The sequence below is a fragment of the Hyposmocoma kahamanoa genome, unplaced genomic scaffold (assembly GCF_003589595.1).
Source record: "Hyposmocoma kahamanoa isolate Upper Pololo Valley unplaced genomic scaffold, ASM358959v1 92, whole genome shotgun sequence".
Taxonomy (NCBI): domain Eukaryota; kingdom Metazoa; phylum Arthropoda; class Insecta; order Lepidoptera; family Cosmopterigidae; genus Hyposmocoma; species Hyposmocoma kahamanoa.
Genome location: NW_020654748.1, coordinates 10,070,082 through 10,199,119, shown reverse-complemented (window position 1 = coordinate 10,199,119; position 129,038 = coordinate 10,070,082). Strand labels below are relative to the sequence as shown.

At 36.1% G+C, this 129,038-nt stretch overlaps 6 protein-coding genes across 14 annotated transcripts in view; 2 read left to right on the top strand and 4 right to left on the bottom strand.

The window, feature by feature from the left end:
- The window catches only part of LOC113236540 (E3 ubiquitin-protein ligase SIAH1-like), a 3,196-nt gene extending 1,135 nt beyond the window's left edge, over window positions 1–2,061 (bottom strand). The window contains exons 1-3 of the mRNA XM_026472656.1: window positions 1,688–2,061; window positions 1,161–1,331; window positions 674–877 (exon numbers count right to left, since the gene is read on the bottom strand). Coding sequence (XP_026328441.1) covers window positions 674–877; window positions 1,161–1,331; window positions 1,688–1,894 — 582 coding nt within the window. The 5' untranslated portion in view covers window positions 1,895–2,061. The remainder of the gene's footprint in view (window positions 1–673; window positions 878–1,160; window positions 1,332–1,687) is intronic.
- Window positions 2,062–18,115: 16,054 nt separating this feature from the next.
- On the bottom strand, window positions 18,116–35,811 carry LOC113236567 (importin-13). Its single transcript, XM_026472702.1, has 16 exons — window positions 35,460–35,811; window positions 34,949–35,116; window positions 33,553–33,669; window positions 32,094–32,206; window positions 31,589–31,768; window positions 31,189–31,375; window positions 30,123–30,338; window positions 27,993–28,181; window positions 27,187–27,421; window positions 26,295–26,485; window positions 25,788–25,931; window positions 24,777–24,926; window positions 23,986–24,123; window positions 22,450–22,657; window positions 18,897–19,034; window positions 18,116–18,330 (listed from the first exon to the last, which is right to left on the bottom strand). The coding sequence occupies exons 1-16, from the start codon at window positions 35,610–35,612 to the stop codon at window positions 18,131–18,133; spliced, it is 2,727 nt and encodes a 908-aa protein (XP_026328487.1). The 5' UTR covers window positions 35,613–35,811; the 3' UTR covers window positions 18,116–18,130.
- A 586-nt stretch (window positions 35,812–36,397) lies between these two features.
- LOC113236610 (ruvB-like helicase 1) lies at window positions 36,398–44,719 on the top strand. The gene is made up of 10 exons (XM_026472763.1): window positions 36,398–36,553; window positions 37,747–37,875; window positions 38,091–38,265; window positions 38,487–38,689; window positions 39,055–39,223; window positions 40,101–40,192; window positions 41,501–41,607; window positions 42,660–42,762; window positions 43,466–43,557; window positions 43,916–44,719. The coding sequence occupies exons 1-10, from the start codon at window positions 36,413–36,415 to the stop codon at window positions 44,073–44,075; spliced, it is 1,371 nt and encodes a 456-aa protein (XP_026328548.1). The 5' UTR covers window positions 36,398–36,412; the 3' UTR covers window positions 44,076–44,719.
- Window positions 44,720–44,752: 33 nt separating this feature from the next.
- LOC113236464 lies at window positions 44,753–80,549 on the bottom strand. The gene is made up of 15 exons (XM_026472543.1): window positions 80,438–80,549; window positions 80,328–80,359; window positions 58,815–58,901; window positions 52,423–52,564; window positions 50,939–51,079; window positions 50,153–50,321; window positions 48,828–48,942; window positions 48,622–48,738; window positions 47,677–47,872; window positions 47,431–47,596; window positions 47,238–47,355; window positions 46,920–47,040; window positions 46,547–46,723; window positions 46,251–46,338; window positions 44,753–46,152 (listed from the first exon to the last, which is right to left on the bottom strand). Exons 3-15 carry the CDS (start codon window positions 58,879–58,881, stop codon window positions 45,019–45,021), a joined length of 2,751 nt encoding a protein of 916 aa, XP_026328328.1. The 5' UTR covers window positions 58,882–58,901; window positions 80,328–80,359; window positions 80,438–80,549; the 3' UTR covers window positions 44,753–45,018.
- A 17,423-nt stretch (window positions 80,550–97,972) lies between these two features.
- On the top strand, window positions 97,973–128,539 carry LOC113236401. Of its 8 annotated transcripts, none has more exons than XR_003310957.1 (29): window positions 97,973–98,073; window positions 102,254–102,453; window positions 103,457–103,565; window positions 103,650–103,758; window positions 104,634–104,753; window positions 106,087–106,219; window positions 106,719–106,797; window positions 107,227–107,368; window positions 108,554–108,659; window positions 109,186–109,312; window positions 110,088–110,169; window positions 110,695–110,970; window positions 111,179–111,296; window positions 111,527–111,616; window positions 111,761–111,876; window positions 112,002–112,111; window positions 112,981–113,081; window positions 113,319–113,469; window positions 114,381–114,509; window positions 117,429–117,629; window positions 117,889–117,948; window positions 118,208–118,319; window positions 118,873–118,973; window positions 119,452–119,478; window positions 120,369–120,410; window positions 120,726–120,805; window positions 122,843–126,524; window positions 126,931–127,092; window positions 127,327–128,539. XR_003310957.1 is itself a non-coding variant. In XM_026472437.1 (28 exons), exons 1-28 carry the CDS (start codon window positions 97,973–97,975, stop codon window positions 126,989–126,991), a joined length of 6,768 nt encoding a protein of 2,255 aa, XP_026328222.1. In that variant the 3' UTR covers window positions 126,992–127,214. The 8 variants fall into 8 exon arrangements, 1 of the variants encoding a protein (XP_026328222.1); XR_003310958.1 differs by having other exon boundaries at window positions 111,176–111,296; window positions 113,331–113,469; XR_003310956.1 differs by having other exon boundaries at window positions 111,176–111,296; window positions 117,892–117,948.
- Window positions 128,540–128,663: 124 nt separating this feature from the next.
- LOC113236416 (dipeptidyl peptidase 3) overlaps window positions 128,664–129,038 on the bottom strand; it is a 17,438-nt gene continuing 17,063 nt past the window's right edge. For both annotated transcript variants that reach the window (XM_026472458.1, XM_026472457.1), the window contains exon 14: window positions 128,664–129,038. This exon is cut by the window's right edge and continues 584 nt beyond it. The gene's annotated coding sequence lies outside the window, so the exon portion shown is untranslated.

Here is a 129,038-nt window from a genome sequence, read left to right as displayed (position 1 = left end):
TAGAGTCGAGTAGTCTGTAAGACTAATGTTTAGTGATCTAGGGTTAATAACATCATTTGCATAACGTAACATCGCATCATGTGCCAAAACTAATAAAGTATCGTTATGAACGTCACTGCACTCCACTGAACTACACAGATGAATACACCGATACACCACGAAAATACACAACACGCGATGACAAACGTGACGTACTGTCTAACACAAGAGCGCAAGCGAACTAATCGGGCGATAGCGGGTGACCGGCGTTTCAACAAGCGGGGGCGGACGAGGGTACGAAACCCGTGGGAAAGCTTGTGCAGAGGCCGGTAAGGGTAACGGGCACTCGCTGCATGTTTATTACAAAATGTTAGAGGCAGTATCTTCCTTAGAGAAAAATATTTAAAAATAAGATAGTGTTATATACGATAGTGGTAGTAGATATAAGATAGTGGTATATACATATTCGGTATGGGGTATCGCCTACTCATTTGCCTCTAAATATTTATCTCGTCACCCTGTATAGTTTATAAAAAATCCAAATAAAATTCCCGAAAAAAAATTTATTTTGGTTCGTTTTGGTTTTTGGTTCGTTTATGCAGGCACATACCTGCATATTAATGCGTGTGACTGTCCCAGATGTGCGAAATCTTGATAAGATTAAATACATTCTACCTGTTAAGACAGCTACTACCTCGTATGTATAATCTGCCGCATTACACTTAGGTCCGATGTAAGCGACGTATACAACGACGCCCCAAGAGCGAATGTCGACATCGACGCGCAGATGGAATAACTCGTGCAGAGTCATTATAATCCAGTTGTCGTGCTGTTCCGTATTGACCTTCATCGAGAACTGGTGCTTCCGCCCGAATTTTAGCATCGATATGTGTTTATTCTGTAAAATAATTTGATTTTACATTTTGGCGTTCGGTCGAGTACTGTATAAAAAACATTTGCTTTTGATTGAGTAGTAGACCTAACAGAAGAAAACCTCATTAAATTGTTGTATCGTCCCGGAAGAGCTTATGTTAAAGAATGCCGTGAACTTACAAATTACGTGTGTAAGGCTATTAGTTTAACTTTACACGAGTTCAAGGCAATGCAACTCTAGAGTATTCAGTATCCAAAAAAGCTTGTTAAAAAGAAAAATGTGCAACTGAGTTGAGCGACATTGTGACCTGGAAATGCATGGATAGTTCGGCGTGCGGGTAGGGCGGCTTGTCGTGACAGGCGGGTGCGGGGCAACGGTAGCGGCGCGCCTCGCACGACGCCTCGTGCGGCGCGCGGCGGCGCAGGCGCACCTCGCGCCCGCAGCCGTGCCGGCACGGGTACCGTAGCATTTCGGCCACCTGCACAGCGTATTGCTAATTGAGCCTATCAGCGCAAAAATATAATAAAAAGTAAAATAATGTATTATTATAATAAACTTAATATATATATTTCACTGAATTAAACTATGTACATGTTATGTACTTTAGTATCGTTTAAAGTAATATTGTAAAAAACAAATTAAGTGGTGTAACTTTTGCGCTGATAGCCTAAATTGACACTGACAGTATTTGCTCCTGCGCCATGTTACGCAATTTCAAACAACTTCTTCCTGCCACTTGACCTGACCTGACTGTGGTTTGTTCGTATCTCAATAAATAGCGTGTGCAAATTTTCTTAAATATGCACAAGAGCAATAACAGAAATAGATACGTACTCCCTCCATGGCGCGGTTACGGACTGAAGAGAAAGCAGTGCGGCAAACGGGGCAGTAAGCTAGCCGCGTGCGGCAACGGGCGCACACCAGGTGGCCGCGGCGGCACTGCGCGATTGGCGGTTCCATCCACTCCAGGCACACCGGACACTCCAGAAGGCGCAGCAGACTCTGTGACACCAACACGTCGAATACAAAACATGCAGTCATTTGCAACTCAAATAAAAATAAAAGCTCGATTTAAGACTTTTTGATAAGTATCGGTATCGTAACGGTTAAGCTATGGGATTATGACTGAGCACACTTTTAAACGGAAGCCACAGCTGATAATAACAGCTGAAACTTCCGGGGTTTTTTACAATTTCCAGGCCCTCATAAGGGCTCTGAGAACCCGTGTCTTTATCCTCGTCAAGCGGCAGCAATAAAAGGAGAAAAAGCACAAAAGTAAGTTTCATTTTGAACTGATATTGTTTGCCGAATATTTAAAAACTTGCATATGTACTTAATTGTACTGAAAGTCTGCTTTAAGTGTAAAGTTTGTGTTGTCAACCCTAAATCATAAAATCAACAGCTGTTTGGAGGCAACAACTGGGAGTTAGTAAGGATAAAAACGTTGCACTTTTAATAGGTCGTTGACTTCCATCGTTGACCAGCAAATAATACCCCATCAGTCGCTTCCTTCGATCAATCATCATGTGAATGATTAATTATGCGGGTATTTTATTTAATTACTTCGAGAGTACGCTTTTAGTTACGCTCCTAAATTCCATGTTTCCAAGGCGGTCCAATATGTACATTTACCGAACAAATGCGTCTCTCTTAGAACAGCCTTCAATTAATCATAAGATACAATGCATAGGAACAATAATGTCTCCCGAAACACCCACCCCGGACTATTTTAGAAAAGTCAATTTTTCTAAATGACCCTGTCAGCAATTCGACTCTATATTATATTATCTCGTTAAGGAACAAAGTCCGGAACGACGTCACAAGACTAAAGTTGTGGACATCGTCCAGAAATGTAGCAAGCTGAAGGGACAGTGGGCTGGCCACATCTGTCGCAGAACCGATGAGCGATGGAGTAGACGGGTTCTCGAGTGGAGACCAAGTTTTGGCACACGTAACGTAGGACGTCCTCCTGCTAAATGGACCGGCGATCTGAAGAAGGTCGCGGGTAGTGGTTGGATGCAGAAAACGGGTGATCGGGCACTACGGCGTACGCTCAGGGAGGCTTATGTCCAGCAGTGGACTGCAATAGGCTAATTGATTGATTGATTATATTGTCTGCGTCATAAGACTAACCTGAACGAAATTAAGTAAACACGTTTTACAACATGCGTCAATTTAATTTACAATAGTCCCCGTAACCTAACGTAAACCGGTGTGTAGCATCGAAATCGCCGCCTAGAGTTGCACTAGTTACTTATTAATTTTTTGACATTATCGGGTGTTCGTTTTTTGTACTAGTTTATTTTTCAATTGCATTTAGAAGTAATTATAATACAAGAATTTACTAACTGCGTAATGAAGTGTTCGCTGTATGTAAAATTATATTATATGTAAAATTTTGTAAATTTAATTTTAAATGAACCATACGACGAACTCAGTTGAGTAGTTTCAATTTTAACAAACGTAATAAATCGTTTCATGCATTCTGACAGAACACCTCCACGATTCGTTTTCTTGTTTTTTGAGTATCATTGTCACATTGCTAACTTTGATTATTTATTACAATTCATTAAAAGACCAACAATTAACTTTTACTTTTGAATTGCTCATGTTACTTATACCAGATAAGAAGATAAATGCGAAACCTTCGTAACCATCAGAGAGAAAGTACATGTTAATAGACCAATTGAGAATACGTTTAGCATCTTATCAAGTGATGAATCATGTGGGGAATCGCAGGAACAGAAAAATGATAACTGCATATTACAACCAAGTTGCCCAGAATTGAATATTAACAACACAGATGAAATGAAAGATATTATACTTAAATTGCAGTCAGACTTAGCATCTGCTGAACAGGAAATAGAGAACTTACTATCAGAAAATTTTAATTAAAAAAAAACAAATTCTAAACAAGAGAATCAACATAGGCACATGAAAAAGATATGTACATCTACCGTAAAAAATCATTCATCGGCGCGAAAGAAACGTAAAAGCCTGCATACTACTAAGTTAAATTACTCACAAGACACCGAGCAACAAACAATGGAGAAAATAAGTAATAATTAAATTGTTAATAATTATAATGAAAATGATAAACCAAACACAATAAACAATAAAGAAACGCCGGTCGAGCAACAAAAAAATAGGGTGATAATATTGGCCGATGAGCAAGGCACTGGAACTCAACATATACTGCAAGAACTGTTGGGAACTAAATACAATGTTTTCTGTTTCTGCAAACCTGGAGCCAACGTCGTAAATGTGATTTCGTCTTGTAAATCGGAAATAAATACTTTAACAAATGAAGATTATGTACCTGTAATTGGTTTCAAGAACGATACAAGCCCATTTGATGTGAAATATCTGTTCACGTCATGGCTCTATTCAATTAAAAATACAAATGTACTAGTGTGTGAAACTCCTTATAACAAACATTTGAATGAAACAAAACTTAATCAGGAGCTAAGATTTATTTGCAATAATTTTGAAAATTCTGTTTTTATTGATATGAATTTTGCCAGATGTGCCTAAAACGTAAATATTATGCTGCTCTTATAATAATAACGCATAGAATGATAGTTTCATATGAAACGAACTGTCACAAGGGAGGCAAAAATCAAATTCATGTAGGCTAGTTTTAGTAGTAGGTTCATTTTCCATTTTAGTGAATATTTATATAAAAATACAAGTTGAAACGCGTTACTTTCTTGTGGAATGTGATGTTAGTATCTATTTTATGTTTGTCTGACGTATTTTTACACTCATTTACCCCACATTTCGTCATTTTTAGCTAAAATTCTTGAGCTGTTCGCGGTGCAAGTTGACCTTGAGCTCGTGTAGGCCCATTGGGAGCGCTTCAATTTGCCTCACTTAGCGTGTGCGGACTAGGTTTCTATGCGTAATTATTCTAAGATGCTACCTATTTATGTCGCAATGTACTTAGAGAAATATTGCGAATGTCAAATCATAGAAGGTATAAGCAACACATGCTCGAAAAATCTGTAACTGTTACGGTTAATGACGTCTGCACTCAAACTGATAGTACTGTCTTTGTTAATTCGAAGTCACAAGTGGAATATGAAAAAACATCCCAGACACCGTACAAACAGAGTGGTAACATTGTTAATGATCAGTTTTTTCGTGTATAAATCTATTAAAATCCTACATCAGAACATAGATGGCTTAATTAATAAAGCCGATTTATTGACGGTTTGTTTCGATGATATGGAATACATAGGTAAACGTATAGACATATTATGCTTTACAGAACATAACATGGTACCTGATGACATCTGTTTATTAAGAATACCAGGTTTTATTATTGCTGCGTCCTACACAAGTAACAGTAGAGATGGTGGTTCTTGCATATTAGTTCGAAATGGTCTAAAATTTGAAGTTATCACAAATATTACAAAGTTAAATATACCTAATGTTTTTGAATGTTGCGCGATAGGATTGATTGGCCATAAAATAGTAATTCTGTGTGTATATGTATAGAGTACTGAAATGTAAAGATGCTACAAGAAATTTTCAGTCATTTTTGAACCATTTTGATGATGTTCTAAACCTAATTATATCTAATAACAAAATCAAGATTATAGTATGCGGAGACGTTAATGTAAATATTTTAAAAAATAAATTGTCAAGAGTATCTTGAAAAATTTAGAAAATATCTCATTCATCTACCTTTTGTAGAAGTTTACGATACTCAGGACGGACAAGAGGCTTTCACTAGGTTCTATGATTTATTCAAATTACTTTATGATCTATGTTTTCCAATAGTCAAAGTGCAATTTAGGACAGAAGTGCGACCAAAATGGCTCTCTAGGGGCATTAAAAAATGTAGTAAGCGTAAACGATGGCTTCAGTGGCGATATAGATTAACAAAAATTTGCTCCGATAAGCAAATATTTAAATTAGGTTCTAAAAGATACAGCCATATAATTAAGTTAACTCAAAAATCGCAAAACAATCATAACATATACACATCGGCAAACAAATCAAAGGCAACGTGGGATATCATCAATAATAACAAGCAGATAAATCCAAAGGCAACTTTTGAAAAAATTTTGGGGAAATGCACCGCACATTGAACGCATATTCAAAGATCAAGAGATGTATTCGGACTATATGCGGCTAGAAAAAAACAGATAGCTGTCAACCACATTTTAAAAATTTGAAAATACTGACTCTACCATGCTTATATATATTTGAAATTTCACTTTTCGTAAAGTGTCATCTTCATTTATTTGAATTCGTCACACAAGCCCGCCGTTCTCAACAACTGAAAAGTAGATCAAGTAAAACTGCTCTACTTCAAAAGAGTGTAATAGTAATGGCTACGAAGGTATATAACAAACTTCCACTTGAAATTAGGAATTGCAACGATTGAGCAGAATTTAACAAATTATTATTTAATTACCTAAAAGATAGGACATTCTATAATATTGAAGATTTCTTATAAAATTTACATTTCATATTATTAAATTTGTTATTGATTATTTTACTATTGTTATTAGGTTGCATTAATTGGACTGCATGATTACAATATTATTACAAATTATTGCATGAGAATTTTGCAATGGCAACGTTTTAGCGATCCCGTATTATAATTGTGTAAATACTGTACAAATGTAACACTAAACAACCTTTATTAATTAATGATTAGATTGTGATAGCAACTTATTGAAAAGGTGTCGTTATTAAGTAGGTTTGTGTTAAGCATGTGGAAAACCAACCCGCAACCGGCGGCACACACAGGAATGTCTGCAGGAGTAAAGGAGGTGGACATATCGAATATCTTCACTACGTAAATTCAAGATAAGAGGAACGCAGTATATCTCACTTTCTATAACTATCCCGCGAGTGATAGATGTACTATAATAATTCGTGATAATAAAATAGATGTATCAATAATAAATTGCTTAAGATCCGACCATAGTGGCCAATTGGCTTCTTTTAATTGTAAAATGAGCAAGAAGGTAGACCAATTTCTCTGCAGACCGATTACCACAGAACGAATAATTAGATTTCAAAATAATATCGGCAATAGTTTAAATTCCCTACCCCATATACCGGAGGATCCAAATACTTTATATAACACAATATTTGGTTTAATTAAAAATGAATTTGATAACTTATTTAAATCGAAAACATTAACTTCCCATAGAGAGACTAAATTCAACGACTGGGCAACAGTAGGTATTCATAAGAGTAGGTCTCGTTTGTATGAGCTATATGCTATGAAAACTTATAATACTAATTCCAATTTCATAGAATATGTTAGAATTTATTCAAAAATATTTAAAAAAGTATGTTAAGTTAAGGCTAAGTTTCACAGCGACAAAATTAGACAATCGATAAATAAATCCAAAACTATTTGGAGCATAATAAATAAAGAATCAGGCAGAGTTAAACAACACGATAGAGATATAGTTTTAGAATTAGACAGCAAACTTATAAAATCTAAAGAAAAAGTAGCCCAAGCTTTTGAATCGTTCTTTTCGGAAATTGCTGTGAACACTACAAAATCATTAAATTCCTCCCCTTCACTTGCTATTGATCTCCTAAAGGAAAATGTTAACGTTTGTGGCAGTTTATTTAATTTTCGTCATGTTAATCCACAAGACATCATAAAAGCTTTTAAGTCAATACATGTTTAAAAAAGTGAAGATCTCTGGGGCATATCAACTAAAGTTATAGACTCAGTTATTAATCTAATTTCCCCACAGTTAGCTGTAGCTTTCAATAGGTGCGTTGACGAAGGTGTTTTTCCCGATTTAATGAAATACAGCAAGGTTATTCCCTTATTCAAAAGCGGTAGGAAAGTTGATCCTAGCAACTATAGGCCCATTTCAATTTTACCAGCTTTAAGTAAAATATTCGAAAAGGTTATGCTAACTCAATTACGGTCCTATTTCGGTAGGAATCATATTTTTCATAGTGAACAATACGGGTTTACTAGTGGTAGATCGACTAGCGATGCGGGGGTAGCGTTACTAAAACACATCTTTGATGCTTGGGAAAGGTCCCAGAACGCTATTGGTGTTTTCTGTGACGTCTCAAAGGCATTTGATTGCGTTGATCATATTACTCTTATTAGGAAGCTGGAACATTACGGTGTAAATGGCAAGGCGTCGAAACTTGTCTGGTCATATCTCAACGGTAGAATTCAGAAAGTAGACATAAATGGAGTGAATTCTTTGGGTTCTCCAGTAAAAATGGGTGTTCCGCAGGGCTCAATACTTGGACCTTTCTTATTTCTGATTTATATTAATGATCTGCCATTCTTTGTTAAGGACCATTGCGAAATAGTGTTATTTGCTGATGATACATCCTTGATTTTTAAAACAGACAGACATGACATTGACTATGACCATATTAATGATACACTCTCTAAGGTAGTTTATTGGTTTAATGCAAACAATTTATTGCTTAATGCCAAGAAGACTGCTTTATTAACAAGGTCTAACTTTTCTCCGTTTATTTCTATGCTTGGACTAGTCGATTTTACGTTAGGTAATTCAAATTTAACACATTTTGTCTTCTTGGCATTAAGCAATAAATTGTTAGCATTAAACCAATAAACTACCTTAGAGAGGGTATCATTAATACGGTCATAGTTAATATCATGTCTGTCTGTTTTAAAAATCAAGGATGTGTCATCAGCAAACAACACAAAGAACATCAAAGGCTTTATAAATGTTATCCTTTGCGACAGGGAATATTTAAAAAAGTAAATTGACATCTCTTAAAATGTCAAAAACGAAATTCTAACCTAGGTAATAATTAAGTTAGCGAAGGAACGAGTTGTATTTGTTTCAACTCGAGTTACTCGAGTTGAGTTGACTGCTAACTAGAGTTGCAACTCGAGTTGACTCGACTCGGTGTTTGACAGAGCAACCGCGAGTCGCGAGTAGAACTCGAACCGACGACGATTCACCGAATTGGACACGATCGGCCGGCCGATTGTGACTCGAGCGTGACCGAAGGTCACCGAACCGACCGAGCTAGCTCGAGTTCACAAAGTGTAGCTGTTGTTCTGCATTTTTTATAAATTCTTCAACTCGATTTTCGTATATCGTAGATAATTTGAAAAATTAACATGTACACCTCATTGACCGTGATGCAACCGAGCTTAGCCACAGCGCGACTGTCGCGCGGCAGCCGCGTGGCCGCCGCGCGGTAATAGCGCTTCTAGAAATTGTATGAAAAGTGACAATCGCGCAGTCGTCGCGCGGCAGCTCGGCTAACAGCGGCTAATTTGAACGCGCCCTAACTGTCACACGTGGTATATTCACGGGTTGTATATCCATGGTATATTAACAATGTAAAAATTGTTTAAATTGTAAATAAAGTTGTATTTATGTCTAATATTGTTTTTTTTATTAAACCTCAATGGTCAAGCTCAATTCAGGACAAAAAATGGTCCAATATTGAAAACTTAGTTTTTTGTCAAAGTTTACTCCTTTTGCACATTAATAGCAATAATTTTCTATTTATATTAGATACAATAATGAAGTATACCATTTTGAAATCTACTTTAAACACACATTATTTTAGAATAGTTGGCCATTCATGTTATCATATTTTTTTATATATCAAAGATGCTTAAACTTTGCGGAAAAAAAATTGCACTGAAAAATAAAATAAAACTTTTTTTAAATTTAAGTGCCATAGTTAGTCATATTATTTACTGCTTATCTATTAGCACAGTTAATGTAGAATATTATGCCACCAAAAATCCGAAGGAATTGATTAACTTGTAGTTGTGGTGTACAAAAACGTAAAATAAGGTGAAAATAATTAAGTTTAAAGAAAAAAATTATATCTTAGGTACAACATGGGATATATTTTTCTTTATATATTTTTTTGAACGTTCATAAGCTCTACTATAAGGTATTTCAGGCTTATCTATTCTTTACCGGACACCCAGTATAGGACTGGAGGCGTCATTGATAGGCAATCACCTATGTCAAGGTACAAGCACAAAACAACTATCGCACAATAAACACTACTTTCAAATCGATATTTCTTCATTTGCATTATAGAATTCACAGAGTCAAGTGCTCCATGAAATATGCCTTGCGACATACAAACTTGCAAAAAAATCTCTGCTACATTCACTCTAATGCAGGTTGCAATTACATTCCATTTATACGTCTATTTTTTAAATTAGTTACTAGTTTTCTATTTTAACACATTTTTTTCACAATGATCACATTGATTAAATTTATCGATTACACAGAAAATATTTGAAAACATTCTAACATAAGCATGCCTTTGGAGTTCTTTAATTACTGACAAAAAATGCAATACTTCATGAACGCTGTTTTTTCGTTATAGAGAAGCGAGCGTGCTTTTTAGCTCCGATTTTTATCGATAGATTATGTAACGAAGTTCATTCAAATTGATTTCCCCGTCGTATGGTATATTAAATAATAATGTAACAAATTATAAATAATAAAATAAATTGTAATTGTTTTAATATAAATCATCATAAATCATGCCGTACTGTAGGAAAAAAGAAAAATAAAAAGTACATACGAGTACATACTTACATACAATACACATAAATTACAAAAGCAATCTAAATAACCAAATAGCTAACTGTCCTTATCCTACACAAGATATGCGCAAAAGACAGAAAGAGATCCGTTACGTTAATTTCAATTTTCGAACCACAAACGATTGAAATATTTAGATTTAGAGCAAAGAAACTATGGAGTTGATTTAAAGATAATCTTATTATTAAAATTACTTTTTATTAAATGTTAGTAATAAATAACTATCAAAATATTGTTGTATTCGTTTTACTGTTAGGGGTAAGTACGAAGATACATTTGCCCGAAATAATGTTTGCTCAAATTTTTGTAATCCCAAATGTATCTTTTTCGATTATTTTAGAAATAATACAAAACAACTAACTTAACCTTTTCTTTGTAATAAGTAACTAAAATCCCCTGAATGTATAACGGTTTTGTTACAAGTCGGTTTTCTCGATTATGAAACTTTGAGTTGGAATCTAGAAATTCGAAACATCGATACATTTCTTACAGCTCGTTAGAACTACTAACAGAGAGATACAGCTATTTTCACATTTATAATATTTGTATGTACCTACATATATATCTGCAGAACTCTTATTACTTGAAGTGAATTCGTATAAAATTCAATATAACACAAAAAAATTAATTAATAAATAATTGTCTTGCTTCAGAGTCTTTTGATTTTGGGAAGGTTACGACAGCAGATGCGTTGAAAATACTTAAGTCTGTCACCACGAAGGCTGTTGGTAATGACGGTTTGAGTCTTGATATGATCACTCCAATACAGGACCTAGTAGCTCCTATCCTAGCTCATATCCTCAATTTTTCTCTTTCCAGTGGTGTGTTTCCCACTGCATGGAAACAAGCCCATGTAATTCCTCTCCCTAAAAAATCAAATCCTTCTTCTTTCTCCCATTACCGCCCTATCTCCATACTTCCTGTATTGTCCAATATCCTTGAGCACTATGTCCATAATCGACTCACTGACCACCTCCTACGTTACGATATTTTCAACCATCTGTAGTCTGGTTTTCGAGTGGGCCATAGCACGGTTTCTGCTTTCGTGAAAATCACTGACGACATTCGTCTCAATATACAAAATAAAAAAGTTACTGTCCTCACTTTATTGGATTTCAGCAGTGCGTTCAATACTGTTGATTTTAATTAACTTTTTGCTGTGCTTACAACTTTAAGGGTCGTATTCTAGAACTCTACTCAATGCTCAAGTCAGGATTGCACTGGAAACACAAGCACTGGAAATACGACCCTAATGGCAGGGACTTGAGTATGATTTCGAGTGCTTTAAACCATACTCAAATCCTGACTTGAGCATTGAGTAGAGTTCTAGAATACACCCCTTAATCTACCTCCCTTAGCCGAATCCTGGTTTCGTTCGTATTTGTTTGGCCGTTCCCAGCTCGTAAAGACCGGTGACATGCACTCGGACTGGTGTAGCCTTACGGTTGGCGTTCCGCAGGGTGGGGTTTTATCACCTATACTTTTTTCCGTCTTTATCGGTGGAATTACATCATCACTCACGTCTTCTTTCCATCTCTATGCCGATGACCTTCAAATCTATACTGCAGCCCGTCTTGAAGATGTAGTTACTGCTATCCGACCTACAAAAGGTTTCGGTATGGGCTAAGAATTACGGACTTCTTTGAAATGCACAAAAGTCCCAAGCCATAATTATTGGCAGTCGCCATTCCATCTCCAAGTTTGAGTCTATGGTGATGCCCAATTTAGTTTTGAATGACACCATTATTCCTTTTTCCACTTCAGTTAAAAATTTTGGCATCATAATGGATCAGACATTTTCTTGGTCGGAGCATGTCGCCGATGTAAGTTGTAAAATGTTTGCATCACTTCATTCCCTCAAGCGGATGCAGTACTTTCTTCCTCTGTCTACCAAATTTATCTCATACGCACTCTTCTTTTTCCATCCCACTTCACCTAGCTATCTACGTGAGCGTTTTCAATACCGTCAGGCTATGGGTGACCGCTTGCGTTCTGGCATCAATTTGCCCCTCGTCCTTCCACAACACAGTTCCCAAAAATATTCGAACTCGTTCACAGTAAATGCTGCCCGTATGTGGAACCTTTTCCCGGTCGAGGTCAGACAGTCGCCTTCGGTTCGGGTTTTCAAGGGTGCTCTTTTGAAGTTTTGGGATTGTTCAAACTCCACATGTTAGAGCTTTTGAAATATTTATTTACATTTGATATATTTATTTATAGTTTTATTTTTGCATTAATTTTATTGTAGACTTTGTACGTATTAATGTATCAACATTACTTAATATATATGTATTCGTATGCACATTTGATTTATTAAATTTATCTGTGTATTTATTGAGTATAGTATATTCCATTTCTTTACTTATCTATTTTTAGTGCCACCCCAAAAATCAACTTTCCTCTCAGATTTTCAAAGGTTAGTTGGAAGAAATCTCTTTATGGGATAAGCTCGCCTTTGTACACAAATATTTAAATTGTTTTTGAAAATTTGTAAGTTACTTGTGGTACAATAAAGTGTTTAAATAAATAAATAAATAAATAAATAATATTGACATTGAAACTACTCCATCACTATAGTGTTCAAGTAGTTTTCACCGGAAACTAAATATGGTGCATTTTATTATTTCCAGTGGAAGCTGAATATAGACAATTTTTGGCCTTTAAATTGTGGCAAACAAAATTAAGCACTACTGCAATGACTTTACAATTTAAATTAAATGGTTTAGTTTTTTTTATATTTCTATACATGTCACTACGTTTGTATAGGTTAACTCCGGCCATGATTGTCATTGGCTCCAATGATGACCGCGAAACGCTGGAAAAACTCCGGACATTTTTTCGCGGTTTTTGGATTAGACTTTGGATTGTATTTATTGTCCTCCATTTACTGGTAAGTCAATGGGCAATCTCCTCTCGCAAATACAAGTAAAACAATACCTCTGTTACACTACTAACAAAATTGCCAAAAGAAATCCTCTACATCCAATCTAGTCAAGGGTGGAATTACATTTTTCATATACGTGATTAACCAGTACGTAATACATATCGATATCGCCACGTCGATAGCTTTCCGTCTCTAGTATATTCATGAGAATCGATTTATTTTTATAGGCCTATTCTGTGTACGGACATGCCAAGAATGTGTGTTTTATCTGTGTATTTGTAAAAATAAGCTAGTGTTGTCGATTTTTGTTTGTGTGAGACCATAGTGACACAACTCAATATTGCATTTGAGTGCAGTTGTTTGCTTCTAGTACTAGCCCCCCGCCTCTCGAAAAGTGGCAGAAAGTTATGTTCGATAAATAACGCTAATAGTGCCTACCGTCCTATATGCTCTAAGGCAGGTATGGGCAACCTTTAACATGTTGAGGGCCAAACTTTAGTATGCAAATAGGTTCGCGGGCCGCGTTTAAAAGTGCTTAATAAAATAATATCACAATGTTATTCTAGTACTAGTACAATTTATTTAAAAAATGAAATTTAAAAAAATGGTACAACATCATATCGGTAAATCGACAAATTTTCAATTGCTACAAACTACGAAAGTCAATCAATGAGACACTTGAGCTTAAATTTGGGAAACTAATTCATCGATATTTGGATTAATTCCACTGATACAAACACGTAAAGAATTTTCCAAATTATCGTCAGTCAGTCTTGTACGATTTGTGTTGATTTATTAATTTTCATCATCGAAAAGAACTGTTCGCATTTATCAGTACTGCCAAAAACACAAATCAATCTTCTTGCGAATTTTCTAAGCTGCGGAAAATTGTCTTCTAGGTATTTTTTGTAGAAATCGCACAACTCTACTTCTTCAAATTTAGATTTTAGGAGTGAGTTTTCTTGAATTTCGATCAACTCCATTTGTAAGTGTATTGGAGCATTTTGTACATTACTTTTTGTTGGATTTGCAAATAAACTGAAACAGTCTTCCATGTTTTTGAAATCGCTAAATCTGTTCGAAAATTGTTCCGACAGTAACTTGAGTTCTTCAGCATATTGAGCATAAGCAATATTTTCATACGTAGAGAGCGTGTCGAAATGGTAACTATTACCAGATAGCATCTGTGACTCCCACAAGCGCAGTTTGACCTGAAATGCTTTCAAATGGCTGCACAAATCATTTACTAACTGTCCTTGTTTTTGTAGTTTCAAATTTAAATCATTCAAATAGCCTGTTAGATCGACCAGAAATGCTAAGTCACATATCCATTTTGGGTCACTCAATTCAGATAGTGGTTTATCTTTTATTTTCATAAAGTCTGCTATCTCATTTCTAAGCTCGTAAAACCGTTTCAACATTTATCCTTTGCTCAGCCATCTGACTTCACAATAATATGTTACGTCGTTATATTCAGCGGATATTTCATCCAAGAACCCCTTGAACTGACGATGGTTAAGCCCTCGAGATCGAATAAAATTGATGGTTTTTTCTACCACATCCATAACATGCTGGAGTCGAATGGACTTAGAACACAAGTTCTGTTGGTGGATAATGCAATGAAGGACTATCAAATCATCTTTTTGCACATTTAATGCTGTTGCTTTTTCATTTAAAATTCCGATGAAACCTTTACGTAAGCCGACCATAGAAGGTGCACCATCAGTGCATACTCCCTTTAATTTTGACCATGGCAAGCCAAATCTTGTGAATACCTTTTGAACTTCATTAAAAATATCCTCCCCTGTAGTGGTTCCTTTTAGCGGCTGTAAAGCAAGCAATTCCTCAGTAACAGTGAACTCCTTATCAACACCTCGAATAAATATAGCCAGTTGAGCTGTGTCCGACAAATCCGTGCTCTCGTCTAATACTATGGAAAATCATTCAAAATCAGCCATACGGTCAGTCAATGTTGTTTTTATATCATTAGCCATCATTTCTATACGTCGAACAACGGTTCGTCTTGACAAACAAATTTTTTCAAATTCATTTTTCTTTTCAGGACACAAAACACTGCAAACTTCTAACATACACTCCTTAATAAATTCTCCTTTGGCAAATGGTTTTAATGCCTTTGCCAATTTTGAGCTAACTAGCTTTCACAACATTATCAAGTTGTGTTCTTTGTTTATGAAACATTTGTTGCTGTTTCTCCAAATTTGCTGTAAGCTTCTGGATTTTGTCTGTTCTTAATTGTCCTGTCAGTGAGTGTAGCGCAGTATGCTTAGTTAAGTAATGCCTCTTTATATTGAATTCTTTCATTACTGAAATGGATTCATTACACAGCAAACAAATAGGCTTACTATTGTGCAAAATAAAAAAGAATTCTTCAGTCCATTTTTCTTGAAACTGGCGTCCCTCTGTATCTACTTTTCGTTTTTTTCCACCAGACATCATTTTTGTTAACTTTTCGTTCTTTAAACTTAATAACAATACAAACTATAGTTAGTACACAACCACTAAAGACGCACACAAAGTTCACGGCTCAAAGAGTTCGCTAGAATATCGCTTGTCGAAGTTATCACCTCGGTAGCTCGAATAGAACTGCACAAATGTTCGGGCCATACACCCGCTTATATAGTCAAAATGAACGAATATTCTGGAATAAACTAGTTTTAGAATAATTGAGAAGCAATAAGTCTTTGATGTTTGCCGCCCGTGAGGCGTCGGGCGGCAAACATCAAAGACTTTCATCGAGTAAGCCGAGTGGCGGCGATTATCAAAGAGTGAGGCGGCAAACATCAAAGGATTAGATGTTTGGGGCTTCACTGTCGCTGTGAGTGTAAGTACCTAGTTTAATATTTTTTCATTGAGTTTTTTTTTCAAAATGTCTCGCGGGCCGGATTATATCTTACAGCGGGCCGCATGTTACCCATATGTGCTCTAAGGTATGAACAAAGCACTTTCTGTATTCCATAGCTGTGTTATATTTGATATTTTGTTGTATTCCATAGCTGTGTTATATTTGATATTTTGTTGTATTCCATAGCTGTGTTATATTTGATATTTTGTTGTATTCCATAGCTGTGTTATATTCGATATTTTGTCTCCCGGCAGCGAAATTAAAAGTTGCACAGATAGTAAGGTTACGTTTACAAACGTGAAGTTACATTTTTTTTTTTTGCATTTTTGCTTTGCATTACGCACGGACAAAACATTATAGAGCCACTGATGACGTCATTGAATGTCAAGTAGAGGTCAATACTAATTTTTGAAAAATATAAAGAATCTCAACATAATATTGACAAATACATAGAAAATATTAATCAGCAACCTTATTCCTCGAAATGGATTTCGAAAAAGAGAGTTTGAAAAAAAATGAACCCATTGGTTATAGCTTGATTTTTCTTGAACGTACTTACTTTTTTATTTTTAGGATTTAGGCTTATATTTTGGTTATAATTTTGAATGAAAAAAAAAACGAACTTGTAAAATGTAAAATTTTCAGACAAAAGGGTAACTTTTGTAATTTTCGACTGTTATTTGCGATTTAACCGCGGATAATGGATGATTATCCTCGATTCACGCAATGAAATCAAATCTGATTACTGTTATAAAGCTATTGTAACCATTAAACAATCAACCTAAACAAATGCCTGTTTTCGGTATTTAAATTGGTTGATATTAACTGCCTGACGAAATCGAATATAAAAATCGACATTATTCCAATTGCACAAAATCGTATTCAAATTTTTATTGAATGGATATTCAATTATTTTTTATGTGAAATTACTCCACTAGTTTGTTATTATTATTAATTTGTAATTATTACGTCTGTGTAACGTGGCAGATGGTATGCCAACTAAGCTTGCATAGTTGGCATAGCGTCTGCCACGGTTTGCTAGAAGACGTAGGTTCGAATCCGGACGGATCGAAGGATTTCTAAGTGTTCGATCTTTGTATTAATAATTATCACAAAATCGTAGTTGCAAATAATGTGACTACAATATAATAATAAGATAATAGATAACAATAAAACATGAAACGAGGAGTATTTTATGTTGTGTGCTGAAAGGTTATAATCCTAAGATTTGCAAATGGGAGTCTCGTCCAACCATTTGATCGATCCATACTTGCATTTTCGTGCGACGCGATTGCGATTGCAACAGCAGAATAGCATTATAACGACAGCAGTTTAAAATGAGTACATGTTGCGCATTGACTTATTGTAAGTCAATGATGTTGCGAGAGAATAATGCATTATGTAATCTGCTATTGTAATAATGACCACCTCTGCATATACTGAATAGATATAGATTATGCTTTCTTTCATGCAGACACAGGTAACGTGGGTGTCGCGATTCGCCAGGGGATAGCGTATTGACAGTTTAGGTATTCGCGCTTTTGCTTAACATTCCAGTCAGATTAACGGTTAACATTTGTCCAATAGTTAGATAAGGCCCAACATGCATTGCTGTGAAACGGAATGGAAGTGAATTTTTGTAACAAAATTGTACATAGCATAATGCGAATGGATGGAATGCGGAGACTGCGCGAGAATTGTTGAATCAAATTCTACATGCACGGTTGCAAAAATTCGTTTCTATAGCGTTCCGCGGTAATGTAGATTGAGCCTAATACAGCGAAAATTGAGTTACATTATAAATAACTCTAAGGTCTCGATGTTTGTTATGTTGACTGATGGATTGCTCACCATCATGTAGGTTTTTGCAGTGTAAGAACTATTACCGGTATACAGCTGTCAGTAGCCTTATTTCAGAGTTGCCTTTGACATTAGGTGTTGTGTCAGTATGGAACTATGAAAAATTACGATACTGACTTGAGGACGGCGGCGATGAACTTTTGCTTGTGGCTGTCCGTGGCGTGCACGGTGGGGAACCCGTTGACGGCGAGTGCAGCTCGCAGCCACGCGGCAAGGTTGCCCGCAGCCAAGGCCCACGTGGCGCGGTTCAGCGCCAGTAGCAGCTCCGCTAGGGGCTCGATTTGGTTGCGGGGAGTCGCTCCGCCTATTATTACAACAATTTTAAGTAGCCAAGATAATTAAATATCTGTTCCGTAACCTAAATAGCGGACTCTACTGTCTCTATCATTACTTTTATGGTTACGTGTAAGTTTTATCAGCTATAAGTTATTAGTACTGACTTTTGCAATAAATAATGTTTTGTACAAGATATGTATTTTTTAGGATTAGCTGTTTAAAATTCGGTAACATTCTAACTTGTCAGTTTTTAGATTAGACACTTATTTTTCTAGCATTCTTGACAGAGATGTCGCTCGTCCAAACTACTCAATATCTCGCCGTCTCTATCTGACCGTAGATTTTATTCGATCGTTCCACCGCAAAGTCAGTATTAAGTCTTGAGATTTGAGCGAAGACTTTCAAGTTTGTACCCGAGAAGACACAGCTATTTTCTACTAAGCGCTTAGCTGCGAGCGGTCGCACTCGTCATATGACTTCTTTGAATAAATAGGAAACGCGTGCGGTTAGACAGCCCCGACTAGTCAATCGCTTAGTGGAAAATTAAATAAATTGTGTAAAAAAAATGTGAACCAATATATGAAAGAGAGTTACCGATACAGCGCAGTGCGGCGGCAGTGAGGGCGGCGGCCTGTGGCTGCAGCGCCGACGGCCTCTGCGCGGCCAGCACCGCCAGCCAGTTGCACGCCGCGCGCGCCGCGCCCGCCTCCCACATGCGCACGCAGTTGCACGCTGCACCACAGTTCACCTCGTTTTACAATTAAGGCCTAGTACTTGTATCATTTTGGCGTAAAAATGAAAGCAAATTAATTTGCTACTCTGCGAACCCAGTGAAGATTAAATCGTGCTAAATAGTTTATTAATCGTGCAATATAGCTTCAATTTGCGCATAATGTAGGATCAGAACAATTTGCAGAAGTAATAGATTTGGCATTATCTGATCATACAGCGCAACTACTAAAATTTCCGGTAAAAAAAGTATGTGTTTTAAAATATTGGCGTATATATAGACGTGACTATTCTAATGTAAATATTGAAAAGTTTAAATATTACCTAAAAAGTTTATCTTTTTCAGACATCTACACAATTAACAATCCAAATAAAGCCTATTCTTATTTTATCTCAGATTTTAAATTATTTTATAACTTATGTTTTCCATTTAGATACATAAAAATTGAAACAAATTGTAATAATAAATGGATATTCAAAGGCATTAAGACCAGCAGTAGAAAAAAAAAGGAGTTTGCTATGGAAATATAGAAACATGCCTAACCAACAAAATAAATCTATATATCATGCATACTCGAAGTTATTTAAAAAAACAATAAAATCTATGAAGCGGTTGTATAACACTCTTAAAATTAATTCTGCTACAAATAAATCAAAGGTTACATGGGAGGTAATAGATACATGTAGGCAAAATGTACCCAGGGAATCAATTATACAAATAAAAGTAAACGGCACTATTATTACGAATCCATCACTCATTGCAAATGCCTTTAACGACTTTTTATTCACAAGACTCTACCAACTACAAAAAAATCAGCACACAATCAAAAAAATTTCGACAAAAACTGTTGCTCTATGTTTATGGCACCTTGCATACCATATGATATTGTAAAAATTATAAAATCACTTAAAAATACTAGAAGCGTTGGATATGACGAAATATGTACAAAGGTTTTGAAGTCAGTTGCTGAAGAAATAAAGAATCAATTATGCTATATCCTAAATATGTGTATAAATCAAGGTATCTACCCGGATGACTTAAAAACAGTCATAGTAAAACCACTTTACAAAAAAGATGATAGGGAAGTCATGAAGAACTATAGGCCCATATCATTGTTATCAGTCATATCAAAAATATTTGAAAAATACATAAGTTCACAATTACAAATATTTTTAGAAAAATATAATATATTAGCATGTGAGCAAAAAGGTTTTCGACCAAAAAAGAATATAAACATGGCTATATATGATTTTATGCAGGAAGTTATATCAAGTGTAGATGAAAGTACGCCAGTCTGCTCTATTTTTTGCGACATGACTCAAGCGTTTGATCATGTAGAGCACAAAATACTTTTAGGAAAATTAGAAACCTATGGTATAAGAGGTAATATTCTTAAACTAATTTCATCGTATCTTAATCATCGAAAACAAATCACTAAAATCAGCAACATAAATATCCGTACCAAAACCGAATGTGTCCTTAGATCTTGTAGTAAAACAATTATGTACGGCGTTCCGCAAGGTAGCGTCTTGGGCCCATTGCTATTCATTTTGTACATAAATGATCTACCTAAAGTTGTACCGAATCACCACGTTTCTCTCTTTGCCGATGACAGTACAATAACAATTAAGTGTAAAAATAAAATTACTTATGAACAAGACATTAACGATGCAGTAGAGTCCATTATAACTTGGTTAAAAGAAAATAACCTCAGTGAAAAAACTAAAGTAATGCATTACAGTCAGCGACAGAATAATAATAGCGTCAATGTTAGTTATGACAACATAAGTATAGGCCAAGTAACCGAGTAGTTGACATGGAAAACACATATTCAAAACCCATGTAAAAAATTAAGCATTTCTTCCTATGCCTTATATAGATTGGCTCATATAATTGACGTTAACTCATTATTGACGGCTTATTATGGTATAGTGGCTTCACATTTAAGCTATGGGATTATTTTTTGGGGTAATTCTACAGATCGGGATTTAGTATTTAAAGCACAAAAGAAATGTATAAGAGCTATATTTAGCATGGACAGCTGTTTTCCCTATTTTAAAAACTATAATATACTAACGGTGCCATCATTGTATATTCTAGGATCAGTATTATTTGTCAAAACAAACCCTAATCTGTTCAACAAACTTATGGAAGTAAGACGTAGGAATAGCAGAGATAATGACGCAGTATCTGTGATGCCACATAAAACTGCACTTGTGTCAAAAAGTGTGCTGTGTATGCTGCCAAGATTATATAATAGAGTCCCAAAATCTATCCGTGAATTACATGTAGATTTGTTTAAGAATAAATGTAAGCAGTATTTAATTGATAAATGTTTTTATAATATAAATGATTATATGAATACGAGATGGATTTAGGGCCCAAATATAATTGTCTTTATACCTATCTAGTAAGATTAAATAAAATTACAGATGTATTTGACTAATTTATGTTATTATTGACTTTCATTCATTTTTGACATGCGCATATTTTATGGAGGCTTAGAAATGTAAATTATGTAAGTTTGACATTAACATGATTTTACGCTTTATTTTTGACATTGTTAATTTTTACTAATTTTTATTATATTTTTTCTTTGCATGTTTACTAGTTTTTGACAGTTTTTAATTATAATATTTTATACATTATGCGACCATCACTAATTATATTTGTATGTTTCGACGAAACTGGTTGTAGAAGCACTGTTAATGTATTGAACTGATCTGATGAACTTATTGTACCTACTTCCACAAATAAATCGATTTTTATCTTTATCTTTATCTTTTAATTTTTTGTTTTATTAATTTTATTATACAATACTTATTTACCTTGTCAAAAATTAACTGCATGAAAATATTCAACACAAGCGCAGCCATCGCACATTTTAACTTCCACTGGGCTCACGGTGTAGCAAATTAACTAACATTAATTTTTCTTGGCACAGATTTCCGCAGAATAAAGCTTAATTAATTAGTATATTTTATAAGATTATTACTATTAATCATTTTGGCGTTACAGCGACTGTTGTGTGCCATGATAGCGTACCATTATGTTTTGTGTGTTCGGTGACACGCTTCGAATAATTTATAATCCGCCAAAATTATATAATCGTGAACCTGAAGTAATTTATTTTTATTTATTTATTTTTTACTTTTATTATTGTGGACAAACTAGTTACAATAACTAAAGAAACATTATTGACAACTTAAAAATAATTATATAATACTAAGTACCTTTCAAGCATCCCTTTTCACGATAACGAAAACATTGACAATATTCCTGATCATCCATCCGCAAACAAGTCGCATTCAGGGTTGTTAGCAACGAGAGAATTGAGCGTCATTGACAGTATTGTGTAACATTGTCAAAATGGTAATCAAAATGGTTTTGCAATTTAAAAAACAGTAAATGACTCACCCAACTCGACAAGTTGAGGCAAAACATCGTCAATCCAATCAATGTACAAAGGCTTCTTCTTAGTGACGTTATACAGTAGCGCGAAGAGGCCCTCTGTGAGTTCTGGGCAGCCCGAAGGATCGGCGGCGACAATTTGCGCCGTTGCCGACACACACGCTTTGAGAAGTCTGCCCATGTCCGGCCATTCACCACCGAGAAGTATCACTAACTGTTGGGTAATTTATAACATACAATTATAATAGTTATTAAGCACTAAGGGTAAGGAGGAGAAAAGGAGACTTTTAGGTAACAAGACTGGAGATTGGAGGAATGCTCATATCTTTTACGCTGTATAAACAGGTTTATCTTTGGTTCAATTCAGTACCATTTCGAGATGGTTCAGTAGACCTTAGAACCAGATGGTAAAGGATTTTGATTAAATATCAGAGTACTCTAGTACCAAAGTATAATAAAACAACTAGTGTAACTCCCGTCTGTTCGGCGCGTCAATACTTAAACGTTGCTCAGAGCGTAGTGTTGTCACATTATTATTTTAGTCATACCTAAATTAAGGTATTCATCACAGCATTCTCGTGCCATATTGAAATAATCTTTGTCCAATGCACTACTCATAATTATGTTGGCATCTTTATTCCAGACTCGCCGATTAGTATCACGATTATGGGAGTAAATTGTATTATGGAAAACAATATCTACTCCCTCCACACGTTCGGCTTTTAAATTGCACTCTAATCGAACAGAGAAGTGCCACGGCCGTGACAATTTCCTGTGAACAATACGACTACACGTTGGCCGCCACTTTGTAGAACGTATCGTGATCACAATCCGGCGGAACATGAGGTAGCCGTATTGGAAAATAGCACCGTTTTGCAAACCGGCTAGCTGTAATGTCACACGGCGCTTTATAGAATACGACTGCGATATATATGTACATAACGATATATTTATTAAGCAAAAAATTACAAGTTTGACGCAGAAAAATATTTTAAAAGCTAAGCGAACGCTTCAATTCTACAATAAGCGAATCCTGTACCCCACTAGGTGGTGTCGGCCTCGACCTGCGGCGCGTGGTCGGGTTTAGATTACGGGGTGTGTTTATGTTCTTCGGTGGTACAGCGGTTATTACTGTGGTCGTTTGATGAGTAGGTTCCGAGTTCCGATTTGGTCCAATTTAGGAAACGAACATTCTTAAATTGGTTCTGCGGCTTGGTCTGGGTATTCTGGGTATTGCCCTCAGAGTTATCGTTATTCTGGTATTCATAGTACAGGAAGTTCCCTAATTTAAGACCAGAAATTTGGTATGAATGTCTGGCATTTAGACGACACGCGCTGTGCAACTCGAGTGCGAACGTGTGCGTCCGTACACGGTGCGCGGCGGGCGCGTACACGTATGAGTCGCGCTGCTACGTTTGTATAGAGTTACACTACTAGTCTTATTATACTATGCTAGTAATGTGTTTTTGATATCAGCATTCGTGTCGTAAGTAAAAGAAATCATTTGTGTAAAGCTCCGCAACTTCAAATAGTTAGAATTACCAATTTAACGACATCAAGTCCCGCTGGGCAGGGGCGCGTGTTAAATCCCGCGATGGTGAGTTGCGCGATCTCCGTCACGAAGGGCATGCAGTCGTCCATTAACGTCGAGACCATTTGCCTTAGTATATTGTACATTGGCTGGAAAAAGTGTCTATGTTAATTCGTATCTTTCGTATAATAAATTCACATGTGGTCAATCGTCAATAGTGCCTTTATCACATAAAAGGCCTAAAATACCATTAACTACTTGAAACAAATTATGTGCATGTGAAATTTTATAACTCTCCTACATCAATCATTTCTTTCTTAGAATCTTTAAACCTCTTTACTGAAAACTTATCATTATTCAGATGTGGCCTTATTACCCAAAGCATTGGCCTGGCCTTATTATCTGTGTTTACGTTTGTTTTGTTACGTATTTATGTGGTTGCAATAAAGAAATATTCAATGGGATTGTATAAATGTCTTACCATTTCAAAATAATGTTATAGTAACTAAATTTTTCAATGAATGATACGGACTCTATCCAGAACATTATTACAGGCAAAGAAACTTTTTAACTTTCCTTTTTTTACTGGCTACAGTGAATAGGCATTTTTTGGACAAATCCCTAGCATCTTTGGTTAAATCGTCTCTTAACACCACATGGTTTATATTAAAAAATATAAACTATACTAAACAAGTTCAATTCTATAATATGTATAGTGTTTGTGTTTAGCCTTTTTTGTTATTTGTTTGTAGCGACTTGGATTATAATGTGTTATGTAGTTAGTTTAAAGTAGAATGCATACCTCGACAAGGTTTTCGTGTTGTGCGAAGGCGGGCAAAGTAGGGATGATGACGCGCAGCAAAGTGCCGGCCAGTTCCGGCTTTGGGCCCAGAGTCGCCATCAACGACGCCGTGCACTCTGCCGCGCCCGACAGCCGCGTAGGGTCCGACGCCTGACATTTTATCAATTCATAAAATAACTTCGCTATTAGGTATATACCGTAACTTCGCACTCTAACTGCCGCCCCAACGGTTCATGGTCCTTGCAACACCTTTTTAATTTTGGAATCATAGACAGCCCTCTATGCAGACCGTGCATGGAGGAGGAGGAAACGGCTGCGCACATCCTACCACAGTGCTCCGGCCAACTACAGTGAAGTACCTTGGAGTGCCGATGCGCTCCCCGAAATGATCAGCAAACCGAGGAGGTTGCTGAGATTCCTAGAGGTGCTTGGTGGGACGAGTAGAACCCTGCACCCACAAAACCCAAAATAGGCGCTTTGTCGTTGAGTTGCGGATACCAGCCCGCTGCACCAAGTATATCGTGGTTGCGTAGGCTTTGAAGTATATGAGGCAGTCGTGGAAAAATTCGTTGAACGATATTTAAACATTTGATTATTAGAAATAAAATTTACTCTCTCTTACTGTAAAATAAGCATTTAGTCCCTGATTGTGTTCCGGGCCCCGTAGTTCATTACCATTGCATCTTCTCATCTTGCGTGTTCATTATCAATTAAACAACAAGTTGAATTCCTATGTTTTAATGTCGGAAAACCGATTTTTAGTGTGGTAGACAAATTTCAGAATGTTTATGTTGGATCTTCACTTCACCTTAAAGCGCACGACGGACTGACAAGTTTATGTGAATATTATATAGAATAACTCGCGTTATAGTGTTAATGATATATATTGATTGACAGAACAAGTTATTTTACAACGTTGACGCTGTAGTGTAACAGTTAACTTATTGAGTGCTTTGGAAAATGTAAACTGTTTTCATACTTAATAAGTTTATATCAAAGAAAATAACTTACCTGTGCCCTTAAATCTTGTTCGATCATGGCAGCGAGCTCGAGCAGCAGCGGCATCGATTCGGCCAGTTCAGCGGCCGACAAAGAAAATCCGGCCGCTCCCAGCAGCTGCCGCCGCACCCACGAGTCTGAACGCCCCACTGGGCTCTGCGCGGTTAATGTCATATTATGATTATTTAATTATCCAATTGAGAGCGCTAACACTTTTACTTTTAACAAGTTTGAACCATTTTACAGAAATTAAAAAATGTCGATGGCTTGAAGATTTTTTTTAATAGCCATTATTCCAAGTGAGGAAGTCCCCACATTTATTAGCTCGGAAATAATTTTTTTCGTCATGCAATAATGAAAAAGACATTGCGAGTTTTGCTTCCACTTGGACCGCCGCGCCGATGCCAAACGCACAATTTCTTTTTCGCTCTTACTACGAGGGTAATGCTTTTTCTGACCGACTTACGATTCGGAGTCGATGAGTGTGGTGACACCCTAAGTGGTTTCGTGCAGGCGTACCTGTGCGGCGCGGACGACGTGCGCCACGAGGTCGGCCGCGGGCGCGGCGCAGTCGGCGCACAGCTTGCGCAGCGCCAGCGCGGCCTCGGCGGCGGCGCGGGGCAGCGCCGCTCCCGCTGCGCGCACGCACATGGCGCCCAGCCCAGCGCTCGACCCGCCCTCGGCCGCACCCAGCCACGCCGCGTAGCCGCCTGCGAAGCGAGTCACGTGACGCACCAATTCTACACCGAGCGGTGTGCGGTACGACTGGTAACATTATATTATACAAATATAATGCATAGAATTAATATATATCGTCGGTGTTTTGCAGAAAGAGCGAAAGCGCCATTTCGAAATTTTTTTCAGGGGAGTAAGTTTTAGTTTTTCACGACTGTTTTAAAATATACTCCCGGATACATGATTCGAGCCACCCATTTCCAATATAATGCCCTTAGCTTAAACAATGCTTGTAGGGCTTTTATCCCGGGTATCTCGGTCCCGAAAATTTCTCTCGACCATATTTTGGCATTTACGAGACTTTTGAGATTAAAATCACTTCATTAAAATATTTTCTAAACCAATAGTAATTTTTATTCTGGTTACATGGACCTGACAACACTGTAGAGTAGGGCTTGGTAAAATCTGTAGAAATTGAAGAACGATAGCAATGAGGTCCTCTCTAAATGAAGGTATATTAAAAGCTCTTTGTTTCTTAAATGTCCACTAAAAAAATAGAAATGGAGAAAAATTTTTTATTTAATCATGATTTAGCTGCGTAAATTCCTACCACATAACTATGGAAACCTAGTTTTGTAATGTAGAAAATGTCTCGAAATTCGCGTTTTTAAGTTACGATTTTGAGTTTCCATGTTTCCCCAGGACGCGAAAAAAATGACATGATAAGAACACTCGCCTAAACAATCTAGCGCAGTATGCAGTAGCCTTTTATTATCGGACGTGTTAGCAATGTCGACGGCGTGTCGAAGCATCCGGACCAACGGCTCTGGAGCACGTTGGTGCGGCGCGGCGTCCGCCAGCGCTAGGAAGATGTGAAGCGCGGCTTCGCGACGCACGTCTGTGTCGCTTGCGTTGAATGCAGATTCCACTGTAGTCCAGCACCAGTCGCCGAGAATACCGCAGCAGTACATCTGGATCAAGGAGATTACCTAATATAATTAGTGAGCATTATACTATAGGCCTCGCCTACTTTAGGAAAAGCGACAAAGCTTAACAAATAATGTTTTGATTTTCTGATAAAATCATGTCAATAAATATTTAGCAATATTGTTATTTTTTGAGCTTTAATCATTTTTGTAATTTCCAAGTATAAAAATCGAAGAATGAGTAAATTCTTTTAAAAACCATACAAAATTGGCACTTTGGAGTTTTTGTCCTGCATGTAGAATATTAAAACAAGTCACTTACTAAGTTTCCCTAGAAATGTCCGGTCTGAAGATATTTCGAAACATATTTTTGACTGCGCCCACATTTAATTTATTTTTATATCAAGCGATGAAGTCGTGCGACTGGTGGTAAGCCACACGCCGATCCGTCCCGTCGACGAATTCTTTTACAAAGAACTCTACTGCTACTAATGTTAAAAAACTACTGTTAAAAAGTTTGTAGTGTTCATTTCTCGTAAGTTATACTTACTATGTGTAGAGAGGTTAAATAAACGAAAAAAAAAAAACACTTTATATAACGTTCGTATATACATACGACAGTATCGGCGATGTCCTGCCGATAGCAGCGCAGCATTTCTTGATCGTCTCGCGAGAGCTCCTGCTCATTGGCCTCCGATTTTGTCACCAGCACCGTAAGCAGCCGCGAGAACAGGCAGCGCCACACCGCGTTCTTCTTGTGCCTCTCTTGTATTGGAGAATTCTCCATTAAGTTTAACACCTCGTCCTATTCAATAATAAATAAATATTATATAATTGACATTTATTGCACAATGCGTCGAAATAGAAAGAAATTACTGTTTGTATGCACATTCACGTTCATTATACATTATTATACACTGTTCAACAAAGTGTAGGGATTAAGGTTTTTTATAATATTTTTTTCAAATTTAATAGACTGTTTCCTTAAATGCTGTGTACCAAAAAAGCGTTATTTAATATTAATTTTAATGATAAAATAATAAAAGGGTTATTAAGGAATACATTAGAATATATTATAAAATAAAAAAATTGTTACGAAATAAAAAAGATTATTCAATTTATAAAATCTATTTCTACAGAAAAAGTTATTAAAAAAGAAACTTTTAATAGTCAGTTGGACCTCCCGGGCATTAGCGTTGGCTCTACAACAGCGTGGCATAGTATGTATGAGGTTGTCAATTATCATCTGTGGAATTAGACACCATACTCTACAAAAATGTGAATAAAGCTCTTCTTCTTTGTGTACATTTTGGGGAAGATTACTAGATGCTTTTCTCCCGAGCAAATCCCACGCATACTCAATGGGACCGAGATTGGCCGATTGAGCAGGCTACTGTAACAACGTGACATGACTTGACGTACTCGCAGAACACATGCATCACCAGGCTTGCAGTGTCGGTGAGGGATTATTATGGTGCATGGGTTGCACAACTCCGTCGTAGTATCGTTCCGCATTCAAATTGCCTTTTATCCAACCGAGATCAGTTCTTCCACCCGGGCGAATTCCAGCCCACACCATTATTGTTCCGCCTTGGTTTGGAAGAACTTCGTGAGGAATCTGGAGTACTCGCCAAACTCGCACTCTTCTTGAGTCGGGACGAAAGCAGGAAGTTTCAGTCCAGTGCAAATGTGCATTAGCCTACCATAAACGACGTCCTCGATTTCTACGTCGTAGAACTGGAACCCTTAGCGTGCATGAAAATGGACTTCATGTAATAGTCTTCTGGAAGTTTGGTCACTAACAACCACTTGGTGCAGGGACCGCAGTCTTTGTACCAGTTGCAAAGCTTTAAAATGGGTCTGTCTCCTTGCAGTATTTTGCAAAAATGCGTGCCCATAGTCGGCAAATTACGCTAGGTTGCGAGTTAACGACGTTGATTGCGTCCAGCTTCCAGCATACCCACATCATGCATCTCTTCCCGCGTTAAATGACGACGTAACATGACACTCAAAAGCAAAAAAATTTTGACAACGATAAATTCTTTAAAACAAGAAAAATAAACGTAAAGTGATTTAGTATCACTCTCAATTGGTTCATTAGAAAAACCTATGCGTTACGCCCACATAAGGTTGTCGCTCCTAATTTAAAAAGCTTTTTTGTAAAGTTTGTTCTGTGGTTTGCATTAATATTAGACATAACTGGTTGAAGACTGTACCACCTCAGTCAACCGTGACCATGGGACCTGTAAAGGGCCCGAAACGTCGGTTTGTTTGAAAAAACAAATATACGCCATTTAAATCCGGAAAAATAGTTTCATTTCCTAAGCTTTTTTGTTTTATTTATTTAAATTTCGAACCATACTTTAATAGTTTTAAATTACATTTATAAATTTCAGTGGCCAGTACTTAAAAAAACTTTGTTGAGTAGTGTAAATATCTCTCTACACTCTCTTTTCTCATCGGGGTAAGTAGAGACACCATTCCACTAGTTACCATCTTTCTCCTCATAATTTTGTCCATTACACATCTTTATTTCAGTTTTCATTTATTGATTTAATTTCAAATGGTATGTGTCCTAAAAAATTCAATAGAAATTGAATCACTTGTAAGAAGTAGTCAGTGCCTCGCTAGTAAAAACTTTATAGTAAAATCGCGTTTGTCAGTTATAGCGTCGGTAATAAATATCTAGATTATTCACCTAGGCACTGTTATAACCTCGAATAATATATTATATCAGATACATTACCTGTATGGTATACCAGGCACCAAAGACAAGGTTGGACCGGGTCTCGTGCAGTGGGTAGTGTCCGGGCGCGGCCTGCGCTTCCAAAAGTATATGTAACAACTTCAGCGCTCCTTCGTGGCGTGCCGCTTCTTCAGAGCCTTCCGCTGCGCGCACTATCGTCGACGCGTGGCACTCACAAATACATACACAGCAGGTTATTAACGCTGACAGGAGCTCCTGAGGGAACGTATTAGTCACAATTTAAACTGTTTTACTGCTTTTTTTTTACTTAAAGATTCATCCACCATTGGCCAGAACCCCACCCGATGTTAAGCAACGACGTGAGCACCAGAGGTACACTTCTGTTTAAACGATGATACCCAATGTGATCTATACATATGGACCGTCAGGGGTACACTAAAAACAATAAGGTCCATTTAAGCGAAAAAAAATTGGAGTTGCATAAGACGTTAAGGGGGTCCCCGAAACTGGAACACATTTACGGAGGTCGTGACCAAAGTTTTGACTTTCCATAAACGGAAAAATACACATTACATAATATACAAAAACATATGTACTTACAAAACATATTTTCTTATTATAGAGATATAAATTGCTTTTCTGTATATAAGATCATTCCTCATAAGTAACATTTCACAACAAACAAGTTATTTAGTTAGATAAATTATAAAATTTAACATGTGTTTTTTGTTAAGTTTCTCACTATACAGTTCAATTTATCAAAGTGAGTAACACTGTGTCAAATGCCAAAAACACGCTTGAAGTTGATGAATTCGTAAAAAAAACCGATATTAGACAGGCAGGGGGTCTACGGAATAGACTACGAGACAAATAAGTTTGGGAACTTCTGGTCTAAAAAATTTCTATTAACTCTAGCCTTGAATAGCCCCAAATTGCAGTTTTCAGAAAGTGTATTCCTTTCCTTTGTCACACGTTTTTAAATAAAAGACGAAACAAAGCGTTTCGTGCGAAAATGCGTTTGCAATGGTGGGCCTAATGAACTTGCGTGTAACCAGTTGACACAGGATTCAAAATATTGTTTTAAAATTTTAGAAACGTTCTTTACCTCGTTGATGGAGTTAGGTACATTATCTCGCTGCATGATGGGTGTGGCGAGCTCTGCCAGCTCGGTGACAAGCTGCAGTCCGGCGGCGGGGAACTTGGCTGCGCCGGAGTTGCCGCCGGCCGCGCGAACGCCCGACAAGCATGACTCGCACGCGTCTAAGGCCACGTCGCTCACCGCCTCATTCCAGCTGCGCATTACATCAGTACTAACTTTTTAAACGTGCATACATTATCCTATTTTGTTTCGGTATAATTGATAGTCACTTGTATAATTTGGTTGTTAATATAAAGAAATGCATAAATGTGGACAAATTTATGTTACTTAATCACAGACGACTGAACAAATTTGTATATTTCGAGACAGATGACCTAGGTATTTCTGTAAGAAGGGGAGTACTCACGTAAACAACACCTGCACGACTTGCATTAGTGCGCGGCAGAGCGGCAGGCGATCGGATAATGAGCCACCGCCGCCGTCGGGTGAGTCCTCACCGCCGAGTGTCAGCCAGCTGCAGGCGCAAGTCGCCGCTGTCACCCAGGCTTGCACTACTTCGTCTGATGGCGCTTCTTTACTGTAGTCACTATATTGCATGCAGCATATAAATATGTTTGCAAGTCTTTTATATACGGTGTTTTATATAGTATTTAATATAGTCTTTTATATTACAGTCTTTTATATAATATTTTATATGAAATCAAAGAAAGTAGGTAAATAAGCTTGTAGAATAACAACTAAAATTCTATTTTTAAAGAAGTAATAATGATGACTGTCGATAATCTAAAGTAGATAATAGATAATCCTCCACATAAAGGTTGAGACTTAGTCGTATTCAAGTATAATTGAAGAATGTAGTTTCATAAAAGGTGTATGTATGCTACTGTATATGGTTAAAAACATATTCGCACCTGAAGGCAGTTTGTAAACAGCGTAGCATGTCGTCAAGCACCCTGGGACAGGCCTGCTGCAGTGCCGCGCGGTTTTTCGCACGCAACGCCGACCCCATCGTCATGCTATTATACTGTGAGCAAAAATAAAAATAGCTGATAGAACTAAAAAAATGTTTATGTACACAATTAATAGTGAATTTGACGGACATTTTACCAGATAATTGTAGACATTATATCAAACCCTGATTTATTGAATGGGATCAACTGGTTAAGTTACCAAAATATACAGGCTGTGTATTTGAAAGCGGGATATACGTATAGAGTGCGTTATATTCCTGATTCTGAACCCAAAGAAATAATGAACTAATAAACTTAAACTTTACAAAAAATATATTTTAAATTTTTTTTATCAACTCCTACTTGAGAACAACATTATTTATCGAAATCTATGCACATCACTATTATTGCTCCGACGCAGCGGCGGGTGGCGGCACGGCGGCGAAAAACAAAGCACAGGTCGGGGGTCGGGGCGCGGGTGCATACGCGAAACTTCAGACAGTGCACGCGCGACCTTGATCTAACGAAGACACGTAAATTATTTGTACTTCCGCTCGCCCGATCGCCGCAAAATGGATATTTATTTTAACGTCGAATTGACTGAGATGGTGCGACTTTACGCAATAAGTGGTAATAGTGTGAGGCAAGCTATTGAAATGTTCCCAAATCGGAGTTTACGCAGAGGAGGTGAACAGTGTCGAAGTGTTGCGTGTGAGGATTATCTCAGCATTTTATACTGTGAGACAAAATGTGTTTGTGTTGTACAATTTAAAACAAAATTTACTATGCCGTGCTAGTGCTATGTATCGTGGAAAACGGTGGACATTTTGAACACTTGCTCCGTACCACGTAAGTGTAAATAAACTGTAAATAACTAAAAAATCAGTCATTGTAAATAATTTGAGTTCACATTTTTAACTACGCCAAAAACCTCAATTCTTATTAAATGATAACTAGTTACTAAATCATAAACTTATCTTTTTTAGTACGTAAAACATTTCGATGATAGTTCAAGTAAAAAATAATTAACATAAGCTAAAACGTAAATGTGAAATCATAGTTATTGTTGCTGTCTCACTCGGCGCTCGCTTGGTAGTATCCATTGCATTCGAAATCAAGCGTAAAGGGAAACGGTTTATTCGTATGTACACTTCAAAACACATTTGTTGATTTATTTTTTGTTCTATCCCATATCCGAATTTAATTCTAGTCTGTGTTAAGTTGTAACATGATTTACTATGTATGAATATATCTCACTTTCAAATATACAGCCTGTATAAACTAAATCTAGAGCATTGTGCAAAATCGACACTCCACATAGAAAAAATTGTTCAACAATGTTGTTGCACAGCTTGTATATAACAGTACAAATAACGTATTAACGCGATTAAACAAAAAAAATTAAATTGTATGAACAAACCTCCTCAGGTATCACAGTAAGAACTTCAAGGAGTAATGCTGTGTTTTCTTCTGTGGACAGGGGTCTCAAGATAGCTGCCAAGTCTGTTGTACCTTGCTGCAGAATGAAGGCAGCTAACTGTAAATAGAAATATACAACCTGCAAATATACAAGTTATAATAATAAAATAGCTTATTTTTCTCCGAAGAGGTGCAAGATGTAGGTAATATAATAGAAGGGAAAGGTTGGGAGATAGGAGCCCAAACTAGGTTGGTTATAACTGTGCTATGAATCACCTGGTCTTCAACACCCAAATTACAAGTCTTTATTAAGCATTACTAGAAATTTATAAAAATTACACTTATGTTTGGTTTAATCAAATTTGTAACAAATAATAATCTCTCTCAAAAGACTCGTTGTCTTCAATGCGTGAGCATACGGTGTGTGTTTAGGCTCCTAAATGTGAAAGTAAATAGGTTCTTGTAAAATATGTTTGTCTCTTACCTCAAACCTCATTTGGATTTCTTAATAATTTTTAATTTCACATCAACACAATTTTTACACAAAATAGGTGCTCCAACTGAGTTACGGAAACCAATCAGTTATACCATGCCATACCATTGCCATGCATTTTGTGGTAGTGTAGACAAATTTTTGGCAATAAAATTTTTGAAAACATGTCAGATAATATGTTATTCAGTTGCGTGTGGCATTCTCCTCTAAGTAATGGGGCAATTCTATTTATATATGTTTTGTATATCTTATTGTAATGTATATTGTACTTGTTGTTGGAGAACCAAATAAATAAACCCATAAAAATAAATATATGAACAACTTGGTGTTCAAAAGAAGTGAGTCTAAAAGTGTGTTTTATGGTCAAAAACACCAATGAGATAAGCTTATTTCTAATTACTTATTCCTATAACATCAGTACAATATTAAGCATTGTTACAAGAAGTTACAAGAAGGCAATTCATGTTACTGATTACATCTTAAAACATGATGTACCACTCCTTTTACACTTATTATGCATACATACCTTTGTGTCAGTCTGGACATTCAGACATTCAAATTAATATTGTCATTTACTAACATGTCATATCAGATCAAAATAAGATATAAAAATTATTATAATAGACATAAAATAAAAATAAGACAGCAAATAAGGCTTTAATTAATACATAAAACCATGTTAAAGTGTAATTTAATGAACTATCACACAAACATATACTCTTAGCATGACTATTTATGAAAATAAATAGCTTAATCTTTTTTAATATCATTATTCAAATAAAAATTACACATGCACAGGGACAAAGCACAGAAAAATCATAAAAGGTTTGTAAGACACATGCAAAAGAACCTAATACAAACACAAACAACAAAGAAAATAACAAATCATAAAATAAAAACTTACACTGATACAAAGTCTATTAGTAACAATCTTGGGGCCTTTGGAGTATGCTAGGATGACCTCGAGGATATTCTCTTTTAGGGCATCATGGCTTTCCGGCGGCACCTCACCCCAACACCGCAGGATTTTCGTGTGAAGTGTCGTAGCCGCGTAGAATTGGATTTCGGTCCCCTGAAATGTGAACTTTTCAAAATAATACAGAATACAATCAATAAAAATCAAAAAACTTTCAACTTAATAAATTAAATTATACTTAAACTAAAATTATTCATAATTTAAATCAGAAGTAATATCGAAAGGAAACTTTAATTTGAAAGGAAATTTTAATCAATAATCAATCAACAACGCAAATAAATGCTGAATAAAAATCATGATTTAACTAATGACTAAAGAAAATATCCCTGTTACACTCGAAAACTCATTAAGAGAATACACGTCATTATTCACTATTTCAGCGATAACAATGATTTAGTATACAGATAGGAGAAAATGTATAATGGCAGGGGATAATTACCTTGTTTGGTTGAAGCAGTTCCCAGACGAAGTTCCATGCTTCAGGCACTCGCTGCGCTGCTGTAAGCCACGAATGGGCTCGCGCGCGTTCTGCTTGCTCCCCATTATAGAAAACTGACACAGCATATTCTAAGTTTTGTGCAGTATACTCCATTGAAAATGGATTTCAACCCTCACAATTTTTCACACCCCTGTCCAATATTTCTTAATACATAATCAGTATATTTAGCAATCTTGTAACTTTGCCACTTTCAATTCACAGATATTACGAAATCATTTGTTAAAATACTGAGATCTAAATCAAAATAGCAATCAATAATATTTCCACCATGTAGTGATTGCGGAATTTGTAGGGGTATTATATTGAAATTTCTAGTTTAGTGCAGATTCAAAGCTTGAGTTGAGATGGGCTCATTACATTTATGAAGGTTAAAAAGAGAAACACTTATTTCAACAGGTTCAACAGAATTTTGCCAGTTTACGTTTGTGTTTGACATTCTTTATTGATGCGTTCATATTTTATTGATTTTTCAGAAAAGTAATATGTAATAGAAAGTCCAAATTATATTTTTTTAAATACTATATTAGCCATTGACTTAAATAAAGTCAATGATATTAGCTAATTAAGTACTCTGAGCTAGCAATATTAACATTTTTTCAAATAGGTTGCCATTTTATCGAATTCGAATATACATATTTACTGAAATATTTACGTTTTGCATTTACAACGCAACCACAACCTTAATCGTTCAAAATTCAAACAATGAAGTCAGTCTATTCCAGTCACTTATTCGTTCTTTGTGTTGTGTGGTAACTTTGGTAAATAGTCTGTGGTTGTGTGAGATATTAGTTGTAGCGTGTGAGTTGTATTAGTAGTTTGTGCGTGGAGGCAGTTGTCAGTGGTGTAAGTGTGGATTAAAATTTTTAAAATTTGGTAATATCTAGAACGACGCAATGAAGATAGAAGAAGTGAAAAGTACCGCTAAAACTCAAAGAATTTCAGCTCATAGCCATATCAAAGGGCTAGGTTTGGATGAAAATGGGGTACCAATTCAGATGGCCGCCGGTCTTGTGGGTCAAGAATCTGCACGAGAGGTATTTATTTTGTTTTAAATTATTCAATTAACTTCTTGACATTCTTTAGACTAAACAAATAATGTGTGGTTATTCTCAAAACACTTGAGAATAGAAATATTGATTTAACTTTGAGGTTAGTTTTTGGTTACCATGGACCAAAATCAACAAAGCGAACAGCAGTAGCTAATTGTATAGTATAAAATAAGAGTATCGTATTCATAACGGAATAAATAGTGTAGTAGTTTATACATAATATATATTATTATAATATAATCTAAAAATAATCCTATTTAGCGAGTTACAGATGATCTTATGGACTCTTTGCAACTTAAATTTCACAGTCAAAATATCTATGCCAATGGATAATGGATACGGATAAAATTTACATTAGGTAGTCGACAATTTTATACCAATTGCCACCTGAAACTAGTTTTGTGTCATGGGCTCCAGAGTAAGGAAGATAAGATATTACAGTGATCGGAATAGGTAGAGTTTTTTACCAAAACCTCGAGGTACAGGTACAGAAAGTGGAGACTACTAGTCCTAAGTAGAGAGTCCTAAAGGACAACATTTTTTTATCCTGGATCTATTTGGGGTCCAGGAAATCGTTTAAATACATTCAAAATTAATGTTACTTGGGATAGGTAGGTATTTATCTAAACTTTTGCAACACGTTGATGCAACCACCAATATTTCGGAATATTTTAGAAAACTTCGATAAAAATAATTATAATTAATACACTTAATTAGAATTTTTAAAATTCTGTTGATTTATGGACATTAATCAGGGATCCTAAAACTATCGCGATGACTCTTCATGTAATATGGTATACGTTTTAGCTATCTGAATCGAATTTCATTTTTGAAAAAAAAAAAAAATGAAAAAAATTATTTTTTTGTATGAATTTTTCTAAATATTTCGAAGAATTGGTGCTTGCAACAACGCATCCCAAAGTTATAATATAAGTTAGATAAATATAGTCTATCTACCTATCCTAAATAATGTCAATTTTTATGTTGTACTTAAGTGATTAACTGAATCCTGAAAAGATTCAGGACAAAAAATGTTGTCTTAAGGTACTCTCCACTTTCTGTCTCTGTTCCTAAGTTAAAAAAGTATACCTATTCCAATCACTGGATATTATGTGGGCTTATTTGTCTCATAAGCTAGAGACTTCCAGATGTTTGTCGAAATTGTATTGTGTTTTTAGGCAGCAGGCATTGTTGTGGATATGATCCGCAGCAAAAAAATGGCAGGCCGTGCACTGTTGTTGGCAGGGCCACCAGGTACAGGCAAAACTGCGATTGCTTTGGCTATTGCCCAGGAATTGGGTACTAAGGTATGAGTAGGTTGCATTTTGGCTACTTGTAACTTTGTTTCAAAGTTTTGTTTTGATAGTTTAGTGTTTTTTTTTTCATATTTAAAAATATAAGTTTCAATTAAATTAAAATAAACAAAAACATTTTACTTTTATAACTTCATGCTTGTGTTTTTTAAATGCAATTGAATGAATATAAACCAATTTAAATTATAAAATTGATATTGTTATCTTAGGTGCCATTTTGCCCTATGGTAGGCAGTGAGGTATACAGTACAGAGATCAAGAAGACTGAGGTATTGATGGAGAATTTCCGTAGAGCCATCGGTTTGCGTATCCGAGAGACCAAAGAAGTGTATGAAGGAGAGGTAACTGAGCTAACACCTGTTGAAATGGAGAACCCCACTGGTGGTAAGAAACAATTTTAGATTCATAGTTTATTCACATTTGTATAATCAAAATGGCAATGAGTCCTCTGAAAATACTGTGTGGGATTCTGATCCCACTCCACAGAGACGTAGTTAATTAAATATTCCTATATATATTTTTAATTTCATATAGCTTTATTTCTTAAGCTTATTCACCCTGCAGTGATTTTGTAGATATTTCCTTAAGTGATTGGTTAATTTCAGGTTATGGAAAAACAGTGTCCCATGTTATAATCGGACTGAAGACAGCTAAAGGCACCAAACAATTAAAACTCGACCCCACCATCTATGAATCTCTACAAAAGGAGAAAGTTGAAGTTGGAGATGTCATATACATTGAAGCCAACTCTGGTGCCGTCAAGCGCCAGGGAAGAAGTGATACTTTTGCTACTGAATTTGATTTAGAGGTGAGAAATGTTTTTAACACTTTATTTTTGTAGCCTGTTTATGATTTTGGAAATTTTGCTAATATTGCGATATGAAAAATCTTTGACAAATCTTTTATCACTTTAGGTGATTACAACTGACAAGTTGAACTTCATAAGTTGCCTTCATTTAAAAAAAATCAGGTTTCATTGTGACTAACAATAATTGTTATCACTCCAATGTTTCTCTTTATTTTTATTACTTTTTATTGACTTTAACTTGCTTGAAGTTTAGGCTCCATCATCTCACAATTATTACTCAAAATAGTAACTATTAATATTTGATATATTAACGCTAATTACATTAAACAGCATCTAAAATGTACTTTTGTATTATTACAAAATAGGCGGAAGAATACGTCCCATTGCCAAAAGGCGACGTGCATAAAAAGAAAGAGGTGGTGCAAGACGTGACCCTGCATGACCTCGATTGCGCAAACGCAAAACCTCAAGGCGGACACGACATAATGTCTATGATGGGGCAGCTCATGAAGCCCAAGAAGACTGAGATTACGGGTGAGATAATGACTTAATGGGCTTTAGCTTTACTTCTATTAGTTTAGTTGATTTGGTACTGAATTATAGGCTGGTAGTCTCATTTGGATGTTAATATTTTGTGTTTATTGAATATCATGATTTTACTACCATGATCTTCATTAAATTTTTATTGAATTGATATTCAATTATTTTTTGTGAAATTACTCCACTAGTTTGTTATAATTATTAATACAAAGATCGAACACTCAGAAAAAGCACTCAGAAAAAATTGCTTCGATCCGGTCGGATTCGAACCGACGTCTTCTTGCATACCGTGCCAGACGCTATACCAACTAAGCCACGGAACGAACCAACGGACCTCACGAATTCTTCTATGTGCTTGCGTCGTGTCTTTGTACTTAGTCTTTCAACGACTTTTTAGTCGTAGCGCCATCTATGACATCTATCGCCAGGACTGGTAGCTGTAAAGGTACTAACCGGGTGATAAATCTGCAATAGATTTCTCATAGACGTCGGTTCGAATTCGACCGGATCGAAGGAATTTTTTCTGAGTGTTTTTTCTGAGTGTTCGATCTTTGTATTAATAATTACCATGATGTTCATCTATTTTTTATGAAAATATTCCAGTAGTTTGTTATTACTGTATTGTTATAGAAATGTCGAACAAATACGAAGACTGAACTCGAGCTAGCGTTGTTTGCCTCAAAGGCGCTACCATAATACTATTTACTGTCATTTGCACCACTGGGTTATCATTTGCCTCATGTGATACCTCCATTTTATACAAAATACTTTAAAAATTATGCGGTTAACAATTTTGAATGATTGATTATCAATTTTGAAACAAATTTCAAAATAAATGAACCAGGCCTTCATGTGATTTTTTTTATTTTAGATAAACTGAGGAAAGAAATTAACAAAATAGTAAACAAATACATTGATCAAGGTATTGCTGAATTAGTGCCAGGAGTTTTGTTCATAGATGAGGTGAGAATTTCAGTTACAATTATGTGTTTAATTTTTTTATACAATGCACTTAATTGACTTTTAATACTTTTTCATTAATTTTTCTTTAAAAGATTGTCAAGTTATGATGTCAAAACCTTGGAAAAGTGTCTCTAATATTGATCTCTTACATCACTTGACATCAACATTTGTGATATTAGTTTACGAAAATAATTTTTAAGTAAATAAATAAATTTAAATAATTTTTAATTCTTACAACTGAGAGCTTAAGGCGATTATCACACTGCATCGCGCCCCGCGACAGAGCGCGGAGCTGCGTTTTTTAACGTTGTACTGAAGTACCTCAGTTTGTATGGAAAACACGCGCCGTCGAACACACTGATAACGCTTCTCCGGTGCACGCGGTTTTACCGCGCTTCCGCGCCGAACCGCAGGGTATGGCACACTGCGCTCCGCACTACCGCGCAGATTTTTATCAATTTGTGTCTATTCCAGTAATTGTCGTTCGGATTTTCCATAACAAATAATCAAAGGATTCAGTTGACAGACTTGTGTAGTCGAAAAATTAATCTTCATATTTTCTTAAATATTTGTAATGTACTTGAATGTTATCTTCAGTGTCTTTTTATTTGAGTAAACAAAACCCAAATAGACAGTATTACTGCAGCTTCCTGAATGAGTTCTGTATTATTAACCATTCTTCTCAAAGAAGGATCTCAGCTACATGTGTGCTTGCAATCACTACGGCGCGCACAGTGGGCTCAAATTGATAATTCTTGGACATAGGAATAATTTGTGGAGTATCGAGCAAATTTTTTTTATGTGATAGATAGTAACATTCCTAATAACTTTTATTCTTGTGTAATTTCTTGAAAAGTTGATAGTTTCGGAGAAAAATTTTTTTTTTGTATGGAGAAATATACATTTTATTTTTTATCTTAAAATATACGAAAATTTAATGTGCGTGGGTTACTTACAGTACAGTTTCAATCATTTTCTATGTAGAAAAAAATTATCCGTCTGCATGTACTTGCGGCTTTGTAAGTAAAGGTGCGGCAAAATTGCCCACTTTTTAAACAAAATACCTGAGGTTCCACTAAAGAAAAAAATATTTTAGTGTAATTTAGAGAGGTTATAACAATAACACGAAAGTTAAGTAGAAACTAGTATATTGTTTTTAAAAATAAATACATTTAAAATTTTGCCACCTTTTTACTCCATTCAAAAAAATAATTATTACTTTTTTTCGCGGTGCAGTGTGTTAATCGCCTAATACTATTAATCCTTTAATGGTGGTATTTTTATAAATATTAGTAATTTTATTTCCAGGTGCATATGTTAGACATAGAAACGTTCACATACCTGCATCGCGCGCTCGAGTCGGCCATAGCACCAATTGTCATATTCGCTACAAACAGAGGCCGATGTCAAATTAGGTAAATAATACCTTACTATTTACTATAATACACGTTAGTCAAATGTTATTATTTATAAGTGTTTATACAATGGGCCTAAGATAGAATCACAGATACTGTTATAATTATTTGCCGAAAATTAACGATATTTTTAAAATTACCATTTTTATAAAGTGACCTTATCTTGGTGTGTAGCTGAGTGTACGTCGGATATGGTGAAATACTTTCTTACTTTACGAAATATCAGATAGGATCGATTTGTTCCACTGTTCACTGAGTGAATTTGTAAAGATAGCGCTTTACATTTGTCATTCTTGCTGCCAAGTCGGCAAATTTTCTTGAAATAATTTGTCATTGTAATTCCATTTAGAGTCCACTGAGATTATATTGCAATTATGATAATATTTATTATTCTGCTAAAATCTAGTTGCAATTGCAACGAGTCTCAGTAGAGTGTCAGTGGAATGGCATTCAGTCATTGAATAACTGTTGATGTTGCCTTATTAAAACTATCATAGAAATTTCTATGCATATTTTAATTTTTATGTCCTTTAATCAGCAATTTTGTCATATATAATTATTAGTACATTACGTTATCGACGCGCAGCCGACTTGCCATTGAAGATCAGAATACCAAAAAAATGCAATGGCAGTTGAATATCAGCTCGATGGCTAGCCACTGACAAACCAGTACTTTTAACTTAGCAGAATACTTAACGTACAAAATTCTGCCATTGACATTAGAGCTAACGGCACCCAAGTGAGATGATTTAAAATTTGGGGCCCTGATTTATTGAACTGGGTCGATAGACTGTATTCCAAAACTTAATCTATTATAGATCAAATTTTTATTGAATGTCAGAATGTTTCACCACCATGATATTCAATTATTTTTCTTTATTCCACTAGTTTGTTATAATTATAGATTAAGTTTTGGAAATAAATAAATAAAATAAATAGCAATAACTTTCCTTATTCATAACAATGAAAAATGTAGTTTTAATTTATCTCCATTTTACTTGCCGTCAATGTCTGCTATTCTTATAAGTAGTGCCAAATTTATTGTATTTCAGAGGCACAGAGGACATAGTTTCACCGCACGGTATCCCACTTGATCTTTTGGATAGATTGCTGATAATACGCACATTGCCGTACAACAAGTCGGAACTGTTACAGGTAAACTATTTATTGAATAATACTTAATGAATGAATAATTTTTGCCAAAACCTTGCAGTGGAGGTAATTTTGTTTGACAAGAAACGACCAAACACCAATTTGAATGTAAAGAAAAAATTCCTTCTGATTGGATTGCAACCAGTGTTTGCTACTATGTCGGGGCCTCCACTCTTAACCAACTGAGCTTCAGATCTAGTCAGCAGAACTTCGAATTTCTTTATGTTTGTATTCATAAGTTACTGACAGGTGCACTGACGACGAAAAAGCCAACACAACAGTAATAATAACACAGTAGTAGAGTAGGAGTATTTTCACAAAAAAATATTTTAAAGTGGTAGAAAAAGTCATGATATTCAGTAAATGAGTAATAATAATAATAATAACGCACACACTCAACATAGCCCCGCACTAGGGAAACCCTGTGTCGCGGGTGCCATGGACCACACATATACAACCACAAATTACACCCAAACTCACGAGAGAAATAAATGTAGGCCATACAAATATTTCTCCCGGCCCGGGAATCGAACCCGGGGACCTCTGCGTGGCAGTCCGGTATGGTAACCATTCGGCCACGGAGGCAGTTATTGCAACCAATTTGATTTCGTAATTTTAACATCTGTCCATTTAGTGAAAATAACGAAATTCTATCATTAACTTGAGTTTACTGAGTCTTGATAATGACGTCATATTTTATTTCTAGATCTTGAAGCTACGCGCTGCGACTGAAGGCATCTCAATCGAAGACGACGCACTCTCCGCTTTAGCTGAAGTGGGCGCCAATAGTACTCTGAGGTAAATTATTTTTGATAATTCAGATTGTAAACGAAAGTCGGCGGCATCAATTGCACATTTAAGCACGGCCTTTGTAACTCGTCGGAGAGAACGTTCTGCAATTTTTTTTTTTACAAACTGTAGGGCTAGCATGACAGGACGCGACTTGGGCGAGAGCGACATAAAGCACGTATTGCTGCTATACTCCCATAGATAATAGCAATATCTCGCGCTTCTATGCCGCTCTCGCGCATACCGCGCCCTATCGTGCTAGCCCTACTAGTCGTTTCCAAATTTTGTTACTCTAGCACTCATTGTACAGGGAAGTTATTAGTTTGAGATTACTTGATTATTAATAACATAAAATTAAATCGTGCAGATACGCAGCGCAGCTGCTGACGCCTGCATCACTGGCGGCACGCGCGGACGGCGCCCAACGCATTGCGCCCGCGCATATCAGTTCCGTGCACACGATCTTCCTCGACGCTAAGTCCTCTGCGCGCATCCTCACGCAGCACTCGGACAAGTACATGAAGTAAGGACGCGGGAGACTGCTCTGTCCAAGCTCATCGAAGAACTTTCTTGTCGATCCTTTTTCCTTGTATTCTTATTTTGGTCCGCGTTTGTAATCGTGTAATTGTGGGTTAAACGCATTATGAGCCCGGACGCCACTTGTGACATTTGTATTGACTGTATAAACTAGTTCGCTCTTTCAGGTAGGGCGAGAGTAAAGTTTCTACTGTCGTCGCTTCGCTGCGTCGTCAATTTTATTGGTTGAAAATGATTACGTCGTTTGCTAGGACACACTACGTTGGTAAAAAATTACAGATACGACACTTCGACACTCGACCTGAGGAGCGGGTTAACTTTTACAGTTATATTTAGAGAAAAACTTTTGATTCGGTTGTTAAGGAAAAACATTATAGGAAAGATCCCACGATAAATGACATTATAGTTTCGTTATTATTTCTTGTGTATGCCAAACTTTACACAACTGTTGTGGCATACCGCAATTACGGTATAAAGTATTTCTTTATTATTTAAGGTTTATTCCATAATTTCATTCGTTGTGATATTTACTTCTGTTATTAGCAACAACTAATTTTGTTTTCGTTCTGAAGCGAGAGCAATGATTTATTTTTATACAAATTGTAACAGTCGATTAATTTCTAACCAAATGTAAGGACGAAAGAAAAGTGGTATTGTATAATAAATAAGTGTTTATTTTGTAAAAATTTTCTTATTCTAATCATAAGACCTAAATATGTACAACAACAAGTTTGTTCTATCTAATGAAGGCAATTTTCAACAAGTTGGCAGTTTAGTAATTATTACTGGGAAGGCCACCATACAACCAAATTGAACACAGTAACATGTTCACACGCTGATACATAAACTTCTGTACAAAAATGATTCGCCGTAAAAGGGCTAGTGTGTACGTAATGTAATCAATTTTATCTATTACACTAACACATTTGAGGGTCACGTTGGATTATTCTCCTTTTCTTTGGAGTTCTGGAATGGTACTGGAATGTATCGTAAATCGGCCTTTGTTAAGGTGGAAGGTGGCGTGGGCCCGTGAGTGGTGGTTGGCGGTGTGAAGGTGGGCAAGTCCACTCTGACCGGCGACGGCGCCGCTGTGTGCCGGTACAATGCTTCGAATTGCAGTTCTTCAGGGAACGAATGAGATCGAATTTTCCGCTCGTCTCTTGCGTTACTCGGGTAAACGATGACTATCTTCTGTCCATCAGTCCGTAGAGCCACGGGGGGTAACGCAGTGCTAGCCGACGCAGCAGGTCCATTCACTACTTTGAGCATTTCCGTTGGAGCTGGTTGAAATTCAACTGTAGTAGTCGGTGTTGTCGTTGTTGTGGTAGTGATCGTAATTTCAGGGTCCTCTGGAATTTCCATTAAACGTTTTTCTCCTGGCGGACCTACCGATCTAAGGGTCTCTATTTTCATTTCCAAAGTCGGTGTCGGAATTGGTACCGAGTTTGTTGTATTCATCTCTTCTGTAGGAATATACCTTGTAGTAGGCTTAGGCAATTCCCTTGATCCAAATATGGGTAATCGTGGCGCGTAAGCCGATACGAGAGGCAGTAGGGTATCTCTTGCGTAACGTTCCGCTCGGGAAATGAACGATGCGAGTCGCGCTGGCAAGAACTGAACAGCGAAACTAGTTTCTTCCTTATCAGCCCTTTCACCTCCGTCGTAAGTTGGCGTAGTCGACATGTCGTAGTTCTTTGCTTTTCTCGAAGGGGGTTGCGTAGTTCGCGGTGCTTGTGTCGGCCGAAGCACCGGTTCTGATATTTCAGGTGGATCGTCCACCAAATCGGCTCGTTGTCGAGGTGCCTTTCGCGGTCGAGGTTTCAGCACTGGCTCGGCGATTTCGATGGCGCCACCGGGAGCAGTTTTGGTGTTTGTCATCCCAAAAGCTCGACCAGAGTTTTCGTTACCTGTCGACCACTCGTAAGCGTCGGCAAGCAGGAAGGGTCGCTGAGGAGAGTCTTCGGGGAGTGCATTATCTTGTAGATCGATTGGTGGGCCTTTAGTCGCGTTGGTTGTACTTACGACATACTCTATAATCGAATTTGTCGTATTTAACGGGTCTTCGTCCTGAAAATATATTTATATGTATTTAATTCAGGGAAGGAAATGAGTGCCGATAACAACTACGTGTTCTCCGCCTCGTATACTTTATTGAAAGTACTGACCTCCTTTATTTGACAATCTCCGGGGTACAGCGGTAGTTCAACAGATTGTTCCGTAAGTAATGGCATCCCTTTCTTGCAGAAAGACGATCTGTAGAAAGTATCTCATTTAGTAACCTCATAATATATGAGGCTTAGGACTTTCAATTCAAATTCAAAGCTTTTATTTCGGACATTCATCCCGGGTTAGTAACAGAATACTTAAAAATAGGGTTAGTATTACAAATAATTACTCTTCCTTCTTACTTTGAAACGCATCTAACGTTTTGCTCGTTTAATTCATAAGATCAAATACTTACGTCTTGCCGAAGCTATCAGTGATGAGCAGCTTGTCCACGTGAATTGTCTTAACACCAGCACTCAACCAACCGGAATACGCCGCGTAGTGTATCGTCACACGCAGTGGAACACCTAAAGCGGGATGTGGTACCAAGACTCGAGTAAAACGAACGCTGGTATTCGTGATATCTTCACGTCTGGAAACATAGTCAACAGTCAGTTTAACGGGTTATAGGAGGCACGAGTGCCGCGCGTCAATTTTGTACATAAGCATTTGATACACTGGCATTGTAATACGTGTGTGTAATAAAGTAATTGACGAAAATACGACCTCAAAAGAATCACAGCGGCGCTGCAAAATAAATGCGATAAATAAGCACTATAGTGGCGTACTTGGTCATTGGAAAGGACTCATTGAGGCCCGAATCACCATGTAAAGTCAACGTCACACGTCCATAGTTTGGTTTCTCCCCCGGTTGATTACCACCCCAAACAGCAACGTGGTACTGATGCGCTGGAAGCAATGAAAGTAATTAAAATTAATACAATCTCTGAACTTAGGCATATATATTGCAGAAATTTTAAAGTTATGCCAACTTCTAAGCAAACTTTGATTGTTGGGTAATAATACTGAGGTCGTCTGTGGTAATGTGAAGTATAGTATAGTAAGTATAGACTTATGTTTAGTAGAATAATATATTCATAACATACCACAGAATGGCTCTTCTTCTCTAGTCAGTAAATAAAGTTGTCCTCGTCCAAGGGACCGGTCGGCGTAGTAGCCCATATTACCACATCTTCGATCAGGGCCACACGGGAAGCAACGACCCTGAAACCGAGGACAAAAAGACGCTTGTAACTTAGGGATCAAATGCGAATGCTTTTGTTCCTGATGAAATTTTACCTCAAGGAAAGTATCGTAGTCTGCACAAGGGAAGGCAGGGAAGTGGCATTTAGGTGAAACAGAATCAGTGAAAAACTTGTATGCTCGCCGATGATTACATAAGGAGCGACCTTCGGGTGACGCCGCTGCCCATGGGAGAACTAAATCTGACACTGCTCCAACGAATCTGAGGATTAAGACGATTTAACTTAATTGTATCAGTAGGTTATACGGATAATTAAAGCTAATGTTACGATCTTAACTTACAAGTTAGAACATCCATGCTGTACTCTTCCGCCATTAGGATAGAAATCTACATGACCGAGAGGTTGAGCTGCACCCAATCCACCCAAAATTAATGTTTCGCCGTTAGAGTGAATCACGTCTACGAATTTCGCGTCGGAACGATCTAGACGAGCTCGAGGATCTTGGAATTCGAAGAGAGGTCCTGCTGGGTCTAGACCTGAATACAGATTATTTATATATAGTTTTCATTCGCGATGGGTGATTTCATCACAGCTAGAGTTCACTAACTTAAAAGTAGGTATATAGTTGAAAATTTGAAAATTATATAGTTTGCATAACTTCATTTGCTCGTGAATATAGTTACTTAGGCTGTTTTTACATTGTCGCGGAACGGAATGGAAGCGAAATTTTCTAACCAAATTGTACGTAGCTAACTGAACTTACTCTATCAATTGTGAAACGTACAAACTAGATACGAGCCAAAAAACAGGTCAGAATTCTCGCGCATTCACGGGAGTTACTGCAGCTATCGTCGGCCGCGTCTGGCGAAAGTGGGTAGGCGCAGTGCGGCTTCAAGCATCTACCAGACGGGTATGATATGGTGTAACGGGCTGGTGTACAGATATAATATAAAGAGATGTGAATCTTGAAAAATCTTTTGATATTGGCCAAATTTTTTTTAATTTCGATTCACCCATATAAGAACCCAAATACCAGTTTACCTTTTGTTTTTGCTTCACAAATAAGCTAAATGAAAACAATATCCAAGTTCAACATCCCTGTCATGACAAACGATCTAGATTGAATAATTGAACACCTACTACAGCCTGAATGCACAGTTTTCACAAATTCACGCGCTTTCTCACGCATCGAGGCGAAGTTGACGCTTCCGTTCCATTCCATTTTGCGGCAATGTATACATTAAGTCTTACAGAAAACAATGACAAAACTTGATGAGTTACTCACCGGTAATCCGACTAATATTTCGGAGTTCTGTACCAGCGAAGCCAGCAACATGGGCACCTAGACTGAATCCAATAAGGTGGACATCCTCAAACCGCAAATCTATATGCTCTGCCAGACCTAAAACCAAAGCCAAACATAAAAGCATTATTTACAATAGTTATTCGAATATTACTTTTGACACTGATGTGAACTTTTAAGTGATATACCTTGTAACATCATCGCAAGCTGTTTTCCCACAAGCCTAGTGTTTGCCGCCGCACGGAGATAGTTAGGCATCGTCGCTCCACCTTCCCAGTCCACACATATCACGTTACATTCTTCCTAGAAGTTAATATTGTATACTAATCATTGCATTCTCACTATCTCGTGAGTAAAATTAAAAAGATTCAGATAGATACTTATACCCACTGAACATTTATTAGGTACCTACCTACGTACGCCGTTAATATATAATATTATGTATTACAATTACAATTTTGCCCCAAAAAACTACTGGTTGATATTACTGATCAGTTATTGTTTTTTACTAAACTCTGTGGCACTTTTTGTACCAATTTTATTGATAGACATAACGACACAATAAAAGTGCGTTTGAAACAAATGTTGTAGTTCCAGTTCCAACGGTGAAGTGACCTCAACCCACATGAAATCATATCTTGTCTCAACAACAGTTACGGTGCCCATCAGAGCGCGTCGCGTCTTGTATGGAAGATCCTAAGCTGTGCGAAGTCGACAAAGTGCATCATTTTCATAATTACTATGTATCATAAATGAGTACCATAATTTAAAGATTAAAAATAAATAGTATCGGCGTTTACCGTAAAGTGCTTTCTGTGTATTGCCGCCTACTGCTTCCTCAAAGAGAAAAATCCACAAAATTCAATGATTTACATTGACAAATTTATATCGAATAAGCTAGGACACGAAGAAAAGTGGCATTTTTGCGTGGACTACTACTTAAGTACTAAGGTTTTGTATAGTAATCACGCTAAGGCCCGGCCCATCGACAGGACGGTATTGCATGGGATCCTTCGGGCATTCCTACATTCAAGCACACACTGATAGCAATAAAACCTCGGTATCCTTACACTATGCTCGCACCTAACCTCTATTCAGATCACTCGTAACGCTGGTTTTTACCAGTTCCGTATTTAAAAATGGTAGACTTGCTAAAGAAGAGAACCATATTCCAAGAAGGAGAAGATTTTGGGTGAATAACCTTCGGAAGCCTGACGAAGTATCTCGATGTCTGCCGAGGCATTCCGGAGGCCCTGTGGTTCGGTATCCACTGCAGCTTTGTTTTTGTCGTTATGACCATTATAATTGAAATTACAACTTTACTTTACTTTTGTTATATCATTAAGGTATGTTACAGTTCGTTGCATAAAAATTCCCTGTCGTGCCGTTCCGTCAGTGGTCACCAGGCCTAAGTAGGGCGTTGCCAGGGCGATACTTTATTACAATCAAACAGGTTTCTTAAATTCAAGAACTGGAATTTTTATAATGATGACAATTATATGTATGAACTTACAACTGCCATAAGTGCAGATCGCATCTCGTACACCCAGACGTTGTCGCAGTTGGACCCGAAACCATGTACAATTACGCGCGTGGGTCGTTCCGAATCGAAAGCCCTCGCTGCCCAGCCCCAGGCTGCCGACATGTTACTTGCCGATACTGCCAACAGCGGTTGATCGCCTCTGAAATTGTCATGAAAGAGTTATAGTTCTATGTTAAAAAACACAGCATTTTGTAGGTGTCCAATAATGGGAGTCGAAACAAGGACGACCGGTGAAATGGTGATAAGGTGTACGTGAGTTGTATAAAGATTCGGGAATTTGTCAAGACTTGGACATTGTGTGAGCTTAGAAGTGTGAGAGGCATACTCACAACTGCACCTGTGAGCTTCGAAATCTGTGTGATGATTTCATTCCCTTGATTACCTACAGTTAAATAAATAGTTAGGAATTAGTCCCACTGCTGGTTATAGGCCTCCTCTCACAATGGGAGGGCGTGGGTTGTAGTTTCCACGCGGGCCCAATCCGGATTGGGCACTTCTTCTAAATTGTTTCGCAGGTATACAGGTTTCCTCACGATGTTTTCCTTCACCAAAAATCTAATGGTAAATTTCAAATTTAATATCGCACCATTGACCTACCATTCGCACATAAATTTCGAAAACTCACAGGTGAAAGGTCGGATTTGAACTCACGCCCTCTGCTTGAGAGGTGGTGGGTCAAACCATTAGGCTCCCGCGGCTTTTTTTAGCACGATAGTTACAAATTTATATAAGATGTGATTAATATTAAAAAGTTACCTGCTAAGAGTAGAGTAAAGAAGGAAATGTGTGCCGACTTCTTGAGGAGTGCTGGGCAGCGTTTCCAAATAGGCGAATGGGCCAGCATCTTCGAAGCAGCCGAATTCCCCGTAACACACGCTGCCTTGGGATCTCTTCGTCCTGTCAATTAGGAAGATCTTTTGGTTTTTCAAGTTACTACAACATAGGATTACCAATTTGGGATACACAAAAATCAGTTTACGGAACTGACTGTCAACCTTCACTAATTAATTAGACTCACGCGAAGTAGAAAAAAGCCGGCGAAGATAATTCTTTTTTGGCATGACAGAAGCCGAGTTAAACGTATGTAAATCTATGTAATTAAATAATGTGAATGTGTACTTCAAGGTTAATTTAATTCCTCAAATTAATCAATTAATTTACACTGCCCTAATTAGTCTTCATGACTTACTTACGCTCATCAGAAGTAGGGCTAGCACAATAGAGATTTCTATGCGAAAATAGCAGTATCTCGCGCTTTATGTCGCTCTCGCACAAATCGCAACCAGTAGGGCTAGCCCTACTGGACGCGACTATTGCGTACGAGAGCGATATAAAGCGAGAAATCTCTATGCGAGAATAATGGTATCTCCCTTTCGCATTCGCTCAAGTCGCGCCTTGTCGTGCTAGACCCACGGGATTCAAAAGAGACTTATTTATTTATTTGTGAATGTAATTAACATACGAATTCTTGTCGTATTTTTAAATATTATATAATTATAGCCTAACGTCTCATTTAGGTTAATATGTTTGGATTTGATGTAAAACCCTGCATTTTGTGTGCTTGACCTGTGCCCCTATCTTTATTCATGTGCCCTAGAAGATTCCACCACCAAGAAGATTTTTCATTAGTAAAGTTTAAAAAGGCTTAAATAACATCCAACTCAACTTATTTTTATAATATTTTTTATCTTGATACACCTACACTTTAAAAAATATAACGAATCAATTCATAGAAAAGTTATGGAAAATCCCAACATAATCTATGTGAGAATGATATGAACAGTTAGTTAAACAAGTGCATTCAGTCACGAAATTAATGAAGTTGCGCGATAGAAAGTTTGTCGAGTGAAATTAAGAGAAAGCCACGTGTTTAAATCTCAAAATTCTTTGCTGAAAAACGCTTTTTATTGTCGTAATTGTATGGTGACATTAACTCTTGTGCTCATTTGCACATCGCCTGTTAGTGGCAACTCAATCTTGTTTTGTGATATCGACATACTTACGCAGACATTCTTACATAACATTTTTGCCAAGATAATAGGGAATATGGTTCAGTAGATAAATAAGGATCAAGGTTTATTTATAATATTATATAAGACGTTACAAGCTACCTTTGTTTGACAGTTTGCAGTATAATGCTTTCGTTGTGAATCTTGACACCATTGGGTACGAGATATATCTATATAGCTACCTTTCATCACCAGTTTATAAAAAAAAGGCATTAAAGCACTTGTTGGTACCTAGTCCTCCCTTTCTTCATCTCCCACTGACGCATAGAGGCCTTGATTGCTGCCAGCATCTCAGTATCGCGGCGCTCGTCTTCTGCTTCTTGCGATGCCGTCGCCGGCCGACCCGCGCCTTTCCATGGCTCCAACTCTGCATCTGTAACATCACAAGATGTTTTATTAAATTCCGCATAAGGGTTACACTGTCTACTTTGTGGGTTGTGGTAAGTATGGTCACATCCTCCTCCCAGAATGGGTGCCTGCTTTGTCGTGGCGGGGGGATTCAGTAGCCGTAGTCTACTTAATTCTATGGTGAAGCTAAGAGGAACCCACTGGCTGGCCGATGGAGCTAGACTGGCCCGAGAAGGAGGACGTTACACCGCGCGAATGCGCGCGGGGAGGAGGGTCGCGGGGGACTCCGCGACTCTGGCGGAGTTGGACTGCTTTAAAGCACAGATGAAGTAGTGTAGGGCCGCGGGGGAAGAGACGTGTCGCTATGTTGTTGCCGCTCGGCTCGTCCTCCGCGGCTGCATTTCGGCGATTGATGCTCCAAAGGAGTCTCTTAGGAAAGTCCACGCGGATGTGCGTGTATCCGCCGCGGGGCGGGGGGAGCATTCACTGCACTGAACTTCACAGTTGAGGGGATGTGATCCTAGTCCCCATGGCTCCTGGGTAGCGGACTCGGAGGAGTTCGTTGCCCAGCATGGAGGGGCCCGTGCTGGAAGGCTCGTCTGGTGTACGGCGAGCCTTACATCGTCTCCCTTCTCAGGGAGGTGCTGCGCTGCGCGGTCGGTCGGTTTTGAGGTCGGTTTTTTTTAATAAAAAAATTATAATTATATCGGATCTAAATCGTGTATACCTACACGATTTAGATCCGATATAATTATAATTTTTTTCTTTTTTGTTTTTTTTTTCAAACAAACCTACATTTCCGGCCCTTTACATATCCCATGGTCACGACTGACTGTCTGTCTGACGGCCTGTACACCATATAGATCCGAAAAAAAAAATGGTTTCATTTCCAATGGATAACAATCGCGAAAATATAATAATTGTAATAGAAGTACAGTGCATGTGTACCTTGACACCTCTGTCTTTTTGTTACACAAGCAAACGCACCTAACGCATTGCTCAGCAGAGCAAAGCCATTTAGTTTGACTCGTGACAGTAATTTCTATCATTGTTTACTTTAATCGTATATGCTAACCTACAGTACAGTGAACGATAAAATGCATTGAAAAGTTTGTTCTCCCGTGCGAATGGGGTCGACCTTGTCTTGAGACCATCGTGGAGAAAGCTGCTTTATTATATGATAATATAATAAATAAATAATGATGGTCCTTTAATTTATATAGTTCTTTAATACACTTAATTTGGTGGAAGAGTCTTGTGAAACAGGTAATTTTGCTTGAGCAAAGTTTATGCAGTGTCTCTATCACGATGTTTTGAAGGAGAAACCGGTAATTACGTACAACATTAAAATATTAAATTTTTACCCGTTCTAACCTCGTGATATAGTGTAATATAGGTACTATACTTTTCGATTTCAAGCAAATTTACAAAGCATTATACCAATATTGACCAACATAATAGGTCGCTAACTTATGTCTACCTACTAAACGAAGACGTAAAAACGGGTCTTTTATTTACATATTATAAACCTCGAAAGAGGTTTCATTTATTTAAATTAAAAAAATAAATTGTTTAACTGCGCGTTTATTCCCGTTTTGAAATGTTGGTAAAAAAATAGAATACCTATTGGAAAACAAGAAAATGGAAAGATAGAATAGAATCTTTTTAACTTTGTTTTGTTTTAATTATGTCAAACGAATTGTGTTCAAAGAATTATAAACAGTTTTTTTGAATAGATTACACTACTCAGTGTAGTGTACTTTACTTACACGATGTCACTATCACCTTTTTTTTTTGGTGACTCTAATTTCACTAACTTGGCACATGGGACTTTTTACTTATGTCTCAGGGTGACGGGCGGAGACGCAGTGCACCTCAGTTCTTTGCGATTTAAAAGCTCTAAGTGGCTCTGCAACTTATGGACAGACATGTCGTTTAACATCAGGCGCACGACTTCCCATCACGTAGTATCATAAAAAAAAACCTGTAGAATGTATACAAATCACAAGGCAGAATATCGATATCCCTGTGTAGGTATATACTTATTTAATTGAGTGTGTAACTAAATTAGGTAAGTAAAATAGTTTTTTCTCAACATTTGGTTATATTTTTACCTACGTTACTTGCGATACGAGTACAATAAAATTTAACTGTCGAAAAATTGCTTATAATTTTGTTTTTCAATTTTGAAGAAAGTGCAAGTTGACCCCGTGTTTCAGAAAGTGAAAATCTTATGTTTCTTCATGAAACAGCGTAATGTTTAATGATTATGAAACCTTTATAAGGCATTTCTATCATTAATTAAAGTAAATAATTTATGCACCATGACTTTCCAAAATTTTGGACTTTTATTGATTTTGCACACAAATCTGTATCAGTTGTTTATCAATCATAAAAGTTATTTAAAGTATTGTGTGATTTTCTAAAAGTTGTTTTTATTTTAATGATAATGCTGATAGTGTTACGAGGTTTCGGGCCTTAACTCCTACAATTGCGCCATTAAATGACGAGCAATACGATTGTGGTTTAGTACCACAAAAAAATATTTTCTTTTCATTGTATATGCGGTTGTTTAAAGTAGCACGCGTGCTTCTTACTCATCAATCAATCGGAGGCAGAGAACTTTTGAAAAGTTCCTTCTGATTTGGCAATATTTCTTAGTTTACCTACTTAGCCATGAGTTGGTAACATTGCATTAAAGTCGCTTTTTCGTTTTCAAAAAACCTGTTTGCACTTTGTGCTTTAATGTTGATTTTCAAATATTCGTTTTGGCGCCAAATTTCAAGTGGTAGTATGTAATTACGTTTCACACGGGATCCTTTATAATTTTCATTTATCAACAAAGGGTACATTCCTCATTGTGGTAAGAAACTCTAAAATAAATTCAAAAAAAAAAACAAAAATTCTAAAATAAATGAAGAACTATGCCCGCGAGACTATTTAATTAAGTAATTTTGCAAACCACATAGAACTACACGGAAAAAATGACGTTTATTACTATAACCGAACACCACTTTTTCAGGGCATGTTTAATAAAAAAAAATTTCTTATTTACGTTTAAGGCTATTCAGATCAAATTTAAGGATAACAGATCCAAAATAATTTATAAAATCGTGTTTCGTTATCACCAGCTAGCAGTTACGTAGTAACAGCAATTCATAATTTTATTGCAATGTAAAATATTTGTTTCTTAATAACTCGAAAACTACTTTGTCTAATCTAATGCCATTTAGACACTTTGATAGTTAAGCTTAAAGTTGTTCATATCTTAATGTTATTGGGTATATTAAGCGAGAAAGATCAACATCTACGGTAATTAGGTTGAGAACACCGAATGTGAGAATAGCCGATCCATCGATATTTTTATTTCGGTTTTTGGGTTATCAATATGTGTCTTCACACCTAATTTCATGGCAATAAATGCATAAACGAACAAGTGAAAGAGCTCTAGCATACATACCTACAGCCGGACAAACAGACAATCACGAAAATATAAGTGTCCTAGTCCTTAACTATGGATCTCTAAAAACTACCTTTCAATCAAACAGAAGCCCTCGTATGAAACATTTCCCCATCACGAACCACACACCGCCATCTCCGGGCGTGAATCCGTTTTTTGTGTCCCGTTTGTGTCAAGCAGTGTAGCTCTGTAGGGCAGTATGTTGCTACCACGGCGTGCCACTGTGGACGAAAGCAGGCCACTCCCACCGCGTCGAATGGTGGGAAACTTACCTACTTTATGGTTCAATTGGTTTATGGCCATCGTGCCTTCTATAGTCATATGGTTCGGAGAAAAGTTATTTTACGATTTTATCTCCAACGATGGGGTAACGATTTCAGAAGTGAAAATTGCATTTTAGTAGGTTTCTTTACGGTTTAGTTGCTCTGTTATGAGTGGGTTTTCCTTTTTACGTATATTTACTTCATTAAAAGTATGCCTGTAGATTTGAGTTTAGCGTGCAGTTACCTGAGTACTAGATACAGTATTTAATCACGGTTCGTGGACTTTTCTGTTATACGAATAGATACAGTCAACAACAAGTGGCTAGTTATCCAGATCACATTATTACAACTTAACAGTTGACAAATAATAGTATGTTCATACATATAACCAAACAGACTTTATTACATAATCGTACATGCCGAAAGGTCACTAATACAAATAATATGACCGCGATATTGTACGTTGCGGTGATTATTCTTACAATACAAACATACATGATCACGAACTTCACATCCATGCATACGCGGTAACGTACCACTAAAAATGTATCGACCAAATGAGGTTTATTAGGTCAGGTTAGGTGCTAATCCACTACACTGTCTTCGGAACGAAAAAGGGCACAACTGACACTTTTTTTCAAAATGGATTTATTTACTTTTACTCGGTATCAGAAAAAACAAGTCTACAACCCTAATTTTTTGGAGAATTCTATTACAATGATTGTTAGTTTCAGAGTAGCAGTAGAGCTCCTTGTGAAAGATTCGCCCAGGAAACTGCTGCCACTTTACCTATTTCCGCCGCCAAGTAGTAACTATTCCGTGCATCAGGTACTGCTTTACGGTTTTGAAGGGTAAAGGTGCTGGTGAAAGTATAGGAACATGGGACTTATCAACTTATGTCTTATGCTGACGGACACAGTGGCAGTGCCCCTCATATCTTTGCGATTTAATGTTTTGAATACCACTGCAGCTGCTATGGGCAGGCGTGCCTCTTACCATCAAACGCACGTCTTCTCACTTGGTATTGTAAAAAGTAAGCTTAGGAGGCAGAACTGACATTAATAATAGCATTTTCTATCTCAAAAATAGATAATTGGACTTAATTAAGTTACAATGTTAATAATATCATATAAATAGTTTACTACATGAAACCTAGTTTACACGGCCATTCTCAAAATATCAAACAAAACCTCAATCGTTTATACTTTATTTTTAATTTAACCTCGTTTACAATTTATTTTTAAATTTTTAAGTTTTATTTTCAAGATTTTACCCATGCTGCTTAATTATCACACTTACTTGGCCTATTCCACTAGTTCCTACCAGCTGTCCTCCCTTATTTTACAAACCCGTTTTCATCTCCGATTACCGTTACCTGTCACTGTGCCATTCAATCATAATCATATAAAAATATAACCCACCACGACCATTCATTTTAAATCTAGGTAACCACTGAAATGCACAAATCGTCCGCTATTTCTGTTCATACAGTTAGTTTTTTACAATTTAGGTACAAAAGCTCTAACTATATACTGACTTCTATTGTGGTCTGTACTAACTTTAATTGATTTATTTTTTAATTCAAGTAATTTTATCTTTCATAATATGTTACAAAAATGAGAAATTGTACAAGTTATATGAAAAAATACACATATACCGTTTGTTTGTTGACAGGTTTACCTACTAATAAAAAAAAATTCGTGGTTGAAAACGATAAGACAAGGTACTTACATAAATATGTGAAGTCATTTAAATTGATAAGAATATTATTACTTTTTTAACCATTTATTAATTTTTATCATTATTACACATGTCAGTACTATGAACCTAACCAAACATATGTACCTACACAACATCTTCCAGGCTCCACATGTTGGCTCAGCCAAAACTGAGTGAAACCATCCAACATTATAATGTAATATAGATTTTAAGACTTTCGTGGTTATTCACTAAATGATTATCACTAATATCAGGTTTCTTACCACGGTATGACTTCTGAAGTCATCATTATAATGTAATGTTTTGTCAAATCAAACTGTGCAAGCAACCGCACCAAGGATAGATCCCGTCCGAACATATTCGATGAGCAAATTAATGATGTCACATTACATTTATAAAAATGTAATTTATGTTAAGAACCATAGTATTTTTTTATAAAAAATACTTTAAAGTAATACAAGGAAAAAATAAACTGGCTGCTTTTGACGTTGTCTTCATAAATTCAGCTAAACGGCAATGACGCTTCTGATAATAAGATTCCAGTTGATATTCAAAATTAGCCATCCACGACACTTGAAACTATAGTGAAACAAAAACTTTATACTAAAGGTTAATACAGCTTCTGCGTAATTGTATCACAAAAATCCGTAGTAGTGACGATGTTTGAAATAAATATTGTAAATGAGAGAGTTTCTGCTTCGTTTTTCTCAGGGGAATCTGCCTTACGAATGAATGAGCAATAGAGTTTAATTAATATGACGTTTTCAAGCGTAAGTAATCTGCTTACCTATGCAATAAAGATTATTTGAGGTTTGAGATAAGAATATACTTACATTTAGCTATAACAAGAGTGGTGACCGCGAGTAGCAGGGCGAGCGAGCGCCAGGCGTGCGCTGCCATCCATGCGGCCCATTCACGACCTGCAACCAGACAACCTTATCACTGCATTGCCATTGCATCTTAAATATAACAAAATCTCCTACATATAAAAATAAGCACAATTTATTGTAACATATATATAGGTACAGGGTCAAGAGCACGTCAAGCTTGACACTTAAGATTTCAATCCAGCTCTATGCCGCTTACGATAAGAACGATTCAAAATACAAAATGTCAAGCTTGACGTGCTCTTGACTGTACCCTTTTTAGCGAAAACGAATCAAGATCTGTCAACAGTCTACGTAGTTTTTGCAAAGCTCTATAAAATATGACATTTTAAACACAGTTCTACACTCTGTTATTTTCTTCTTTAATCAGCAACTTCACTAGGTCAATGTAGTGAATATATTATATTCTTTTAATCCCTACATTGTGTACACATTATTTTGGGACTATCAATGTTTGAAAAATATTGAAAAAGAACAAAATGGTATTTGATTTCAAGCTTATTTGATAATTGATATCTGAGTTGAGAGTGCGATTCTAGTTTCGACGTTTATTATTTTAATATGCGAATGGCAATTTCCTGCCTCCTCATAGCGAGAGTGCATTGGCATTATTCAGGTGTGCATGCTACATCGTCGACTTCATCGTCACTTTCCATTAGGAGATGCGCACTTATATTTTAAAATAAAACAAACTTTATGAAAACTTTACGTTTATTCGGTGTCCCTGTGTATACTTCGTTACAACACTTTTATACTTAATAAAAAAAAACAAATGTTGACAATTAGTTTTTTATTACTTACTAATAATAAAAAACAAGTTATCTACAGATGTAGATGTAACAAGATTGTTACTATTATTATTTTTTATTAATCACGTTATTTCATTATGCATGAAATAACTATCTTTCATGCATGATCAAATAATGTGTACTTCCAGTCTTCAAGAATTCACGATTCAAGTTTTAAGTTTTGTCCCTGGCGCATGGCGTTATCAATCGTAATCACACAGAATTAAATTAATTTTTTAAATATACGATGAAAATGGGATAAATCAATTTAGGGGTTCGTTTTACATTACAGACAAATTGGAGGTTTTTTAATGTTAATTATAAATATATTAGCCATTACCATTTACAAATTTAGGGACAACCGAGTGTCGGTATGAGTTAAGCTTGTGTAGGTCTGTACCTAGTCGAGAGCAAATTCAAAAGGGCTTTATAGCTACAAATAAGTGCGTAAGTATGTTTTTGAAGTCAATATTCAATTCAATTGCCTTATACAAGCGTAAAATGTCTGTTTTAGTAGCAGTAGAGCTCCTTGCGAATGAGTTCGTCCAGGGAAGTACTGCCACTTTACCTATGTCTGCCGCCAAGTAGTAATGTGAGCATTACTACGTTCCGCTTGAAAAGTAAGGGTGGTGGTGAAATTACAGGCACATGGGACTTTTCAACTTATGTCTCAGAGTGGCAGGCGCAATGGCGGTGTCCCTCAGATCTTTACGATTTAAAGCTCTGAGTGACACTGCAACTGCTATGGACAGGCGTGTCGCTTAAGACCAGGCACTTGACTTGTTCGTCCCCTTATTTGTTATAATAAAAAAAGTATGCCATGCGAAAACGCATACGTCGACACGAACGCTTTTGTTTTTTGGTCAAAAATTAGTGAGAAAGCATGTCTCCCTTGCCAAACTCGGGCTCACCAGTGTTTTGTATGAATTTGGACATATAGAAAGGTAATAAATTTAAATACCTGCGTATGATGTATGCAAAAGTTATAGAATACTACTTTGGTGTCACCTACATGCAGGCACGTGCGCACACGTCCGCATTTAATTAATCGCATCGTGTTGGAACATATACCAAGATCATGCACTTAAATGCCTACTCACATATAAATTGTTTGTCAGAATAGACACGTTCATAGTATACAAGACAAGAAATAAAACCTTATAAATATTCTTTGTACTACTTGTACAATTTGTACATGTATTTTACCAAAAGGTAATATTATAACAATAGAGAAAGTTCAAATAGAATTGGAAAGCTTGGAGCAGGTGATACTGGTACCAGTAGGTGACATCGAGATTTCATCTAAGTAAAATTGGCAAAGTCAGTAAAATCAAAACATTATTTGTTAAAGCAAACATGTCGTATGGCCTCTTTAACATGTGACATCTATACGGAAAATTACTTAAAGTAATGACGCGTAAAAATGTAATATTATAAATTTATTTTGGTTATGTAGGCGTGACAATTTTGCCGCTTATTAAGAGGGGTCCCCATGGTAAAAGTTATTAATTTTCATAAGTACAATCGCCTCTTGTTTATCCCGTAACCAAAGAAACGCACTGTATAATAACTTTTAAGGTACAAAGAAGTAGATACGATTTCGCAGGACCTCTCGTTTTAAAATCAATATAAATAAATTCGACTTCCTTAAATTCTTTTATAATTGCTTTTATAAATGGACGGGCGTATCGCTTACCACCAGGCGCACGATTTGTTCGTCCCGTCACTTGATATCATAAAAAAACACTTTAAAACACAACATTTAATTATGTTCGTACATTTACTGTTTCCTTCAGTTCATAAACTTGTAATAAAAAAAAATTTGTCGGAATACTATTAAGTTTGGCGTAAATGGAAATGATGTATAAACTTGCCTAATGCATAAAAATATTTAAAAATCGAAATAAAAAGTTAAGCTTTTGTTATAGTGTAACTGTATAATAATTTGTGTCGGAAAACTTACAGAATTCTTGTGAGTGTGTTCTAGGATTTTACTTGTGATTTGAGGAAACCTAATGTACTTACTCGCCTGTATTCGCACCGTTACCCCTTTGTTCTTTGTCACAGACGACTTAGTTTTTGCATTGAAAACAATCGGTCTATTATAAAGTATATTAAGCGCTAATTTCCTGGTTAATAATCCAGTTGCTGACGCCCTGGTATAGCGGCAATAATGCGTTGTGAAACAAGACTTCGTTGCTGTAAGTGGGTACTTATCAGTAGACACCGGCTATGTTCTATGAATGTTAACAATCTTTATTGTATCACGGGCTGTGTCTAATGTGAAGTTGGTAATATGATTGTATTAAAGCGATCACACGATAATCGATTTTTAGATATGAATCCATGGGGGTTTTCTTATATATTAACAAGAGCGGTGTTAGTACTTATATACTAGGTGTAATAAAGTGTAGTTTATGCATGATTGCATTGACTTGATTGGCATAATAATCATGCCTCGTGAAGTTACAATAGAACCAAACTAAATGAAATATTAATGTGTTTTAAATCACATTGTAGCAATTTTTGCTCGTCCTTATGCGTTTGTGTTAACAAAAAAGATCGATTTAAATAAACGTTTGCACCTATTTAAAAATATTTATAGGTAGTGTCGTGTTTCCGACACTCGAGAGAGGTGTTTAACATTTGTATAGTAGGTATACATAGCATTACACAAGAAACTTATTAATACTTATTTACTATTTATTTATTACTTATAGCACAGATAATACAATACTATACTATAATACTAGCTATACTAGCTTATAGTATGAAAATATAACGAGTTTTCTACAAACGTTTTGAATAAGCCTTTATAGCTTGTAGCTTGTGGCTGTAAAATTTTGTCCTTAAGTTGTATAGTAACATGCTAGTTTTTAAGTGCCGTGTTTACTGTGCGTTAAATATGGTTAGAATAGTAATTATGATTTGTTACTTTATAACGAAAATCTGAGAAAATTACGTATTTCCCATTTATTAGAACAAGAAATAAATAATGTCAAACAGCTATTAATTGACCTTCTAAATTAATGCCTATCTATAATTAAAGAAAATAGGTTTACAATGTAAGCGTCAAACATTAACTCGAATTTATTTGTAAGTCAATGCTCGAATTCTATTAAAATTAGAGTTTTTTCATAAAAAAAACAAGTGCGCACTTGACGTCCATCTCACCTGATGAAAAGTGACGACGAAGTCGACGATGTAGCATGCACACCTAAATAATGCCTATTCTCTCTCGCCTTGAAAAGTCTCAAGTTATGGCGTTCGGGGATACGTCTGCAGACAGGGAATTCGACTTCTCAATCCTTCGTCACATAAATGTGGAAGCTGAAAGTGAATGACTTTAGAAAATACTGTACCTTAGCATTTTTTTTATAAGTTTATTCATAAGAATTTTCTCTTATAAGTAGTTTTTATACAAGTTATACATATGTATGTTATGTATACGCTATAATATACACAATATCGAGTGCAAGGTGCAGCCATTGCAATAGGGTAATTTTAGCGAAAGGCGTGGACGAACTCGCTCGAGGTCGCTTTATTTAAGGCCACAATAACACATCTATAAGTAGTGGTACTTATGGTCTACAAATAAATGTTAATATTTAAAACATATCGTATCATTAAATCATTAAAATTAAAAATAAGCGATTTTTATGATGTCAAGTGACGGGACGAACATATAACGACACGCATTTCGGTGATAGTTGCAGAATAAATCGTAAAGATCTGAGGGGCACTGCCACTGCGCCTGTCACCCAGAGGCATAAGTTGACAAGTCCCACATGTGCCTGTAATTTCACAAGCATCCTTACCCTTCAAAACCGGAACGCAGTAATGCTTACATTGCTGCTTGACGGCAGAAACATTACGTAAGCTAAGTGTGAGTTGGTAAGCTTTGGAAAAGATATGAAAATGGGGTAGAGTTTTTAAGAGTAAAATGTTCTAGGACAATGTAATTAATGCTTACTCAAACAAATTGCTTAGGTATTGGTTAAATCCAGTGGCCTGAAACTTGTTGCACTGCAATTTAGCCTAGTTTTTACAGTTCACCGGTTCATAGCAAAATAAAACTGCATATTGTTCCGGCAACTTAACTCGTCAACCGGGGCAAAGTTGCTATCAGTAATGAATGATTGTCTCAACTTCTAACAGTTTGTTTTTTTTATATCAGGTCAGTATGCACCATTGTTCTATTGTGCTAACTCCAGTATTACCTAGTTTTAAAAACATTAATAGTTCAAAAACACTATTGATAGGGTCAGATGTACGTTTGTACTTATTTACCTTATTAATTACTTAGGAAATTAAACAATTTTTCCCAATTTAAATCGCGTATATTTGCTTTTTTAATCAAACCAACATTTCGGGCCCTTTACAGGTCCCATGGTCACGGTTGACAGAGGTGGTAAAGTCATCGATTTAAATACGAAAAAATAGTTTCATTTCCTATGTGTAACAATCGCGAAAACCCAAGAACTCCTTATTCATTAAATTTTTATTGAATTGATATTCAATTATTTTTTGTGAAATTACTCCACTAGTTTGTTATAATTATTAATACAAAGATCTAACACTCAGAAAAAACACTCAGAAAAAATTCCTTCGATCCGGTCGGATTCGAACGGACGTCTTCTTGCATACCGTGCCAGACGCTATACCAACTAAGCCACGGAACGAACCAACGAACCTTACGAATTTTTCTATGTGCTTGCGTCGTGTCTTTGTACTTGGTCTTTCAACGACTTTTTAGTCGTAGAGCCATCTATGAGAAATCTATGACAGATTTATCACCCAGTTAGTAACTTTACAGCTACCAGTCCTGGCGAAAGATGTCGCTATTCACTGTATTAATTAAATTTTTATTGAATTGATATTCAATTATTTTTAGCACATAACATTCTCAGATCAAATTGAGAGTGTTCTTAGAAAGGCTTGGAGTGCGTAGTGAGAAGAATAAGAGGGCATAGGCTGATAAATGTATATAAAACCATTTAATTGCTGAGTCACGATGAACCCAATCCAATTTCGAAACAAAGCCGATTTAGTTTGCAGGTAAGTACTCTTAACGGTACCAGGTAACACTTATTTACGTTTACGAAAGTAACTAGAATATGTACTCAGTCTTGCTTTGCTGGCTATCTATAGGTAACATTATAGATACGTCTGCAGTTCTTCTTCTTCTTTTTCCACCTCTATTCATCCAATGCTGAGTTTAAGTCTCTTCCAATGCACGTCATTCCTTGCGGTTTGGTGCCACCCTCATCCAATTTTTTCCCGCCACTTTGATAAAGTCGTCAGTCCAGTGTATCGGTTGCCTACTTACGCTTCCGTACCGTTCTTTGAATTTCCATTCAAGCAGCGTCCTATCCCATCTGTAGTCTTGTCTTCAGTATATATGACCAGCCCATTCCCACTTACTGCTGGCTAACATCTTGGCTGTGTCGATAAGAATCGTTCTAGACGAATAAGAAGATTATCGAATCTTAATATAATATATCGATATTTAAGACGTTCTTCTCCGGATCTCTGTGTCCCTGAACCGAGCTAGGAGAGAGATATCCAGTACGGCCCATTCCATAGCTCTCTAGGTTACTTGTAACTTTTGTAGTTAGTTCATATTGATCATGGTAAGAACAATTTAAAAAATTTTATGTTGCACAACATGCTTAATACAGAAGAAAAATAAATTATATTTTCAGCCTTAACATCTCTAGTTAAGGAAATTTTTATCCAAGGCCGCGCCTGGAGTGTTATGCCCATGAAGCTGGCGACATTTCCCCTTTGGATGGCTAAGCTTATTCTCTGGTCACTGGAGGCTTCAACAAACACAAATGACAGTTATTTAGCGCCTCCTCCTATGTTATATAAGTTATGGTAAGTCATTAAGTAGTGTGTAGAGGTGAACTCAAACTAATGCGGTTATGGTTTTTCGCTTACGGTTTTGGTTTTTCGCTTATTGAGCCTTATATAATTTAATTACTAATAGCATCCAATAGAGGTATATGTCCATTTTGCCTCCAAATATGGCTTGTAAGCATGTATACAAGTAATTTGATACGCAATCTAAATAATTGGCTTTAACATTGACGGAGTTCTTGTAATATTGGCACCGAACGTGAACCAAAGTTAAGAATGATAATAAAGAAAATTCGAGTTCTTAGGTTTTCGCGATTGTTATACATAGGAAATGAAACTATTTTTCCGGATTTAAATCAAGTATATTTGTTTTTTCAAACAAACCGACGCTTCGGGCCATTTACAGGTCCCATGGTCACGGTTGACTGAGATGGCACAGTCATGTCAGTTATGTCTAATATTAATGCAAACCATCCTATTTTTGCCACTATAGTGACAAACGTTATTAATAAAGTACCTTATTTTAAATTTTACAAAGAAAACTTTCCAATTTACGCTACTTTTTTTTACATTACTTTTTACAAATTATTTTATTGAATGAATTTTTATTAAGTTCAATTTATTATTAATTAATAATAGAAATTGGAATAAATTAAAACATAGTAATTAGTACTGCAGTATTATGTCTGTTTGGGATTTTTCATCAGAGGAAATACTGGATCCTAACTGGTGGTACGGAGAAACCATCTTCCCTGTTGAAATTAGGATTTTTTTTTATTTCAATGGCCTCTCGCAGCATCCTGGATATATAACGGACTTCTTTTGCAAGGACCTGGGGTTTGTCAAACTTCATTGAATGTGTAGGTTTATCCATGACAGGCTCGCAGACTGCAGACTTGTTTACGTGACGGTACTATGGTCACGGCGACACCTCAGTCAACCATGACCATGGGACCTGTAAAAGGCCCGAAACGTCGGCTTGGTTGAAAAAACGAATATATGCGATTTAAATCCGGAAAAATAGTTTCATTTCCTAAATAAAAAAAATTGTTACTTACTTTTATGTACGGCATTGACCTACCAAGTACGGTTAAAATGTTACGTTCAGTATGACCAGCAAAATTATCGTCTGACGTTTGAAAGAATTGACGTTTCAAACGTAATACTTATACATATTTTGTTATACAAACTTTTTGTCAGAAAACGTAAAAATATTTAGCATTTTGATGATTTTGATAATTATATTTGTATTTGAGATCATTGATTTGAATAATAAAGATTTTACAACAGTACCAACACGACTAGGTAGGTACGGTGGGCCACATCGGACGTTGTGTTGTAAGTTATAGGTACAGCTCTATGGCGCTTGAGATAAGAACGGTTCAAAGTCCGAAGTGTACAATTTGTCACGTCGAATTGTACCTTACATTTTACCGATACTGTTCATATAGCTGTTTTAAATATACAGTAGCTACAGATATGTAGTAAGACAGCTGCTTTTATTGATATTTTAGTGTATTCATTTTCTTCACTTCTTTTTGAGAAAATAATATAAACTGCAACTAGTTTCTTAAAAATCCCATTAACTCTTTATAGAAATCGAACATGCCTATTTTCACAGACAGAAAGCTTTATGTTGATAGAGTATGCAAAAGTATAACTAAATGAACCAGTTACAGTTTTTCATCACTGGTAGTAAATAGTGACAATAGTCGGCAAAGAAATTTCATTTCAAGTTATAGAATAGTAATAATTTTTATGACCTTCCTAATTATAATTAAACTAAAAGATACAAAAATGAACACCTTCATAATTGGCAACAAATGAATGATTCGATAGATTCATTTTTTAAATTATACCTTAGTAGTATTATCCAGACATCGTCAAGAGGGATCACAGCTAAACACAAATGAGTCTAGATATTGTTTATTTTGATGGTGGTTTCCATTGACCTATGGTGGTTTCAATTAAAAACACTAAAAAATATGATTTTATGCTTATAGACCCTATACGTAACTACATTATAATGAAATAATTGTGTCAATGTGTCAGTATATCAAATTTAATAGTAAAATTTTTCGACTTTCGGGACAGGCTAAGGGGTCTAATTAGCCACACTGCCAGGTTTTAGATTTTAATTTTTCTTCAATCATTATACATATTTTCTACAATTTTTAGCGAGAAATCGCTGTTCACTTTCCTTTGCCACGTTCTTTATTCTATCACAAATTTAAATAAAAATTTTTAGAACATTTCCGCAGAGTAGATAATTCTGCATTTTTTATGAATTAAATGGGTTCTTCTAAAATAATACGTGAGAATTCCAAATCTATGCTACATTCGGAAATAAACTACAGGACACAATAGCACGTCTTTAGGCCCACTTGCCTCGTTATTAAGTTGGACATGCATTGGACAAGTAGTTGTTGAATCCTTCCGGCTACATGGTAATCGATTTCTCCTTAATTGCAGTTAAATGACCTCCGGAACAACTTGCGCTGACTTTTACGTTCTTCTTAAGTTTTTCATAAATCTCATATCTGACAATTAAGTACTAAGTATGTGAGGTCAGGTTTGGTAAGGGCATTGAATAAGAGGAAGATACTTTATTTTGAGTCATATGTTTTGAGCTCTAGGAAAACTAGATAGCTTATAAGAATTGTCTTTTTTTATATTATCAGTTTCACATGTTTTAACAATCATTACGCTAAATTCAACACTTAGGATGTATTTGCCGATAACGTGCAAATTGTACTAACATTTCACTTCCCTCAAAAGACGGTGTAAGAGGACTAGTATATCGTATTACTTATAGAAGCTTACCTTGTGTTCTCAAGATTTCAGTAGAGCTTCTTGTGAAAGAGTTCGTCCAGGAAAGTACTGCTACCTTCTTATTTCTCCCGCCAAGCAGTAATGTGAGCATTATTATGTTCCGCGTTTGAAGGGTGCTGATGTAATTACAGGCACATTTCAACTTATGTCTCAAGGTGACGGGTGCAACGGCAGTGCCCCTCAGATATTTGAGATTTAAAGCTCTGAGTGACACTGCAACGGTGATGGCCAGCGTGTCGTTTACCATCAGGCGCACGACTTGTTTGTCCCGTCACTTAGGGTCGTATTCCAGAACTCTACTCAATGCTCAAGTCAGGATTTGAGCAGACTTGAGTATGATTTGAAGCACTGGAAATACGACCCTAATAGCAAGGACTTAACTTCAAGGACTCACTGCAATACTCAACTCCTGACTTGAGTATTGAGTAGAGTTCGGGAATACGACCCTTAGAATCGTATTCCAGAACTCTACTCAATGCTCAAGTCAGGACTTGAGTATGATTTCAAGCACTGGAAATACGACCCTAATGGTAAAGACTTGAGTACGATTTCTAGGGCTTTAAATCATACTCAAGTCCTGACTTGAGCATTGAGTGGAGTTCTGGAATAAGTACGACCTTAAGTATCGTAAAAAAAAACTTCACAACTACCAAATTTGTTTTTACCGACATCGATATCTCTTTAAAATCGTTTAACAACTAAAGACTGAAAGACTATTATGCTAAACTCTTTAGATTATGAGTTAAGGCTTCGAGTCTTACTTTTCCTCCGGTCTTCCTTTGATGCCACTTAAGTCCAGATTTCTCAATTTGCAATATTTTAATCGATTTGCTGTTGACTTTGTGGTTTCTCAACTTTGTGAATACTGTCTCTGTATAAAATTATATTGTGTTTATTCATGAATTATAAATTGTAATTTATGATACATTTTTTTTATTATTGATCCAGTGATTTTTGCGTTTGACAAAATCTGACATATTATTCTCATACGAGACGACAAAATTTTTCTTTGAAGCTACTCATCAAATCAGTTACATCACTTGAGGGTTTTTGCAACCCATTGTTCCTATGCACCGTTGTCTGCGGCAAACAAGAGGAAACTCTTTGTGTGGTTTCGTTTAACTAGAGAGCGGTTGTCGGCGCCGACCGACGCGGTGTGAAATATTGCCAACTGTTATATAAAACGGGGACTTTCTTTCGTCTTAATTAGCATGCCAAGTTGTAATGGTAACTGATTTTTTAATTGCTAGTCAGTGTTTATAAAGAATATCTAGATCTATCAACTGTTATGAAGAAATAGGCACCAACATTTGTGCTTAGCTGATGTCTACAGATTACACAATGTAGATAGATACATTGTGTATAGCATAGGTATACGACTATGTACATTCGTGATATCAAGTATAACTTACTAAGGTATAATTCGCATCCTTGATGTAATAAGGTCACATCTGCAAAAATGAAAATTTTTCAGGAGAGAACTTTACAGATTCTACGAACGGTATTAGTCGATAATTTTTTCATGTTAAATACGAGAGATCTAAAAGTTCACGTAACATATATTAATATTCACATAATATACACATAAATATACAATAGTTCGTAATATTTTTATGACTTTCATGTGATGAAAGCACTCTTGACGTATGGTCTGATCACATATGGTTTTATTATACCAAAGTTACCAAATTTGATTATATTTGCTGGTCTATTACTAAACCTGTACTCTCGTTCTCCATCCGACATTCATTCGAAACATTTACTGTCAAATATGTAATATTCGCCCACGCTTTATCATTTTATTAAAGGATCAGGAGGTCAGAAAATTTCTTAGTTGAAAATTAAACTGTATTTGTTTGTTTTACATTGTGCTTATTAAGGACACTTTGAATGTATATTGCTCTGTTTATTAAATTTGATGCACAATACTTTCTCATCAAATAAAATATGTCAGTGTAGAGTGATCAAGTTCAAGAGTAGAGAGATTATAGAATGTGTAATGTCGTGAACTTTCTCTATATTTAATTGTAACGTTTGACATTCTCAGCTCAGTGAATAGACAGTGTCTCTTATAAAACTAAGCTGAAGTAGACGCCGCATGTAGGTACACTTTCACTAGGTCGGCCGGTCGCCGGACGAGTCTTGACCTCGACTTCAATTTAGTATAATCTTACTGATAACTTTATGTAGGCGGCAGTAATGGTTTATGGAAACACGAATAATAATAAATTAAGGCATCTGCACTGCGTTTATGAGGAGTATGTAGTATAAGAATCCCATTTTGATTATACTTGTATATTCGTCATAATGTGCACTATATTATTATAATTATCGGTTATAGTCATTGAATTGTAAGTCAATGGTTAGGTATAGTAATAAACTTTCGAAAGTAATAAACTTCCGTTATGTTCACCTGAAATTCTTGAAAACTATTCCTCATTGAATACTTGCTTTATTTAAATATATATAAATGATGTCGTTTTTTTAATGTGTTATGAGAAAAATTCATTAATTATTAATTATTTTATCCAACTAAGAGTACGGTGTTTTGGTGCATTCCAGACATTTTATTGTTCGACGATGTTTGGGCAATGAACCCGGCCGACTTCGACAAGACAACGCGACAGACGTGCGAAGTGAAAGCGGTCGCCCTTAGCAGCATGCAGTCATCGACTTCGTGCTTTGCTGCACTGGTTCGGACAATGGTTTTAAGAACATAAGATGTATGACAACGACATGCGACTTTACAACATTTATGAGACATTTACAAGGCTGTTTAAGAAAACGTTGGCATACTTTTGTTACGATCAACTCATGATATTTAATTACTGAAAGTATAATATTCCACGTCACTGTTTACGATTATGGTGCCATGTAGATATTTGAAGTGGTTTAAAATAAGTTACTTTTCGCGACGTTACTTAGATATGACATTTGCAGTTTATGATTATCCAAAGTTTTAAGAGTTCACATGGCTTTGGTTGATTCCGCATAACAGTGAAAGTGTTCAATCAATCACTTTGTAAAACAGTAAAATTGAGAATATAAGTCACTGATTAGTATACGGTATGAAAACACAATTCCTAAAAATAATTTTCACGATAGAAAAAAACACAAAGCTACCTCGAAATTCAACAAGAAAACCGCTTTACATATATGCGATTTTTTGATTCCAATATTTTTTTTTGTATCAACTGAACTAAATAGAATGCGTGTAAGTAGTATACGACATACATTTTTGAAGTGGGTTTAATTTCGTTTGTAAAATAATAAATTCTGAAATAAAGTCAGTGTAATTTTTTTCCGTAATGAATGTACGGAAAAAAATTAAATTCGAGATCAGGTAGTATCGACTGTTAAGTAATAAGGCATAAAGAACTGTGCAAAAATATTGTATATTTTATCTACAGACCACTTCGTAGGTACCGGTTTATTTATAATACAAGTGATCTTTAAAACTGGCTATAAAAGCATTAAGTATTCATTAAGAAAATTATCAATTATTCTTTTACATCCTGCGGTTTAATCTACGTTTTGTTTGTTTTATCTGGTAAATACGTGGGACACTCAGAAAGTTTTGCACTAATACAAAAGTGTTTCATGGGTATATTTTTTTTGTTAAATCTTTTCAAAGAACTTTCCATAGTGTCTATGCAAAATTTTAGCGACTGAACCGATTATCGAAACACTTTTTCCGGTACCTCCTCAGACACCTCTTTTACTCCATCTCTTGCACGGCAAAAATCTATCCTTTTGAGCAGATTTTTTTAGGTAATTGAAAGAAGACACACGGTGCCAAATCCCAGTAACACGGTGACCTAAAAGTTTAACCGGTGTATTGCTCAGGAAGCCCAGTAAAACAGCCATTTCTTGAAAGGCGTCTTCTACGTTTGCTTGTAAACAATGAATACATTTAAAAAACTAAATCGTATCGAATGCAGACATTTCACACCATTAATCTACGCTTTCTCTGTAACATTTAAGTCAATATGCACGTATGTAAATATCTGTAATCTCAAATAATAGCGTCTGACTTCTACAATATATCATAACCATTATAAATAATTGCCTATTTTTTTCTTTAGATTGGAGGCATACTTTATATTGGTGACTCCTATCCCGTGGGTCAACGGGAATCGATACCGATCCCGCACACAAAATATGTCTCATCTGTTCTCGTGTACACTGTGTCTGCCCAGCTGCATTCGCGAAGACTTGCTAAAAGTAACAGAGAGAGGCATTAGACGTGGCTGCTTATGGCAAAGAAATTTATCTCCGGTTTGTTTTTTATTGGTTTTTACTATTTTATAAGTATTAATACAAAGATAGAACACAAAGAAAAAATATTTCGACCTGATTGGACTCGAACCTGCGTCTACGCCAAACCAGGGCCTGAGCTACAGATTGAGTCAGCAGACCTTAGGATTTTTTCTAAATGTTTGTGACAAATCTTTTGTATTGGACTTTTTGTACAGGTATTATATTATGTCTCTATGCGAAAACTCAATACTCCACTGTATTTAAAAATAAATGTAGCTATCAATGATATCTGAAATGGATGGCGAAATTACAGGAACAAGGCAGACTGAGTAGCGCTGCAACTGCCATAGTCAGGCGTGTCACCAGGTGCACGAAATGTTCATCCCGTCACTTGGTATTATCACTATTAGTTTAAAAAATTATCACTATTAGTTTCGCACATGAATTTTAAGTAGGATGATAGAAGTCTTACGTGGAGTGCCGCTTGTTTGAAATAACATGTGTGGCATGCATTGGGTTTCTCATCTCTAGAAATCGCAAATTACCGAGTTATTTACGCTCTTTTAAAACAGAATAATAATTGCCTGATGGTATCGCCTGTTGTGCGGGAGCAATGCGCGGTTTATGCGCAAATTATGGCGACAACCGAGCGAAAGATAATCTCAAGCAGTCCGCGGCACATCGGAAGCGGAAATCGCGGCACGGGAAAATTACAGAATTCAAGTGTTTTATGGTGAAGTATAAAAATGTATCTTTCTGACTGATCTTCACGGGTTTCGATTTTTAATTTTACTGACATAACAACAATTTGTTGTAAGTACTTTAATCATTTTAAATTTTTACTAACAATAATATTAGCTGGGCCTGTATAATAAATAATTGGGGAGATTTTATTGTCACAAATTTATTATTTCTAATTAAATGTATTAGCAAAATTTTCCACTCAATTCGATTTTTATCGGTATGTATAGACGAGCAGGATGTAATTCAGAAAGGTCCATATATAATTATTTCCGTTGGCGAGTCTCGTGTCACGACAGCAAACAACAACATGAGCCGAATTTGGTGTACCAATAGGGAAACAATGTTATTTTGATCGAATTGAAATATTTCTTTTGTTAATATTGTTTGTGCGGTCACCAGCGCTGCCCTCTCTGTCATAAACAACGCAATTGAATTTTGGTAAGTTTCGAGATATTGGCACCTAAAGTTTTTTCTTCTTTGAAAAATGTCAATTATGCTGATTTTGATATTTAAAACTGAAACTAAATGTGATATAAAAATCTGCTGATAGGGGGTTATTGATGTCGGTTCACTAATTCCAGATATGTTAATAAGTATATTTCGCTACAAATGTCGATTACATTATTTATATGTATACGGAACGGTAGAGCGGTTGTGTTCTTTTATCTTACCTAACGCCTTTTATAAAATACCTACTGTTCTTTAGATAAACAATTTTAATACTAGATTAAAGTAAATAACAATGCACGGTGAAGGTGAGAAACTAGGAACGAATGCAGACGTCTGTAGATGTCGTTAGCCATTGCTTTGATTACAGTAAACGGCATGTCAAAGACATCAACGAGCCGCATGCATTTTCCGCGTTACCTAGTATTTGTTTTGCAGAACTGGAATGGAACATTATTGTACAAAGACATTAGGTAATTCATAATTAAGGGGTGTCTTCTTGGCGAGTCTCAATAAGTATAATACGTTTATTTAATACTGGACCAAGTCCAAACAAGGGTGCGTGGTATATAGGAGTAGGAAACATCTTTGTATGTATTATTTAATACATACACATATTTAAATAAACAATAAACATATTTATTTAATTAAAACTTTTGCAGAGGTTACAAAGACGTTTGCTATATCGAGAAGCGCTCATTTCTTAAATGTGTGTGTGAGTGTGTGTGAAATAGAGAGAGAGAGAGAGAGAGAGAGAGAAAGAGAGAGAAAGAGAGAGAGAGAGAGAGAGAGAGAGAGAGAGAGAGAGCGTGAGAGAAAAAGTGAGAGAGAGTACCCACAAAGATAAAGAACATAATTACCAGTAACATACAAATTTCACAACTAACGTTGCTTGAATATAAATATGCTTGCTTGAAATAATCATTGTATAAGTTAAAATGTTTTTGCACCACATTTCTGAAATGAGAATTTATAGAAGTAGAAAGTGCACATTATGCCCTTTTACGAAACCATATACTTATAACACGTTTCGTTAAGACGTGTGTGTGCGGAAAACATTTATTACGTAATGAATATAACTATTGAATAAATAATAATGGGTGTTTCCGTTCGTTCACAGATACAAAGTAGGTTTAGTTTGTGTAAATGTTTGATGATGTCGTTTTATTGTTATGCTAATATTGCGTTAGTTTTAAAACGTAGTGACATTTTCTATGGTGTGATGAAATAATGTTTTTCGGTTTCCGTGAACTGAAAACAATGTAGGAAAAAAACTACATTTTGTAGTTTTTTTGTGACACCGAGTGACGGAACGAACAAGTCGTGCGCCTGGTAGTAAGCGATACACCTGTCCATAGAAGCGGTAGTGTCACTTAAGCTTAAATCGCAAAGATCGGCACTGCCACTGCGCCCGTCACCCTGAGACTTAACTTGACAACTCCCATGTGCTTGTAATCTCACCAGCGCCTTATCTTTTAAAACCGGAGCGCAGTAATGCTCACATTAATACTCAGTGGCAGAAATAGGTACGGCAAGGTGGCAATATTTCCTTGAACGAATTCTTTCACAAGGAGCTCTAGTGCCACAAGTTGTAGTACACAAATACTGTAAATGTTTATGATTTTGTTACTACAAAAGCATGGCGAAATAATTTAACGTCACGTAAGTGAATTATATAATATTCAAATTTTGAAACGAAATTCATCATCATTGTAACAATAAATATAAAGATTAGATTAGAGATAGCAAAAAATGTTATTTATTTTATTTATTTAATTATTTATTGTACAGGAAAACACAAATCACATTTGGTAAAACGGAAAACACGAACAAAAGGTACTGCTTATTTCTATAAGAAATTTCTTCCTGCAGACCAAATTACAGGACACAATAATTACAATAACGGGTTTACGTGCACAACAAAACAAAATTAGATTGTGTAATAAAATAATAATAAAAAAAAGCATGCTAAATGCATGTTAAATTACTACAGACTGTATAAATACTTAGATAAATACAAATTTCATATTATAATGTCTATAAAATGGATGGAATAGAGGATAAATAGTGCTCCTTGACTCTCATTTTAAAGACAGCTAAGGATTTACTGTCATGTACAGTAATGGGAAGTGCGTTCCAAAGTCTGTCAAAGAATGTTCTTAGTTTCAACTACGTGATGGCAGCAGTAATGTTTTGTTTTCACCCACGAATCGAGATTCGGAGACTAAAGTAATGCATTTGGATAGAGAAGGAGAGAGTGCTCTTTGTGTTTGGTTTTTGTCGGCTCAACATTATAGTTGCATTATTTATGATTACGTTATTAATTCAGCAATGTATTATTGATGCTATATAATAAACAATAAGATAGGTATGCATTTCTCCTTAGAAATGCAACAGTAGATTACCAAGGGTAATCTACTGTTGGTTCATCATGCAACAAGAGAGCCAACCAACCGAAATATCTTTGTAGGAATTTTGTTACATCCTGAATACGCAAATCAAGCAAATTCTTCAGAAAGGTATGGCATGTTAGAAACAAAATTCATATAGTATTAACATTCTTAACACCAGGAATAATGGACGAATTTATACATAACATTTTCTAAAAATTATTTGCAAAGGGTAGAAAAGATATTGCGCCCGTCGAGATCGATTGATCATTTGCTTCCTTTCATCCAATGACCTTTTCTTAAGTATATAAAAGATCATTGCTTCAACTGAACAATAAATGTCAACGAAGGTTTGTTGTAGTAGTGGCGTAATGGCAGTGCCGCTCAGATCTTTGCAACTGTTATGGACAGGCGTGTTGCTTATGCACCAGGCGCACGGTGCACGTGTTCGTCCTGTCGCTTCGTATCATAAATGAAAAAAAAATATAATGCAATAATTAAGTTATTGAGAGTCAGGATATTTCACCAGCATGATATTAAATTATTTATTATAATATATTATTATTTATTTATTTATTTTTTGTGACATTGAAGGCTATATATCGTGTGATATGAAAGCTTAAGATTGCTCATAGCACATATATAAAAGGAAGATACATTAAGAAATTGTGATACAAGAGTTTTTGAACAAAAACGGTATCGTGACTAAAAGACACTCGCAAACAATATTTTCAAAATAATTTTAACAATGAAAATTAATAAGTAGTTTCTTTTTATGCTTAGATTGAGAGCAAAGTGAAATTTTGCCAACTAATAAATTCCATAGTATTCAATTGAATAATATCCCACGGTGTGCAAATGGCATGCTAACCTGAGGCTCTTGACCTATTGGCCTCTTTTGTAAAATATTGCCAATAAAAACTAACGATGAATGGCTATTATGCAGCTTTTGTCAAGCCTCACATCACAACATAATAATAAATTTCAAAGGCATACTTACTAGACTGCAGCGATAGATTAAAAAAAGCTAAACCTTAAAAAATGTTTAAAATGAATGAGAACGTTGAATCGGAAAATTTGGATGCGTTTTTTTAAGCACCATGATTGTAAAGTCGAATAAAATAAATAATCTACTAGCTTAGCGATTTATAATAAATAAGGGCTGATGGAAAAAATATTGTTTTATCTGTAATAATAACAAACCTACTAAGTTAATGTTTTAAATGAATGGCATTACAATCTAAGCATTTTTGCGGTAAAGCGTAAAATGCAATCAACTATAATAGACATTAAATTTGCAATATTATAACTATATTATTAGTCTAAACGCGTTGAATATCTATAATAACAATACGAATTAACGATCAAATAATGACTATTACACGAACTTGAATTAGCTGGCCTTGTTTGGTGAACAATGACACACCGAAATGAATAATAAATAAGAAATTGAATTCATAGTGTATGTTTAAGTGACAATTTTTAGAGTCACTGAATAAATCTATTACTCTCTGTACATTGCAATACAGGTACCTACACTATAGTTATTAGGATAACTTTATAATGAAAAGTTTTAATTTAACAACCTTCTAGATTCCACAATTATGTAACAATAAGATGCGATTTCAGACCAAAATTCGTTGTCGTTTTTATTAACTTCTGTTTTGAGATTCCTACGATAGAATTTCAAATGGTTGAAGTTTATTTGTGTGCCTAACGTACTCATTGAGCCATATTTCCGATCGCTGTGAACGAATTAAGACCCATAATAGGCCACAGGGGTTTCGAAAAATCTTCAAAGCGGTTAATGCACCTTTTCCGATTTTTTGGCTTACTCAGTCGGTGTTTCTTCGCCTATAAGAGATTAATTAAAGGCGCTTTTTGTCTTTAAAATCATAATTGGAGGTTTCAAATACTAAGGACACTTTAAAGTTTAGGTACAAAAATAGCTTACCGTGAATATACATATTAAGTATAACTACTTAGAAGTAATAAAATACTTTGGATAAATATTGCTAACAATTGGACAAACTGCAGTCTACGAGATCGAGATGATATTTATAAATTTGATGACTTCGGTGGCCAAACGGTTTACGCTGTAGGCCCTCGAAGAAGTTTTAAAAAGATAGAAGAAATTCTTCTCCTTCTTCTTCTTCCTTCCCACGCTAGGTGGGGCCTAGGTCATCTAAGATGGAAGAAATTATTTTACTTAAATTAGATTACGTATTATAATGTGAAGTACTATGTAATGAATAAATTAAAACAATTATGTACAAAACTATGATCAACCTAGGAGCCTAGGTCGTAGCTGACGTTAACTCTAGTACCATTAAAGAAATATTCATGCCCTTGAAAGTATTTATCTTCGATGGCGCCACGCATCATCTAGAGAACTGCTGGAAAACGTTCATTAATATTCCAGGTATGTACATAACATCTATGTAATCCTATTCGGTTAGGTAGATACTTAAAGGAAACCGTTACGTGGTGCATGTTAAGATTATTCAATACGTACCAATAATGCGCACCACCAATCGTTACCTCGAGCACTACTCGACTTTCGTAAAACTGTCTCGATTGATAAATATATCACGTATTATGTTTCAACATCAGGTTGGCAAACAGGGATGTATTTTGGAATGGGGGTCTTATATCATTGGAAAATAGTATTAGACGTATATTTTTTTGCAATATAGAGTCATTAAAATCACTGTACTAGCGAACGATATCGTTGTGTTGGAATATCGTAACGCAATAATATTAAATATTTTTTTATAAAATATAGCATGTAGTTGCTGTTCTTGAATATGTTAACAAAAAAATCTTTTGTTGACTTTTGTCAGCTTGCTCTAAATTTTGAGAAATCAAACTCCAACAAAGTTCCATTTCTATATTTTGACATTGTAGACCCCTCATATCGTTTCCTAGATGGGACTCTGTATGTGGTGTTGAGCGACAGCAATTGTTTGTTGTTGCGCATACGAATCGACCCTGCTGCTGCATTGCCGCAAGAGACATACTCGTACATATTATGCAGCGTGGTACACAAAGTGTCTAAAGAAAGTAGCACTATTCAGATCAAATTAAAGACTAGAATGCCAACATCTGAAAGTGCGTTAAAAATCGAGACAGAGCTAAATAATATTGTAAGCTTAACTTGAGATTTGGGGTTAAGTATTTGGATTCTAGACAGGAAGTTTTGAAAACTCGATCATGTTTGCATAGGCATAGACATTGGCATTTTTTGTCACATTTTATATACTAAACTTTTTTTTAGAATTATTTTACTCAAAATTCCGGTTGCTAAAAATAATGACATTTTCGTTAATTGAGTTAATTAACGGGTTTTACACAATTATTATACTACTACCCAGTCAAGATAAGCTTCCTAAAAATATTTTTTTGATGAGCTATGTTTACATACGTACAAGTCTATAGCAAACAGGCTTTTAATTGCTATAAACCCTGTCCCCAAATCAATTGCTATGTTTTGTGTAGAATTCGTGCCGTGGGACCGCAAACTCGATTGTTGCCTTCGTTAGTCACGAAAGAATAGAGTTTCGATAGTGACTGTCGACAAAAGCAAAAAAAATTAATTCACATTAACTCATGATTGTTGTAATGCGGCCAAATACTGCCGAGATAATGAATTTCATTTAAGAGTTCGTGTTCCATTTTTTGTGAGTCCTTTGTTTCTGTGCTTTTATATTTCAATATGGGTAGTCAGTGAATTCAGTCTGGCATACAGCTTCTTCCGGAACGGTTTTATATGATGCGTCAAATGACAGAGATGACTTTAATTGTTTTAAAATAAATAAGCAAAAACATAAAAACTTGATAATGTGATCGAGTTTACAAAGAAGAATGTTCGGAAAGGTCAATTTAATTACCGAGAACCTAAAGGTGCTATAGCGATATTTTTATTGTTTTTTTATCTGTTTACATAATTATATACAGAAAAGCGGGAAAAAATTTATTCCAGGAAAGTCATAGAGAAATAGGAGTGTTTGTTAAAACTCTACATACAAACTCTCTGAAATATAGTTGTCGATGCGTTACAGGAACACCTTAAAACTATTATATAGTTAATAATCCATAATGTAAATAAGCAAACTGTATTAATTTGTAAAACGAACCTCAGAATTATTCCAACAGCAGTGGTGCACAACTTGAAAAAAAATCAGTTTTATTTATTCCTTTATTAACCTGCTACTTTCTAAAGTAACCGAACACTGACACACAATACCTTATCTCGCAAAATTATTCACTCAATAGTTTAGTTTAAGTCTACGATATTGTTGCGAAAAAATATAATTATATCGTAGTTTTATTCGAAGTCGGAAGAAGAGACGTGGACGCGCACGTTTTCCAGCGTCGCGAGCGCAGGTTGGACTGCGCGCTAGACAGCTGGTGAAACTCAAGAGAAAAGTGGTGTCGTCCCCCACAGCTGCTGTAGCTAGTTACAACAACGTGTCTTGTTTGATCACAAGATAGTTTTTGCTAAATGTTATGGTATTAAAGGTGCTTACCTAAGCTTCCGCTTTACGCTTTGTGTTGCGAAGATCGACATAATGTCAGACGCAGTATTATAAATGGAATATGTAGCGATTTAGTGAAGCCACAATGGCAATTTTTTTGTTTCATATGGTTTTGAGGTATGTGTGTATGTATATATGTAAATATATAAGGACTCTATTGTACCACAAAGTAAATTACAAATTTTAAGAAACAATTTAAAATATTAGTGTACGAATAAAAGCGAGTGTATAAATAAAAGCGAGCTTGTCCCATGAAGGGATTTCTTCCAACTAAACTTTTATTAGTGTACAAAGGAGAGCTTATCCCATAAAGGGATAAGGATTGCTTCATTGGGTTCACTAACAGTTGCAGCAATACTACATACACAGAATAAATTAAATATAGTGGTGGACATTTGTAATTGCACGTTTAGTTACAAGTGACCACAGCTTGCAATAACAACGTGAAGATAGAGAATAAACACTTATAAGTAATAACTAAAAAACAAGAAATGCAAATAAAAAAATAAGTACGCAATAACAAAGATTTCGTGCAATATTGAACTAAAAAGAAAAAGCATTTCAATTATCAATACCCTGCGCATCTAGATGGAACTATGAAGTTCAATTTGATGAATTATAAAAAGTTTGAAATTTTAAATTTTATTAAAAAAAATTAACGTCGAAAGCGGTCAAGATGTCTTCTTACTTGTCCAACCGCAAGTCCATATTATATAAATAAACACGCAATAAATACGCAACAGAAGCTGAAATTGTGTGGTACATATGGTGACTCATAAATAATAAAGGTTTTTATACAAAATTTACTTAACTTTCTACTTAAGTATCAACGCGTTGTTATAAAACAGGATAGAATACTTCGACGTACAAAGTGCATGCTTGTAAAAACAGATTTGGTGGTATGTTGCTTTTATAACTGACACGTGACGATATTTGGTATGAAACTGTTAACAATGCATACTGGGATTACACTACTGCTTGTTACTTACGCCTGTAATTACATAATGAAGTAAAAAAATATACATTTAGTACTTTCCTTGTTCGAGTCTTGAATAATTCAGTTCGTGATGGTTCATTTGATTTGAATTGAGTAGAAATAATACGGTTTGTTTTAAAAAAAAAACACAGGTAAGGTATTTTTAAAATAGTATTATTGTTATATAAATAATATTCATTTTTAGGTGTTTAATTCAGCTGAGTAAAAAAGGAAGAATTTGAAAAACGTACTATTATTTTAATTGTCAATAGGATTATAATGAAATCAAGTCCTTCGACCTCAAGTTATTTTTTTTACCTTACGATATGCAGCTATCCAACATTGTGCTTCTAGTCTTGCTCTGATAAAACGAATATAAGTAAGGTAAAAATAAAATGAATTAACCCAATATCTTGGATAGCTGCAGTTGCAGTGTGTTTAGTTATTTGCATCATTGCGCAATCACTTTCACCACCGTCTCTCGCCCGCGTTAACGAGGACCGCAAATACAACATTGACGCATACGTTACGTATTGTTCGGCCAGGATATGTTGGACCATGGCAAAAATTTGAATTCATCATAGTTGGCATAATAAGACGTTCAAAAGTCATACATACATGTATCATGAATGGTTTTTTTAAACCCACGCACTCTACATAGCCCCGCAATAGGAAAACCCTGTGTCGCGGGTGCCATAGACACACACATAGACAACCACAAATTACACCCAAACTCACGAGAGAAATAAACGTAGGCCATACAAATATTTCTCCCGTAGAATGGTATAAGGAGCAAATAATAAATCACAGGTATAAAATAATTATTATACAAAAAGGTTCCGGCAGTTAGGCGAGTAACGAGTTACTTAACTAGACATATAAATAAACAACAATTCTGAAAAGCAGTTCAAAAACTTACGCAATTTTCAGCGGTTCATGTAACACTTTGCGCTGTCAATGATTCGCGTGTCCACGGTTGTTATGAAGCGATGATTGGAATGGGGAAGTTGAAAACGTGGTTACGTTTCAAAGATAGACTTAACCTGTTTTGCTTTCTTTACTTAGTTATCTAATTAAATATAAGTAAATCTGAGTATTTGTCACTGTCTAAGTAATGTGTTTATTACATCACACCCTTGGTTGAACAAAGTGACTTTTCAGGAGAGAGCTTTCAGAAGAGTTGTAAAATTTGACGTATAGATACTCAATTTGTTTCATGTAATTCCGTATGGTTTTTTACTTCCACGTGATAAAAGCAGTTTTAACGTATGATCACATGTAGCTTTACTATACCAAAGGTATGATGTTTCTTTTTATGATACCAAGTCATGGCACGAACAAGTCATGCGCATCTTTACATCGCAAAGATCTGAGGGCCACTGCCATTGCGTCCGCGACTGCTTGAGGCAGAAGTAGGTGAGGTTGCAGCACTTCCGTGGACGAACTCTTTCACAGGGAGCTCTACTGCTACTAAAACTAATTTTCAATTTATAATTTAACTTTATGACTTCATGAAGAAAGCAATTGTTTATTTCATTTCAGTTCATTAACTTGCTAAAAACTAAATTTTAGTTCGGTTTGTAAACAATAAGTAGGTACTTAGTAAGTTTTTTTTATTTAGTAATGAGTAAACTGTACATAATAATAAGTAAATAAACATTATTATTATAAACATAAAAATAAGTGAACATTATTATTATTATTATCGTATTTATTATTATTATTATTAGAGTGGCTTCATTTGGGGCCTATGCGGCCCCTCATTACTGCACCACGAATTACAGTTCGGAGCCAAGATCAACACAATTAAAGAACTGAAGAACTTTCCTGGCTCCGACAGTTTTTATGTCCTCTGGGTATGGCCTGCGCTTACCCAGTATGGAATTTCTTGCGCCCATTAGAGGGAAGCACTGGGTGAGGAGATGCACAGGAGTTTCATCCGCCTCATGGCAGAATCTACATTATCTGTTTTCTCTCTGTCCAATATTTGACAAGTGCTTGTTCAAGGCACAATACCTTGTTCAGGCTCTAGTAAACATTCTGATACCATTCATGTCCAGTGACAGTGCTTCTCTACAGTGTTTGGCACTGTAGGAGCAATCAGGGCTTTTGTATGCTTATGACCCTTAGTCTCCCTAGCACCAGCCTTTGCCAGTTCATCCGCTGCTTCAATACCTTCGATGTCAGAGTGACCTGGAACAGGACGCTGGACCTAGCCTCAGTCGCCTCACAAGTACAAGCAATTATGGCGTATATTTCGGCATGAAAGATAGAGGAGTGTCGACCCATGTTCAGCTTGTAGCCGAGTCTGGGTCTCATGCCGTGTAATGAGTAGGTAGTTTTCATTTCATAAATTACTTTCATTTCAAATAAAGAATTTGATAGCCTAAAAGAAATAGCATAATATTTCTTAATTTCTTTTATACAAGTGAAAAATGCATGAATAAAAGTTACCTGATAATTTACACTACTTTTTCTTATTTACTCCTCCTGCTTTTGGGTATTCGGCATTCGGCTGAATATCGAATATTCGTTGCAATTCTAATAAATGCGTTATAAAAAATAAAAAAAGGATGCGTTATAAATTTTGCCGTTGCACTGTGTATCGAAATACCTTCAGATCGAACATTTCTAGTGAAGCTTATTACCTACGTGATGTGTTTTAACATTCTAAATGCCGGACGAAAACTCCTCTGGTGCCAATTTTATATGGTTTTGGAGAAAACTTACCACAAAGTTCTTCGATTTTTACAAATTAGAAATTACAAAAACGATCAAAACTCAAAAAATAATAATGTTATTTAGTTTATTACTCATTAAATATTTATTAACAGGAATTTAAAGTACTATTTATTACGCTTTGTCGCTTCTCCAAAATGCAAGCGTAAGTTACGAAAACCGAAAATTTCTTTAAAATGGTTAACTTTTATTCTTTTTCATTTCACGTTTGTAGCGCCCAAAAATCATTTTAAAAATCATACAAACTGTTCTCACCATAATGCAACTCTTAAAGCCGTTTGACTTCGGCGATATCGCCATCTAAATGAGTGCGTGTCTAAACTTTTTAAAATTCAGAACGCCTGAAATTTTATTGAAAGCAAAACTTTATTATTATTTGCTACTTATCGTGTTTATTGGAATTACCTTACTATATTATTATTTTTTAGTTCTAGCCAAAATAATAAAAAATCTGTATCACTTGTCGTCGAACCAATACGGCATACTTGCTTTATTTAGTTTAGACCTGGGAAGTACTTTGACGTAAGAACTTTGAGGTAAGTTTTCTCCAAAATCACACAAAATTGGCACACGGGAGTTTTCGTCCTGCATTTAGAATATTAAAACACATCATGTACTAAGCTTCACTAGAAATGTTCGATCTGAAGGTATTTCGAACCATATAGTCCGTTGTATCAAGCCCCAAGGCTTAATTCTCATTAAATGAACATACAATGAGACAGGCTTCAAGAAATGAAAATGTGGCATATAAATTATTTAAATCGACATTTCGAAATACCTTTATTTCGAAATGTCGAGTAAGCTTTTTGTACAAAATTTGAATATACCAGTTACGTAAATTGTAGGTGGGTTAAGTTAAGAAATCATATTATTTCTTTGCGCGTTAGTTAACTGCTGAAAATATAAGGATGTAACTAATGACGTCATCCAGATTTAAGTGTCACGTAATATTAGCCAATTTTGCAATCTCCGGCATCTGTGCTTGTTTTAGGGGTTGCCTGTTCAACGTATTTGCTAACGTAAATAACATACTAGTAGGCTTAGATTATTCTAAGCTAGTAGGTATTATTCATGTTTTTACTTGCACTCAGATCTCTTGCTAATAAAAGACGTTGAAAATGAAACTATTTTTACGGATTTAAATCGCGTATATTTGTTTTTTCAAATAAACCGATGTTTCGGGCCCTTTACAGGTCCCATGGTCACGGTTGACGTGACCATGTATACGCGATTTAAATCCGGAAAAATAGTTTTATTTCCAATGTGTAACAATCGCGAAAACCTAAGAACTCGATAAAAAACTTTGAATTTTGAGCGCGGTTTAATAGGTATTTCTTTTTGTATGCTTCCATACTATTTGCTTTTATATCCTGAACCTTTTTCCACACTCTTGTTGTCTTAATCTCAATGAAAAATTTTAAACCTTTTACCGTTACGTAGGTACTTTCATTTCAAATTCCCGCCATGTTTACAATTCGAACGCTCCTTTTAAAATGAATGAATGACTTGAAAGGAAATCAAAATCTATAATTATAGATTAGGTGGTACTGGCTAATCATGTGTAACAAAAGAGTAACAAAGGCTTTAATTGACTTGTAATATTTTATGTATACTTTTTCCAAAAACAATCCGTATACACATGGTATACACCAAAATATTCATAACTTAATTTTCGACAAAGTGCGCCATCTAACAAAGTTACGATAAATTCTCTGTTCGACAATAGATGTCTCTGCTAAAATTATACAGAAACCTGTCGAAGTATTTTCTAAAAATAACACCAGAGTTCGTACGAAGCGCTATTTTTAGTTTTTTAGACATTTGACAAAAAAGATGGCAGCGATTGCCGACTGCTGTCCTTCGGAATTATTGCGAAAATGGCGCATTATGTGATATTTTCACATAAAAAACTAAATATAAGTGAAAATTTGTGTAGTGGTGCTTTGTGATAGTGCGTAATTTTACATGAATGACAGTGTTTAAACGTGTGTAAATAGGACTGCGACTTTCTTCGGGATATTGGATTACACATAAAATCTAAGGTATTTACACCTCCTACGCATTATTTAATGTTCTTTTATAAAATGTTCCACGCTACTTTATTTCGGGATAGCATAGGCTTTAAGAAAAGCTTGATAACTTAAGAATATTACATAATTTTAGATTTGTCTACAACTTGTGTTTTCTTTGGTGAGAAGTAGAGCGCCTTATTTTTGGTAGCAGATGTTTAGATTTTATTTTCTTGGAAGTGGAGTTTGCGTGGTTAGTTGTTGAGGTGGTAAGCATGATGTTGCCACGAGAAGGCGGCACTGCACGGTTTGCATGACATCAGCACGGCGATACCTACCGATGTAAACTATAGCACATGATTCATCTTTTGAGCCTAAATCGCTGTGTTACAGACGGGGGTCTTTAACACAATGATGTAAGGTTCAAAATATGTGTGGTCATTGCAAAAACATTTCCTTCAAAGGGATCAGGGAACATAAAACATTTTAAACATTTGTTAAGTGGACGGAATTGTTATTTAAATTTCGATGATAGCACCAAGTATGTGTGCAGTTTAATAAAAAAAAAATTAATAAAACTTTCTCACACAAATTTAGTAAGAATGCGAATATTTATTATGTATTTAGTTATTCTTCAATTAATTTATTTTGCTTGTGTAACAATGTTGCTTATTAGTCGTGAGATTATATAAACTACTGCATTATTTTGAACACAAATTATTCAACTTTTAGTAAATTTTTTAATTGGCAAGCTGCATAGGCGTACAAAATAAAATACATTTCGTTCATTATTATACACCAAATTGCAAAGCTTCCGCATGTGACACTGTCGATGTTTTTTTTTAAATGTAAGAAATGTTGACATTTGTTGACTTGTTATTCATAAAATTAAAATGTTATTCATAGAGTTAGATTAATAGAATTAAAATTTTTATCAAATGTTTTATAATTTTGTATACACTTTTTTGTTTTGCGACTTTATACATGACCAAAATTTTTACATTACATTGGTTAAGTTGTAAATGTTGGAAGTTAATATAAAGTTGTTATTCTATGTTTTATTTACAAAATTAAAGCATAGTTACAAACTTATTCCCAAGGTTTTAAATAAAAAATTTAAAGAATGTAAAAGAAATTCTGTCCTTGGTATATTGGTTGTGAGTTGGATGCTAAGAATAACATGTAAACTAGGTCTGCAGTTTTTCTTGGTACTACCCCAAATCAGTGAGTTCTTTGCTGTTGACACAGATAAATGATTAGGTCAAGTTAATTCAACATCTTTGTTGTTTTTATAAATAGTTTTTCTCATTTTACACAGCCAGAATGTCGTACAATCTCCAAAAATTGAACTTCCTCAGTAAACAGGAATATTTTTTGAAATACTCATTTTTGGTTGAAATATTGAATGTGGTCTAAAACTTCACCTTAATAACTCTAATAAATGTTGCATGTCTTAAAGCCTAACTATTTTGGGATTCCTTTTATGAAATACTAATCCACAGTTACAGTTGCAACAAATGTTATTTATATATACATACTTTTTATAGAATTTAAATACAATGTTTACAATTGTGTCTAAGGTCCCTTTTAGTTAATTTCTGAAATAGAAGAGTCACTTCTTTGAATTTAAAAATATATGGTGTATATCATTTTAAAAGTTCTATTTGTTTACAGTTTTATATACTTTCTGAATAGCACCAGACAATGCACCTATATCATTTATGTTTGTTGACATCATTGGATTAACAGTAAATAATAGGTACTCCAATAATTAACACTATAAAAACGTGATGAGGAGGGCCTAGGTTAGATTCTCTGTAGGAATCAAGTTCTTAGGTTTTCGCGATTGTTATGGATAGGAAATGAAACAATTTTTCCAGATTTATCAGTCAACTATGACCACGGGTCCTGTAAAGGGCCTAAAACTTTGGTTTGTTTGAAAAAACAAATATGTGCAATTTAAAATTTGGATAAATAGTTTCATTCTCTATAGGAAACTAAAAATTTGTGAAACAAACTTCTAAATTGGTTCTAATTTAGGTGTTCCCACTAGTCCCCTACAGAGTTAATTTGTTATACTATATGCTAGTACCCATAGATAGTTCTCTGTTTGGAGACCAGGTACCTAATTGGCACCATTGTCCATTATAATTGTTTAAATAGTTGCAAAAGAATGATATACTTTTATTTACTTATGTACCATTTTATTAGTGATACTGCTAGCTTACAAATACAAAACTAAAAAGTAAGAACCGTAATATGTTACAAATGTTGTTTAAAACTTAATTATCCGCATGAGTGGGTCTGGTGCAGACCTAGGTAAATGGTAATTACCTTGTACATATAAACAATATTGGTCTGTGTGACTTGTGAATATAAATTTAATGTAGCAGAATTTACCACTATTTGTGAGTTTCAAAGGGCCTTGATCTTTGCCCTATGATTCAAGTATCCCCAATTCTTGTAGTAGTAGTAGACCAATTTTTCAACTAGAGAAACAATCTACTACAAAGAACTCATTGCGTATTAAAATAGTCAGATGTTTTCATTAAATACTAGGTGAGACCATGGTTTTGAATGTCTTATGTTCTGTTCCAATTCCTGTGCAGTTTAATTGCCCAGAGAAATGACTCCAGCAAATCAGCTTCAATACAAAAATGCATGCAGAAGAATCTCAATATTATTTTAATATTCTCATTGGATCACATTTTTGAAAAAAAAAACAAAAAAACACAGCACCCTGGTTTTTTTTTCTAAATTTGGTTTTTTTCAGAAAAAGTAAAATGGAATAACATATTGTAAAAAAAATGTTGTTTGCATATTGTAAAAAAATAGTGGAAAAAAATATTGATATCGCTCTTAGATAAATAAAGAAGTAGTGTTTTTATCAATAATCATCAAAGTAGCGATGCAACAGCAATCGATAGATTTTAAAAAAAAGGTAATATGTTAGAATCCCTGCATTTTCCCCACATAGCGACAATCCCACAAAATGCCCAGTCGAGTTGAAATTTCCCTCAATTTGGGAAATTCGTCACAAATTGACAACACTATGAGTGTTGCCCATTTATTTTGAGTAATTTATCTATGAAGAATAATATTAACAACAAAAGAGGAAATGTCGTTAAAAATTCGATTGTCATGTTGTCATATTTTTATACTTTTAGAAAAAAAAACGGTTTCTTTTCATGTTTTTTTTCACCTTAGAAAAAAAAAACGGTTTTTTAACAACACTAGATAGGGCGCGACTTGCGCGAGAGCGATATAAAGCGATGCGAGAATTGCAGTACCTCGCGCTTCATGCGCTCTCGCGCAAGTCGCGCCTTATTGTGCTAGCCCTAGAGATGTCATGGATATTTAAAACAGTTTGACTGAAACCATAATATAGGCACATTTAAACCATTGGATCCCGTAATGATATATTAGGAGAATCTTAAAAAATCATAAACAGTTGGTAACACATAATCACTAAGTAATTTTGTTTCAATAAATTAATTATATTCTTAATTTTATTTCAAGGATTATGTTGGTTTTGTTATGTATGACTACAGGAAATTGTAATACCTTAAAATGTTTTATAAAATAAATTAATTTGTAATTTTCCTTTGTTTATCTCCTGTATCAATGTGTATATTTGGCCTCATGTTAATTCTAAATCTTTAGTCTTTATTGAAACTACATATTGGCAGAAATCAAGACTATAATTCCCACTGTATACAGATTTAGTTTCTAAGAGCTGCTGCAACTCTTCAAACTGCTGTGATAAAACTACACTAGGACACCTACGTTTTGCTACAGTGTAAAGTCACAAGGAAATAAGCCACACTATTAGCCCAAATTATATTATTACACATCTAGATCAGACACTTGCCTGGCTTGAATAGAGCAATAAACAAAACTTTCTTTGTGAGCTCGATGTGCACTTAAAATATGTCGCAAGATTAGTTGCTCTCTCGACCGATACTGTACCTATTATACATTACAACGAACTAGGTATGTAGAATATAAAGCTCACATGTCTCGTCTCGCGTACCGTTCACGGTCGCTCTCCCTAATCACTTGTACGATGGAATGCGGTGTAGGTACGGGGATATAACGCTCGTCTGGGGCTTCTCGCTACATTTGTTTTTTGTTGTAAATATTTTCGCACTTTCGTATTTTATATAGTATTCGAACATATGAACATTAGCTTCTGCCTGCGACTTCGTTCACTTTTTGTATGTAAAAGGTATGTATTATTAAATTGGATCCAACAAAATCACATTAGACGCGCCGAGATGGTACAAGTATGTCGAGTTTTAAACATTCCTGTCCAAAACATTATTTTTGTTCTTAAACGGAGTATTCTTTAAAAAAGTTAATGTATTAGGAGCAATCATAGTGTTTCATAATCATTTATCCTAATAAATCCCACATGTGCCTCAATGTTTATTGCGGCAATTAAATAATGACACGCCTCTATTGATCAATCTTATTAGTAAAATAATAAACACTGATATTTAGACACAAATGTGCAAAAAGTGTAAAAATCGTGATAACCGCGACAGCGGAAATCAGACACTTTAACTTCCTAATTTTTTTATTTATATTAATGGGATGAATGTGACTCCGCTATATGCGTGCTTAACATTTTAATTTACCAAAACGAGTTTAGATATTCAATAATGATTTCAGAATTGTTAGTTTTTCACTACAAAGACTCGCGATAAGCATTTATTTGTTTGCAATGCAAAGCTATGCAAATGTGCGATAGCAGATCCTGTTTATTATTCGGATTTCGCTTCTGTAATTGCCGTATAAAAAGGTGTTCAATTAATATTTATATGGTATTTATGCTGACGTGTATCAAATTGTAACATCTTATAAGAACGGATATTGTATACATAAGGATTTGTTTTATTACATGGCCGGTACAGAAGCTTAAAACAAAAATAGTGTTTATCAAGTTCTTAGGTTTTCGCGATTGTTACATATAGGAAATGAAACTCCTGTGTGTGTCACGGTCAACCGTGACCATGGACCCTGTAAAGGGGCCGAAACGTCAGTTTCTTTGAAAAAACAAATATACACGATTTAAATCCGGAAAAATTGTTTCATTTCGTAAAAATAGTGTTATCTTAATTGGCAATATGCTTATTATTCTTATGAAGGGGGTTCTGAGTACTTTTCGAGGGGCCTGCTTAACTTACTCTTTTTCGAAACTTGCAGTTTTTTTTATATTAAATGGCGGGACGAACAAGTCGTAGTAAGCGACACGGCTGTCCATAAAAGATGCTGTGCCACTCAGAGCTTTAAATCACAAAGATCTGAGGAGCATTGCCACTACGCCCGTCACCCTGAGACATAAGTTAACGAGTCCCATCTGGCTGTTACTTCACCAGCAACCTTACCCTTCAACACCCAATGAAAATGTCGGAAAAAATTCTAAGTACTCTTCGAAGACCTGTGCCATCTCTGACCCGCATTGGACAAGAATGGTGAACTCTGGCTAATAGCCTTTCAGAAGGCATTTTACCTAATATACGTTGATGATCATTAAGCGATCCTTGCAAAGTTTTAGTAGAAATGGTGATCAATAATGTCAAAGATAACGTCGCAGTACGATGCAATTTCAGTGTTTTAAAACATAATTTCGATATTGCCACAGGCAATCACTTGTTGATCTGGCCAGCTGCCAAACTAAAGCGCTCTGTCAGAGGATTGATGGCGCACATTAGTTTACATGATTTGATGTTTAATGTCCCTAATCATGTGCAATACATCCTATCGAGTTATGATCTAGGTTCGATAAGAATTCACACCTCCAAAATCTTCACAATATTTAGAATTTGTTTTCAACTTGAAAGAAAATTTATGTACACTGTACCATTTGCAAATTTCGTTTACATTTTCGTAATATAAATACATAATGGCATTAAAGAATAAACGGCACGACATTTTCTAACATGTGTGTAGACCTTAGGCCTTAGGAAAAAAAATTCAAGTAGAGTCAGTTGAGTGAAATTATGAGCTATTTTTGTTACATTCATCGCCCGAAAGTTTTAGACTCTGCCAAATTATAAATTTTACGACAAAAATATGTATTACTACTGCGTCATCTCTGTGTAATGTTTATGTTAACTGAACTAAATGCCTTGTACAAGGCGTTTAGTCCGGCTGTTAATCAATATTTTCAATTATTTATGACCGTCAAACTAGTGACAACTATTCGGCAGCTCATAAATATAGATTTTTCACATAATCTATTTCATTAAATAACTGTAGAAGTGAACTGCAGCGTGTCATTTTTTAATTATTAAAAAATTAAATGCGCATTTGACCTTTATCTCACCTGATTGCAAGTGACGATTAAGTAGGCGATGGAGCATACACACCTTAATATTGCATATTCATTCTTGCCTTGAAAATGCCCAAGTTATACCGTTCAGGGAACAAGTCTGCAGGCAAGTTTCCACTCCATAGCCGTCCGCCATATAAATGTGAAAGCGAAACGGTTCTTGGGAATCCTTGGAATATCCGCAACGTACGGATGGAACTCCATCCTTCGTTTAGTCCCTCGATGATGTGAAGGGGAAGGCGGAATTAAATCGTGCAATTCCATTGCACACTCGCCGTGAGCAAGCAGCGGTGTTCAAGGCTTTGTGTTTTCTCCTCTACACACATCTATAAGCTTCTTACTAATTAATACGTTAATAGTGTAAGCGTTACGCAAATGAGCGTGTAAAAATCTTATATAAAGTAACACGCCTTAGTTTACTACTAACTTGTATGCAATCTTAGGATCAGCAAATTTCTTTATTTTCTAAAGACAACTCAGAGAATCATGTTAACACAAGAATAGCTCGAAGTAGTAAGTACTATGCTTTATTGCTTACATCATGGAACAGTTCGTGCACAAGTGGCTGCACTTTGGTTTGCTTAGTCCACAATTATACTTCAGAAACTGTGTCATTCTGCCAACTCCGATGGCGATACTATATTTTACCAGTTAGAGTAATATGAATTAATAGTAATATGATTCTCTATATTATAATAGTAATATGATTATCCTATTAACATTTCAATGTTACGATGCTGACATGATTCTAGTGAAATCGTAGACAAGTGCAAATACTTGATTGGAGGTTATTCAACTGGTGATGGCCAGAAATAGCGCGATCGCTTGCGGCTCTCCCGCTCGTGGTGCGGTGATGACGCCGAACCGAGTATGCTTCCGGGATACAAACGGAATTGGCCCACTGTACTATCGTTAAAACCGCGCTATGACGCCTAACCACTGTCGTTGTTTGTTATGTTTCTACAACGATATTTAGGCTAGGCCTTCCATCTGCGTCATTCCAAAGTCCAAACTACTTTAACTCGGCTATACCATGTCACACGTCAACGCTAATTCGCGTATATGTTAGCAAATAAAACAACTAAAGAATTAAATATTTTACAATCGATTCAAATAACTAAACAAAATTCGAACGTTGAGACCGAAACAAAAGAGATTGTATTGTTCGCTGAAAATGATATAAAATTAAAATATTGTATTTTACTTTTTATGCTTCACGTCTGTGCTCCTACGGAAATTGTAAAGCTGTTGCGATGTTATTTATAATAGAAACCCATAATTTGTATGTTATGAACCATATACATTTTGATGTGGGGATTTATGTTTTGACTTTATGTGATTGAGGTGGTCGGTGCCGGGCGGAGACGGGTGTGATGCGGCTGTGGCGCTGCCTGTGCGGGCTCCCGACTGTCGTACGGGGGGAGGAGGCCGGAGGACGATATTTATAGAGACGCTGAGACGCCGTGCGCCGGCCTCACACTATCCCACATGTTAATTGGCTACTTGCGCCGCATTTTTCTAGACGTGACCGTTCACGCGACGCCAATGCCGTTGGAACGGGCGCAGAACTTCCGACCGATAAACATTGACACCTATGTAACTGGCCTAGATACGCCACGGTTAACGCAAGGACATATCCCGAAAGAACGCGATGCTGTTATAATGCGTCAAAATAAATTTGATGAAGAAGCGAAAAATTTTGTTGCTAATCATCTTAGTGTCCTAGTATTCAGTTGACCATAATAACACCATCAAAGGCATCCAGTCTACTTGTTTTATGTAGTTATTAGTTTTTTTATTCCCTAATTTATGGTTTTTCTATTAATTTTATCTCTTATTTTTAACTAGTTTTATATCCATCAAACGTTACTTTAAAGCGTCGTTTGTCGTCATCTTTATTTTTTCTTTCCATTTAATACTTTAAATGGTGTGTTCAGATGTTTGTTGTGTAAGAAGCTCACAATAGTCTATATAATTGTGTGATTTGTCAAGGAAATAGCTAAATTCTTAACATAGCGGTCTGAGGTTTTTTATTTTGTTTTATCGTTTTTTACTGTGGCCTCAAACATAATTTATTTTTACGGGTGTAATTTGCTTTGTCAGCTTTGTAACGAAGAGGGGTGAACGAATACATTAATCATTGCTAATGAAAATGAACACGCAGCGAGGGTGTGAACAACCATGCCAAATATTTACGTGTTGCGTTCGCTTACAGTTAGTGAGTAACTTAATTAAAACGCGAAATAGATATCATCCTTGTTATGTATATTAAAGTTTTATTTATTGGAGTCGTAACTCTAAACGATTTTTGTTTTTGTAATATATCAAAACTACATCGATTATATTTGGAATTTAGGTATGCTTAATTGAGATCGTGGGCAGATAGAAGTGTATAATCTATCATTTTACTATACATACCGACGCAGAATTCATGCAAAGCAGGTGGACGGCAGGGCAGCCAACGACCGCGCGACAGACGGTGAGCGCCAATTGATGTTAAAAAAACCGGCTAACTGCGGGTAATATTTGCGTACCGAGAATTACCGTGCCTTATGTACAAAACGTTACGTACCCTTACGTACAAAATGACCTTATTTAAGTTTTTGATCTTATTAAAAAAAACAGGCAGTCGAATTGAGAACCTCCTCCTTTTTTTGAAGTCGGTTAAAAAAAATATTTTATATTTTACAAATGTGTCCTAAAATCTTTCACCTAGAATAGAAGTTGTACAACTATACCAAAATGTGTAAGTCGATAGCAATAGTAGCTCCGACACCGAAGTCTTCCCCATGAGGATTCTTTTAGTATGTGATTTTTTACGACTCTTGATTTCACCAATCAGATACGAAATAAACGTTCAGTAGTTGGACATTTTTTCTCTCATTTCTTCTCATTTTCTCTTCATCTTGAATCATAATTATTTTGAGAATTTTCATACTCTTCAGCGAATATTAATTAGAACACGGGTGACTCTGAATTCCCTATGATTATACGGAATTGTTATCTAATTAGTCGTCACATATCATCAGCCTGTAATAGTCAGTGTTTATCCATCCAACAGGCTATTGGTGGATAAATGATTCACCAAAAAGTAAAAGTGGCCATTGGCACAACGCGACTGTGTTTGGTAATCCCGTTATTACTGCAGTCTGTTGCTGAACAATTAGCTCACCTAAAGGAGGCAACGCATGTTGTCTATAGCTATCCATGTTGCCGGATAACTGGCTCATCAAGAGAATTGACCTTCTGAGGTTTGACTCATCACGCAACAGCGATATGATTAGTGATTTCAGTAATGCTGCACATGCTGAAATTGCTGACCATTGTCTGGATTTAATAGTCGTATTTGGTTGCTTTCTACGAGTATAAACACAATATTCGCACCCGAGAACGTAACCAAAATGAACAGGAAACTAAGTAAATCTGACTGACACTCCAAATTGTTTGTCCAACAATTAATCTTTCGACGTTAGCTTCTTGCATAACTGTTTATTCTTACCAATCGTTTATCGATGTTGTGTTTTAAGTAGGAGGTACGTAGTCGTTACGTTGAATAAGACCTTCGGCCCACGCCGGCTGTTTGTGGGCGATTTGTCAACGTCGTTCCATCCTTCCAGTCCTCTTTAATATTGGAATTTCACTGACTTCACTTCCTGTCACTTTCCTTTGATTTCTTTCAACGAAGCTTATTCCATTTTACAAGCTTAATACCCAGTTACTTTAGTTAGTCATTTTATTTTTCAGGTAACTTTAAAATCCGGAAACAGTTCTAATATGATTAAATATTCAACCAACTATGCATAATTTAGAAGTATAAATTGAACCCTTACAGTTGACAATTTGACTTTAAATATTGTATGAAATCAAGTTATCTTGCAGAGATTAGGCGAAAAGTTTTTGTGTCACGAGTGGTACGACCTGCGGGCTTGTGTGTGTATTTTCGCAGTGCCACGTTCGCGTCATCGTAGCTTTACGACATAGGTACTTTGTGTTACTCCACTTTATGGGCCGGATCACACAGTAATTAATTCGTAAACAGTAATTTGGTGTTCATGAAAAATAAAATTATTATAATTTGTTTGATTGGACTATATAGGATGTTATGGAAGTAGCTTCTTAGTTTTTCATAAATATTTGTAAGTTTTTTTGGTGCAGAACGTATGTATGTTCCTTTTGTTATCAATGTGTTACTTCCATAGTGAGTCATCAAATAAAAGATTTACCGCAACAAGAAATACAACGGCTGCTAATTTCACTGCTTACACCGTACTTTACCAAACAATTGTTTTATCGCGCATTATAATTCTATAGAATAAAATTTCTGTTTATAGCAATTTTTTACCGTAGAATATGCTTTACCGTTGTTGTCAGAATTATTCTTGGTGTCAATATTTTTTAGTTCATGACACACGACAAAGCGTGGGTTCCGTCGCTTGGATTAAGGTTTATGTCACCTGTACATGGCTACCAGTAAATTTGCGGTCTAAGAAGTTTGTTTATTGATCACCCACAAATACATATCGCCGTACACGCCGTACACTTACTTTTTAATTGATTATCATAAGACGGACATAGTTATGAAAGTAACTAGAGACCTTTATATTCTCAAATAACTTTCTCACTCGGCTCGATGGAAAACTGCAGCCTACGTGTGTGGAGTGCGCTAGCGCCTGTGCGGCGGCGTGCAGCAGATCGATGGCTCGCAGACGTTTCGCGTGGTGGCGCCTCACTGCCCCATCAGCTTATTAACATGCGTCCAATGCCAACGTGAATAAATCACATGGTCCCACTTGGCGGGAAAACGGCTCTCCTTGCCAACTTATAAGCGACTGTGGCGGGTACACGTTGACACCTACTGCTACGCTAATGACTGACCAAACAACTGTAGCTGAGCGATGCGTAATTTTGAAATGACTCTAGGGTGTTTCCCCAAATTAACACCGACTATGTGTATAGGTGCGTTCATACATATTTCATTCACTTTGATCTTGTATTTAATGTAGCTCTAATGTACGTCTGTTAATTAAGACACAAAAGTTGTTATGCTTATTCCTAATGACACTTAAGAATACTTCTTCCTAAAAGTGCTTTCCCAACCTCGCTGATGTCTAATATTATTTGGATTAAAACAGTGTCAATATATTGATCGTATACGGATATTTTTATGTTTGTTGCAGGCACAATGGTGGTGGGCGAGAACAAGCGAACTGCCAACATTATGGATGGCATCGAGAATACGGGAGATGTACGGTTGCATGACCATCGCCTGCGACTGAAGCAGAGGTGAGTTTACTGTATCTACGTACATTGATTAATAATAGGTATTGAAAGTTTATCGTCAAGTATCGGCTGCCCCAGAGCAAAACCTAGTAAGGGACAATTTTTTTGAAAATAATTTTTAACGGAATCCTATTCCCTGAGTAATTACTTACCAAATTGCAGTGATAGCCACTTCAAAACCGTAGTTTTGTAAAATTGTAGAATTACCAGAGATTTAGAAACATTAAAACATAATAAATCTAGTCCGCTTCGTGACCAGTAAAAAACTCTTCACTCTTCAAGTCACTTTAACCAATTCAAAATATAGCAAGTATTTGAGACTTCCTAGGTTTTAAAGTGGTTAAAGCGCTTTACTGGGTATTTGAGTTGGCAAATGGTGCGCTGGAGATGTGACGCGGCGTGGGACCTCAAGCTGTTTTACAAAATAATTAATATATACAGAGTGGAAAAAATTTGTGAAACCTAAACGGAAACGGCCTTAAACGCGCTTAAGATAGCTAATTTTACATAAAGGAAACCTTATTTTATTTTTCGTAATATGAATTGCTGTATACTCAGATTAGTTGAAAAGTTTGCCTGAGCCGGGAATTGAATCAACTAAAAATTCCAAAATAATAATAATCTCTCTAATAAAAATTGGGTAGTACAATAAAAGATGTCCATGAAATGTTTAGAATATAACAACTGATATTTTATTAACACGGCATAATTTTTTAATTAAACCTTCTACCGGACAAGACTATTCCATCTCATAATAGCTGAATATCCACTTTTTACCATGATAACTTGAATATCTGAATAGGTACAAACGAAACATTAGATGGCCTATAATATCTGTAGACCTTAAGCCTCTGGATATTTTTGGTGCCATGTAAAAAAAATATGTACAAAAAGTCTTATGAAACTGTAGAAGAATTATTAAGGCTTAAGAGGCAATACTATCTCAGCTCGAATTCAAATTTTTCCCGTAATTATACGGTTCATTTTCTTCTAAACTATATTTATGTGATATAAGGTACAATTAGAAAACTAACTTCTGCTACTTTACACTCAGCCGTGTTATGCACAAACTGTTCTCTACTCTAGAATTCGCGTTTACCGGTCGACAAACCATTGTATTAATCACAACAACGCTTCCAACTCCAATCATCGGGCATTGTTCCAATGGCTCAATTTAAAAATCCATGTTTGCATAAATTTGACAAATTTCTTAAGGTAGACTATTAGCGACTGCATTGCTACTGAATCGCAGATACATCGCGTTGGCGTCGCTGATTAAATTCGCGCGCGTGTGTAAAGGTAGACGATTAGCGACTGCGTTGCTACTGCATCGCAGATACATCGCGTTTGCGTCGCTGCTTAAATAAAAGGTGCCACAGAAAGTTCGTCTCTTTAGACACGTCGTTGGTAAGTAGCGTCACCAGTGAACGGCTTCAGGGTATCGATTCATTCACGTACACTTCTCGGAAGTCAGTGGGTGGTCTGTTACGTCACGTTACCGTCACTATCGTATTCGAATATCATTCGAGAAGGACACAATTTTCCGGTTCTCCTACGTTAAATGACTGTATATTCGTAGAAAGATTAAATAGCAGATTATCGTGCTTCTCTTGTTAGACAACATTTTAATAACGCATTTTCACTTACAATCTTGATATGCAAATTATACACGAATAATGTCCGTTAAGATCCAACACAAAAAGTCTTATGCAGTCGAGGGTCACGGGATATCATGATGTGTGACAAAGATGTTTCAATAATATCTACGACCAATTAATCTTTTTAGCTAAAAAGAAAATATTCATCATCAGCCTATCGCCGTCCACTGCTGGACATTGGTCTCTCCCAATGCGCGCGATTTGGCCAGGTCCTCGGCTTCTCGTATCCATCTGCTGCCAGCAGCCTTTTGCAAATCGCCACTCCATCTGGCCAGAGGGCCTGTCGAGTCGTAGTCTCCACTCAGATCTCGCTTCCCCTCGAGTTATCGGTTATTTGACAGATATGGCCAGCCCACTGCCAGTACAGCTTGCTTACTCTACTAGCTATGTCGACGACCTTGGTTCTCTGTCGGATAACTTCATTCCGTACCTTGTCTTTCAGAGAAACTCCGAGCATAGCTCGGTGAGCGACGTTTAACTAGTGGACTAGCCGTATCGTGAGTCCATGTTTCGAAAAATCTCTCGAAAAAGAAAATATTGCTACATCTATATTTTATCAAACGCAATTATTAAGCATTATGCACTACGCTAAATCTTCACAAATTACTGGACGAGTACATTGTACTTAACCCAATGCAAAAAGGGTAATGACGTTATTGAAGCTTCAAGTGGTGATTAAATTTTAAAGAGGTAAATAGACAAGTGAATGCTTTGACTGCGAGGTCAGTTCATTCAAGTCTTTGTTGGTACTTGCTATGTCGTATCGTGCAACGGGCTTGCACAAAGATGCGCGTGGGTAGAGATTAGAAATACGTGTCTGATCCATGTGTAGTTCAAGCTTAAACAAACCACACGATGTACAGAATAAAAAATGATAATCTTTGAAAAAAATTGAGGAATCTATTACCAAGGAGCACAAGTTGCTGTGAATTATTTCAATCTTATTTATATTAATTTATGTCAGAATTTAAGAGTCATGAAGTTTTATTTATAACCTAATTTACGTGGTGTGTCAAGAGATGATTCGTTTTTATATCGCATCCCTTTTTTGCACGCGTAAAGACACATTCACACACACAAGCATTACTTCTGTATGTATGGAAGATGTCATTTTGAATTTTATAAATAACATCTTATTTAATAGTAACATTTAATATATATGTACCATTCAACTTATATCTCATAATATGGACCGCAGTTTCAAGAGAGGAGCCGTGACGAATCAATTCGTGTTTTCGATTTAAATGTCGACGCAAAGCCGCCGCGCAAATTGCCGGCTTACCATATTGACATTGGTTAACGCGTGCTTTTTAATTGTTATCTTGCTTTTACAATATCATGATTTGGCACGCTGTCCAAACAAAGGAAATCGATTGGCATCTATTTTAAGTCCTCTGTTGGTAATAAATTGTGTTTAGAATGAAGACTGACAACATTTTATCGATGTATTTTCATATAATCGTATTTAGATACAGTTATATGTGATGCTGTTCCAGTAAAAAGGCACAAAATATGGCTATAATATTTGTCATCTTTCTTAAAGCCTTTTACACATCTTACGTAGCAAATTGATTGATGATGAATGATTGTGAATACACTTCAATTTATCCTCAAAAGGCCCCGTGTTCTTCGAAATGTACGTTATAGTCATATATTGATTCAGACCCAGACAATATTATTCCTATGATCACGTAAACGCCCAGTGTTCAAACATTATAACGGAAATATCGTATTCTTTAGTGCTATATATTCTATATGACCATAGGGGTTTTTTTTTTGTAACATCAAGTGACGAACAAGTCGTGCGCCTGATGATAAGCTACACGCCTGTCCATGACAATTACAGTGCCACTCAGAGCTTTAAATTACAAAGATCTGCGGGGCACTGCCACTGCGCCCGTCACTCTGAGACGTAAGTTGACAAGTCCCATGTGCCTGTAATTTCACCAGCACCCTTACGCTTCAAAACCGGAACACAGTAATGCTGACATTACTGCTTGGCAGCAGAAATAGGTAAGGTGGCAGTACTACACTGGACGAACTCTTTCACAAGGAGCTCTACTGCTACTAAAATAGGGTATCTATATAATATACAAAAATACGTTTTCAATACAAAACTGAGGGAGTATTTGCTTGGGTCTGAAGGATGTCATAGCGCTTTTCCCACTATGCTTTGCTGGACCTCAGGAGGTTATTTGTGTATTCGTAGCGTTGCGTTGATGAACAATTAATTGAATACTGCCTCCGTGGCCGAACGGTTACCATACCGGACTGCCACGCAGAGGTCCCAGGTTCGATTCCCGGGCCGGGAGAAATATTTGTATGGCCTACAATTATTTCTCTCGTGAGTTTGGGTGTAATTTGTGGTTGTCTATGTGTGTGTCCATGGCACCCGCGACACAGGGTTTCCCTAGTGCGGGGCTATGTTGAGTGTGTGCGTTATTATTATTAAAAAAAAAAAAAAAAAAAAAATATTATATATACATATGTGTATATACATATATCTATTATATTATACTTTGCAGATTTGACATAGTCAGAAAATTAGGCCAAGGCACATATGGCAAAGTGCAACTTGGTATCAACAAGAAGACAGGACAAGAAGTTGCCATCAAGACCATAAAGAAATGCAAAATCGAATCGGAGGCCGATCTTATTCGCATCAGGCGGGAGGTCCAGATTATGTCTTCTGTCAGACATCCTAATATTGTACATATTTATGAAGGTGAGGCACAAATCATTTTGGGTGTTATATTTTTATAAGATTTTTAATAATGAGTAGAAATTTTCACTGTACTGTACTATCTAAAATAAATCAATCTAATGTAGAATTTAATGTACTGTATATAGGCTGGTATTCTTTTTTTATAGAAGCTTTTAGTCTGTGATAGACGTATATAATATAGCCGATTCGCAACAGCTCTTATTGACAAAATGTTCAACCAATATGTTGCTGGGCTTAGCGATAACTTGTCTTAAAACAAATATGTACAAATTTAACGCTTACCGGGCAAGGTTTTACTTTTTGCAGAGATTTTCATTGTAATTCCTTTTACTTTTTGCAACGTACAGACTTTGTATTGAGGTCGCATTGCGTTTCGCTCATTTATTAGACTTTATTTATTGGTCTGAAGGTTAGTCTTGAATATAATGCAAATTGTAAAATACGTAACTTGTATGGAGACATGAAACTATTTTTCGGATCTAAATCGCATATTGTTTTTTAAACAAACCTCAGTTTCGGGTCCTGTACAGGTCCCATTCTTACTGCTGACTGATTTATGACCTATATTTATATGAAGACAGTTCTCTTGTGTGAATTGATCGATTCGGAATTAATTATGCAAGCATTCTAAGAATCTCTTGCTCAAATAATAATACAATCAACCTCAATTTAAAAATGTAACCGAGATCCTATCCTACAATGTCACATTAATATATTATTATATTAAATACTAATAACTTAATACATGTAATAGAGGCGTAGCAACAATGTCTTGTCGCACATATTTAAGACTGTTTGTAGACTCATTAGCAGCGGTAATCAACTCTAACGACTTTGTGTTTTAGTGAAATTATTTTGCATAAAATTTATTGTTCATTATCGTAAAATAAAAGAAAATCTCAGCAATAATGTAAATGAGGCACGCGAATTTAAACCTCACGTTTATATGTATATTCTATGATATGGTTGACTTTATTTTGTAAATCTTTTTCTTTATTTACAGTATTTGAAAATAGTGAAAAAATGATCCTCGTTATGGAGTACTGTTCCGGTGGTGAATTGTACGACTACTTGAGTCAGAAAAAAGTATTACAAGAGGATGAAGCCAGAAGGTCAGTAACACATTAATGTTGTTGTTTACCTCAAATGTTTTCCTTTCAAATTCCTTAAAATCTAAATGATTCATCCGCTTCCAGGTTATTTCGACAAATCGCTACAGCTGTTTACTATTGCCATATACACAAAATCTGCCATAGAGATTTAAAATTAGAGAATGTTTTACTTGATGATACTGGTAGTGCTAAGGTAAGAATGAATTCTCTATTAAATTACATTTACTTTTATACTATATGTACATTTTATTAAAATATTGTTCTTATTCTTTTTATTTATTTCATATTCTCACATTATAACACATATGGATACACATTTAGTAAGACAATTAAAGATGGTTTGAAATGTGCGACACATTTTGACAAATTCAGTAGCAGTAGAGCTCCTTGTATAAGAGTTCGTCCAAGGAAATACTGTCACTTTACCTACTTCTGCCGCAAAGCAATTACTGCGTATCGGTTTGAAGAGTAGGGGTGCTTGGGAAATTACAGGCTCGTGGAACATTTCAACTTATGTCTCACGGTGACGGGCGCAGTGGCTGTGGCACTTAGGTCTTTGCGATTAAAAGCTCTGAGCGGCATTTTAACTGTTATGAACAGGCGTGTCGCTTACCGCTAGATCACGACTATTGGTCCTGTCACTTGGTATCATAAAAAATATATATAAGCAGTCTTCAGTAATTAATTACATCAATGCATTAATTAACATAGACGATATCTTGTATAAAGGGATAGGTAGGCCAAGCAATTAATTAATGATTACATTTATGTTTTTTTAAACAATCAATTTGTTCTTTTTTATGCAGAGGTTTAATCCACCTATTAACTATGTACGGGCAAGATCGAGCGAGAAGGTATTCGCATTCGCCTGTCCTTTACAATACATTTTATAAATGTACAGGCTGTTGCTTTTTAATGAATCTAAATTTCATAAATTGTCTCAACAAGTATTTGCAAAGCCTTTACACCGTAAAATCTTGTATATCTAAAAGGTCTTTACTTTACGCATTGTTCATATTAAAATACTTACGTAGATTAAAAAACAATTAACTAATCTTCTACTTACAGATTGCCGACTTTGGATTGTCAAATGTATTCAAAGAGACGTCGCTTCTATCAACATTCTGCGGATCGCCTTTGTACGCGTCGCCTGAAATCGTAAAAGGAACACCGTACATAGGACCTGAGGTGAGTGAGGGGGTCTATGATCGTTAACCGAGAATAGTGCTTAGTATCTTGAATCAGTCGACTATGAATTGATTTCCTCCAAATACTTTTATTAAAGTTTTATTATACTTTCGAATTTAACGACAAAATGTATAACGTAATTACGTATGTAAGTAAGAGAACGGTTGCTTTTCTATTGTAGAGTTATCATCCGTCCGTATTGATCTATGTCCGGCTTTTTGACCTTTTGTCCGAATTTTTCTGCTTAATGTAACAATTTTCAGCGTTAAAAGTAAAAAATCCACTTCCACAAATCCAAATCCACAAAAACACACACAAGTGGATTTTTAGTTTCGCAATAGTAAAACTCGATTTACAACAAAAATTTTGTTGTAAATCGAATCGAGAGAGATTTTAGATTTTAGTTTGTAACTAAAAACATGCAAATGTCAGGCTTTTCATCAGGACTATTCAAATTTCGTAATGGTAACCTTACTCTGCTGAGAGATCGACTGTTCGAATCCCAATAGCGGCATGACCCTATGATTTTAATTTCTAAACTAAGTATACGCGACGAAACTTGTATATCGAAGAAGGCTCGCAACTTTTGGAATACGCGGGTAGTCTCCAACCCGCATTGGACCAGATTGTCGGAGTGTAGTTTAAACCCTTAGAGGATACCCGTGACCAGCAATTGGAAACGATGGAAAAGGTTGATGATGATAAACAACTTTCTAATATATTTTAATATTATACAACTGAAAAAGTTCTTGATTGAATGGTATGCCATTAAGACCATTAAGACAACTCCCGCCTGTTTAGCGCATCAATGTCTACGTCTTGCGCAAATCGTGTGATTACACATTATTATGTTACTTGTACCTACAGATTGTATACTTAATTTAAATAATCTCAGTACAGAGCACTAAAAAACCGACCTCAAGAGGTCGTGGAATGACATCTTTTTGCCAAGTTTTATTGAAATCCTTTACCGGAAAGTGCGCGAAACCGGATTCAACCCCTAGTTTGCCATCCTTAGAGGTAGAATATTTTCTTAAAATTTAAATGGGACCACTACAGAGGTACGCTCTTTCCAACAAAAACGAATCATGAAAATCAATTCACAAATGCCGAAATTATCGCGTAACATACATTCGTATTACATTCGTATAAAAAAAACATACACTTGAATTGAGAACCTCCTTTTTTTTGAAGTCGGTTAATAATGCTGTTCATCACAGTTTTTCTCTGTGTCACACAAAATGGAATGTGGAGATGAGGAGATATTGTTATGACAAGATTTCTAGAAACAGAGTTGTGTATAGGATTCACTAACTTTTTGTAATAACACTAGGTGGATTGCTGGTCCTTGGGCGTGCTGCTATACACTCTAGTCTATGGAGCAATGCCGTTTGACGGCTCCAACTTTAAACGGCTTGTCCGCCAGATCAGTAACGGAGATTACTACGAACCTAAAAATCCATCCAGTAAGTATACAATGCTGTATGTTTTTTAAGATTTAACAGATATGCAAAAGCTATAGAGCTTTATTGACAAAACAATTCCTCAAGTTTTTGAGGAAAATCGAAAAATAAAATAAATTTATTGATTTAGAACAAAATGTTAAAGATCACTCCCCAACTTCCTCAAACAGTCCCCGGCATGGCAACAGACACTGGTACGAGTCTAGTCAGATAGAAGAACTTTTCTTTGTGTTGTTCGATGTTTGTATCTATAATAATAATAACTGGTGGAGAGTTTTCACAAAAAAAAAATGGTGAAACGTTATTATGACATTCAATAAATAAATATTGCAAAAGTTAAAAATATATTTGTAATTAAGTTTGATTTAAACGTTATACGTCATCCAAAGTTATTTGAAGATTTCTCTTAACTATACCTCCGGACAATTTCTTCCGAAAGGTTTATACTGTTCCAAGTTAAGGTAATGACATCGGTACGGTAACACCGTTGGTACATTTTCAGGCGCATCACCGCTTATTCGTGACATGCTCACTGTGGACCCGTTAAAGCGCGCAGATATAACTTACATTTGCGACAATCCGTAAGTTTTTATTCCCTAATCACTATAAATATAGTACATTCTTTACATTTCTTTTTCCTTAGGGCGCGTTCGGCCACTATCTATCGTCCCGACATAATGGGAACGCGCCCTTATATGTCTTGATGCTTGCAGTCAAGCAGTGTTTAATCTGATTGTTTAACATACAATAAATAAAATTAATGAGACAATGACCTTGGGCCTTACCATGACCTCTTATTACAGTTCAGCATAGGTTCGTAACGACAAAAAAGCGGGATGGTGATATACACTTCATGTACCGCTGTCTCACCACGATTCATTTTAGGTCCTAAACTGAATCGTAATAAGAGTTCATGGTAAGGCGCCTTATAATTCTTTGAAGATATTGCCTAAAGCCTATATACATATAATACCATTAACATTATGTAATATTATAAATGTCTCATTCAGATGGGTGAACGTCGGTTGCGAGACATCATGTCTAGAAATGGCGGAGGCCTTAGCGGCGGAGACACCAGTTCGTCTTGACTTGTTACTCTCACTGGCACCAGCTGCGCCTTCCAACTCCAACTCGGTTGTAGTGCCGTCTGAGGTTAGTAGTATGTTCTTGAAACTGCACCACACTTTCAAATGCCGAACGCCTGTGGATGCGTTCAAGATCCATTACCCAAAAACAAAGAATAAAAAAAAGTTATATCAATAAAATGATTCGGTTAAGTGGTTTGTCTAAAATATTGATATATGGGATATAACTATTTTATGGTTAACGTACGATGACCGCAGCTAAAAGCACAAACTTTCAAAAATCTCCATTGAAAAGTGTACCTTATTTCATTCGCATAGAGTTTAAATTAGTGGTTTAAAAAACAGCAAGTTGTATAGGTTAAGGCGTGGTGGTGTATCGTAATGCAACAATACGTGGACATAACTCGCAAATAAGAATTCATTTATCGCATTGCTACCTGAAAAATAATTACAGAAAGTGCGTCGTTCATAGTAGAATGCGCTTGCTTTTGAGACAAACGTTTTAATAAAACTAACTGGCTCCGTGGCCGAACGGTTACCACATTGGTCTGCCACGCAGATGGCCCGGGTTCGATTCCCGAGCCGGGAGAAATATTTGTATGGCCTACATTTATTTCTCTTGTGAATTTGGGTGTAATTTGTGGTTGTCTATGTGTGTGTCCATGGCACCCACGACACAGGGTTTCCTTAGTGCGGGGCTATAGTGTGAGTGTGTGCGTTATATATTTATTTATTTATTTATTCGAGTTCTTAAGTTTTCGCGTTTGTTACAAGTAGAAAATGAGACTATTTTTTCCAGATCTAAATCGCGCATATTTTCTTTTTTCGGGGCCCTTTACAAGTCCTATGGTCACTTTTATGTCTGTGGTCATGGCTGACATGCACGGCTAATTGTGAAACGTTGGTTTGTTTGAAAAAAGACGTTATTTAGATCTGCAACAGTTAATAAAATGAATTCCTAGACTATTGAGGACATAGTAATTTTTGGAATTATTTCGATTTAAAAAAGTAATGTGCGTGGTATCGACATTAATAATATGCCTCAAGCCTAGTGCCAAATACGACAAACGATAGATTATTGTGTTTATTTCCCACATTTTTTATTTATGATAGTTTCCCCAAAAACAAAATACTTTTCGAAATCACTCACTTTTTATTTGCTATGTACATGAAACTTTAGCAGTCTACACTGCACTATTGAGTATCTCCAAAGGGTGCAATAGGATTGATTGATGATTTTGATCATTGACAGGCACAGATGGGTCCAGAGGAGAGTTGCACGGATCTCACGAGCTCTGCTTCGATGGCCGTCGAGCCAAGCAACTCTGCCGAAAAAAGGATCCTCGAACTCGTTGCTGGTAGGTGTAACACATTACGACTTTAGAACCTAAGTTTTTGAGACTTTAAACATAATTGAAAAGGTTTTTAATAATTATCAACTGTTTTTATAAAAAAACACCGACTTCAACGGTTCGTGGAATTACATTTATTTGCCGAGTTTTATTGAAACCGATTACCGGAAAGTACGCGAAACCGGATTCATCCCCTAATTTTCCATCCATACAGGGGGAATATTTTATTCAAATACTGAGGTACCCGTTTCGTTTCCGTTTCGTTCAAAAAAAATCCTCAAAATCAGTTCACAAATGCTGAGTAATCGCGTAACATACACACAAAAAAATATAGTCGAAGAGAACATCCTCCTTTCTTAAAGTCAGTTAGAAATTACACAGAGATTCCAATTGCCGCTTAAGTTGTGCAGTAATGAAATTTTTTTTTAATTTTTTTTATATTTGATTATGTCTGTTTAGTATTCTGAATTTTTGCCACGAATCTGTCGCACCCCTGGTTTAAACATTCTATAAACTCATAATTATTATTTAGAGGGTGGCGAAGATGCGATCAAACCATCTCCGACGCGTACAATAGTGTCAGCAGGAGACAACAAACGCAAGCTCGAGCTCGCAATGTCCTCCAGTGGCATGCAGAGAAAGAAAGAAAGAGTCGCCAGGTATTTGTCACCTCAAATATCATCAGCATAGTATTATAAGACAAGTTGTGCGCGTCGTGTCTACACTTCACTCGGAGCGTAGGGTTGTCAAATTATAATGTTACTTGTATACCTGTAGGTTGTAAATATAATTTAAAACAATTAAGGTGTTCATCACAGTATTCTCGTATTATATTGAAATAACCTTTATTAAATGCAGTACTTATGTATTGACATTGTTATACCAAGATCGAGGATTTATACTTTAGGAGTGTGACTATGAAATGAAATTAAATGCGTCATATCATTTTTTAAACACCGAGCGAACGCTTTAATTTTGCAATGAATTGAGTGCATGCGAAATTATGCGAATGTGTGCGTCCGTACACGGTGCGCAGCAGGCATGTACACATACAAGCTACTATGTTTGTACGGAGTTACCCTATTTGTCTTATTACACTACATTTTCAGTCTGTAAATTTATCAACTGGATAAGTACCTGCCTACCACTATACTTTTTCCATTTGGCAGTGCTCAATGCACTACATTTAATTTAACATCGAACAACATCATGCCAAGTGCACCCACATATCCTTATTCATTTGTCTAAAAATATAGTAAATTTAAATATAGTAGTATAGTAAATTTTCTAGACCAGTGATCAAATATTGGGCCAGTGTGGAAGGTTGACCTATTACTCTCTTCCTTAAGGAGATCCGTGCCCAGCAGTGGGACGTATATATATGATGATATTGTCTTGAGCTGCGATGAAACTAATTAATATGGTTGTGTACAGTGCGGTGGGAATTGCTGCGCCAGGGCCGGCGCTCGAGGAAGAGGCGGCTGATTTGCCTGCTGACACGCCTTCACCAGAACAGGTAATATTATTGTAATTTTTAAGTTTATTGAATGTCACGATGTTTTACTACCATGATATTAAATTTTTTTTTTGTGAAATTACTCCACTAGTTTGTTATAATTACTAATACAAAGATGGAACACCAACAAAAATACCTTCAGTCTCATTCGATTCGAACCACCGTATTCAAGCGTCTATCCAGCGGTATGTGCCAGACGCTCTCCCAACTGAGCTACGAAATGAACCATCACCAGACCTTTCTTTTTAACGATTTTTTTGCCGTAGCGCCATTGGTGAAAAATATTTCTGAGCTGAGCTGAGTGAATAAAGTTGGCGGAGCGTTTTCTACGGTATGCTTGAAAATGCTGGTTCGAATCCAGCCGGATCGAAGGAATTTTTGTTATTGTTCGATCTTTGTATTAATATTTTTTTCTTTGGCAGACCTCAACTCACATTTAACAAGCCCAAATTGAGAACCTATGTTTTTGTAATTTGACGCCTAGTTAAATATTTAAAAATAACATAAACTTTTCTGACTTTACAGACAAGCCCGCCGACACTAAAATCTTCAGCGACTATCACGATCCAACCGTCGCCACCGTCTGCCGCCCCTGCCACCCCAGCTCCCGCTACTGCCACTGCCTCCGTAGAACTAGTCAAGGTCCCTGTAAGAGAAGTAAAGGAGGCCCCTAAGGAATCTCCCAAAGAGGAAGATGCGAAGGAGAAGACTGGTGCCAAACCACGAGTTATAATTAAGAAAAAAGTTACCCCGAAGTCTTCCGAGGAAAAAGCTTCGCCTGAAAAACTAGATGAACCGAAGGTAACAGATTAATTGTAATTTTATTATTACAATCCTGTACGATTAATCTGTAAAACAGATGTAACGGAATGTCAGGCTAAGAAAAGGAGATGATGAAGTACACTTAAAGTACTTAAGGCAAAATCTTCTAGGCAATAATCCTCGAAGAAACAAGCTTTTTTTTATTTACAAAGACAAATTTATCAAAACATCTTGTCGTTTACAGCAGGAAGAAACAAAAGTAAGTTCAGTGGCGTCAGCGGCAGACAAATTGACCTCGCTCTCTCTGGCGCAGCAGACGCCGACCAACCAAACGCCTGCAAAGCCTAAGAAACTATCCTTTCCTGGTAAAATAACAGTTACTTTAATAAAAACAGATAAGTTACTGTTGCACTCTGAATCGCAGTTAAATTAAATTTTTGACATCAATATTAGTTTGAAGAAAATAACCAAAATCGAACTTGCTTTTCTGAAAATTAATAAACGCCACAAGCATTCTTAAAAGTGAGATTGTACGACATAATAAACGGTGGAAGTACAACAAATTTAAATTCTAAACATTCGTATTCTGTTTTAGGCGGCAATGTGGGCAGTTTTAAGGAACAGTTCGAACGTCGTGCTTCATTGACTACCACTCCAGAAGTGAAGAAGAACTTCTCCAAACCAGGTTAGCGATTTCGTACCGTTTTTCTGGCAGATATCTGATATCAGATCTGGCTTGGTAGAGAACATTAATACGATTACACTTGTCGGTTAGGTAATTATTAATCTCATAACACAAGTACATGTGTCTGAATTGTTTGATTCGTAGCTTCAGTGTCAAAGATCGCGAAGCCGAAAGCGCAGAGCGAGGACCGCGAGCTACCCGCGAAGATGCCAGACAACGGTACAGTGAGATTGCAACAGATCGGCATTGAACCTTCACAGGTAACTACTTGTTTAAATAATTAATTCAGCATTTAATATTTCGCTTAAAGCCAAACAAAAATGTGTCGTAATCACCACGCCTTAAAGGCGATCGATGTATAATAATACTGTATTGTTTGTTGTAGACTATACCCGACGAACACCCCAACCGTGGTAGTGTTAAGAAAACCGAAAGTGAGCCTTCACATGGTTCCTCATCAACAGATCCCTCTACGCTGTTGCAAGACGCTAGAAGGTGATGATAATAATAAATTATTGAAAAAGAAAGTATAATGTATCATAATTATGGCGTGGTGCAACTCGACGTTTAGCGCCTATTTTGCGTGTGTTATTTATAGAAAGTATGTACAAGTTTTTTTAATGCTAACGGTTAATATTCGTGAATTTTACTTGAAATTTAAATTTCCAGTTGAAACCATCGCCACCTATTTTCAGTTCGAGACCTGTATTTCATGTGGATTCTTTATCCAAGCTGCCTCTGTGGCCGAACGGTTACCATGCCTGCCACGCATATATCTCAGGACCCCGATTCAGAACTCTACGATGTTTTAACCAAATTGTTCATGTTCTCGAATCGAAGGACGCTTTCAGAGCTTTCAGAAAATTCGAGTTTAACGTTTGATTTGGGTTCGGATACGTATCGTTATCCAACAGCGTTTACGGAGTTAGTCGGTGAAATAGATTATAAGAAAACTTAAAATCCTTTTATGTACGTTTTTAAGATGCATTAGTTTTGCATTAAAATAAATGAATAAAATTGAACAAAACCCTGACTTCATTTAAAATATTAAGAGATTCCTATATTACATTCTTGCTTAGTAAACAATACGACGTTCGGTAACTTTCATTCGATACCTGTGTTCTGAATAACTTTTGTGGCCTTTGCCGGTCGAGAAGTTCGATTTTCGGTGCAATTTGTGGTTGTCTGTGTGTCTGTATGGCACCCGCGACACAGGGTTTCCCTAATGCGGGGCTATGTTGTGTGTGTGCGTTATTATTACTATTATAATCGGAGAACTAAACTAGATATGACATATTCTTTTTAAATTATGAATCCGTGATTTGAAGTCAAATTTACGGTACCATATATTTTTTCGTTTATAGGAGTCTCCAGAACTCAATGGCCAAACTGGTGGAAGAGAAGAATACAGAAGAGAACCGACGTCGCGCCGCTCGAGATATCATCTCTACCGCGATTCGTACAGGTGAATTATTAAATATATTATGATCATATTCTTCGATATCGAATTGCTTCTTTGTATTCCGATTATTAGGAACAGCTGTGACAGAGTATGGTTAATTAAACGACGATGTTATAAGAGAAGTATTCTTTTTGCGTGTCGTAAGTTGTCACTTCTTTGTTACCTAGCTTTTAGGCTTTTACTAATTCACGCTTTATTCCGTTTTCGTGCACAAATAAGTACGCAAAAACATAATCGTAGGTAAACCCCCAGTGCCGTACGGGCGGTCGTCGTCGGCGGGCGTGACGTCGCTGGCGTCACTGGGGTCGCCGCCAGCCACGCCGCCCACTGTGCCCGCGCCGCGCGTCTTCCGCACCGAGGCACAGCATCGTGTCGAGGACCATCGCAATCGGTGAGTGGACTCTAGTGTTGAAAGAGACTCAGTCTTTTAAGGCGTTTTATAACGACTCGACTCCATTTTACAGGACTCGTCTACAATTAAGACTGGGGGTTCGAGTTTTCATTAATAAGACTCAGTCGTTATACTAAAAGACTCAAAAGACAAACGACTTGAACCACTTAAAAGACTTAAACGACTCGAGTTGTTTGCAAAGGACTTATACCTATTTTATATCTTATTAAACCCGAAGTTTATAAATAAAAATGACGTAAGTGGTATGTAGTAAATAATCACGTTTATTTACTTATAATAAAAATCATAAAATAAATACCTTGTGGGTAGAAATAAAATCACGCCAAACGGCTCATGACTCGCGACTCCCGAGGCTATGAGGCGCCAGTCGTTTTAGTCTTTTTAGTCGTTTTAGTCCTATAAGTCATTTAAGCTTCCTAGGTTAAAAGATTTCGACTCGATTAGTCTTCAGTTTTAGTCTTACGACCCAAGACTTGAGGGTTGCTTATGACTCAAGACTTGAGGATTAAAAGACTAGACTAAGTCGTGAGGCGTTGAAAATAAGTCGAGGTTTTTTACAAGGCCTTAAAAGACTGAGTCTCTTTCATCACTAGTGGACTCACTAGTTTCATTTTCAATGGTGGACCTCGCCATACGAAACGCAACTTTCAACTTTGAAGCTTTTTTTATTTATTGTAACATAAGTATGTTACAATCTTCTTCTCTTCCTTATCAAATTTAAATTTAATTACATCGGTTTTCTTAGAATGATACGACGAAACATCAAACGGTTAAATTGGGCATTTCAACCTTTGTAAGTCTAGTGTAAAAACCGTTGTGGTATTCTAGGATCCGACAACATTTGTTCGTTTTCTTAAATATAGGCTAACTGCTACGAAATATTGTTTTAGGGGTGTATCGGTGGAACGGATAATTCCGATTAACCTGGCTGGTGATGATTCGCCCACGTCGCCTCCGCCGCAATCTAAAGCCGCGCCGTCTGCATCTGCTGCATCTAAACCAACTCAACAACCATTAAGGTTCGTCTCAGGCTTCTAAAAACCATATCATACAAATATTTGTTTGGCCGCCAGCTATAGGCCTGAATGACAATAGTAGTATAGTCGTCACCAAATAAGAGGCATTATTGACATTTGTCATCGTGACGTGAATAGGGATGTGGACTAATCATATCGGTAATCACAATATACAATTATCACGAGAAATCGATTCAAAATGTTAAGAGTTTGTAATTGTTTAGATTATTTTTCGGTTCATGAATTTTCAATTATTCGGCTGGCAATTAGTTAAAAATTGTCGATGTCAACAACAAACAATCTCAAATAATGTTCATAATTTTTTGTAATACTTTAAAAATAAAATTTTTTTCCGAGAAATCGAAGTGACCCGGTGAAATTCGGCTATTAATTTCTTACAACACTATTATTTAAAACAAATAGCTTTAGGACATAACTGTTTTCAGGACGTTTCGGAGTAACTCAAAATTGAATTTTATATAGTAATTCGTGCGAAAACAGTACTTCAAATATGTTTTGTCATATTATACAGGGTGTCTGTTAAGTCGACATCAAGCCGGGATGGGGATGCCAAGGAGGTCATGGCGTACAAAAAAGCCCATGGTACTATGCTAATATTCCTAACGGTTTTTTTTTCATTAAAGATTTTATGCACATTACGATTTTTACGTTTGTACACTTTTGCACGCGACTGTACTCAAACATAATTGTCATTTTGTATCCTTCTTTTTCTTTTTATTATCTTAAATCAATCTGCTTTTTAATGAGCTAAGTAGTAAATTAAATTCCTCACTAAAAGTTATTTTAAAAATATCAAAAGTATGAAAAAAGATCAATTTTTTAACCACTTGAATGGGTGTGTTAAAAAAATTAAAATGTACGACACCGCATCTGCACGTAATTGTAAAAACGTGTCTATACTTATTCATCTAATTACTAAAAAAAAATTACGTACCTGTCTACTTTAGTTAGGTTTTATTCAAAATTCCATCAAACAGGCCGTCATTACAGCAATAAACAGGATATTTGCTAAAGTGTGAAAAACCTAATTTTTTGTGATTTTGGTGTCTAAGGGCGCGTTCCCACTATGTCGTGACGACAGATTGTCGTGCAGTTTACAGTGGCGTGGCTTGTATATTTAAATGAAGTTGTTCACATATAGCACGACACGATTCACTGTCGTTCACGATTTTTATCGTTACAACGACAAACTGTCATCACAGTGGGAACAGCTAAAACGACAGTCGTCAGACGTAAAAAAAACGTCACGACAGATTGTCGCAGCTCCTATTGTCGTCACGATCTAGTGAGAACAGCTAGTCACGACAGTCGTTCAACGATAAAAAATCGTCCACGACAGATAGTCGTGATATGGGAACAGGCTCTAGACACGCCAGTCGTCCAACGATAATAAATCGTGGCGATATAGTGGGAACGCGCCCTAAGATGGTTAGTGCCGCTCGTGGCGGTGGTTTCTGACTTCAAATTAAGGTATAAAATATTTGAAAATCAAAACTTATATTTTTGTAACAATTTGCATTTGTATACATTTTTCACAATAAATTTATATTTTTCACAATAAATGTTCAAAATGGCGGCCGCCGGCCCTAATACACAACCTGCACCGCCTAATCATGGCCCTAGCGGCCTTCCACAGCTTTTGAGGATTCCCACGGAGAGCTAACACGAAGGCGCTATTTAAGCGATCTGATAATTCTTGCCTGAACTGAGGAACAGTCTGATGCACAGTTTCTTTTACATAGCCCCATAAAAAATAATCTACAGGATTAATGTTAGGTGACCCGGCGGGCCACGAAATGGGTCCACCGCGACCCATCCACCTATCGGGGAAAACTTTGTCCAGGTGCCTTCGTACAGCTATACCGAAGTGCGAAGAGGACCATATCGTGCTGGTAGACTATTTGTTCTTCTGGTTCTTCACCTCCTAGTATCTCATGGTGGCGGTTTTCCGGATGACGCAAGTACACTGCAGCAGTTACTTTGGAAGGCAGCAGTGTAGGCCAATCAGTCGAGAAGCTGTGAAGCCGGCCCACAGTAGGTTTTTTAAAATTTTGTCAAAGATCCTGTTTATTGCTGTAATGTCGATCAGTTCGATGAAATTTTAAATAAAACGATAACCAAAGTAGATAAGTACGTATTTTTTTTAGTAATTAGATGAATAAGTAGACAAGTTTTTACAATTAAGTGCAGATGCGGTGTCATATATTTAAAAAATTTTTAACACACCCATTCAAGTGGTTAAAAAAATTGATATCTTTTTTCATACTTCTTGATATTTTTAAAATACTTTTAGAATTTCATTTAATACTTAGCTCATTAAAAAGCAGATTGATTTAAGATAATAAAAAGGAAAAGAAAGATAGAAAAAGACAATTATGCTTAAGTACAGTTACGTCCAAAGGTGTAAAAACGTAAAAATCGTAATGTGTGTAAAATCTTTAATTTAAAAAAAACCGTTAGGAATAGTACCGTGCGCTTTTTTGTAGGCCATGACGTCTTTGACATCCCCGTCCCGGCTTGACGTCGACTTAATAGACACCCTGTATAATGTTGCACTAAAATTTATGTATTTTTTAAAACTCAATTATGCTAATAATTGTTTGTTTATTGTTTCGTTGATCGCATTCAAAGTTACATACTATCGCCTTCTTTAGCTGTCAAATGTGGCCTCTTATTTGGTGACGACTATTGTATTATTACTTTTCTCGCCTGTCCATGGAAACGGTAGAAGAGTATTCCCGATATCCGTGTTGCTATTTTTTTTCTGCTAGTATACAAAAACCAGTTCAGAATTCAACAGCTGTTTTTAAGCCATTATTTTGAGTTTACTTAGTAACCTGTTAACCTTTACAAAATATTAGTTTATAGTTGGGATTATAAGATATCGTAAATCTGTAACAGGCGCCTAGTATCGAACGAGTCGACGGCCAGTGAGGCATGTTCGGCTCCTAGCGGCGAGCCAATCAAGAAGTCTGCGCGCGAGTTTATTATACCTATCGCGGTGGAGGGCAAGGGCTACGTGACTCCGCGCCAACGCAGCCTCGAACCAGAGACTTCCAGCGCCACGCGCTTGACACGCACACCTAAACCTAGGCGCATCAGGTATTTCTTTATTTATTTACCAATTTCTTTTAGTCATCATGAAAACAAAAACAATCACCAAAATTTAACATTAGAAATCTTATTTGAAAAAGATTTAAACAAGACTATTTCGATTCAAAGCAACCACAACTTTAGCAAGTCAATTGCATTTTGCAATCCCTATTATGTGTAACCACATTGTTATAGAATAGGTGACATGTCAACAATGTCACACTCTTTTGTATATATTATATTAATGTAGTATTGTGTAAATTCTCAGCAGCCTCGTAAGCGGCGGGGAATCGGAGGAAGAAGACGAAATGCATATGCACAGGCTAAGGTAATTTACATTAGTCAAATGCTGTTTAGAATTTAAATAAAAATATCTTAATTATTGTTGAAAGAAGAGATTCATCGATATACACTATACACTGTAATTTTTCATACTTAAACATAGGCTAGTAAACCCTTGAATGGTGAAGGTGGCTAGGAACACTTTCGTAGAAAGTTACGAACCATTCAAGGACATTGTAGAATGCAGATGGATGGACTGTAAAGCGAAGCTGCAAAAGCACTTAAAGGTGATCGTAAATTTGCAGGTCGACTCGAGCGGCACGTGCCGAGTCGGTGAGCTCTGGCGAAGAGGACGAGGAAGACGAAGGCTTCCATCTGCTTACGGCTGAGAATCTCTTTTCAACATTGTTGCATAGGGTATTTATTTCTAAAGTAACTTAGATAAAAAAAAATTAAGAAAGATTTCTGGGTAAAATGCGAATTAAATTGTGCGATAGTGTAACAAGGCATGAGCTGTTCAACTTATGTCTCAGAGTGACGGGCGCAGTGGCAGTGCCCCTCAGAGTGTCGCTTACCACCAGGCGCATGTCTTTTTCGTCCAGTCACTTGGTATCATAAAAAATATATATACTTGCATACCTTTAGCACCTGTGTTAGTGTTGCTTAGCAGAAAATGCAAAACATTCTAGAATAATAAAAGGGTCGTAATTGTCAGAGGACCGTAAATTTCTATTAAAGATTGAGAATAATTATAACATATTTATTAAAAAAAACTGACCTCAAAAGTTCGTGGAATTACATCTTTTTTCCAAGTTTTATTGAAACCGGTTACCGATGGTTACCGGAAAGAATCATCAAAATCGGTTCACAAATCGCGTAGCATAAATACAAAAAATACAGTCGTATTGAGAACACCCTCCTTTTTTGAAGTGGGTTAAAAAACACATAAATGCAATTTGTAACATTGCAGGTCCGAGCATTAACAAACCGCCTGAACGGCGAGGAAGGCCCTGGTTTCCAACACCCTCATTCTTTGTTCAACAACTTACACCAGTCCCCGTTCTTCAACAGGTACGTACATTGTCATAAAATGTGTGTGGCTTCTGCTTAACGGTTCACAAGAGAAGGAAATGTTATAGAGCGTTTTACATTGAATGTTTACATATACATAGCTAATTGAACATGTAATGTACGCGGAAATGAATTTATTCTTTGTTGTAATCGAGATGCTCTTGTTTCGTAAGTTGTGATATTGGTACGACGCCCTATGACAAGGTTAAAAGTTCTATATAATATTTTCTTAATAACAAACGTTTAACTATCACATTATGTTTGCTGGTTTAAGAATCAATCATTATTTACATACATTTGGACCAAAGCAATCGCAAACTAAAATTTAAAAAATCCGATTCTGGAATGTAATTGTTATTTCACGCTTTGTTTTATTCTGTTTTATTTCGTGTTAAGTTTCTGAGTTATAATAGTTTAAGTTGATTTAATTATTGTGAAGGATATTCTCAAACTAATCGTTTTAATTTTACGCATGCAGCCCTCACTTACCCCGGAGACATCTTTTGTAAGTATACAAAAACATTTTTAATGAAATCTACTATAGTACGGTAATTATGGGAAGCGCGGTGACAAGTGTGTATAAATAAATTTCACAACGTCAGATTTGATGTGATTGTTTTATATTTTACGAAACTTGGCATAATAAACGCGTGTCTTCCTTTATTTGACGTTGACGGAATGTTCGATTGTATCCATGGGGCTATAACATTTTAAAAAAGAAGAGAAATCTTATGAAGTATTAACTGTCTATGCTATTCCCATGATATCGGACAGTGCTATTTTCTAATATCGGAGTCATTCGAATATAGAATGCTACCTTGCGTTAGCCAAATTAACCTTCCTCTCTGTTTAAATGTTAAGGTGAATTTTTTATTGCAGTAGAATACTCGACGATCCCCCCGAGTAAACGTATATTATCAAAACACCAACCTTACAGAAAACAAAAAAGCTTAAAAACTTCAATAACTCTGCACTTGATGGATTAGTTTCGAAGGAAAACAATGGAAATAAATCAACCAGTGTTTTTACGTCGTAAATCCAGTTTTAATTTTTTTAGAATGATGTATTTCTTATATTATTCTTATATATGTTTTCCCTAGGAAAACCATGTGAGTAATTTTAAATCGCTTATTTATCTTTTCTGCGTGAAAAAAAGGAGATTTATAATAGATAATAATAGAACATTATACCCTGATAAAAAAATATTTAAAAACTACGTCTACGTTTTTCGGGGGGAACGTCGATTGCAGAGCGAAGAATGCAATCTTGAACCCAAAAAATCGAATAACTCCGAAATTTGGTATTAGTACTGTACTAACTTATGTGATCATGTCATAATAATGAAACTATAAATATTTCACATTTTAATACTGTAAAATTATGGCTTGCATGCAGCACTCATAGATATGTGGAAAATAAAAGAAGCGTATCAGAAACGTAAGTTTAGATTCCGGATCACAGTATGCAAATCATTTGTAGCTAATGTGTTCTTTTAAATATTTAAAAATCGTAATCTTACGAGCTTTATTTTGTTTAATTTTTAATTGTTGAAAATGTTGTAGCAGTGTTATTGTTTGTATTCTATAGTACATTAATAAATATAAAAAAATTGTAAACTTTAATACTTATTAATGATAATTAAACAGCAAAGTGCAAAATAGATTTTCTAATCTTGGAAGCCTACTTTCCATAATGAACAGGACTTAATACAAATTTTACATTATTACATTAAAATTTGACCGTAACACACAGGCGTGAAGGATGGGGATCGCGCGACCTGCATGCGGACTTCGATACGATGTTCAGCAAGCCACGAACGTCGCTGCCGCGAGGTGAGTGTTACCGTCTCGCACGCACTGTGTTCCCCTTGGGGAAAATGTCGCTGGTATCGCGCCCGCGGTCGACTGTATCTCGTACAGAACCGCTCATGGCAATAGCTCACGCTTCAGGCCTGCCCGCTCGCACACTCATTCACTTGTAAATAAAAAAATCAAAACACAACACCTACATACTTTTTAATTTATTATCGAGCTGTTTTGTAAGTTAGATAAAAAGCGGATTACTTCTCATGTATATGGCTGATTCTGTTTTGTTTTCAATATCATTATTTTTTTTTTTATATTTGTATGAAAAATAAATACAATTTTCTCTTCTACATTATAACTGCACGAATCTGTAGATTTTTGAACGAGAACACGTCTTTTTAATAAATTATATCCCTGGATACCAGATTAAAAAGCACCGAAGTGCCATACTGAACATTGTAATTGTACACTCTTTCTTGACGTAAATAATAAATTAAAATTGTAAAGATAAGAAATATATATTTATATATTGAATGTGAAGAAATCTTGAGCTTTTCCAAATTGTGTAGTACGCATGTTTCGGTGAGTTTATAATATCGCGTCGCACGAGTAGTTAGTGCACTCTGCACAGGCTCTACACTCACAATAAAGCTAGCTTCACTAAAACAAATCGATTAACTATCTGCCATTCCGCATATAGTGCTATTTTAGGACTTATAAAATTTACTGTTTCACCCGCGCCGTGCCGCCGTCCCGAATATTAGTGACGTTTTCCACCGAGTGTAGTTTTTCATTTAATACTATTGTACGCAGCAGGCTGCTTATTCCGATGAGCTCTGACCTCACGAGCAACTGCAGCGTACTAAGTTTTGAAATTATTCATTAACATCCTAATTTAATTTAACATTTTTTTGCATTGTAGTGTTATTACTGTATTCAAATTGCATTATTTGTGCAGGTGTTGACTTTCTTCTACCCGCTAACACTAGCAGGAAAATGTTGCGTTGCTCTCAGTTCTTATAAATTCAGCTCAAAGCGTAGTAGTATCGATTTGCATGAAGTGTACAGACAAAGGCATTTCACTCATCGCATCGCCTTCGGCAATGCTGTTTTTTTTTTTGGTCTTTTTATTGAGTAGATTAAAAATTTGTTTTCTGTTTATAATTTTCATAAATGTAACGTGAGATTATTTTGAGAGCATCAGTTAATTAATTTGTTTGGAAAGTATAGTGGAAATCTGTAGATGATAGTGGATGTGGTAGCACTCGGTGTATCATACTTGGACATGCGTCCGACATGACTCGTTATCAAACGCCGTTCTCGCGAAGTGGGCCGAGGGGCACAACTTACCTGCAGCCAGAGTAGGCCGGGGCCAGGGTGGGACGGGTTAGCACCAGAGGAGAGGGCGCAGCAAGCACTGCAGCGGTAGTGAGGTTGATGTGGTGTGGTTGCAGTTGGGTTGCGCGTTACACTGCATGCGCCGACCAAATCTTCACTTCACACGGGCACCAGCGCCAACCAACAATCTGCCACAAACGCCACACAAGAATAGGTACTCAACTATATTTATTTCCTTCTTATGTGTTTGTGTTCCGCACTGCGCCGCGGCTGTTTACCAGAATAGAAGTGCCTTTATATTGTGAGATACATCGCTGAAGCCATTACATACTTAGTTCGCATTCTGGTAAATTATTTGTATACTCGAAAGCAACATTTTAATGCATTTTTGTGATTTGGTTTTGCATCTCTTTGAAGCTTCCCGTTTGATCTAATTCGATTAGTTTGTACTTAGACCATAGATATCATTAACTATTTAACCGTTTGCATCTGTGTTTGCATTAATAGTGAATTTCATGTTGAACATTTGATTTTCCTCTGTCGTTAATTATTAAATTCTTTAATATAATTTTTCTTTTTTATAAATACGTCCTCTTTCTATTTAACTCTTTGCTCGGTTGAGGGCGGGTTTTAGTAAGTAATACTCCGCAAAAATGCCATTGTAAATACACCATTCCAGCGAGCATTCTGCATGATCGAAACGTGTGTTTTTCGATTGCATTTCAGGTATTAGTAAGAAAAGCAAGCACCAAACGAAGACTCAACAAAACGCGGAACAGAACACGGAAAGCGGGTTAGACCTGTCCGACCTGGACCTGAGCTCGATTCAGTTGTCCGAGGCCGAGATGCGCGCGCTGTCGGGGCTGACGCCGGCGCTGTCGCGGCGCCTGCAGCAGCAGCTGCTGGCTAGCCTGCCTCCCGCCGCCGCGCGCTCTCTGCGCCGCACGCTCTCGCTGCACGACCCCATCGCCACTTCGGCGCCGCCGCCGCGCTCGCGCTCTGCCTCCAAGGCCGTGACATCCGAGCCCACCACGCCCGCCACTAACGCGCCCCGATCCGACCTAACTGACGATCAAACCACTGCACCCCGTAACGAAGTGACCGAAGCAAAAGACAAGTCCTCCGAAACGAAGGTTCAAGTTTCTGCTTTGAAAACGGACGATTCGTTCAAGGAGGAGCTGGAGCTCTCCGCGCCGCAGTATTGCACTCTTCCTCGGCTCAAGCGGCACTCGACTCGATCTAGGGAATCTACGCCCCCGATGTCGCCCGCTGGCGATTTAGGCGAGTATGCTCCAAAAATAAGTTCACTTTCGAAAGAGCCGAGGCACTCACGAGGGAGCAGCATTCGCAGTACACCGGATCGACCACTCCTTAGCAAGTATTTAACCCCTGAGCGGACTCTTTCGCTTGACGAATCTTACTCTTCCGACGGCGGCAGTATTCTTTCGGAGCCCAGTTATATAGCGGCATACGGTGTATCGTCTATTGGAAACGCGGGTCTCGGCTTTCGGCGGCACTCCATGAGACTCGCCGGAGAACAGCCCAGAAAACGTATTTCTAGGTTTCTTCGAGCGGACTTTTTCGATTCGCCGTCGGACGAGAGCGTGTATGCTAAACATAAAAAAGAAAAAGAATTAGAAACACAAAAGATATTAAGAGAAATTAGAGAGAAAAGAAATAAATCTTTAGAGATCTCTGATGTGAAGAGTCCAACTGAGACGATTGATAGGCAATCGACATTCAAAGACGACTTTGCTCTTCCTCGCAAATGTTTGTCACCAATATCACCTATTAATAGCATTCTCTCTGCGAAAGAGCGTAGTAGATCCAATACACCGTTCTTTCCTATTTTAGATAATATAAAGGAGAGTACATTAGATTCGTCCTTAACGACAAAATCCAACCGATATGGAAAAGTCGACGATTCCAATCTATTTAATTTAACTGAAGAGAGCGTTTTGAACAAGGAGTCCAAGCTTTCAAGACCAAAGAGTTACCCCATAAAAAATGTTGAGTCTTTCAATAAGCCCAGTGAAACTGACTTAGTAGAATGTAACAGTATTGGCAAAGATAATGAATCTAAAGAGAAAACTTTGTCAAGAGAATCAAAATTATCAAGACCAAAGAGTTACCCAACCAGTAGTCCCTCTCCAGAAAAGGTTTTAATCAGCCGAAATGTCAAAAAAGTCGACACGCAAAGTGAAACGCCTAAATCAATACAGACAGAAGAGCCCCCAGACTCAATAAAAAATGACGTGGAAGTAAGTTTCAGTATTGTGCTTCCTAAGAAAAGCACAAAACCAAATGAAGTCTCTAAACCCGATTTACTGAAGAAAAATGAACCGCAAGAACAGAAAGATGATGCACCTGTAGAAGATACCAAAAAATTGGAAAACATTTTGATTCTGAAAAAATATCAAGTAATGAACAATATCTCTGATACACAAACTGTAAACAAAGCAAGTGAAAATGGAACTGCAAATAAAAACAATGAAATAATAAACTCCGTCGAAAAGACTTCATTTAACGAAGATGCCAAGCTAAAAGTAATGAATCACACTTCCAAGAAGGAGGACATTAACCTAAAATCTCCTGATACGGAATCTAACGAAAAAAAGGGAACTATCAAAAAGAAAATTATTAAAAAAGTGTCATCGAAAACAAAGACTGACGCAGGCAGTAGTCAAGAAGGCAATGGCGAAGGAAAGCCGGCAGCTGAAAAGAAAAAAGTCACAAAAAAAGTAAAAGAGAAAACTACAGACGAGGGAACAAAAACAACTACAGTCACAAAGAAGAAATCTGTTCTTCAATCTATTGGGCACAAACTAGAAAAATTGGCCTCGACGAATAAATCAAACTCACCCGATAAATTGACTGAAAATAGTGTTACTTCTAAGGAAATTAAAAAGGCCAAACTCAGTAGAATGCAGCGAGAACAATCTGTCCCTGTAAATGCCGATCCACCTACAGAGTCAAATCTTATTAAAAGGGCTGTCACTCTTACAGATGTCGCTGCACTAGACTGCCAGAATATAACTTCCAGTAAAACTACGGTTTCCAAAGTATTGGGCTTATTTAAAAAATTCGAACCTAAAGAAAAAAATCTCAAAACTGTCGAAAAATCTCAAAGTGACAATTTAGAGGTAGTGGCAGAAACTAACGGTAAAGTTGAGTCTCTATCTGATGGTCTTTCAGACAAATTTGAGGCAGATAAACCGAAAAGGCCAACATCACTGCTTTTAAACGGTCTAGGACGAAAAAATAAATATGGAAGATCTACCAGCGACTCCGTATCTGCCACATTAATTGACAACGATGATCAATCAGTATCTAAGAAAGAAAATAACTCCAAAAATTTACGAAACAGTTTAAAATTAGATTTCTCTAAATTGCCAAGAGTTAAGAAAATAGTTCCTACAAATCCTGTGATAGAGCCTCAGATGATGAATGTTACCTGCAACGAAAAGGGCGTTGAAAAGAAAGAAGCACTGGAAAAAAATGGCATAATGACAAATAGCAAATTGGACGCGAGCTTAGATAACGTAGATTCACAAAGCCGCAGTCGATCTAGGAGCAGATCGACATATTCCAATTCCGAAATAAAGTCAGATAATAGCGCTGAAACAAAGGACTCCGATAAAAATCTGCCTTCTCCCATGGACAGTACAGTTTATCACCCGCAACGAATTCATGAATCAACTACTCCTGAAAAAGAGGATATTGTGGATAGAATTCATAGGAAAAGCTTTTATTCCCGATTCAATGAGAAGAAACAAAGACGAAAAAGCAATCTAGTAGGCCCAGGAGCTGCTGAATATGATCCTGTGGCAAGAATACATGGTCAGCCAAGTGAGACGAAATTTGACATGTCCCCCACATCCCCTGTCACTTACGATATATCTCCAGGTTATTCCGTAGGTCCAGACGTTTCGCCGTCCACAGAACGCTACCGATCTCTTTTGACTGATTTGTCTAATAGTACTAGAAGTAACTTAAGGTTCGATAACTACGGATTGAACGATAAAATTGATACCTATCGATCACTTGACCGAAATGACTTTAGAAAGTATCCCGGAACTAGAAGTTATTTAGATTATGATCAGCCATCATCATATACGTCGCATAGATATACTCGAACGAAGTCACTTCTAGACAGCTCGGATGGTAACGAAGATCTCAATATTTCATCTTTACGAGATCCGCACAAATACAATCGGACAATATCCATGTATTCCCCGGGAAGTTATGCTACTTATAGGCCGAAGAGAACACGAAATTCTGCCATTATATTAAAAGAAAGCGAAAAAGAACCGAGCCCAGAAAACATACTAGAAAAAATAAGAAATAGGAAAAAAATCTCAATTAGTGTGACTCGGAAACCGGACTCCGAAAAGGAACCACTGACAAGGTGTGTATATCATTGTACTCACATGTTAACGTAAATAATTGAAAATAACTATCCCAGTGAAGATAATTGATTTGATTCTGTGCACGCTTCATGCTTCCGATTTCAATTATTCAGCACTAATGCTTTGACCAAGTTTTTGATTTCCCCTAGATGTAGAAGAAAGATATTTCTAGTAAAAAATAATTGTCGATTAATTAATTACTTCTATATTCACTATTATGGACACAATGATAAATGATCAGCGACATCACAAACAACATTTAACTGTATGTATTTTCATCACATGAAATTAATAGTCGCAATATCGCAATGAAATCATTTTTAATCATTTCAATCATGAAAGAGTAGGACGAACACAGGAAATATCTTCGAGACAGATAAAAAGAAAAGTTTATTTGAATTTCAGATCCGATGGCCCATTTAAAGGCGAAGGCGACGGTGCAGAATGCTCTGAGAAAGTTGACTGAAAGGCGCTACTAATGTCGGCTGCGCAATAAAGAGGGAATATTTGTGATTTTTTAGGTATTTGTTGAATCTTCACTTTAGCGACATATTGGGAATTCTTAATCTTTTGGGCATTGACTTACAATTATATGGACGTCGGGTCCGCGCTAAAGTGCCCGCACTTGTAAGGCGCTAAAATCGTATACAGAGCGCGACACTCCGCTTTAGTCTTCATTTGTTCTACGGACAGCGCGATACTGCGATGACATAACAATTTAAATTTGGAATAGGTTGACTTGGGACATTTTTTTCGTGGTTTTTGTATTAGACCCGTCGTCCATTTATTTGTAAGTCAATGCATTTGGGTATAATTATTCGTAGGAAGTGACATGTATCTAAGCTCCGTATTTACACCGCGTTGTTGTTAGGTTTTCGAGACTGTACTGAAGATATTCTTGCCAATCAAGTAGCCGTGTCGTAGTGACTCATTCATACACTTTCATCGACGACAGATGCTTTTTATAAGACTGTCTTTAGTGACAAATAGTAGGTATTATATCAAAAGAATCTCTCATAAATCAATTTAAATATGTTAGAAGTTGTTCCCTAAACGCTTAAAAGACGCCAGTAAATTGTATGTATTTTTGCAGTTGTTTTATTAAGTGCGCAGTGAATACTTATTTACATAAAATCTTTGTTATCTTTACTTGCAGTGGGACGATAAAGCAGTATATTTTGATACTCGAATATGGATATGTTAAAACCTCATAAATTATACAATTGACTATTGAACATAATATTTTGCAAATTTTATGGACCTTTGTTGAAATATTGTAAATCGATTATTACGTGCCTTTATACAAAGTATTAGTGACTGGATTTTATATAGTCCATTTTATTGAAAAGAGAGGAAACGACACGATTTTAGTGTGTTTGCACAATATCTTTTACTCAATCGTTTTTTTAATCTTTTCATAGCTACTATGAATTTACATTTTTACGTGACACTAAGTCAATTTTAAGTTTAAACGTATATCATAATCATATATAATTAAAGGCTAAGTCACGAACAGTAATCGAATAGAATGGTGCTTAGACGGTTTTAATAATTTATTTATAGATTGAACGTGTTATAAAACCACTTACACCAAATGTGTATATTTTAGCAATATATAGTCTACTTATAGAGTTTTCAGGTTTTTTAGATCCATTCGCGCGTAATGTAATTTATACTATTGCTTACCAGTCTAGTTGTATTGGTACAGTATTTAAGTTGTTACAGTGTTCGTTTGTTGCCATCCTCATCGATTTTAATATATGTCAATGTCGCCTAGTTCGATTATAGTGGTATTCAAAAGCAATATTTTTAATGAATCATTATTTTTTTCTTAATTTGTCATTTCGATCCTATTTATTATATTATTAGAATTGAAATTATTTATTTGGTGTGTGAGGATTTTTAATATTTTTCCTTTTAGTCATAGCTGCTACGATTGTACTGGACACCATGATTGTTAAGATCAATATTAAAATTGCTATCACACACGTTTTGTATTGAATGTGAATAAATTATATAGTTGAAAAAGATGAAGTTATTTATTTACAATTCCAATTGTGGGTATAGTATTATAATAATATTATAATAATACGTAGTTACGTAAATTCGAAATAAAAGACTAAATATTTATAATGCATGTTATTTATTACGATCAAGTTGAAATATTCACAAATCTAGTGAACTTACTTTTCAAGGACCATGTAAATAAAAAAGATCAAAATATGTAAATATGTCACGTTACTTTTAACTTTCTGTTTTATCTTGGTTGGATTCCGTAAACAAGTGAACCAGTCATATTCCTCGTTGTTTGAGAGATCAGGGGCATACCACAACCTCCTTAAAATAGGACGAAGTGGAAATAATTTTAATTACGAATTTATTTTCTAATTATTAGTGACAATTAAAACTAAGTTATTTAATTACATAAATCTCTTCGATGTTTTATTATTTATTAATACATGGGAAATAGTTTATCATTAAATAAATGATGTTTATATCGTGACTTTATGCGC

Bases quoted from the DNA above. Each gene is read 5' to 3' on its own strand.
- LOC113236567 (XM_026472702.1), bottom strand. From the start codon at position 35,612: ATGGAGTATACTGCACAAAACTTAGAATATGCTGTGTCAGTTTTCTAT. The intron at 35,117-35,459 runs GTAATTATCCCC...TTCACATTTCAG, and splicing joins AACTGCTTCAACCAAACAAG to GGGACCGAAATCCAATTCTA. The intron at 31,376-31,588 runs GTGAGTACTCCC...TGTAATGCGCAG, and splicing joins GTCGTGCAGGTGTTGTTTAC to CTGGAATGAGGCGGTGAGCG.
- LOC113236610 (XM_026472763.1), top strand. From the start codon at position 36,413: ATGAAGATAGAAGAAGTGAAAAGTACCGCTAAAACTCAAAGAATTTCA. The intron at 38,266-38,486 runs GTAAGAAACAAT...GGTTAATTTCAG, and splicing joins AATGGAGAACCCCACTGGTG to GTTATGGAAAAACAGTGTCC. The intron at 40,193-41,500 runs GTGAGAATTTCA...TTTTATTTCCAG, and splicing joins GAGTTTTGTTCATAGATGAG to GTGCATATGTTAGACATAGA.
- LOC113236464 (XM_026472543.1), bottom strand. From the start codon at position 58,881: ATGGCAGCGCACGCCTGGCGCTCGCTCGCCCTGCTACTCGCGGTCACC. The intron at 47,597-47,676 runs GTAAGTTAAGAT...CTTAATCCTCAG, and splicing joins CAGCATGGATGTTCTAACTT to ATTCGTTGGAGCAGTGTCAG. The intron at 47,041-47,237 runs GTATGTTATGAA...CATTGCTTCCAG, and splicing joins AGAAGAAGAGCCATTCTGTG to CGCATCAGTACCACGTTGCT.
- LOC113236401 (XM_026472437.1), top strand. From the start codon at position 97,973: ATGGTGGTGGGCGAGAACAAGCGAACTGCCAACATTATGGATGGCATC. The intron at 114,510-117,428 runs GTTCGTCTCAGG...AATCTGTAACAG, and splicing joins CCAACTCAACAACCATTAAG to GCGCCTAGTATCGAACGAGT. The intron at 118,974-119,451 runs GTACGTACATTG...TTACGCATGCAG, and splicing joins CAGTCCCCGTTCTTCAACAG to CCCTCACTTACCCCGGAGAC.